This window comes from Lobosporangium transversale, assembly GCF_002105155.1.
Source record: "Lobosporangium transversale strain NRRL 3116 chromosome Unknown BCR41scaffold_67, whole genome shotgun sequence".
In the NCBI taxonomy this organism is placed as follows: Eukaryota; Fungi; Mortierellomycota; class Mortierellomycetes; order Mortierellales; family Mortierellaceae; genus Lobosporangium; species Lobosporangium transversale.
This window is the reverse complement of record NW_019029045.1, coordinates 1-131,015: the sequence shown is the minus strand read 5'-3', so window position 1 is coordinate 131,015 and position 131,015 is coordinate 1. Positions and strand designations below refer to the sequence as shown.

The window sequence follows — 131,015 nt, the reverse complement described above, 5'->3', positions numbered from 1 at the left end:
TGGGTTATGGATTTGGATGTTGAAGAAAGTGGAAGAAGAGAGAAGAGTGAAGAGAAGAGAGAATGAGAAAATAAATCAAATACGGTTTTCTTGTTCCTGAAAATCCATGACATCCTATTACACTCTCAACCCTATTTTTTCCCTTCCACATTGCCTGTTTCAATGACCCTCATCCTCTCATTCAAATGAATGCTCTTATTACAACATTCTTACTCGCCCATTCATTTACTATGCCAACAAGTAACAAGACAACAAGACGTAACACCAACAAAAAGAAAAGAAAAAAATAATGCAATTGGGATGATCATAATTGAGGATTAAAATCCCTCTTTTGGTGTTTCCTTCTTTCTTTTGTGCTTCCCAATGACCATATTAATCCCTACACTCACTCGACAAAGACAATGATGGCCAATTAATGGCTCAAATAGAAGGTTTTCCATTTTTTTTTTTTTTTTTTTTTTTTTGTACTGTTGTTGGGACATTGTTGGACATTGGATAGAAAGACGCTTCTCTCTTCACATCTTCAAGATCTTGAACTTTCTTCTTTCTGCTCTGGATCGCCAATGATATCCAATTGTTCTTATGAACGGAAAAACAGTGGACGCATGTATTGCCAAATACGGCAAAACAAACAAATAAACAAACAAATAAACAAACAAAAACAAAAACCCGCATTCTCCGTAGAAAGAGACACGCGGCTGAAAAATAAAAAATAAAGAATAAAAAGAATAAAAAAAAAAAAAAAAAAAAAAAGAGCTCTGCAGGTCATCATCAAGAGCGCCAACATCTAAAATGCGTTAGCCTTGTTCTACAAAACGAGAGATATCTCTCAACTCAATCTCACAATAACAAAAAACACATAGTCCTATACAACAACAACCTCTTCATGAGATATGGTCGGCATAGAATTTATTTGCACAACCCCCTTTCCTCCGATGAACGTCTATCGGTAGTTTAGTCGTTAACAAAATTATTCCCAGTTCTTTATGCCCAATTTTAGCACAGGTAAGGATGCGGGGATCATATTATGACAAAAAAGGTACGTCCAGAGATTATCGGGCAACACACACCTGTTGATATTTTTAAGTATTTTTAAATGAAACTAGGACAGATATGAAAAATCAGCCATTTTTATAAACGCAAACATATAAAAATATAATTTTTTTTTTTTTTTTTTTGCAATTATATTTTATGCACATTTTATGCAGTGACACCAAGAGTTGCCAAGTGCACTGCACCTTCTTCAGAAGCACAGGCAAAGTGACGAGAAAAAACGTGCGTGGCATGGAAGCACAAAGAGCTCTCATCAAATGCATTGTGAATGAATCATTGGAGAGCGCGTTTTTGTTTTTTTTTTTTTTGCATGGAGTATAAGATGTCAGGAATCTGCACAGGCAAAAAGTAAATTGATGCCGAATGAAGTCATGGAAATCTAAAGATCATGCTGGGGTATATTTTTACATGCTTGGACTGGGTCTATCTTCTCAACTGACTAAACTGGACTATAGAGGGCTAACTGCATCAGACAGAGTAAAGAAGAACTAGGTGAATATTTGAATATATTCTAATATTTTACGTACAAATATATATATCCCACATACGCCTCAGTCATTACTCGTGAGAATATAAGAAATTATCTCGTTAAATGACAAAATGGCAAATGACAAATGACAGCCCTTTTTTTTTTGTGCAACGTTGTCTTTGCTGTACATGTACATAATCGCCCTTTCGATCAATTGCTTCGTCTCTGTTATAGTGTTATTGAAGTAAAAGTTATCTCTGAGCTGGACGTGCAATTAGACCACCGATTGGACATGCATGTGGGAAAAAAAAAAAAAGAATGACAACATTTTTAAACAAAATAGCAATTGAGATTCCGAGGAATTCATCTTCCACTATCTTTCGCTTTTGCTTTCTTTCTTTCTTCCTTTTAGTACAGTACATGTATACATGTGTCTTATAAACTTACATTCCAATTAACATCTCAAACAACGAAGAATGACCTCCCGTCTGCTCTTTTTTAAAAGAGCATTAATAAAGTGCCGGAGGTAACAATCGGATTTTTTTCTTTAATTATTATTCTGGTAGTTTTGATATAACAAAAAGCCGTCATTATATTTAAAGATTATCAAGTTATTTTTCCGGTAACATTAATTATATATATAGTTTTGTATGTTCATATTGCTCATTATTTTTTTTTTTTTTTCTTTTTTTGTACTTCCTTCCTTTCATTTCCCATCCAGCGTGATGTTAGTATTAAAAAAAAAAAAAAAAAAAAAAAAATGGTTTGATACACATCTGAATTTGCGTGCGTTTGGAACAACGATGGATCGCAAAGCCTACAGAGACAAGCAGAGTTATGAGCCTAACTGAGAAAAAAAACATAAGAAAATAAGCCGCCCTAGGACAGCTCGCGTCAGATAACAGTAGGAAATCTATAGCTTTTTTTTTTTTTTTTTTTTTTTGTTAACGGATTGTCGTCATTTTATGAAAATGGTGTATTCCATATATATGTTTCTAATGACTTTTACCCAAAACGGGTGGGGAAATCTGGTGTTTTTCACACAGGTAAGGAAATAAATAAATAAATATATATAATATAAATAGCATTTGGGTTGAATATAAATACACACTGCTGCTGATAAAGAAAGGTAAAAAAAAAACTGGAGACGATGTTCCGTAGATTCCCAGGTCGATGATGTCGGTCGAAGGTTTCATTGGGCTGAGCATTTTCGGAATATTGTGAAGATAATATGTAAATCAATGTGCCTATGCTATCTACGATATTTCTAGCCTGGGCTGGCCTGAACGCAAAAAAGAACATTTGAAGTCCCTCTGCTCATTTTTTTTTTTCAAATGCAAAAAAAAAAAAAAAAAAAAAAAAAAAAAAAAAAAAAAGATAGTACACCCTATTGTATTTCGCCTCCTTGGCCATTTGGAGCTCCAGAAAGTACCAAAAAAAAAAAAAGGGGGGGAAGGGAGAGGGAGTGGCACGACTTGGCGGTCGAAGCGCTTTGTTGTCCAAGGTTAAAATAGCACATGCGAGCAGAGTCGCGGGTGAAATTTTAAATCTCCTCTGTCTTTTTTACACTTCACGTAGACCGAAAGCAAACTCATCCACTATATCTTTTTTTTGGTTTTCCTCTCTTCCTCTCTTTCTTTCTTTTCTTTCCTTTCCCACCCCTTTCTCTCTCTTTCTCTTTCTCTCGCTCTTCTACTCTTGTTTTCACTTTTGCTTGCCTGACTTTCAAGATAATTAAGGATCTATTAAAATAAAAAACATGGGTATCATATCCCTTGTTCGATCTACATGGACCTGGTCCTATGCAGCCTTGTCCATCTCGGTCTTGCTACTGATAGGAACCGCTATCAAAGGAATACCGACTAAGAACAGGAAAGCTAATGCGATCTTGTCGATTCTGAACAACCAGCTTTCCGAGTTGCCTCTGACCATCTTGGCATTAGACATTGCTTTCTATCTCTGGTTGTCAATCACAGGCACAGCTCGTAAGAATGAAAAAAAAAAGAAAAAAGAATAGAAAAAAAAAAATGCGAATTGAGAATGATGGGCACTCATTTTTTTTTTTTTTTTTTACATTTATTTTTGATTACTGTGGGAGAAATAGGAGTATCAGGGTTAGTGCGATTCTTCAACTATATCAACGTCATTTCAGCAATGGGGCTGTTGTTCCTGTTGAAGCGATCGTATGACACCAAGCACGCTGTTGAAGAGTTTTTGAGAAATCTTTCAAAGGAAAAGAAAGTTCTTACTGAACTTCCAGGATTTGACTCGTAAGAAAAGTAGACAGATCTTATTCTTTTATTCATATCTATTATGGTCATTAATGTAGTTTTCATTCCTCTGGACAAGGTTCGCTTGTTCTACGGCGTCTCATTATCAGAGTGAAACTTTTATATATTTATATTTATATTTATTATTATTATTATTACTGGCTATCATTCAATCGCTAAAATATTTTATTTTCACTTCTAGACCACGATTCTGGCGTCAGATCTTGAGTCCTATTCATGCGCCTCAGAACTGCCTCATTCATGAAAATAGTAAAGTGAAAAAAAAAAAAAAAAAAAAAAAAAAAAGGCGATGAATCGCGAGAGGATAGCAATGATTTGCCTAACTCATCTTTCTCTCTCTCTCTCTCTCTCTTTGTATATAGTTTATTATTGGACCCCAAATGAACAGGGCAGGGTAATGTCTGATGATGGCTGGGAAACAGCTCTTGAAATGGCTCTGGACATCTACAGACCCAAAACTATCGAAGGAGGTGATAATAGACCTGTCTTTGTACGTAAATCAAACGAAAAGAAAAACCCTTCGAAATCTACAGACAGATAGTTCTGCTTTGTGATCTGCGATACACAATTTGTGAGAGCTAAAACTCAATGCTTTTTCTTTTTCTTTTCTTTTTTTCCTATATAAATACAAAAATATTGAATAGGTTTACATCCATGGAGGTGGATGGACATCAGGAAACAAGCTGCAGACAGGGCCTCTGTTGACAGAACTTATTTCGCGTCAATGGGTTGTAGTCTCGGTCGGTTACCGTGTGACCTCGAAATCACCCTATCCTGTCCAATTGATCGACTGCAAACGCGCACTTCGCTGGATCAAGGATGAGATTAATATCTATGGCGGCGACCCAACCAATATCATTGTAGGCGGTGACTCTTCGGGCGGACATTTGGCAGCACTCTTGGCTCTGACACCAAATAGACCTGAGTACCAACCTGGATTCGAGCACGTGGACACGACTATTCAGGGATGTGTCCCTCAAAGCGGTTCATTGGATTTACCAGATTTGAAAAACTATAGTCATCATGATGGCAGGACAAGATTCATCAAGGAGGTTGCCCGTCGTGAAGGATCCGCGGAGTCTGAGGACAGTAAGTTATTAAAAATAATATACACAAAAAAGAGAGAAGAGGAAGGAACTTTGAATCCTTGGTGTTTGATGTAATGTCGTATTGGTCGTAATTCGAACAATCTAACAAAAAAAAAAAAAAAAAAAAAAACGCTTCTCATAGATCTTCGATTCTTGACAGAGCACTCGCCCCTCCACAATGTGCAGCAGGCCAATGTCCCATTCATGATCATTCAGTAAGCACATTGAATCAAAAATAATACCTTGATATTTTCCATGCTTGTCTTATCGTTTGTAAACTATTAATTTCTAAAACCCAATTGTTCATTGGATGGCCCTTTTTAGCGGAGACCTTGATAACATGACACCAGTCCAATCTGCTCGCGACTTCGTACAAGAGTTTAAGAGTAGTAAGTCAAAAGAAATCGATAGTTAATCCTTTGAGCTACGAGTGATCAGATTTTGTTGCTTTGCTCGATAAAAGGCGTACCATTTTCTAATTTTTTTTTTTTTTTTTTTTTTTTTTTTTTTTCAAATAGAATCCAAGGCATCAATTGATTACTTGGAGATCCCTGGTGGTCATCACTGCTTTCATGTTTTCCCATCGCCCAGGACATGGTACACCGTGATTGCAACAGCTGAGTGGCTTGAAGCCAACTTTGACCACAACAAAGATATGGCAAAGCCGTCAGTAGCTGGGAAAAACCAAGGACAAGATCTAGTGGAGTGGTAGTCATCATGAAAAAGTTGTGTAAAAAATTGACACATGTCATTTAGTGTTAGTGAAAGTTTCTTTAAATGATTAAAAACTCTAAAAGTCGGACATTTCACTGTAAATGAGGCACGGTGAACTGTAATGGATAAATGCACTTTTATTAATACCCCTTTTTTTTATTATTGCTGCTGTTGTTGCTGCTGTTGCTGTTGCTGTTGTCATTATGGCTATTAGTTCGATTGGCGCATGTCAATGATATAGAGAGCGGCGAAACCTTTGTACGAAAGAAGTGAGACATGCCGCTCAATCATCCTATGGAAGGTAAAGTAGCCGCTGGGAAATACTCCAGGACTCAACCTGGGCTTTCCTCTAGCAGCTTGGCCCCTAATAGTCAAGACCATGGGTAGATCGAATACACTTTTGAGGCAATCTTTTCGAAGCAGCTCATGGGGGTTTCATCATCCATCGTCAAGAACTCCATTGATATCTAAGAATAATATCGGCTGCCTCAGCGGTGACACTCCTATTATGATGAAGGCCCTATGGAAAGATAATTCGCTCCCTGTATCTCTATCATTGCCTTCACAAGTCGCAGTGATGGGAACAGCCTTACCTTACCAGTGACGATCAGTTCGGGTTCATTTACAGGCAAGGGATATGAAGGACAAGCGGCCCATGCCTTGAGTGCTCAATGTAATATTCGAGAAAAGATCGATGGTCGTGCTGACGGGGTTCATGAGAAGGCCATCCCGATAAAAGAAGTATGGTCTCAATTGATAGGGCCTTGGGCCAAGACCGTTCATTTGACGATCCCCAAGGCACCCGAAGTGACAGCAAGTGCAAAGACACGATATATGGACGTGGATTTTTCCGTTATCTTGACGATGAAAATCAAAGCAGAAGGAGAGAATGTCTTCCAAGCAAAAAAAGGAAAAAAATATATGATTGAAGGTAAAAAGTAAAAAATACCGTGTCACTTCTGTGCTCGGTCGTGAAGCATATCATGGCAAACCCCAACCGTATAAACATAACAATACGAACTTTTTTTTTTTTTTTTTCCGTCAAATTGGGAATTCAGCTAGCAGCACCAAGAGAAGTGCAAGGAGAGTTCACACAACAAGGAAGGGTTGATTGCTTCAACTGTGAACTTCATAAAGGAGACTGGATCTATCATACATAAATACACCCATGTCCGTTTTTTTATTAAAAGTAAAATAATTAAATGTTATAGTGGTATAAAACAAAGACAAACATTATCTCTTTACGAGTAGTGGATATACTAATATACGTATGGAATTGAATAATTAACGGACCAATTCGCCGGAGTGGTACGGCCCAGAACATACCCCCAAACTTATTCAAAGGCTGGCGCGTCAGGAGCAGGACTTTAGACCTGACAAAATCAATCAAATCTAGACGTTGGAAAAAGCCTAGTACAGGACCCTTGCTTTATCAGCGAGTATTCGAGCTATTGGTTGCACATGAACGTCCTCAGGATGAGAGCAGGTTTAGGATGGTTTTCAGGCGACTAACTCATCCGCAAGGATCCTTTCAGCACACCAAGTACACCCCAGTAGGGCATCAGAGCTTATTGCGCGTGTCGTTGAGCGTCATCGGGTCATCGAGCACGAACATTGTCAACATAAACTCAACCCTGGCCAGCGGTTTCAATGACATGTCCCAGACGCCCTTTTCTTTTATCAAAGGTTGATCATAATTTCTATGAGACTAAGTTAACCGCTACTGGATCAGGATCTTAGAGATTTATAAACACGTTATTCGAGCTCAAGCAAAATAATAAAGGCATTTAAACTAATTACAAAGGATCAGTTGTAGGATTCGAAATGCGCGGGGGTCCATTGACAGATGCTTGTAGAAGACTGAGCCGTGATTAGTGCTCGAATTAACGCTCCAGGCCTCATCTTACTCCTGTAAACATGTCCTACGCATCTCTTGTGGTTTTTTTCTTTTCATTGATATCTTAATGTAGTTGACTCGAAAAGTAAAGCCTTTGCCGTGTGATGAATACTTAAGCATCATCCATTGCCCATCTCCCTATTTCCTCCACCTCCACCTCCCATTCCCTTTTCCCCTCCTATGTTGCCTTGGTTGCACAAAAGAAAGGAGATCTCCTATCCTGACGAATCAATCAACGAGCCTTGCGCTCGGTTCCTCACTCACCACACATAAAACCCGTCTATCCCTTTTTTGTACTATCATTATTTTGTTTTAGATGGTAGTTGCGTCTCCTTTGTACGTAGTCCAAACGCGGTTTTTATGATATTCACCGACTTATTTGTTTATTTTTATGGTGTAAATTTGCCGGTTAGTCATCAACTTGGCCTAACTCCTAGACCCAAGGGTGGTTCCAGCTCTTATTGGGATACAACTAAAAAAGAAAGAATGATACCTTTGATTTTGATTTTCAAACGCTTCTTTTTTTTTTTTACTGCAAATGGTCGATGTCATCACTCTCTCTTTCTTAAGCGAACAGAAACCTCTACCTTCATTACTATCATTATTAGCGTTATTAAACACTAGGAATGATGTTTTTTTTTTTTTTTTTTTTTTTACTATTTGATTTGAAACGTTCTTGACTTCATTTAGCTTATTTGTATCAGTATGAGGGTGAACATGTATTCAACTTACCAACCAAGTTAGCAGCGGTGTATAGGTGACTCCACCCGTTCATGTTTGTTGACAACGGAACATTGCGTCAAGCCAGGTCAAAAGCATGTAAAGCATCATCACCATGTATACTTTTTGGCTTCCCCTGATGATTACTTTACTGACTTTGTGCAAGCATTCATGTCAAGTAAAAAAAAAAGTTAAAGACTCTTTTTTCTCGTTATTTCTGTTCGTCATCGTGCACAGCACCGACGTTATGATCTCCATGTTTGTGAGAGTTTAGCTGCTGAGCGATTACTCGAAAAAGGAAGCGAAAAAAAAAAAAAAAAAAAAAAAGCGGTTTGGGCCAACACGAAGGAAGATTGATTGGTGAAGAGTAAAGCTTTGTTTTCATTAAGATGTAAGTATGACAAAAATCAATAAAATAAAATAAAGCGTAGACATCAATATTCTGCGCCTCGAACAACGTAATAAAAACAGGCTATTACTAATTTTATTGTCAAATGTTAAGCAGGTACACTCCCCAACTACCAACTCCTTCAGTATTTACTATTGCCGTGCATCGCAGCGTCATTCCCAGTAAATGCTAGACTTGGCTGACTGATTTGGCTGTCTAAGGGCTTTTGTTTTATTTTTTACGTGTTTATATATAGATGAGTATTTAATTATTTTACAAATACATATGCTGATTTTAGCCTTCACTCTCTTCCGTGGATATAAATGCAGATACTGGAGACATATACTTATCAATGATCTTGTATATATATAATATATATAATATATATTTGTTGTTGTTGTTGTTGTTTTTTTTTTTTACTTTATTGCTGTGGAATGATTAACATAACAGTTTATAGAGATTATAAAAGTGTACTTGTTGGTATATATATATATATAAATATACATATTCGCGTGGATGTCCATACATGGGCTCTCTTTCAACTTTAGTTAAACAGAAAAAAATCTTATAATGGTTGGAAGAAAGAGCCCTTGTTTTTTGTTCTCTCTTAGTCAATAGAAGATGAATAGTAAGTAGGTCCTTGAAAGTTATTAGTGCTCGAGACTAACGTTTTTTTTTTTTTTTTTTTTTTTTTTTTTAATTTTTTTTTAAAGATCATGGAACTTCGTTCAAAAAAGAAGGAAATGAAAAAAAAAAAAAAAAAAAAAAAAAAAAAACTGTTGCGCGTTGTGATGGCGATATCATTAAGGAATGATTCACCTCACCCACACACAGCCCATTCCTGCGCCCTGATTATTGCCTTTGCCACATGCTTAAAAAAAGAATTGGTATTCTGTAAAATGTATTGGTGTTAGTGATATTGGTCTATAAGTAAGGATGGTCAATAGGATGTATACATGTACATTTCCAACAAAAAAAAAATGTCCGCGGTGTGCGCGGTTTCACCGTGGAAAAAAAGGAAAGAAAGGGAGTTCACGTCATCGCCCCCTTTCTCAAAAAGTCCCCATTGCCACTTTGTTGTTTATTTGCAAATCATCTCATTAATATGCAATTATCGATCTTTTTTACAAAAAAGTTAAAGTCTTGAAAGCAGTGGCCTAGGGGGCCCCCGTTTGAAGAAACCTTCTTTCTTTTCTTTTTTATCGGAAGCAAGGACCCTTGACGACCTTAGGAAAAAAGCATTTTCACTGAGGACTGAAATATTAGATTTTTTTTTTTATTAAAAAAAAAACAGAGTCAATTAAATTTAATTCCACAATGTAAGGGTCATATTACTGATATAATACACATCAAAGCCAAATAGTTTACATTCGTTGCGCCTACCCGAGAAAAAAATGACATCCCAGATGCGGTTACATCTTATATTATTATTATTATTTCTCAGAAATTGAAGGGTAGGATTACAACGAAATCATTCTTCGTTAACTTTTCCGAAACATATATTAACTTGTGTGTTTTTTTAGGAATAGTAAAGGCTCTGGATCCTTCAGATGATAATGCATCCAACAGCAATGAGCGGCTATGTGTTTCTAATGGTGACAATGGCCTTTCAGCTCTGATAGGAACAAGAGAAGCCAATCTAGGGATAATGGTATACACTTCACTTATTTTTTTTTTTTATTTTTTATTTTTTTTTTTGCAGGTTTTGGGGGAGTTTTTTTTCCCGAGATTAAATTTGCAACGTAAGCGGCGCAGGCTTCAAGCTTGGTTGGCCTTTGTAGGGCTTTTGTTGCTTCCGAAGACAAAAAAAAACTTTTCACCACGTTTGTAGATCAACGAGATCGAGTTAAGTTCAAGGATCACTGGGTGAACATTTTTTCAAAGTCTCATTTTCACAGGACCAGGCGGCGTCTAACATTGCACCCTTTTTTCTTTTTTTCTTTTTTTTTTTTTTTGAGATAGCTTGAGCTTGAGAGACTTGAGTTTGGTAATGATATAATGCTAAAGGATAGGGCAAGGAGAAAAAAATGAATTAAAGCCATGTTTTGAAAGAGTGGAGGAAAAAAAAGACAATATTGAAGGAAATGAGGAAAGGACTAGACAAGTTGACAGAGATAGAAGACCAATGAACTCCTCAAAGACCGTAGTCGCGTGTAAATAGCATTGCTTCGGGAGGCAGGGTCTGCCAGGCGGAATAAGGACCATATTCCGACGGTAAAAGAGTTAAAAAAGATAACGGATGGTGATCAGCGAGATAGTAGAGGACATAGCCAAATGTCGTTGTGGATATGAGTGGATGTGTGTAGGTATATCGAAGAAAGAGTGATGATGATGAAAGCAATAAAGGCCAAAGAGTAGGAAGTAAAGAAAGTAAAGTAGACCATAGTAAAGCCTATAGGAATAAAGCACAAACTTTGTATTTGTGTCAATGTATGAAGAGCGATGTATTTGTTTTCCACGGGCAAGTATAAAAACGCAGCACAATTCAATTGCTTTTCTCTTCCTTCTCTTCTCTTTTCTTAAATGTCCCTTTTTTTTTTCTTTCCTCTGCTTCCCCTCTTCACTGCATTAATATCCTCACCCTTTTTTTTCAATTCATTGCATTTGGCCTATTTCCTTGACAGGACAAGTTAAACAAGTGACATCTTTTTTTTACTTTCTTGCTCTTCGCTGTTATTTGCTCTGTACCTCCCATCCATCCATTTCAGTTACAGAACTATCAGGACTTTTGTAAAAAAAAAAAAAAAAAAAAAAGTTCACTGCTCATTGCACATTTTCGTGATTTGTCCGTTGTGGATGGATATACACAAATAAGTAAAAAGGTAACAAAAAAATCAAATAAACAAAATGTTCTATCGGATTAGAACCCGCATGATAAAAACTATATATTTATTGCTGCTGACTCTTCATTGTAATAACCGTTATCGAGTGACATTGTGCTTTCTTCTTGGTGCATTTTTTTTTAATAGCTCCTTACTCCTGCTGCTTTTATTTTCATCTGATAAAGTAAGAAGCAGAAACAAGTATTCGTGTAAACTCTCAACTAAGTGTATGCGAGGATCATCTACTAGGAGGAAGCAAAAGAGTCTGCTGTATAAATCCATACTGAGATCATTATGTTACAGGGACGGGATGGAAGACAAAAGTGGTGGCGTTATTTGTCATCCTAATGGAACCACAAGGAGTGCCCTTGGATGACATTTCAGGTCAGATACAGGGATAATACGAGGGTTAGAAATCATTTACTGTGAACAATAGTAGTGGTTTTATACCAGAAACATGGACCAATGCAGGAAGGGAAAAAAAGGCAGATTGACTGCGCTTTTTTTCGTTAAGCCAGATTCATACGACTCTACACTGGAGAGCTTCCTTAGTGTTTAAAATAGAGGGTATTCTTCAGCAAACGGGATCGTCGGTTTCTGGACATTAATGTTGCAAAATACGACAGGCACGGGTCGTAGTGAAAACGCGAGCTTCATCGTTTGAGGCTTTATGGTCGTTTTTTTTGTTATTTAATCACGATGAATAACTGGATGTGGATGAACAAATTTTTAGAGTCCTTTGAGTATTTCCTGATGCCGCATTGTCGGTTAATTGGTCAACAGAACCACCATAAAGATACATGTATTTTAAGTACTAACCAATCTTTTTTGTTGTTTTTATATCTCTTCTAGGAACAAATCAGTCTCTTTCTTTTTTCTCCTGTATTTTGGAAAAGTGAAGGTAAATCATGAAGGCGTGGAACGACATTTTACTTTTTTCTTTATTTGGTCAAAATACTTCATCTGACCATGCAACAGAGAGCCTTCGTATCAGGCTGAGGCTGTGATGATTAATGAAAGTTATTGGCTCTTAATGTAACGAGTGGGAACTGGGCACGGAGCGTGGGTATCAATATGATCAAAGGAGGTGCTCGGATATTGTTTGAGGCCTCTCTAATGCCCACTACGAGGACAAATAGGCGAAAAATGTCAATGCTCTCTTTACTTTGCCACTCTTTTTTAACAAATGGAGGAGTTCAGAATTTCTTTATTTCTCTTTATCATGGGTAACATGGGCTGAAGTCATGTTGGATGGTTGGATGAGCAGTAGATGGCTTATCTTGCTGTATATCATAGGCATGTTGTTTTTACTGCTGTATCATCTTATCACCTTATCACGCGTATATGTACTTTATGCGTGACCCCCATGCCTTTTTTAAATCAGACATTTCTATGACCCTGTTATTATTATTTTTATTTTTATTTGGCCTGCCTTAACATCAAGTGTCCGAACAGGCTTATGTAAAAGAGATAAAATGATAAAACTAAACTAAGCAAAACAAGAATGCAATACTTACACACCTGAATCCTGGGTTGAATAGTTCATAGTCAAATACTAGGGTGATGAAATGATAGTGGAGGCGCGTACTGTAGACGCTGGCGCTCTGTTTTTAGCAACGTCTTTTTTTTCTTTTCTCTACACTCCGGCCGTTGGCCATCTCTTTATGTGAACTTCATCATCAGACACCACGCAAGTGATGGATAGAGCATTGAGCTAGAGGATGAGCGATAATTGAAAAGAAAGCGTGGGCTCTCAGCTGTCGTAGTGTGGGGATACCATGAGTCAAATGCTCCATTTAAGCAATGGTCCATGACCATAGTCTCTCCTTGCCCCAAAAGTAAGCTGGGCATATTGAACAGACTAACTATATATCAAGGTTGTTTCCTAGGTCTTTGCCCTTTATTTATTTATTTATTTTTCTTGTTCCTTTATCTCTCTCTTACCTTTCATGAAGCGCTTGCTCTGTTTCCTCTTTCCCCTCCATTACATCTACTTCTACCCCCATACTTTGTATGGCAGTACCCTTTGTGTGCAATCGTTACGCACGGCCATTTGTGGTTGTGTATTGTCCGTTTAATGAATATTTTGTAATGTAATAGATGCATTTACTGAACTGAATTTGTATCGACATGAATTGCATTTTAATAATGCATCCTGAAAAGGTGCGACTACAATCGGTGCATTTTCTTCATTTTGGACAAATCATTCGAGGCACTAGCGCGCTTGATCATTTCCCTTGGCCTTGGCATCAACCATCGTCATTTTTATTTTTATTTTTTATTATTTTTTTTTAATCTGTGATTGTATACCACTAGAAAATAATGATGAAGAGTCCCAGAGCCTTGACCATTGTTACATGTAGCGTATGTAGCATACAGTAAATACTCTAAAAAAGAAGAGAAGAGGATCACTAATGTGCGCTATGGGTGCATCTGTGTGTTGATGTGGGTTGTTGTGTATTTGGGATGATGTGATTTAGGGCAGAGTGCTATTCCAGATGCTTAATGCCTGAGCGCCACGCGGCACAAAAGAAGGAGAGCATGTTCCACCGACTTTTTTTTTAATCAACTTTACTCTTTTTTTCTTTCCTTCTTTTTCCACTGTTTCTCATCCACTCATACATTCCACAAAACTATTTTCCTTTCCACTTAGACGTTTGTTTTATTGTTTAGTTGCTTTCTAATCTTATTACCATCCATCCATTTGTCTGTGTGTCTGTATGCGCGCCCCTCTTTCACATCCCTAACTGACGTTTTATTAATTGCCTTCACTCCTATCATATCCCTGTCTACATCATCCCACATTTGCCCCCATTTACAAATATAATTCGACGCACAGCAGTGCCTCAAACCCCTATTGAATTAGAGTATTATAGAGACATGCAGTCCGATCATGCCTATCAGCTGCCTGTCAGCAACATCGCTTACCATGTTTACAACCCAGAGGAAGATGGCACCCGCACTCAAGCTGTGTCACAGCAAGCCTTCAAGCGCACCATGGACAACTATCATGAACATGAGCGTCTTGCTGATCTATTCCAGGTTGAACTCGATAAGCGTGAGCGTGAGGCCCAGGAGCGTAAAGAGCGTGAAAAGCCAGCCAAGATGCAAAAAAAGAGTTCCAAGCGATCTCATCAGAGCCAGGGACAAGACCGCCCACAACATCCGCTCCCAGAGCGCCATTCACTCCGCCGCCATCTTCGCAACCTGAGCAATAACCCAAGCAACAGTAGTCTTTTAGAAGGAAACGGTCCCAACAGTAAAGATTCTGCAGCCATTCTGGTCAATAAGTCTTCAGGCAACCATAGGCGCTCACGGCGAAACTCGGACATCAGCACCAGCGACATCAGTGGATATGGCGATGATGACGTGCGGATATTGCCACCTTTGTCCAAGTCCACTCATCTCCAGTCAAGCTCATCATCTCATGTCAATCGTGACATTCATCTCGCCACTCCTTTGAACGAACAACGATCGCTGTCTAGCTCACCTGCTCTTCCACTAACGCCATCACCTCGACTTACTCCCATGTACTCGGGTCATGAGGAACGAAATGGTACTGATTCAGGGACGGACATTCCTCAACAATCTTCGAATCACCTTATAAATAATTCTTCGTTCTCAAGTTTAGCTAGCTCGACATCCTCTACATCATCACCACTGGTCTCCTCAGCACTTTCTTTGCCGGGACACATGGTACCTGGACGCAAGAAACGAAAGCAAGCCATTCCAGTCCACCCCTCAGTTGTCGATCGGATCCCAGGCATTACCCTCAGGATCCAGCGCGAGAAACAAAGCGATCAGCTTCAAGTGGAGATCCTCAAAAATCTAGATGACTACACGATACGACGGGACGCTGATCATAGTCCGGAATTGAAGCTTCAAGCAACACAGGATTTGCGCAAAGTAAGAGAGTCCATCGAATCTGGACGTCCAGGATACGCCTTCTTTCCCGCACCATCATCAGTCGCTCAGTCGCAACATCTGAATTCAACGGAAGTCAGCGAATCTGTAACAGTCTCTGGTATGTTATTAATACGATATCGAAGCAGAAGGGTTCAAATTTATATCACAGAGGATTATAGAAAAGGAGTGGGTGTATTGATGTGTTAAGAGCAACACTATGTCTACTTTTCATCTCTGACTCGGGAGGGAGCTTTTTTTATTTTTAAAAAAGCAGGTTTCTCAGTCGATGCGTTAGTTAATATGACGGACATGTTTGACGCCCGGTCATTACCTTTATCATGGGAAAATTTTTCCACGCGGGAATGTGTGGTTAATAAAGTGATTGGAAAACATGACAAGGATCTAGATGTTCTGGAGGAGGCTGTCCAAGACGCAATCGCAAGGCAGCATTATACCCATCAACAAACCACTCAATCGCAACATGAGCGAGAGCGAGATCATGAGGGCAGTCCAGTATCAAATACTATTCAAAAGAGAAATCCAAGTGTACCAGTAAACTCCAGCACAATTGCTGCACTTTCAACTTCACCATCAGCAACGATGACAGCAGGTCCGCGAACTACTAAGCCTGCGGTAACGGTTTCACCTGCTGCAGGACGCCCAGCGCCAACGCGAGCCACACGTAGTAGGATGCATGTGTCAGACCGAGGTGGCAAAGATGATTTGATAGCACACGATGATATCGAGTTTGTGTTGAAACAAAAACGTAAAAAGAAATTAGAGGAACGGAGACGACTTGGAAGTAAAGCCAGCTCCAAGGATGAAGACGATGAGGACGATGAACGACGTGCTCAGATGGAGGATGAAAGAGGTGAATATGGCGACGACGAAACCATGGTCATTCCACCTAGAGAAAATATCGAAGGGCGCTCTAAAATGGATATAGTACAAGGAGTTTACTCAGATGAGGATCATGACAGGAAGAGAGCTCGCGTAGAGCATACTAAACTGAAGCAGGAAGATGCAGACGGCGATGTGTCAATGGCACACCATGGCAAAGTACGAGGCCAACAGCGAAATACTTCTATGGAGAGTAATACTTCCTCGACACGGTTTAGTGCGCAAGACGCTCTCTCAGGCCAACGTCGCGCATCCGATGAAGACAACTCTGCAGGGACATCTTCATCTAGTGAAGAGGACGATGATGAGGACGAAGATTACCACGATACCCACTACAAACCAAAGGGACCCCTTTCATCATTATCACAAAATGCATCTCGCCGCCGGAGAACGCTTTCAGAGTCAAAAGCCTCTGTTCCTCACTCCACCAAGAAGGCAGTGGATACGATCATTACATCTAAGGGCCCCACTGAAAAATCAAAGAAAGCATCAGATGTAACCGCCATGTCACCATCCTTATTAAAGAGATCGATGGATACGAAGCCTACAGCGCTTATGCCCACTGAAGCGCAGTCTGCAAAGAATCGAGGCGACATTGAGAGATCCCGATCAAATCGTTCTCGGTCACCGATCTCTACATCCGGAATGATAAACGAAGGCATTCGACGTAACAAAAAAATATGGTCTCGAGGCAGAAACTCGAGAAAGGAGGATGAAGTTGTGGACACGACAAGCGACGACGACGAGGATAGAGCTTTGGAAAATGGGATTGTGGACGTAGGGGATATCGATAGCGATGCAATGCCTTTGACCAGGCACGTTCGATCAGATTCGACCGCGTCTTCGTCTTTGAATGTCTCCGACATTATTACAAACAGGAATGAGACTCAACCTGAGGTCAGAAAGGTATCAGCGGCAATATCGACACCAGCAGCATCTTTATCTAGCCCCAACACTGATCTCAGGGACAGCAGTAGTACTAATAACAGCAATGTCAATGGAAAACAAACTCAAGAGTCTGGTGGACGAACACGTGCACGGGCCAGATCATTTTCAACCACAATTGAGACTGCTGACAAGACAAAGTTCTTTGAATCTGCACTGGATGTGATTGAGCAAAAACGTCGGGAGAGTCTTGCCAAAAAGAAAGCAGCACGTGCAGAGGCAGAAGAGCGAGAACGACAAGAACGTGAGGAGCGCGAGCGACGTCAAAAGGAGGAGAGAGAGGAGTTGGAACGCCAGAAGGCTGTAGCGCGCTTACAAGAGCAAGGGAAAGCCCAAAAGATTGAATCAACTAATTTACCAAAGTCATCAAAGTCACTCCCAGGGCGCGTCCTGCGGCGAACGAAAGCAGATGCATCAGCAGATGAAGGATCTGTTGACCCGGATTGTACATCTTGTCGATTGGAGCTTTCTGCAGAGGATAAAGCATTATGGAAGAGTGCTGTGGATGCTGGTGAGATCCGACTACCAAAGACGTGGGGTACACACGCTATTCTTTGTACGACGTGTCGATTGCAGTATCTGGAGCACCATTTCCGATGCACTGCATGTTTTTACGTACCCGTTAAGGAAGAAATGGTAGCCTCTGGCTCTTCGTGCAGCCGGTGTAAGGCTGGAACGTGGTTAATGGAGGTCGTTCGGACACCATTTGTGGCGGAAAAGCGTGATGCGCGTCGTAAAACCATGTCGGACGCGTCTTCTTAATTGAAATGTCGTAGGTGATGGATGCGATCTGTAGTCCAGTCTGCAAGCTCCACTCTCCCTCTTGAAACGTTTCACAGGTTCTGAAGAAAATAAAAAAAAGCTTATCGTTTACACGTCACATGGTTTGTGTAACATTCACAGCACTGGCGATTAATGTCTTCCGTCAGTCGCACTCTTGCCAACAAGATTGGTTGGTTGCTTTATGTATTTACTATCAACTGTGATATGATCTTTGTCCTGAATCGAAGATAGATGTCATATTCAATAACGCATTATTATGTAGATACAGTTGAATGGTCGAATGTATCTTTTGCAGAAATTCTGAGGACGGTGTTCCCTGTGAGTATACCACAGAGACATAACCTTCCTTCAAAAGACAGCTAAAACGGACAAGAGTATAATAAAAAATATATGCAGGCAAAAGCCCCCAGCTTATTATTTATTTATATCTTAGGTTATCCAGCTTGTGAAAAGCACAAATATAGAGATAGAAATTTTACTAGCGTTATCCCTTTCTTTGTTTGAACATCCTTTCAGTCTCGTCTTATCGTCAATTATCCATTACTGAGATACATTTATACATGTGTTTTATTTTACTTTATTTTATTCTTAATAAAGAGCGGTAACTATTACATTTCCCTTGCGTCAGTGCTTACCAAAGGGGTAAAGCATAGCGAGGTGTGATACCCTAGTAGTGGCCCTTGGGTTTTGTCTCAGTATTAGTCTCCGAGCTCTCGGAGCAGGCATGGCGAGGTACGTTAAATGAGAGACATAGATATGGGCCTATCAGCGTACAGTACATTGTCATCATAACGGTTGAGAGGCCAATCTAGCAGATACACTTTTTTAGTTTCAGGGTTAACAGTTGGTATAATGCGAGGAGAACCATTGCTTTGCCTTACAATAAAAATGGATAAACAAACAAGTAAAGCTCTGCCTCAAATTAAATCACGCTTTGGTGTTGATTTCTTTGAAAAGGCGACGAATCTAGTTCGCTTTCAGATTCCAGTATAGTAAGCTGGCACCATCAATGGTGTTGGACACCCGCTTTTGTACTACACAGCGTTTAGATGTGGCTCTATTACAGAAATAGAGCCAAGCTTTTTTCTTTGTGTATCGACGACGCGGCACTTCGTCAAGAACAGAACGTGCCATTCATGCACTATGGCGTAATTTTATTTTATTTTTTTTGGTATAGTGAAAACCAGCAGTGATATCTTTTCATTACTTTGTGGTGTACCTTTAGTTTGCCTGTGATATATTGTACCACTGTAGTAAAATAAAAAAGTTCCCCATGTTCAATCTCTTTTCTTTCTGGTAATGTCTGAAGGAAGGCAGTCAACCTCATCTTCACATCTCGAGACCAGCTCGTCTTCGAGCCAGCGAATTGTTTATTTAAATAGAGACTTGATAGCCTGATCCATTCCTTTCAGTTCTACGATCCTCCTGATGTATCTTTCAAAGAATCCGCTCTATCAGCCGTGGGCCTTGAATTCTCTGTGAGTCAACTAGTAAACTCACCAGTAGGCGTGACGTCCGCAATCCTAGGTACTTTAGTACTCCTTATTTTTATTTCCTTTATTTTTAAAAACGCATTGCGTTCGTGTGTTTTTGCCTTATTGTTACCACAGGCTTGTGGAGAAGCTGCATAGTGACCCAGCTCGTTCTACATATAGGAGAGGGGTCGTGGCGATCCCAATGCCTTGAGAGTGGATGTCGTGTAAACTATCCTACCAAAAACTCACCCACAACTTTAATGAATTTTCAGCAGGCGACCCTCCAGTCTTACGCGAGTTCGTCAAAGCTTGTAATCTTCAAATGCAATTACCATGCACTGCTTCCTCTAGAAGCCTTTTACCGACTTTTGAGAAGAGTTGACAAAAATGATAGTGAGTGCCATGGATCGCTCACTCCTGTATGGTGCTATTACTGTTGGCAGTTGAACAAACCCAACAGACGAGCTTTACTTAGGGGTGACACTACATTGGATTGACGGCAGCTTCAGTCCTTTTGAATGCTGCATGGATTTTATTTTGCACTCATACTCTCATACGTCTACCGCGACTGCAAAGCTGGTCTGTAAGCCAAATACCGTTGCTAAAAGCAAACCTCCTACTTCGAGCAACTTTGTAGCACTATACTTGTCAAAAGGTCCGATGTTTGGAGGACTGACTCAACATTCGATAGTAAGCACTACATTGAGTAGTGCTCCCGTGATGGCGGAACCCTCCCAAGTGTTGGAGATGCCTCATTTCGCTTGCATCGCGCACAACCTACATAAGTGTGAGGGAAGTACATTTGGAAGCTCTTTAGGATAGCATACTTTGAAATACAAGTGTCATGACTTGGTGATGTCTTTCTATTTCAATCTCAAGGTAACGCGAGTCTTAGAGAGAAGACAAGGGGAAATCCATCCGATGTGCACGCCATTAGCCGTTGTCTTAGATACCTTTACAAAGCAGAGCGGCGCTCTGGCAATGCACAAAAGGCTCCTTGAGCTCATGCCAGTCATAGGAAGCTTAGTACTTAACGCGGCTACAGAACCAAAGCAAGAAGAGAGAGTCAATCGCGTGAAGGTGAAGAGATTGTGGTCGAAGTGTAAAGCGTGGAATTAAGTTGAAGAGCTAGTAAAGACACCGAAGCCCATTGATCCCATGACTCTTGTTTTTAATCCATCTAGTGGCCACGTTGCAGCTGTCGTCTCTTGAATTATGCTTAGCTTATTGAAGCAAATCAAGGAACGGTGTCCGAATTGACTACTGAGCTCAGACATCATCTCATCAAGCAACTAGAGAAGCGCATTAAAATCACAGGCGAGCGCCTCGTGGCTGCGACAGTCCACCCATCATTCAATGCCCTCTGCTTTCTGGCTGATAAAGATAAACTCAAACTAATCAAAAATAGAGTCAAAGGCGAATTCACTGAGGTCGCAAGCTGTCCTCCGAAATCTTGCCGGGGCTGCCTGTCACTGACAAATCAACAAACAGACGCTGTGAGGGGCTGTGATGCCTGCGCCCCGTAAGTAATCGCTTGAGCAGAACGGTATAAGTGAGTCGTCTACTGAGAAACAGGGTGATGAATTTTACCAGTATTTCCAGGCTACCATAAAAAACAAGATGATCGGTCCTCTGGATTGGTGGAAAGCAACTCATCATTATATTCAAGCATGTCAATGCGGTTCGCAAATAACTCTGTATCCCAGCGACCTTACTCGCTCCTGAGCAAATGTTCGGCGTGTTCGACAATGTGGTCAGTGACATATGCACAAGGCTCTCTGACGGAGGACTCCATGACCTTATATTCTGCAACTATGCCAAAATGTAGCTCTCCCTATTAAATATTTACCAACCCTTTTACCATTATGGTATGTCAATGTGTAACTGGAGCCATTACATATTTTAATATGGCCCACAGAGCATCGTTGGCTATGCACCACACCGTTACTGGTGCCCGGCGGCACTTTGTCCAATTAAAATCACTAGTAATTTTTTTTTTTTTTGAGCTTTGATCCTCCAGTGAAAACCATTTATCCATAGCCTCCACACGAGCTTATTTCAATCATGATTAGAATGTATTGCTATAGTAATAAATAGTCTACATGAGTATGGCATTATCTTCGATCATTTCTTTTATTTATTCTTTTTCACATCATGTACACATTTGTTCAGAAAGGTATATTATAAACATAGAAGTCGCAGGACTATCTAGGCCAGTAATCTTAAACATTATCAAGGCATTTTAAACAAAAGGGTATGTTCTTCTTACATCTCGACTTTAGGGCGACTTCAAGGCGGTAGACGGAAAGATATTTCAAGGTGAAGAGGAAGGCCATTCTTAAGAACATTACTGGTTTTTTTATATATAAAAAAAAACTTTGACGTTTACATGTTATAAAGCACAAAGATAGACTCGAGCAATTTTTCTTTTGGCAGATTATTATTTTTCTTTATTGTTAATTGAATGACAAAAAAAAGGAAAAAAATACCTGTCTACAAATTGTTAATTATCAATAACCTCTTTCCCTTTGATCCCAGCTTCATTGCCCTATCAGGCCAAAAGACAATAGAAGGCAGGAAACATTGAGTGAAGGAGGGGAAATGAGGATATTGAAAAGAACAAGTTATTAAGGAGAAGTATAATAAAATTTATCATGTAGTTAAAGGAAAAGAGAAAATTAGAATAGGGAATTATGGGATATAGGGAAGGTATTAAGTGAGAGGCCATTGAAAAAGAAAAATAAAGCCTTTCTATCTAAGTCCCATATTCCATGTTGATCGTTCCGATATTTCTTTTTTGCTTGGTTTTTAAAGACCAGCAGCCAAGGCGAAACCGAGACCGGCGACGGCGACGATCGAATTGGCGACAAGAGTGCCAGCGCCGCTAGTGGTGGTGGGGGAGGGAGCTGGGGAAGTGGCACTGGAGCCTGGGGGCTGGGAGTAGGTCTTGGTGTTAGAGGCGGAGCTGGAGCCGGGGGCAGAGCTGGGGGCAGAGCTGGGGGCAGAGCTGGGGGCAGTGGTGGTAGGATCAGCAGCCATGGCAGTGGCAGCCAAAGCGAAGACAGTGAGGAGAGCGACGGAGAACTTCATGTTGATGGTTGTTAGTTTTAAGAGAGTGGAGCTTCTAGAGAAGATTTGGGTTTTGGATTTTGCTTGTTGTTGAGTTGTTGGATGATGATGAGAAAAAAAAAAGAAAGCAGGAGGAGATCCAGGTTTTTATAGGTTTGACAAATGGGTTGATCGTCTTCTAAAAAAAAAATAAAAGGTTCAGCTCGGGAATAGAGATGGGTATTGCAGTAGCTTCCTAGATGTGATAGTGTTGCATTATCGAACCGTTAGTTAGTATGTGCTACCCTACTTTCAAAGAATGAAAAGTAAGGTAGGGTTTCTGTTGAGATTCGTAAAATTATTCGCCTTCGCAACAGCCATAATGAAAATGAACTCTGTTTTAAAGGAACAACGCGTGTCATTAATGTGACGTTTTGTAAATTTTTTGCCTGACGCCCAAAATGATTTTTTTATGGATCTTCGCCCTCACACCTACTCATGCTCACATCCTCAAAATCTTGTTTTCCTTATCCCACACGCGTCGGGAAACTTTAATTTGATAGATTCTGGAGTTGGCTGTAGTGTAGTAGGCTGTTGTGTGTTTCACAGCGAAAAAAAAAAAAAAAATAGTCGTTTGCATTCCTTTCCGACATCCAACACAGACATTGTATGCTGTGTGAATATTTTATATAGGAAATTGACAGCATGTGGGCCCTTAAGGCCCTGGATCCACATTTTTTTATTGGTCACTTCTTTTCTTATTTATCTTCTTTGCCGGCTATACACATACATACATGCTCTATCGGCGCTCTATCTAGCACTGCTAGACCTAATTTCATTAGAGTCCTTGAAAAGAAGGTAAAAAATAATAATCGATATTTGCATTTCTTGGCATAATTATGCTATTCGTGATTACCCTCTTTCTCTCTTTTCTACTCTTATGGCTACAGGATAGTGCAGCTCCCAGCCCCCAGGCCTTGAGTTGAAGCCATGAAGCCTGGATCATTGTCAATAAAATAATGACAATAACAGGAAACTGAGCGAAGCTAAATTGATCCTCTTTATGCATTGTATGGCAAAAGCCTACTCTAACATCTTTCCATCGCTTTCTTGCACCAGCCCCCTCTTTTGAATTCCGGGGTGTTCAACTTGAGGCCTGTTGAAGTTGTCATGTATTCTTTTTTTATTTTTTTTTATTTTAGTTTTCAAATCTCCCAGCTATTAGTTGTGATAGTTGTTTATGCGCAATTAAACTAGGATCACTACATGTCACAAGCGGTAGGCTCAGGCTATGGTGGGGATGTATTGAGTTGGATATTGAATGAGAGTGTTTATAATACAATCACTCAGGGCTGTTTCTTTTCTGTACTTTTCCATTCATCTAATTATTCCTCATTCTATCGCTCCATCTCTACATATCTTATTAACCTCACACTTTTTTGTTGTTGTTGTTGTTGTTGTTGTCTTTTAAATTAAAAAACGGAAATGAGCAAAACCAATAATAGAAAGAAAGGAAAAATGAGAATAATGTAGCATTAGATGGCGTTTTTGATCCTTGGCAAGTCGATCATTATATCTTTGCCTATACACCCTAAATATAGTTTGAATATTCGACCAGGGGTTGGTGGAAGTGATCGAAGGGTGATGGTAGGAGAAGTGCAGCTGTCAGGATTAAAACAGAGTAACGTTACGCCAAGCTAAGGCCAGCAAACTTACCATTCCCGCTCCATCTTATTTTATTGTTATTTTGTTTTGGTCCACTCCTTGCCATCAGATGCGACATATGTTTGAATGGGGTTTTAAGCCATAAATGTTTCCTTATTTTTAGTGTCCATAAATGCCTCTACTGTTACCATTTAAATAACATTAAATCAAATCAAATAAAAAGGATTGGTCTACAAATGCCGGATTTCCTAACCAAGGCAAATAAATGCTGTTGCTTGTATTGGTATAGTGTTTAAAAGCTCAACCGAAATGAGTAAAGCGTAATTCCCACAGCTTTCTCGTTTTGGAGAGCACACTCCAGCAGTGTACAAGGCTATTTATTCTACTTTATTTTATCTCAGAGTCATTATTCGATATCACTTTTGCCAATTTTATTATCCTTTATGCCCTTAGCATCGAGAAAGTGGCATGGCGCGAGCGATAAATATAATGACAAATCGAAACAACAATGCTCTTTACTTAATTTTGAGATTTTTTTTTTTTTTTTTTTTTTTTTTTCGGAGTGCGGAGTAAATTAAATGATGTTTCCCACTATTATCTCCTTTCTCCAAAGCAAGCACAAATGATAAAGTCCCTTCTTATTTGCTGGGTGGGGCTTTTTGCCCACATCAGTTAGATTATGGAACGCTACAAGGATTGACTTCAAGGAACATCGATCAAATGAGTATGTTTTTTATTGTAATGTTTGATATAACGTAAAACTGAGCATAGCTTGCTTCCAAGGCTTATTAGGAGCACAGGCAATGTACAAAGCCCTTTGGCTCCACAGGGCCCTATGTCTGTGAAGGACTATTTACTCAAGCAAAACAGTGCCCATACCCATAGGGATAATGCAAACTGCCAAAAAAAAAAAAAAAAAAAAAATAGTGCTTTTGCTTGGAGAATGCAAGAATCACCCAGCCTTTTTCATTGTCGCTCCCTCAGTCAGATATCTACTCGGTGCAGAGCGCAAGCCGCAAAAGTTCGCTCTAAAGTATGACCCACACTGGCCTGCATAGTCGTGACAGTGATCGTCCACCGCCTGTAGCCCTCTCCTCCGATTTGTCTACGTGTTGTGATTTTACTATTAGTATTTCTGCATTCTCTGCGTTAAATGCGAGGGGAAAGCCTGGTTAATAAAAATAGCCTCGCATACGAGCCATATATGACCTGAAGAGACAAACCCTTTTTTCATTCTTCTACAAGCAGTCTCCATCTCCCAATTGACCGACTCTAAGTGAAACAGCCGTGAAATTCAAAAAATATGGACCTGAACACGTTGCTCTAATTTAGACTGGGATCCTTGTGCCAGCCATAGAGCTCTCTAATATAGTTGCGTTTAGATAAAGACCTTCTATCGTTAATCAAAGTTGAAAAAAGAATGAGTATAAACAATTTAAGTAGGAGTTATAGGATGAAAGGTAGTATCGCCTAAATTAAAGATCTCAGAGACGATAGAGCAACTGACTACCGCATCGACACAATCGAGCTTGGTACGATAGCCGAGGAAAGAGAGTTGTAAGCATAATTGGGTATCCACGATCAAGTATTCTAAACCCTAATCTTGAACTTTTAGATTACAGGGCCTGTACTCCCGTTCAGTTCGATGCTTTTGTTACAGCTTCTCTATTCTATATCAACACTGTTGAAAAAAGGCAGTTGCCTTCAACAGAGCGAGTATTTCATGCCCAGGGTGCGAAGAGTCAGTGCATTTAATGTGAGCTGCATCTTTTTATCCATGAGGAACATGGCCACGATATCAACGCCGCAATCAACTGGGCACAGATGGCGCTCTCTTATCAGTAGGATTGGTCAATTGAGTCCGAGCATGTTAACTAAACTTGTGGAGCTTTGTAGTACTTTTCTAGTCTACAAGCTTTATTATGCTTTTGTCTGTCCATGTGTTAGAGTAATAAGAAATTATTTAATGATAAAGACAACAATAAAAGGAGTGGTGATTCTATGGTTTTGGTCGTTTGCGGAATGTATCATCATTATCATCAACTCGATAGTCATAATCGTCTCCAAACACAACACCATGGTCATCGTCTAGTCCACCACTGAAACCACCGCCGCCACTGCTCACGCCCTCACTAGCGTAGCTTCCTTCTTCGGAACGAGGGGTTGACACCTTACGCTTGCCATTTTGGCTTGATGATGATAATTTTAAGCTTGTTACATTCCTCGCTACAGTGGACATTGGGGATGCTGAGGCAGATGCTGCAGCATAATAGGGGTCTACAGATCCGTCATAGTGATGGTTACGAGGCCGTTGCTTGGATATAGATGATGGCGCTGAATGGTGATCACGCTGGCGATGGGGATGCCTGTCTCTATCTCTATTGTGATCACGATGACCAGAAGAATGCGCACGCTTCCTAGAGCGATCTCTTGATGATGATGATGAAGACCGGCTTCTGTGTCTATACTTACGCTCCCGATTGCGGCGGTGGCGAATCTCTGACTCCGAATCGGATCCTGAAGATGAACCAGATCCTGAGGAGGAGCCTGAAGATGATCCAGAGCCAGATGATGATGATCCGGAACGGGAAGATGAAGACGTAGAAGATCCTGAAGATGATGAAGAGGGAGACCTATCGCGTCTGCGTCGCTTCACTGAGGAAGAGGAAGAAGATTTACGGTGATGGCTGATATGATCTTGGTGATGGCTGGGTGAGGAGAAAGACCGCGGTGAGGCTTTAGAACTGCTTTCATGGCTGCCTGGAATGGATCTGGACGAGGAGCCCTTCGATTTTTTCTTTTCCATGATCTTACGTTGCAGATACTCTACCTGCTTGCTAGCAAGTGCCATCATCTCATCTGTATCACTGCCACTTGAGCTCATAGCTTCTTCATGCGCAACTCTGCGCTCCTTGCCCTCTGTTGGTCTGCGACCTCTCTTTTCCTTGCCCTCCTTGCTGGACATTTTGCCTAACTTGATTGTCAGCTTTAGCCCTGACTTTTTAACAGAGACAGAAGACCGATCATCATCGCCCTCGATTGTCACCATCTTCTTATCCTCCTTAGCCGATGGTCTGTTTCGCTTTTTACTGGCAGGACTTGCTGGTACGGGTGAATTAGCCATAGGACTGTCTCGCGAGTCATCATAATGCTCTTGGTCGCTCCTGTCAGAATCGCTATCTTCATCCTCCTCACCACCTTTCTTCCTGCTCTTGCTTGCGATCAGCGAGTTGTTCAATGCCAGTTGAGCTGCATGATGACGTCGCTTCTTCTTCGAAACAGGTTTGGGATGAAGAACAATATCCATAAGGTGATCCATGCGCCGGAGAACAACGGCCTCCTTAAGCCAAACAAACTCTTCAGGTTCCGCAGGTGTGGAGGATGTAGCCTTAGAAGTGGTCGTGACGACAGCAGGGTCATCTTCCATTTTGTTCTCTGTATCATCCATAGACATGCCCTTAGTCTTGATGCTCTCATCTGATATTTCAGTTTTAAGTTCAAAGCCAGGTTCGGTCTTTGGGCCTATAGATTCTCCTTCAGTTTTTGGAGCTTCAGCGCCGTTAACCAGATTCTGACCGCCATGTTCATTAATGTTGTCAATAGCCATGGTTTCAGTATATTTGTGCTCAGCTGGTCCCTGTAATGTAATAGTAGAATGTGTAGACTCAGGATGATCACTGATAGGTGTTTCCAAAAGCAACTCAGCCTTGTCAACTGATTCATTTTTGATAGCTGTGTTCACGATGATTCCCTCCATGGGCTTAAAATCATCATGTACTGACATAGATGGTGTCTCGATCTGCTCGCTTTCCTCTTTCTTTGTAAAAGCCAAATCAATATCCATCTCTCCATGTTCTGGAGCTGCGGCTATCCCTACAGCCTGCATCTCTTTTCGTTCCCGCTGCATTTCTGAAAAGTGCCTGCTAATTTCAGCAAAAGGGAGCTCTGGATCCTCAACGATCAAATCTTGACGATGGATACCATGCTTGGCAAGACCCTCTAAAAATGGCTTGTCGTGGATGCCGACTTTCCACCAGCTAGGCAGCCCAGGGGAACGGCGCGAGGCTGCAAGTAGCTCGTCCAACTGATATTGTGGGACATAAAAGTAAAAATATAATTATAAATAAAAATAATATAAAAACAGCAGCACATAAACACCTAGGATTTCTACATGAGTTTTCTTGCAATAGCTTACCATTGGATTTGCAAGGACGTCATCACGAAGAACATTCATAAGTTCGACTCTCTTCAAGACGCGTCTGGCCCTGTCCAAAGGTGGAACATCGCCTCCGGAATCGTCCCTGTCATCCTCTTCCTTCTCCTCCTTCTCTTCATCCTTGATAGCCTCGTCGCCTTCGTTTCTATTGTTCGCAGCTAAACTTGATTCACGTGAATTATGACCAGGGAGTGCGTTGTTCTTATCCACAACCTGCTGGCACATCTTCATTACGTGCTGGTAATATTCCTCCATTACCTCATCAGGCTTCTTGGTCAACCCTGCTAATTCCTTGAACCGTGTCCAGTCATGCTCCACGATGGCAGCAGCTGGAGGCGGGTTGTGGCGAGAATGACGTCTGCTGTGTGAGTTAGATGAATGGCTTGGATGGTACCCTGATGCCGCTGATGATCGCGAACGACCCTGAATTGGCCCATTTCTCAAACGTACAACACCGAAGGAGGTGATCGTCTTGTAAAACTCATTCTTATCCTTCTTTGTCCATCTCGAGGCTACTTCGAGCTCTTTCTGCAATTTCTTTTCTTGCGCAGCTTCTTCACGCTGACGTTGGCGATCCTGACGCTGTCTCTCCTTGTTTCTGTCCTTCTCCGCTAATGTTGATTTGCGAAGTTCGACTTGATTCTGGCGTTGCAACGCCGAGATGATACGTCTCAGCCGGAGGCCAATATCAGATTTAGAAGGCCAAGGCAAGGCCTCACCATCATCGTGATCAGCGCTGTAGCTTGACTGACGAGAACGACGGCTACTGGTGCCTTCACCATCATCGTCATCATTGCCATCACCGCTAGCGCGAAAATCGTATTTGCGACCATAGAAACAGAACTCTGGGTCATTGCGAACAGCTTCGTATTGGGGCTCTGTGACAAGGTATCCATACTTGATAATCGCTAACATCAAATCGCGATCCTCTTCTTCCCCCCACCATTTAGCCGGAGGAACGCCAGACACATGCGGGATTACCATCTCCTTCGCTCGATTCCAATCCTTAGGAATCAGATTGCGGATAGTGTGAATCAGTTGCACTCTAAGTACTAGATTGCGTCCTTTCTTTTTGATGTGGTCAATGTACTCCTGAGTCGCATTCAGTAAGAAGGATCGGAATTCGATTGTCGATTTCTTGCTAGCCTTCTCAAAGGGAATATCTCCGGAGGCAGGGGCTTCATACCCACTTGCTGCATCACACTCAGCGAGGACCGTCTCCAAGTCGCTGATGAGCTTCTTGTCATCATCTGAGGTAGCGGTCATGTCCTTCATGATTTGACGCACCATACAATGTGCTACTGCATTCAAATCTTTTTCAGTTCGGCGAGCAAAGAAGACACGCATTTGGTCCCAGCGTCCATAGCCATAGATCATCAGCTTACGCTCAAACATGAGTTTTTCGGCCATGCTCCACGAACGAGGCGCCTCACGCTTCCTGGACCCTGAATCCTTGATATCCTTATCTCCGTGTGCATCTTCGAAATCTGGATCAGATACATAGTCTTTATCATCAGAATCAGAACCATCCTGCTCCTTACCAAACCGTTGCACCTGTCGACGGCTGCGCGGCGCATTGATGATGAGCTGGTCTTTGGTGGTGATGTCTTGGATATCTACTTTAGCCTTTTCAGCCCACTTGTCCCAGAACTGTGGGTCATTTACGTCAACTTCTTCGCCGCTGGGGGTAGAAGAAAACGTCGCTTTGGAAAAAACAGACCCTTTCTCATTTCCCGTATGCTTGATAACAGTAGTTCGGCGCTCCAAAATCTGGTCAATATCTTCCTCGCAAAATTTGGCACTTGTCTCGTCATCGTCCAGAAGAGCCCCATAGGCTCCTTTCTTCAATAGCTCTTCGACTTCCTTCTTGCTCAAAGATGAAGGCGGCTTGGGCATATCCGAAAGATCATCGGGATGGGGCATAACATCCATTTTTTGAAGAACAGCTTTATCCAAACCCAGCTTGATGCTTGCACGATCAAACATCTCTTTCTCGTATGTATTGCGCGTTACAAGGCGGTAAATCTGAACTGGCTTGGTCTGCCCGATACGATGGCAGCGCGCTGTAGCTTGAAGATCATTCTGAGGATTCCAATCGCTATCAAAAATAACCACTGTATCTGCTGCTGTCAGATTAATACCAACACCTCCTGCACGAGTACAAAGTAGGAAGACAAATGAGTCGGGTGTAGTTGAGAAGCGGTCGATGGCTGCCTGGCGCATATCTCCTCGAATGGATCCATCGATGCGTTCGTAAGGGTATCCACGACCTCGGAGATAGTCTTGCAGTAAATCCAAACAACGAGTCATCTGCGAGAAGATTAGCACCTTGTGGCCGCCTTCTTTGAGCTTTCTAAGTAGCTTATCAATCAGAACCAATTTTCCAGATGCTTCAATCAAGCACTGATATTGAGTCTCTGGAGTAACGGCATTCTTTTCAGCGACGATACGGTCTTCAGCTCCTTGAATCAAATAAGGGTGAATACAACACTTGCGCAGTTCCATCATGATATTAATTAAGCTTGGTCCTGCTGATCCACCTTTCTTTAGGAACCCGAAGTTCTTTTCCAGAATGGCGCGGTAAAAAGCTTTTTGAGTTGTAGTAAGTTCGACTTCAATAATTGTCTCCTCCTTGACAGGAATTGACTTTTCTACGTCTTCCTTGAAACGACGTAACATCAAGGGCTTCAACAACTGCTGCAGCTTATCTACCTCCGCTGCTGTTTTGAGGTTTCCATATTCTGCCAAAAACGCCTTCTCATTTCTGGTTGGAGAAATGTACAAATAAATAAATTAATTCTTTAACTCTAGCGGCAATAGCTTTTTACCTCATATTATATACGATAGTGATCAAGCAGTATAACATAAATAGGACTTACGAGAAACGAGTTGGCTCCAAAAAGTTAAGCAAAGCAAACAGCTCATCTAGAGAGTTTTGGAGGGGAGTTCCTGTCAGTAAGACACGATGCTCCAGGTTGTATGTCTTTAAAATCTCTGTGACTTTAGATGCCTAAGACAAGCAATAGCAACAAAGCATTTCAGTGTTGTTAGCCAATATACACAATTTTGTAATAGCGTGCCATTGGACATTGGCGATAATTCTTTTCATTAATATCATACAGAGTTCTTAAGCCTGTGAGCTTCGTCGACAACAATGGCTCTCCAGGCAATGGGCTTGAGCTGAGCAGATGCAGCCACAATCTATTGCAAAGAAATATGAATATAAATTAATACGATGAGACAAAAAGCCAATAATGAGTTAAAATCTCTAAGTGTTTTTACCATCTCATATGTAGTGATCAGAACATCAAACTTGTATAGACCTGGGACAATTTGGCCCTTAGGAAGAAAAAAAACGATCAAAAGCAGAATGTTAGTGCCATTTCTGGGCTACGACAATAAATTCCAGAAATACGAAATCGGAATAAAGTAATGACCCCCTTCAAAAAAAGTTAAAAAAAATACCTGTGCATCCTTATAATAAAACTCCGTATCTACAATTAAATTTCTTGATGGTTGATTTCCATGAAACACGATAACGTTCATGTTTGTCCAAGCTTCAAACTCTCGATGCCAATGTGGGATTGTTGACAGTGGCGCAATGACTAGGAAGGGACCACGGATACGATACGTTGTATGAATCTCGTTTAAGAATGTGACTGATTGTACCGTCTTTCCAAGTCCCATCTCATCTGCCATGATGCAAGCCTGCTCATTAAACCAGCAATCTAATAGCCAGTTCAAACCTTCCATCTGATACTGTCGTAGCTGGTTTCCATGCTTGAACGCTGGAGACTCCTTCATTCTACGGAACGCACCACGAGGTGGGCGAGGAAGCTGACGAGCCTCTTCTGGCGTTGGAATAATCTTTCGTGAATAGAATTCGTGTACCTTGGGGGCGTCAAGGTTCAAGATAGTATCACGCAGTTCCCAAGTCGAGCCATCATATGGGGTATTACACCACTTGACTAGAAAGTAGATTTGAACTTCACCGGTTGGAGTCGCCAACTCGCCTTCGTCGATGATGCGGTCAATCTATGTAATAAAAAGACATTATAAGTTGCTCATCCTCTCTAGCTCTCAAAATTATAACACATATCTGAAAATAAGCGTAGGCACAGTTCCTCACCTTAACAAATGACGGGTTAAAATGCTCATAGTCTGAATATTGTCCATGCTTTTCCATAAATTTCTTGACTCGGTTCTTGCCTAGATGCTCGCCTTCTTCAATCTTTTTCCTAGGGACCCACTCGACATGAAGGTAGCTTGCAAACTACATCAGGCAAATATAATTAAAAATTGAGTCAAAATCTAGTTTGACAACACCACTACTTTCTTAACTGATCCGATCGTTAAAGTGTACTACCTTGTGCTTAATCAGAAGCTCCTCCCTTCCTTCATGCATCCTCCAAGCCAAAATCTTTTCCAATGTCTTGCTGGCCATAGGCACAAGAACTGGATCATAAGGGACAGCCCAATGGGAAGCATTGCCTCCGGTTCTTGTGACTTTCTTTTTCCTATTGCCAGCCTTTTTAGTCGGTGGTGGCGTTTTGCCTTTGAATTCTTGATCCGATTCTTCAGACTCAGACTCAGATCCAGCCGATGAGTCGCCACCTGCAGAGCTTGATGAACCAGATCCCGAGTCTGAGTCATCTTCACTCCCGAATGATTGATGAATAGCTTTGTTTTGGAGAGCAGCGGCCCTAGCAGCCTGCTTTCGTGTCGCTCCAACAGCCTTGCCCCCTCCTCGCCCTCGAGCGGCAGACTGTTTACCAGATTTTGCCGCACCGATCCGCGCAGGTGCAGGTGTCGCTGTTGAAGCAATGGCTGGGGCAACAGCAACAACTGTAGATCCATTGACAGCAAATTGCTGGTTAAGATGAGCAGGTAGCTGACTGTATGTATTCTGATGTATGGCAGTCTGAGCTTGATGTTTAAACACTTGTTGCTGCTGCTGTTGTTGTTGAATCATTCTTTGCTGCTGTTGCTGTTGCTGTTGTTGCTGTTGTTGGATGGATTGATGAGTTGACATGGGTTGTGTGCGAGCCACAGTATGTGCTTGATTCTGGGCCTGAGTTTGTGCATGAGCTTGGGCCTGGACTTGGGCTTGAGCCTGTGCTTGTGCTTGTGCCTGTGCCCTTGCTTGAGCTTGCTGACGAGCTAGTTCCTGTTGCTGCTGTTGCTGCCGAGCCAATTCTTGTTGAGCTTGTTGAGCCAGTGCTAAAGCCTGTGCCTGCTGTAGCTGGGCAGAAGCCAATGGCGGCGACGTCAGCGGTGATGCCAGATGTGACTGATCCATAGCATACGACGTGGAAGGCTCGTATTGCATAGCTTGGCTGTATGTGACCGTAGCATTAGCATACTGCACTGGCGAAGTATATCCAAAGTGCTGCTGCTGTTGAGGTTGCTGCTGTTGAGAATGCTGCTGCTGAGAATGTTGTTGTTGTTGTTGCTGTAGGTATAGCTGTTGTTGTTGATATTGATACTGTTGTTGCTGCAAGAGATACTGCTGTTGCTGAGGTATGAGGTTGCTCGATTGAATATCCATTTGAGGCGACAACTGATGAGAAAGATGTTGGGTGTGATGGACTTGTTGCTGTTGCTGCTGTGGATGATGCTGGCTAGCATGCATATGGTGAAGCTGAGGTGATACGACCTGTGGATGCATGGCCATATGATGTGAGTATCCTTGCGGTAGCTGCATCTGTTGTTGTTGCTGTTGTTGTTGTTGCTGTTGTTGCTGGATCAATAGTTGATTTGACGGCAGATGTGCCTAGAGTTGTGGAAAAAGTATATATATATTTTTGATAAGTCACTTTGTGAAGCATCACTCCCGCCAAAATAAAAATATTTTTTGTGGTGCTAAACAAGCGGCAGGAACAAGGACCCAGTGGACCGGATCGATCAACAGCAAGAGTGGTCCTCGTCTCACAGGGCAACAGAGGCATGCCATCATCACTTTTCCCTTCGTTGCACAAAGACAAAAAAGGGGGAAAGAAGCGTTGTCATGTTCTATCATAATGCCGGATCCTCTCCCTTATTTCGCTCTGTTTAACTTTTTTAGTGTGGTTGCATTGTTGGTAGCTTGGTATAATTGGTATTGTTGAACGATGACCCCACTCCCGATCAATCTGATGGCTGCGCTCATATGAAATTGAAATCAATCCTAAGGAAAGGGTAGGTATGACTGAATTACATAAGATGATGAACTTGCCTGGTAGTTGTAATTAGGATCCATGATCGTGACACTAATGCCGTGGCTGGTCTGTCTGGCGACAGTGCAAGTATTCAGACCAAACTATCTCGACTGCTGACTGAGTTACACGATTAGGGGACTAGGTAGACGAAGGTCAGAGACAGAGTGGCTGAAGTAGATAACGTGAGAGAGAGGAGGAGAGAGAGGGAGAGAATGTCGAAGAGGGGGAGAGAGAATGTCAAAAAGGAGGGAAAGAGGATGACGAGGAGTGGAGTGAAGTTTGAGTGAGTGAATGACAGTAGGATCAGTAAAACGTGGAATCAATCTTAATTAATCATTCAGCTCAGATCTGACAGGCAGGGAAAAAGACAAAAAAAAAGAGAGGGAAGAGAAAAGAAAAAAGAAAGAGCAGCAAACCATATGCCCCCTTCCCATCGGACTAAATCACACCCACACATTTTACATCACATCACATTTAACACATATCAAACAGAGATGGATTCCAGTCCAAAGCAAGTGAGAGCCAGACATTGACAGTTAGTGAGAGCATCTGGGATTGGACCGTTAGCGAATCAAGTCCATCTCTGTCTCTGTTGACAACAGTTTCAATGGCACCGCCACTGCTGTTCTGTGCTGCCTATTCATTTTCAATCTGCCCTGCAGTCAAAATATACACACATTGTGTCTCTTATTCTTGTCAACATGTATGCGATACTTCTTTGATCAGACTCCTTGACTTCTTTTTTCTGTTCTTCTATTTCAATCCCTTCCCTCTTGCTCAAAACACTTTCTCAATGTTGCTTCTTTCATCCTCTTCCCTTCTTCTCTTTTTTTTTATTCTCCAACCACATGGTCACAGATTCATTCATCCTGCAACAGATTCTTCATCAGAAACAATTCACAAATTTATCTATCTTCTTCCTGATCCTTGACTCACCCTTTGCAGGTAGGATTCTTAAACCAGGAAAGAATGGTACTTACCAGGACAACAACAACTACTGTTGATGTCAGTAGCTCGAAGTTTTTGTCTTACTTGTCCGGCTTCTGCTTTGAATAAATAATTCAAATTTATAAATATGATAAATACAGACAAAACTGACGTGGAATCTCATCCATCGACAGAATGGTCTGGAATGCGTAGAGATGAGCAAAAAAAAAAGGCAACTGAATATGTTCTAACAAAACAAAAATAAAAACAACGATGTAGCAAATGCGACTGTCAAAATTCTTTTATTTGTCAGACTTTGGAACTACGGATGATCAAGAATGGCAAATTAACAAACGAAGGATGAGAGAAACTGAAATGAAAGTCAATAAAGAAGAAAGAGAAGAGCGCAGGAGAGGCATTATTTCTTTCTATTTTCCTTCCTGGATAGAAGAGGTAGAGGAGCAAAAAACTGCTAACATATCGGAACGAGAAGTGATTGAGACACGTATGAATATCGCTTAGAAGAGATGCTCGTCAATATTTACAATAGTTGTCTTATTTTATTATTTGATAGTGAATAGGCTTTTGCGAGGTAAAAACAAAAAAAAAAAAAAAAAAAAAAAAAAGACAAGGATAAAGACAAACACAACGAAATTGAATAGGATTGATGTACAAAAACAACAAAGTGCTTTTCTTTTTTTTTTTTTTTTCAACTTTTGGTTTTCTACAGATAATGGGGTATAATGAACAATTATTAGGATAAATATAAATATGGGTTGAATTTCATCACGAAAGGTAACAAAATAAAAATTATAAAGATAAATAGTAATAAAATGACATAATAATGGAAGGGTTAAAAATCTTTTCAGACTTGTTCTTTCTTCATCGAAGCTGCCATCCTGGCGCGGTCACGATCGACAGCAGCCATCAACGACTCAAGCTCCACTTGGAATCGGTGGATCTCTGCATTTTTGCGTTGTACCACTTGGACCCATTTGGCTTTCCAGGCTTCCAATCGCTGATCTGTCTGACGTTTGGCCTCTAACACGACCTCCTGAAGTTCTTGATCACGCCTTTCAAGTCGCTGCTCAAGTCGCAGTACCACTTGGTCCAGTTCCTCTAAAGTATGATGCCGACCACTTGCTGATGATGCACTTATTGCAGAATCACTATCTCGAGTTGAAGTCCTTTCCAGAGTCAATCCAGTTGGTTCAGGCTTGTCCTTAATCATACGAATACGTTCTACCACCTTCTCAAGGGCAATTGCACGATCCTTCCAAACACTCAGCTCTGAGGACTTCTCCTCTAAGGCCTTCTCAAGCCTCTTGAAATCGTCAACGGACCACTCTGGTACTCCGCCGGCTGAGCGGTCCTGCATTGTCAGCTGGATATCAAAGGCTTCCTGGAGCTGCTCACGTAGCTGATCACGTTGCCTTGTCAACGAAAGCATTCGCGTGCGCATTATGGCCATCGATTCAGCACTGGAGCTATTGCTTCCACCATCTAGGCTATCTCCACTTTGTGAAAGTCGGTGCTGTTGTTGCTGGTCTTTAACGCCTTGTTGACGTAAGGCTGTATTCTCGTCCTGAAGTTTTGCTTTGGCGATTTCAGCTGCGCTGAGCTTCGACTGGAGTTGATCGACTTGATCTTCCAACAACCGTGCTAATGTCAGCTTTTCACGTATCAATGTTGTATTCTCGATCTCTGCCGCCTGCGCTCGTCTTTGCTCTGCTGCCAGGCGGAACGCTGTCTCCTTATTCAGTCTCTCTAATTCCTTCACACGAGCCTCGAGAGCCTCAATGGCATTATTGGCTGAAGGAGCAGCAATAGAGAGGCCATCTACCACAGCTTGTGACTGATCTTCCTCATGAATGCTCTCCATAATATGGCTCTTGCCATTAGCAAGCGCCATTTGATCAAGCTCTAAAACTTTGTCCAAGTATGCATTATGATAGAACTCTGCCTCAGCCTCTTTGGTTCGTATCCTGATCAGCAAACCCTGGATCACCTTGCGAATTCTAGTCTGACCTTCATCCGTGTTAGAGTCATCCAGCTTTTGATTCGCCATATTCTCGTGCATATCTAAAAGCTCCTCCAGTTGAGCAACTCGGCGTTGTCTTTCTGCTTGCTGCTGACGCATAGCTAGTGAGAGCGAGGATAATTCCGTGTGAAGGCGCTTGTTTTCAACGTTCAGAGCGTTGATACGATCCCGAAGTTTATTTGCAAGCTTGTGCTCTTCACTGAGCGCAGATAGTCGTAAATCTTCGCGAGAACTTCCGTTATGATGCTGGTGATGGCTTTTAGCATTAGTATGGGATGACACCGGAATGACTGTCCCTGTAGAAGATCGGACACTGATAAAACTTTCGATGGAAGTAGTACGCTGTAGGCTTTGGCGAACATCCGATTCAAATTTACTGATTCTTTGTTCCAAATCCATCTTATCTAGCTCATTGCTGTCTGCCATGTTGGCTGTTGTTAAAGTCTCTGTTGAAGTTAATTTTTGGTCCAAAAGCTTATGTTTGGGGGTCTTCTGCTGTTGAGTGTCCGAAAGTGGGGGAGACGGCGTGGTTGACTTTGTTGCCACAGAAGGCTTTGTGAGGTCCTTCATCAAGGTAGTCGTGATAAGGCTAATGTCTTTGTCCAACTCCATGTCAACAGTGGTATCCGCTTGGCCATCTGCAGATGATGAGGACGATCTGTGCTTGGAATGGGAGGATCCACGATGGTGGGGTCCAAGTGATTCTAACTGAGCAAGCATACCGCCATACCCAGCACGGAAATCCTGGATCTCGCGTTCGAGTTTCTGCATATCTTCGATTTTTGCTTTCCGTTCCTCTTCTAGAACTCGTTCTGTCATCTTTAGTCGTTCCTTTATATCATTAATTTCAGCATTAAATTCCTCCTCCTTGTCCTTCATATTCTTTTTGGTTCTCTCGTGACTTTCCTGCGATTGTTTGAGCAGCAATCTTAAGTCTGCATTACCATACTTTTCCTGATCAGAATTATCTAGTTCGGATCTAAGCTGAGCCATCTCACTCTTAAGTCTTTCAACGGTCTGCAGGTGCCGCTTCTCCGCCTCTTGACGGAGTTCAACCGAAGACTTCAGTTGAGCAGTCAACTTTTCATTTTCTTGCTGATATCCCTGTAAAAGGGCCTCCTGTTGCGTCATTTCGTGGCCAATCTGATCTAACGTTTGGTGGTAACTCTCGTATGGTTTAGCAGCTGCTGTGTGCATTGCCATCAAATCGTCCTCATACTCATGCATGATTTTGAGCGTATGTTGAAGTTCCTGCTGTAGTGTTTGAATCTCCTCATCCCGGATGCTGAGAATTCTCAACAATTCTGTGTTCCTATTCATAATGTACTCGGCCTCAGTGGTCAGTTGATCCTGGAGGTCCTCAGAAAGGCCTAGTGAATGAGAAGACGACGAAGCTGGATGTCCATTGGCAGTGGATGATTCCATAGGGACAGATCTTCCATTCATATGATTCTCCTGCATACGCTGCTTTTGAAGCGACTTCTTGGATGGCTTTTGCTGCTTGTCAGAGTAGCTTTGAGAATCTGAATCCAAAGATGATCTATAACGACGAGGATTGATGTATTCCCGGCGGAGATTCGAGATTTCTCCTAAACGATGAGACCCCTCAGCAGTTTCGACGTAGTCTTGGCTTGGTACGGACTCTTGATCCAAACCTCTTCCTGGGAAAGCGAACCTTGAGTAGATATCTCCATCTTGATGTTGTACAGAGCTACTGGAATCGTAGGAGGTCCCGAGGTGACTTGGTTCTCTGTAATGCTGAGAGGCTGGATGTCGCGACTGTTGCTGGTAATCATCTGAAAACCTGGATACAGTGGATGATACGCTGGGTCCAACAGCACGGTTTCCATTACTAGTATATTTAGCTGGTCCTGAGGGGCTTTGCTGATTTGAGCGACTGCCATGGATATTCGGGCGTGGAGTCCCATAAGAACCAGAATGACTATCTGTTTGTGATTCAGCCAGCTCTGGATTGGATGACGTTGGGGAGAGTGTGAAAGATGTCCGGCGGGTGTAAAGCAACCCATCTGGATTCCTTCCTAGCTCCTGTGGGCGGCCAGCATGGGAAGAAGAATATCCACGCAAGGAAGGTGAGAGATCCGGGACAGGGATCCTGATTTGATTTCCTGGAGAATGTCCACTTGCACCTGAATTAGCGGAGTGTGCCTGCTTTTTTATATTCTCATTTAAGTTATTGCTTTGTTGTTGAGCCTTGGCCTTGCCTTCAGCTTTAGATCTGGCCGCGATAAGAGCCTCGGCTAAGGCCATACTGGGATTGCTCAGATCCGCTGGCCCGCGATCAGGTTCAGTTGGGCGAACTGTCTGAGGCTTTTGCTGGATGAATGGTGGAATTGCAGACGAAGTAGAGGATGATTTTAAAGATGCTGCTATGGGCACAGCCCTTGCTGGAGGGGATGGAAATGGATGAAAAGACCGATTTGAAGACTGGTCGGTCAGGCTAGACGAATTAAGTTCCATTCCACAAAAAAAACGGGACGAGACGTCAGTATCTAACCAATTTATATGTCAATGCAAGTGTCTGTCAATGCAGCATGTACGGAAAAGGCGGGAAAATTTTAGGGATCGGCGGGAAAAACAAAAAAATAAAAAAAGGTCTCGCAATTATGGACCACCCCAATGGGATGAACCACCACACGAAAAAATGCATATTGGCATGCGTGCAGTGCTAAGAAGTAAACGAGGGTTCTAACAAGCCTGCATGCAGATAAAAGAAAAAAAAAAAATCGCAGCCATTAAAGGTGTAATGGTAAAATATACCAGCGGAAGTGGGGTAGCAATCAGTCTGTTGACGGTAATTCATGCATTCTAGACTGAAAATACTCGCCGGGAGTGAAAACCCATCATCTCTTTCCGGATAGGACAAAAAAAAGGCACCAATGCCTGAATGCCTGGATCAGCTTATTTTGCTTATTTTGTGTTGATATTATTGTTGTCGTCGTCGCTCTGTCATCAATGCTGTTTTTGATTGATTGTCTCTCCCCATGCCTGCCATAACCCCTGCCCGCGTTTTAGATGTTCACTCTTGATGATAATAATGATGCATTTTTTTTTTAACTGTTGTGGTTCAGCTGGGATGGAATGGACAGCTGACTATAGACAAGAGCCATCTTTCTTTTGAGAGATAACACATAACACCTCCATGCCACCCAATGCTCGCCTGCCGATAGAGTGCTCATGGATGACATGACCGATCATGAGGTAAACAATAGAAGCAATGGTAAACAAATACCAATGGTATCTCACCTTTGTTTTGACATGGTCCTCGACACATTGCTCAAGTGCCTAGTGTCCAAATTCCGATCTCGCATCTGCATGGACTGTTGCCTGTCGTCATGGAGCGGTATGCTCTCGCCCCCGCCCTCGTGATTGAGGCTACTAAACTCTCTCCCATGCTCGCCCTGGCTATCTTCATCTCCCTCTTCCTCCTCTTCTACGATCTGGGACTCTGCTGGAATGGATGACAAATTCGCATTGAATGGAGGAAGCCTCTTGGCAGCTGTCATTTTGATGGGCGGCAATCCAGAATCCCGTCGAACACGATACGCGCTTGAATGTGGTAGATCATCTAGCGATGTAGACTCGTATGACATATATGGTTCATGACCCTCCTCGCTTCCACTACTATACTGATATGAATTAGAATCATTGTCATTGCGCCGGTGGTTGCTACCCAGGGACAAAGGTGAACTTTGTGGCGTGGCGAAGCCGGACAGGGGTTGGCTTGAGTTGGAAAAAGAGTGTTGCTGTTGTTGTAGATGATGTGGCTGATGCATGTGTGATGGTGATGTTTGAAGCTGATGTACGGCAGCGTCATGTGGGTATCCAAGAGATGAGGAAGAGTCGTTCTTATAGCCTGCAACGTCCTGGTTATCCATGAAAGAGGTAGGGCTCTCTTCGTCCACTTCGCAGTCGATTGAGGTTAAAGTTCCTCCAGATGAGTGCCGGTAATGAGGCGTATCCGTGTATGAGGTGGTATTCATGAACACGGATCAGAGAGAGCGCACTGAAACTAATGAATGCTACTCAAAACTGCTACAAAAGATGAAGGATAAGATGAAAGTAATAGCCACAACGCAGCTGTGAAGAGAGAAGCACGATAAGCAATATTAGTGGATGATGGGATGCGGAAAAGTAATGCAGACCGTTTAACTATTATAAAAATAAAAAGAGAGTTGATGATGTCTTGATTTTCTCGATTCTCGCTCTCTTTCTATGTCTGTCTAGGAATAACCCCTTTTCTAGCCTTCCAATTGGACGCGTTAAGCACAGGCAGAATTAATGTCGCAGGGAAGAAGCAAGAGACAGAAGGAGAGGAGCAAAAGATGGAGAGAAGAAAGAGGCTGGCTTGACATGTTCCTGTCATAATGCCTTTTCCTTGATTTTCTTTTCTTGTTGATGTCCTTGTTTTTTTTTTTTTTTTTTTTACAGCTCGTATATGATTATAAGCATCACCACAAACTTACAATTGAACAAGAAGATATCGGGTAGGAGACGATGCACAGGTTAGAGTGGTTATTATCACAGAATTGAAAGGAAGGTCCGTGTGTGAGAATGAATGTGTATGTGAATAGCGTGAGTATCCGTAGATGTGTATGAAAGGGTGAAAACGTTTGCGTGTGAGAGAGAGGGTACGAATCAGAAGGTGCTCATGGAGATCGATGTAATGAACAAACCGATGAGTGTGTGGGATCGGTATGGACGTTGGCGATGAAGAAGGCGCGAGTGTATGAATGAATAATGTGTTTAAAAAATGTATGCGTGAAAGAGATTAAAATGACAGAGAGAAAGTAAGAAACAAAAAAAAAAAAAAAAAAAAAAAAAGAGAGAGAAAGAGAGGGTATTGCTTGTTCTTTGCCATTAACCATGTCTAAAAACCATTTATACTTGAGGACTCAACTTAGTCTTTAAATCTCTATTAAATCATTTGTTTACCATTAACCTTTGCGTGCAGCGGCACCGGAATTGGATTGGAAGCCAGTTTGAGCAGTGTTCATATTGCTATAGGGGAATGAGAGAGGATAGTCCAACGAAACGGTAATCTTTTTGTTCATGGCTACCTATATCCGTGCTGGCAATCGTTTCCAACTCCTTTTCTGTTTGTTGTTATTGTTGCGGTTATATTTGTAGATATTGAATACTTTGAATGAATATGGAACCTCAAATGCTGTCCATGCATGCTCTCTCTTTTTTTATCATTTTATGAGAGCAATCTGTTTTATTATACATGTATATACAGAACAACTTCGTCAGAAGACCATGCTGCCCAAACAAAAAAAAAAAAAAAAAATAGCCAGGAGACCATGCTGGAGTGCTTCAGATGATCAAGAGAAATGTACATCCCCTTTCTTTATTCTCATACTTTCTGGTAGATTTAGTTATCTCAATATTTGTTATTAGAAACGAGCCGGTTGATGTCACGCTGGACTCGATACCTCAATTTATCTTTATTCACCATGCTCAGTATCATGCTTAGCAGTAAAACCGAGTGCAATTAATAGCCGAGAAAATATAAAAGAAGTAGGGATAAAGGCTGCGTAATATCATATCGTAAGCCTAACATGATCCATGAGCATAGCAAGCTAATTTCTTCAGACTTTTTACTATTAAGAACCGATACATCAGTAGAGCATATTGTAAAAAAAAACGTTTAGTAGATTACGATTGGGTTGAATGTCGTTTTCTTACAAAGGAAGGTGAATAATAATTGGCATAGAGAGCGTACTTGATACTTTGTAATGCTATATTTATATATAATTAGGATGATTCTCTTACTCTGCCTCCATCATCGCTGTCGTATGTGTGCGAATCTTTCAAAATCCTTTTGTTCATTTTGTTAGGTTGGAGTATACGAGACGCCATATAATAATATACTTGACAACTTAGTCCACGGCTTTGTTTCCATGATTATCCTTGCCACTAATTTCGTCGTGTCTTGCTGTCGCTGTCACGAACCCTTTGACCAGATGGTCTACGTTAATAAATGAGAACTAAGAAATGTTCTCTTTTTATGGATGGGCTTTCACGCCAGAGCACTGAGCAATTCTTTGATTAACTTTTCCGCCTATTCCTACTGATCACTGTCACTAACACTTTTCTAGGAGTTCATAGCCGCCACATCAGACGTCTCATATGCTTAGGAACTAGTTCATTGGAAGATGGTTTTGGTTAAAAAACTCAAGTACACATTTTATTTACGGAAACTCGCTTCGACCATGTTTTTTATATCATCATGCATTTGTTTACAACAAAACATAATTTGCCGCCAAATTACCTCGTGTCAATTACTTTTTGGGTAATTGTTCGCGAAAAGAGGAACATGCAAAGATGGATCTAATATACCTCAAACAAATAGGGGCCAGTGCTCGGCGGCTTACTGCTATATACACGTAACGCTTTTTCGGACCCAAGCATTGAAGAACATAACGGAAGCTGCTGTTCATTTCTTCCATGGTTTTAAATAATGTTTACTCGAAATAATCAATTGAAATTAGGAAGATCTATCATTCCCTTTCGTCAAGGTTTCTGTATATTGAGAACACTTTGAAAACGCCTATTTTCTTCGCCATCTCGCGGTTAGATGTAATTAGCAACAAATTGACAATATATATAATTCCTTGGTAGTTGCTCGTTGTTTGTGCAGTGTGGCTAATGATCATCAACATAATTGAATGTACTTAGTTAATTTGTTTCCAAGGCCTTTGACCAACCACATCCTCAATTGCACCCAAGCAATTAACTCTATTACTCGAAGCTTGTAGGTCAAACAAACAAAAAAGTGCTTTTTCTATCTTAATTGCTTTCATCTTTCCTGACTCATCTCGTCAACAACATCTCGAGGTCGAAACACTGATGTGTTCTAGCACTGGAACATGCAGAATAATAAAAAAAAGTATCGCGCAAAATTTCAGCTTGCTAGTTATGACCAAAAGGTTATTCTGTTGCTCTTTCTTCAATATTAATACTTGTTTTGTCCACAAACAGTCTACTCGTCTATTTATTTTCAAAAAAAAAAAAAAAAAAAAAAAAAAAAACAGCTTGATACTTTTATGTCACGTGATCAAACAGCTTTCTCCGCCCTATCCACAGCGGAATTCCCGGTTTGCATAGCGACACATGATCATGGCATTCAATTGAGTGTCGGAGTATCTTTTGTAACACAAAATATTTCCTTTTTGTAACACAAATACATCAGTGACATCTTTAGTTCTTGAATCATGGAGGACTCGATGGTGCTAGGGCCTATGCTGAGCTTCTTCAGCTTTTGTATGAAAGTCTAGCAGTCTACTTAATAGTAAAAAAGAGGATAGCATTTTGCTAGATTTCTGACTTGGGGATTCTTGCGGCAGAATGTATTCTCAATTGTGCCTTAAGATACAACTAAGCACCACTAGAACCTGTCTCACTCCGTTGAAACGTGAAGGCTCTGTGAATACTATTTGCAAGGGGAGAGAAATAACACAGCACATGAAAAAATTGAAGACGGAGAATGAGCTTCATAATATCTTTTTTTTTTGTAATGGTCGGTCAGTTAACCCCTTTTGGCCTGGACAAGTAGAGCTCCCATGGCTTGGATACCACAGCTTAGTAACGTAGCACATTAAAGCCGTCACATTGATACAATTCAACTTTGCTTTCTGTTTGACCAGTCATCGTTCATTACCGCCTCCTTGGACAACAACAAGATTTTACTTAGCTTATTGACAAGCGAAGAAATAGCGAACGAGAGAGATCAATAAGGTCCGCTAACACGATCCAGCCACTCGCCGCATCTAAAACAAAGAAAAAAAAAAAAAAAAAAAAAAAAAAAAGAATTAGTTCACAATAATATTAAAAAAAGATAATGATGTACAGCACAAACGGCTTCATTGATCCCACGAACACCACTGATTCTTCCCCTACTGCAAGCAATTTACGCATTGTGGAGCTATCAAGCGGCAGTCCACTTACAGCGACACTTGACAGCAGTACTAGCGCCAATAACATTATCGACGGTCAGCAACAGCCCATTGTCACCACTCCAGACTCGAGTGCATTGTCATATTTGTCTCCGTCAGGAAATAGCAGCATTAACAACAGTGGCAACCTGAGTGCTACTATCAGTCGTCCTTCCATGGCGTTAATCAACAATAGTCAGCAACAGCAGCAAAAAGCATCGGATGCAGCTTTGGCTTTGCTCTCCAACCTAGGGTCCTCGAACACAATTTCGCCTACTTCTATTCAAGCCAACGCAGGTCGCAGTACAGGTAATGGTCGGTCGCGGTCGACCATAGCTTCCGGTAGGAACAATAGTCAAGTAGCTTCAGTTAATTCTGGTATAGAAAGTAGCTCCTCTGCCTCTACAACGTCTTCCAGTTTGCAATCATTACAACCACTGACTCGCCCTTCTAACGGCACCAGAGGCAATGTTGCAGCTTTCCTCTCTAAGCTTTACAAGTAGGTGCTTCTTTATTGGGCTGATAAGCTCCGCTTAGCATCAGTCGTCTTGACAATTGTAATCAACTCACATCTGACTCTGTATTTTGATTATTTAGTATGGTCGGCGAAGAAACATCGAACAGCCTTATCAGGTGGTCGGACGATGGGCAATCATTTATTGGTATATACTATCGTGCATGTATTCAATGCAAAAGAATGCTTTTCGTAACTTCGAGGATAAGCATCTAATGCATATACTCTCGACCTTTTCTGCTCTATCTATATTCCCAATGCTCATAGTCATCAACCATGTTGAGTTCGCAAAAGAGGTCCTTCCTAAGTTCTTCAAACACAACAACTTTTCATCATTTGTGCGTCAATTGAACATGTATGGGTTCCATAAGGTGCCTCATCTTCAACAAGGAGTCCTCATGCCAGACTCTGATTCTGAACAATGGGAGTTTAGCAACCCACATTTCCAACGGAATCAGCCTGATCTCTTGTATTTGGTCTCGCGTAAGAAAGCCTCTAATGCCAATGAAGACAAAGATGCGCTCACTATGGATCTAGGACATATTCTTCAAGAAGTCACAGCGATCAAGAGGCATCAGGTCGCTATTTCGACTGATTTGAAGAATATCGAAAGAGATCATCAGGCGCTCTGGCAAGAATCTGTCGCGGCACGAGAGCGACACCAGAGGCAACAAGAGACCATTGATAAGATTCTTAGGTTCTTGGCGAGCGTGTTTTCTGGAGAAAAGAAGAGAGCTATCGTACCCAACAAGAAGGTGCGACTTACAATTACAGACGGAGATCATCTAGATGGTATGGTGGGATCGACAACAGTGGATGACGGTCGGAAACTTGTTGAACAGGAGGACGAGGAAGAGGTTGAGGAAGAGGAAGAAACAGCGTCCACAACTGTTGCAGGATCCAAGAGGAAACGAAGTGAAGCGGATAATGGAGCCGGAACTGTGGAAGCTGTTCTCAACCACAGCAAGCCGTCATTGAACATTAGCGAGATAACACCAGGTACTGAGATATTTCAGCTCTTCTATTTTAATTTATTTATTTCTTTTTTACCTTAGTGATATGGGATGTAACCATCTTACTTCTGAACAACGCACTCTTGTTTAGCTACACTGGCAATGCTCGCTAACGCCAATGGTAATATAAACCAAAAACATACTTCGGACGTAGGGTTGAGCGTGCCGTCATCGACAAGCGCTGCTGCAACAGCTACCACCAACTTGCCTACGGTTCCTGTATCGGCACCCGCTAATATCAATAACCTGAGCTTCCCCGATTATCTGACTTCTCTGCCAGCCTTAAATTACGCTAACCTCAACAACAATAGCAACGGAATTCTTAATAACCTCACGTTGCCTGCTGGATTCAAATTTGACCCTTCAAACCTAACCATCCCTTCATCACTTTTGCCCAATGGTTTGTCTCCAGTTCATCACGATATGCTCCGTCAGATCTCGATGGCGAATGCACAGGACATGAACCAAGCCAGTGCGACACCGCTAGCTCCTTTACCCCCATCATTTTCACAGACGCCAGCGGGCGCCAATGTGACCAAGAGCGTGGATCAGATCACACACGAAGTGGAACAGTTGCAAAGGAGTATTGAAGCCCTAAGTCAGCACGGTTTGAACGTTGATACATTTGATTTCGATGACGATGCATATTTGTCGCTAGCAGACTCTTTTGGTAAATTTTGAATGTTCTTGGAAAATGACAATGCTCTTAAGTTATTTTATACCTCTAACAAATTCTTTTAATGATGATAATAACGGTGACTTTAGATCCAAATGGATTAACAAGTCTAGATCAAGGAGTCATAGGAAACCCCGATACATTAAATACGACAGCTGCACCATCAACCGCTGGCGTTAACCCTAGAATATCCACTGTTGGTGGTGAAGAAGAGTATCTGGAAGACCTTCTGGATTTGGAGCCTGTCTAGAATCCACGAAGAAAGCAATGAAGTAAAACAGGGTACACTTTTGTATTTTACGTTTGTTCCTCAATGTCGCACTTGTAATACCATTACTATGCTTTTATGTGTATATATTTTCTTTAATAATGAGTATCTAAATGAGGTGCTGCATGCTGGAAATAAGAAAAGTGATGAGATATTTAAAACAAACAAAAGAAAAAAAAAAAAAAAGACAGTGACATTATTTTTTTTTCTTATCGTGCAAATTGACGAGAACCATCGCCATTGGGTCGACGACCACTATTAGGATGGTTGTGTGTCTTCTTCTCTCCAACGACATAAGCCTTCTTGTTGGTTGTTTGACCCTTGACTGATCCAACCGAGATATTAACCTTGGGAGGAACAGAAAAGCCAAATGCCTTGGCGACCTTGACGAGATCCAGCTTGTTGACATCAAAGATCGCCTTTTGTGCGTATGAGGCATAGCTCTGAAGATAACTCCTATATCCATCACGGGCTGACTTATTAAGGTAATAGTTCTTCTCCACAAGTTTCTCGAGCTGGCTCTGGACATTTGAAATCTTGGACGCAGGGAACTGGTACTCGTTCAGAGGTACCTTCGCATGCTTTAAGTACCGAAGGAATCCAACTTCAGATGGCAATAGGAACAGTAAAGACTTGCCCGATGTACCTGCACGGGCTGTACGGCCGACGCGATGAATATAGTCACGAGGATCATCTGGAGGGTCAAATTGAATGATCCAGTCGACAGCTGGGATATCAAGGCCACGGGCAGCAACGTCTGTACAGAGCAAGATGCCAGTGGGGGCATTAATAAATTCAAAAAAGGTTGTTGTCCGCTTCTGTTGCTTTTGGCGCCCATGAAGGTCTAGGACTGGAATATCGATGTAGTTTAGGAGCTCTGCATGGTATTTGACGGAGTTGCAGGATGAAAAGAAGACAATAACCTTTTTCTTAAGATTTTTCTTCAAGAACGTAAACAAGAGCAAGAAACGCTTATCACTCTCACAGATGACGTATCCTTGCTCCAATCCGTCTGCTGTTGCTGTCTCCTTCTTCTCGTCCACATTGATGTACAACGGTCCAGCTTTAAGTGAGATACGGGCCAAATCTGTAACCTTGGTAGTTTGTGTGGCAGAAAAAAGCATTGACTGACGGCCCTCCTTGGGAATAATCTTTATGATCTGCTTCATTTCGTCCTCGAAACCGCACTCCAGAATACGATCTGCCTCATCGATAACCAAAGCTTTTAAATTTTTGAATACAAAGCCTTTAGTGTTCTATTTTTTTTTTTTAAAGAAAAGTATTAGTCTCTACATTATTTAGTCTAGAATAAAAAGTCTAGTTTTATATGTGTCCTTCGTATTTCTTTTACCTGAAGATGATCAAGAAGTCGACCAGGTGTGGCGACAAGAAGGTTGACACCCTTGGCAAGTTTGTCGGCTTCTGCCTTGCGGTTAGCGCCTCCAATGACAATTCCGAAAGTTTGATTATGGTACTTGAGCAAATCCTTGGCAACTCCAAAGATCTGAAGAGCCAACTCACGAGTTGGTGAGATGATGATGACACCAGTTCCTTTTGGTTTTGGATAGTCAAATGATTGTGAAGAAATTAATTAGCGCCAAAGGTAAACAATAGTTGCCCAACATCTGTTAATTTCGGTGAAAATTTTTTTTAAGTTCTTACCATTGCGAGGCTTGAACTTGAGCTTGTAAAGCAATTCAACAGCAGGAACCAGAAATGCAATGGTTTTTCCTGACCCTGTTTTAGCAGCACCAAGGACATCACGACCAGCCAACAAGGGAGGTATTGTACGTGCCTGGACCTCTGTCATCTTTGTAAATCCGATGTCAACAATGGCCTTTTTGGTAGGCTCGCAGAGGTCAAGAGATGAAAATTCATAATTGATCTTCTTCCCACCAGCTATGTATTTATAAAGATGTATTGAAAAGAGTACAGATTAGCATCCCATAGATAGCATTTTTCAACTGAGAAGGATTGGTAGCATATCTTTGAAGATGCTTAAAGGGAGAAATGCAATAGGTGTTACGCATTGTTTTGAAATTACAAATGATATAGGTTTATTATTCAAAGAAAAGAAATATATGATCGAGGTTCTCCTTACCAGCAGTGGCAATAGCCTCATTGGCCGAGAAATCGATTGAAGGCAAGTCATCCTGCTTCTCTTTGGCCTCTTTCTTTGCGTTCACGTCTTCATCCTCGTCTTTTTCATCCTCGTCTTCTTCATCCTCGTCTTCATCGTCCTCTTCTTCTCCTTCGTCCTCGTCTTCTTGCTCATCGTCACTATCCTCTTTAACCTCATGCTCATCTTCGCTTTCTTCCTCGCTCTCATTTCCTGACTCTTCTTTGATAATTTTTTCCTTTTTATTTGTTTTTTCTAGAAGCTTCTCTTCTCTCTTGCGTTTGTTGCTAATTCCATTGGCTACTGTGGAAACAGCAGCTACAGGCTTAGCTGTGTTAGCAGCTTTAGCGCTGTTCTTTGCCATTGCGTGTGGTTATATGGCGTTGAGTAAAGAGAGAGTGGGGAAAGAGGACCGGAGTGCTGATGAACGAATGGAAATGGAAAAGAAAGCTTCTAGTGAAATCATATCTTGAAGAAAAAAAAAAAAAAAAAAAAAAGTGCAGTCACATGTAAACAGCTCAATTTACTAATTTCCAACGTGACTTTTAGGATTTCTATATGTCGGACGTCTAAATTTTATAATTTCCAAAACTTATCACCATTACCAGCATTCACAATGGTCTGCACGAAATGTAAGCATTAACACCCAGACACTTCTTGGGTTATCCTTAACACTTCTTTCCCTTTTTAACTTTCTTTTATACAGCATTGAAAGGACTGACTAAACATCATTTGATTTTTTGCAGGTGAAAAGAAGTTGTCCAAGGTTATTTGCCCAGACAAATGGAAAGATGGCGCACGCAATACTACCATTGGAACTTCAGCAGCGGCAGGACGCAAGCTTGGCGAAAACAAACTCCTTAGTAAAAAGCGAGCGTATGTTTTATATCCCCGCACTCATCAGCAGTGACATCTTTATCGCTTTGCACGATTAAGAATTCACAGTATGAGGAACTAACTAGTCTTCCCTTCACTAAAATGACTTATTATTTAGAACCGCAAAATTCAATCCATATGCAGTATCAAAGTGTAAGACATGTAAATCAGCGGTACATCAGGATGGTGCCATATATTGTCAAGGTACATCAAGAAACTGCTACGCAAAAGTGCATTATCATTTTTTTTGCTTGTTATTTGTTATTTGTTTTTTGTTTCCAACATTCTTTTCTTTTCTATACCATTCGGTCTGACATGTGGAATAGGCTGCGCATATAAACAAGGACAATGCGCAATGTGTGGAGTCACAATTCTCGATACATCAAAATACAAAATGTCCGCCAAATGAAAAACTATATAGCTTCAAGGCAATGAGATTTGCATTTGTTCTATCACATTTTCAACCCAGCAGTTGCTAAACAATTCGGAAATCTGAATTACACCTTTCAGTCTTTGTGCTTGCATGCTTTTTGCACAATGAAAAAATACCTGTACTCCAAGCGGACGAAATTATGGAGACATGTTTGATCCAACATATCAACTACAAATCTGCACCATAGTTTTATTATTTTTTATATTTATTTTTACTTTCTGTGGCAGGGAATAAATAATAATATTACGCCTACCGTGAATTATTAGTTCGTTTAAACTATCGATATAATCCTTCATACTGGGACGCGCATTGGGTTCACATACTTCACTGTCCCATATACATCAATTTTCACAGCTCTGTCATGGGTATTGCTCTTGAATTGAGCAGGGTGGATGGGTTGAAATAGTAGGTACATGCTTTTGACGAAGGATACTCATCCACCATCCTGATGGTCGTATATCGGCCATGTTCATACCTACTGCGATCTTTTATACGAGATTCCGCCACTCTTCTCGTGCTTCTGATTAGCATGACTAACTTTTGAACAACATGATAGGACAAGCATCATCCATTGTTTAGAGAGATAACATTGATGGTGTTTACAACGCAGATAGGAAATGCATGTTGTTTGTTCTATCATAGAAAACGATAAATGGCTGTTGAATGATTTGTTTTCGTATAGATATGATTTGATAAGTCCAAATGCTTAGCAACTTCGTAGTGTGTTCCCATCAATCCCTTCCTTAAGCTTCTGGCAGGCTTAGTTTGCCTTAATTATCTCCGCACATTCTGTGCGATATTATGGATAATTGAAGACTATTCCATTACTTTAACTTGTTGTGAAGTGAGAACATGACGATAGCTTACACCCATTATCTGCTTTTGCGTTGGCGTATTCTACTCACTTTTTTTTTTTTTTTTTTTTTTTTTTTGCGAGCTCTGAGCTTGTCAACAATGGCTAAGATGCTATCCATTTTCTGGCTCAGTACAAAATCAAAATACGCTTCAGTATCTTGGGCAAGCCCCGCTGTATCGGACTCTAAGATAACAGTCTCAACTTGCTCCTAGTTTACAACTTAGGTTCTATAACCCGCCCTCTTCTATCGGTTATGATCATGTTACTAAGGTCCTTAATAGCCTCCTGTTTATTATTGGCCTCTTGGTACACCTCCTCGTCAAACATTTCTTCTTGTGCGCGAGTTATATCACTTTGTATAAAATTCTTCCATCCACAGTAAAAGGAATTTTGGAGAAGATTTGTTGATGTGCCCCTGAAGATCGTGCTCGTATTGTAGGGTAAGATACATTCAAGTTCGATACATGGAAATCGTGGATGATCATCCCCTAATTTAAGCTCTCGAGGGAGCAACCGCATGCCACTAAAGGCGCCTTACGAGTTGTGGTTACTTCCAAAAGTAAAGACATACCAACGTTGGCCATTGAAGCATTGCCCATTGCCCATTGCCCTGTTTAAGCTTTCGACGTTAATAAAACTTGACTGAATGGAGTTAAATTCGATCACAACGCTGCTACGTTATTCATTCTTCCTATTCCACAAGACCACTTGTTTCAACACTTCGTCCTGCAATTTTATTCGACATGTCTTCTCCTTCACAAGGTCTTCGTCACCATCGTCCCTTGTCCTCTGTTCAGCTTAGGCAGGTTCAAAAGACATTCTCCTAAGTGGTTCTCGAAAATTATGAAAGCTTGAGGAATGATATACAGCTCGTGCGCAAGAATATCGCTGAGCTGTCGACATGAGGACAAGAAGGTGCTGAATTTCCAACTCGAAATGTATCACATCTCCAAAGAATCGGGATTCAGCCATAGAGTTCGTGCGGAGTTCCCAGCCGAATCCAGAGCTGAAAAGACTTCGACCTATTCGCAAGGATGTTTGTTATTTATTATCTTACGTAGAGACAGGCTTTTTGATACGCCATAGTTCCTAACCACTGAGATCATTTTGTATTTATGGCTGCGATCCCTAGAATAGAGTGAGAATAAGCTTATCTTTTTTTTATTTTTATTTTATTTTAAAGGAGTGAGAGTAAGCTCTTACTGCCAGAGAAAATGATATCCAATTAAAGATTACTAAAGATGTCATGTAAAAACATTACTTGTAAAATGTTTCTATTTGCTTTATCTTTTATTGCCAACTGTACAGGATGATATGCAATGAATTAAGAAAAAGTACTGTATGTACGAAGGAAAGAACAAAATACAAGATATTTTAAAGGGGAGGAGAGGAGACTCGAAATGTCTATGAAAAAAAAGGAAGATGTAAAAAAAATACTTGGCAGGGTATTTAGTCGACCTCCTCGATAGTGGGCTCGGAGGCACCCTCGCTGGGGAAGCCGCCAGGAGCAGCGCCGGCGCCGCCCATAGGGGGAACACCACCAGCGCCGCCATAGAGCTTCATCATGATGGGGTTGGAGACCTCCTCGAGATGCTTCTGCTTAGCCTCGAATTCCTCCTTCTCAGCCTCCTGGTTAGAATCCAACCATGAGATGACCTCATCGCAGGCCTCAGTGAGCTTCTTCTTATCGGCCTCATCAAGCTTGCCTCCGACCTTCTCGTCACTCAAAGAGTTCTTGATGTTGAAGGCAAAGGACTCGAGTCCGTTCTTGGCTTGGATGCGAGCAGTGGCAGCCTCATCCTCAGCCTTGTACTTCTCAGCCTCAGCAACCATGCGCTCGATATCCTCCTTGGAAAGGCGACCCTTGTCGTTGGTGATGGTAATCTTGTTGGCACGGCCAGTCGACTTCTCGACAGCAGAGACGTTCAAAATACCGTTGGCATCGACATCAAAGACGACCTCAATTTGAGGAACACCACGAGGAGCAGGTGGGATACCAGTGAGCTCGAACTTGCCGAGCATGTTGTTGTCCTTGGTGCGAGCACGCTCACCTTCATAGACCTGAATCAAGACACCGGGCTGATTATCGGCATAGGTAGAGAAGGTCTCGGACTTCTTGGTGGGGACGGTGGTGTTACGCTTGATAAGAGCAGTCATGACACCTCCTGCAGTCTCAATACCAAGGGAGAGAGGGGCGACATCGAGCAAGAGAAGGTCTTGGGTCTTTTCAGAGGTATCGCCAGTCAAGATAGCAGCCTGGACGGCAGCACCATAGGCAACAGCCTCATCAGGGTTGATGGACTTGTTGGGCTCCTTGCCGTTGAAGAAGTCAGAGACCATCTTCTGGATCTTGGGGATACGGGTGGAACCACCGACAAGGACGATCTCGTCGACAGAACCCTTGTCGATCTTGGAATCACGGAGAACCTTCTCGACAGGCTCCATAGTGTTGCGGAAGAGATCCTGGTTGAGCTCCTCAAAACGAGCACGAGTCAAGGAAGTGTAGAAGTCAATACCTTCGAAGAGGGAGTCAATCTCAATAGAGGTCTGAGCAGAGGAAGAGAGAGAGCGCTTAGCACGCTCGCAAGCAGTGCGGAGACGACGAAGAGCACGAGGGTTGGAAGAAAGATCCTTCTTGTGCTTGCGCTTGAACTCCTGAACGAAGTGGTTGACGAGGCGGTTGTCGAAATCCTCTCCTCCCAAGTGAGTGTCACCAGCGGTGGCCTTGACCTCGAAGATACCATCTTCAATGGTGAGGAGTGACACATCGAAAGTACCACCACCAAGATCGAAAATGAGGACGTTCTTCTCTCCGGCGGTCTTCTTATCCAAACCGTAGGCGATGGCGGCGGCAGTGGGCTCATTAATGATACGAAGGATGTTCATACCAGCGATGGCACCAGCATCCTTGGTGGCCTGACGCTGAGAGTCATTGAAGTAAGCGGGGACAGTAACAACAGCGTTGGTGACAGCGGTACCGAGATAAGACTCTGCGGTCTCACGCATCTTGGACAAAACCATAGAGGAAATCTCCTCAGGGGTGAAGGTCTTGGTCTCGCCCTTGAATTCAACCTGGATGTAAGGCTTAGTGCCCCTATCGACGACCTTGAAGGGCCAGTGCTTCATATCAGACTGAACATCCTTGTCATCGAAACGGCGACCGATAAGGCGCTTGGCATCGAAAACAGTGTTGATGGGGTTCATGGCGACCTGGTTCTTAGCAGCATCACCGATGAGACGCTCGCTATCGGTGAAGGCTACATATGAGGGAGTGGTGCGGTTACCCTGATCGTTGGCGATAATTTCGACACGGTCGTTTTGCCAGACGGCAACGCAAGAGTAGGTAGTACCGAGATCGATACCGACAGCTATAGAAATCAATCAAGTGGATGATGAAGATAGTAGTCAGTCATCAGTTCTTCAACTTCCTGTGTGAAAGCCATGTCGTCCCTCGCTCCAGTGTTTTGAATAAAAAATAATAACAGTAGGGATGATGCCATACACGTGATGAAAAAAGAAGCCAATAGAACAAATAAATAAAAAAATGTCATGATTCGCCCTTCTAAGCGCCAGTGTACGAATTCTCGTCTCCTGATGATGATCGGGAGAAGTAAATTCATTTACCACAGCAACATCTATGTTGCTTGCTGTTATCCAGAATTGCTGCTGGCGAACATATGCCATATAGAACTAGGCTGATTCTTTTATATTAGGTTAAATCCCAAATCCTCTGTTCCTCTCTCTCGTGAATGTTGAAGATCGAGTCGCATGGAACCGATAGTCAATGAGAGTGCACAGACGTAAGGACTGATCAAGATGCAGAACGGCTTTCGACACAAAAGACCGTCGATGGATCAAGAGCATCATCTGACTGTAGCATAGATCGATGGTGCACGGTTAACCGTACAATTGATCGCAAGCAGCAAGCAAAAAAAGGGGAGGTTGGGAGTGATAAAAAAAGGGGAAGCGGGTCGATCCGTTTTATGACACAGCCAAGGTAGCAAAAAAGGACTTCCCATGCAAAGTATCGAAACAAAAAAAATGATTTTCAAAGGGAATGAACAACCGATGAGGAAGAAATGTGGGAGTCGTTGATCTTACCTTTTCCTTCAGACATTATGAAATAGTGTGTATGTGAGATGAGAATGGAGTGAAGATGAGAAGAAGAAAAAAAAAAGGTGAAAGACAGTTGTATTTTATAAGACAGATGCTGGTGCTTGCTCTGACTAGCATTTCTTCCTTTTCGTTCTACCGCGTTCTATGACCTTCGCCAATCTTCTCGCTATTTGATACGCGTGCGGGGCTCTGTTGTGTAGTCTGAGATTTCATTCTGCATAGTCACGTACAAAGGCGCCATGCGTACGTGTGAATGAGATAATCCACCAAATATTGATCTACTTTTTGCTCTCATTTTCTGGCAGGATCCAGAAAAGACTTGGAGGAAAGTCCTAATCTACTCCAAGAGAGGACGAGAAGGGGCGCAGATTAGGCAACAAATAGCAAAATCAAACGATTATTCCTTTTGCTTATCCTGTGGCACACAAACATATCACTGCAAAGATTCGCAAGCACAATTCATGCACATGTTCAAAGCACAAAGCACAATTCTAGGACGGTTTTCATCCTAGAAAAGTAATTGTTTCAAGTACGAAAAGCAACACAAAAGTTGCCCCCTACCAAACGTGATCTTGATAACTGTTTTGTACCTGCATCTGCCTGGCCAATTTAATAGGAGCGGCAGCGCTTTGTCTGTGCGCAACTGCATTTTCTGACGTAATGATGTCCTTTATTTTAATGATAAAGGTGAAATATTTTCACTGCTTGGACTGTTTCTTGATCAAAGAAAAACAGATGTTCATTATTTTCAAGAGAAACTTCCTCAATCTTGATACCAGTACATTCTTGCTCTAGATTGGTGAAAGCGGAGAATATGTTTAGGTCAGGCAGTAAATAATAGTTCTGCCAAAACATCAAGCACTTCAAAAGCCGCTTTACAGCCATGTAATTACTTACTGATCCGATCGAAAAAGTCAACAAACGTCTGAGGGTTTCTGATAGCAGACGACATGTATGCGGAAACACCCCTTATGAGAATCACCTTGAGTAATGATACCAGGGGGACTATATTTGTTGGATCATACGTCTACGCAGAAAGGTGTAAGGAAAAAAGATTAGTATCATAGACAAATAAAATCAACATTCAAAATGCAGCAATGTCTAAAGGTGTCTCATGTGTCACATCCTACCAGGTCAGACATAATTAAAACCTCAGCTTCTAAAGCAGCGACCTGTTGTTCTGTAAAACTTTCCCAGTCCAAAAGACTTGCTGTTGTCGGACAAGGCATATTGTCTTGGGTGTGAAAACAGGTCTAAATCAGTGACAACTCATACAAAAAGAACCACTTTAAAAGATAGTATCTCATAAGTTCATAAGGGCTTACTATATCCGATGTTCTGGCTGGCCATGGCTAATACTTCAGTGTTTCCGTCTGTCAAAACAACCTTTCTCGCCCCAAGCATAGCACAGGAGATGCCGAGAAAACCGACACCACAACCAATGTCAACTACATTCTTGCCAGCAAGAAGACCTACATTGGACATTTTTAGTTACTTCGCACTAGCAAATAGCATGATGGCCATCCTTAAAGGCGAAATGAATCTATTACCCGTATGGGCGATTAAGTATTCCGCCAACCAAAAACTGCGTAAAAATAAAAAAATAAAAAAAAAATAAAAAATAAAAAGTGTACATTAACAGCTATTAAAAAATAGCCAATGGAACAAGCACATCTATTAAGGAAGTTACATTTACCTCGCTTCCCTATGATAGTAAATAGCCCCAATAAAAAAAAAAAAAATAAAAATAAAAATAAAAAATAAAAAATAAAAAGATTAATAAAATCAAATAAGGATTCATCTAGCCATGAGAATAATTAATAATTGGTGCATTGTTTTATCCGACATTCCCATCCTTAACTATGTACCAAGTACGCAATCCAGTGGTGCCTGACGAAATGGTTGTCTGTTCCTCCATGACAGTGACAATCTTTTTGCACTCGTCATCCAAACAGTAAGACTTGAAGCAGGGTGTTAGTGGTGGACCGCCGTTCTCAGGCCTAACGTTATGAATAAATGTTTGAAGAATTTCTCTGTCAGTCGCAATCAATCGATGGCATCGGAGCGTTTGGTTTATTTAAGTCCGCAAATGAAATGCTTCTCTAAGGCAAGATATATTCGCTTTCCTTCTAGGGGCAGTTATCAATAGTTCTGTGAATATTTCTAATAAATCACTTGAAACCTCATGCTGGCCCTCTTGCTCGATCATACCAATTAATTTCTTGAGGAACGAGTATTGGTAGATTAGCGATGGTGGGTACTTCATAACGTTTTTATCATAAAATATCTATAATCAAGATAGGTAGAATGTTTCAGTCCTTGGGCTTCATTAGGGTATAGTGCATACCATCAAGGATGTCTGTAACCTCTGTGCGCTATCCGGACCTGGTTGAGAATAGCCTGTTGTATCTCAGGACTTGTGACAGAAAGTGATGGGGCTGCACCAGGCAAGGACCACTGGAACCGATGCAACGGACGCATCTGAAGAAGCTGTCTTTTGATCAACAATAGCAGATCTTGTGCTTGGTCTTTCATTTTTTTTAAAAAAAAAGAAAAAAAAAAATAGATACTGCCTGCTATTCTGTGTAATGTGTCACTGTAGCCGTGCTGTGTCCACGACTTATTTCTTTGAAATAGTTGAAATAGCTATTTGCTGGTAGACAAAAAAAGCATCTAATTTGTCAGATCTGGAGTAAATAGAATTATATTTGCACGTCACATTTGCTGTGTCAGCCACACACCATTCCTTTCCCCAAAGACCCAATTATCGACTAGACATGCATTTCATTCCTTTTTGAAAGTCCTGCTCCTAGTTCATTCATTTCCTTTTCCTTCCTTCTTCCTGTGAGCCTCATCTACGCATCTCATTTCGACTCTTTGTCAGTTCTGCTTCACCATAGTGTGTCCAGCACTCTAGAAAAAAAAAAAAAAAAAAAAAAAAAAAAAAAACAGGAGGGATTAAGTCGCATTGCCTCTCATATAGGCCATCATCTCACTCTTTTCTTTTTCATCGTCTTGGCGGCCAGCTGGCTTAGCTGTCGTCTCTCCTCTTTTGAACGACCATTCCTTCTTTTGAATTAAAAGTTTGGTCATGAGCGATCGACTACCAACTGTGCTATTCAGCAACAGTAACAATAAAAAGCAATATATTAAACGTAATATGGACAGAAAACGATTCGGTCTTCCAACGCTCTTCCTCGTTTGGCTTTGCATCACTCTCCTGTTTACCACAGTCAATGTCCATGCTGATGATGTTGCACCTCCTAACGGAGCACATGCTTTTGAAGACTTTGACACATATTTCGGTAAGCTCTTTTGATACTCTATCACAGATCTGTATCCTCACTCTTGAGATAAGACCATGATTTTTCTTCAAAATAAAAAAAATCATGGGTATAATAAAACTTGCAATATCGTCCCCGCATTTCATTTAATATACTTCAAATACTAAATTAAGAAAAAAAAATTGCTCATTCGTCCCACTCATACTTTATCTTTCTGCTCTCTCGCTTTCCGTTTCTTTGTCTTTTTTCTTTTCTCTCTTGATAATTCCTAATATCTTTATCTTTAGAGGAGACAAAATGTACAAAACACGGAGGTGAATGCTGTAGCGATAAAACATCAATTGACTGCCAAGGTTGGTTTTGTATCGAGGGAACATGCTCTGCTCTAAAATGCAACTATTGCTCTGAGGATCCATCATGGTTCTGTGGCTATGTCGAGGGTGTGGCCAAGAATGATGGTATGGCATGCAAGTACAAAGCGGTTCTTGATCAGACGTGTAATAATAAAACTATGCCCTGCATGGATGACTTGATCTGCTCAGCCAGCAATAATACCTGTCAGTTCACACCAGAACGCTGGATAGAGTACCAGGAAGAAGTCAAGGAAAGGCGCATCACGATGATTGGTATGATTGTGGTCTTGATCGGTATGTTCCTGGCCATGAGGCGAGTCCTCAAGAACGAGGAAAATAGGCGGAGACAGATCTGGGAGCCTGTAGACTCGAGTCCCGAGGCATCGATATTGCGGCGACTTGCAGAAGATACACAACGAAGAGTTGCTGGAGGCTGGGGCCAGATTAGTGATTCATTGGTCGAAGGTGGCAATGCTGCTAGTGCTGCGGTCGGTACAGCGTTTACAAGGATCAGAGACAATGTCAGGAACGTAACTAGTGGTCGCAATGGATCATTGCGACCAGAAGATTGTGATGATGATACATTAGAGATGCTACCGAATGGTCGACGTTTGCAGACGAGGAGAGAGTTGGAAGCGGATATGAGGGATTTTTTGCTTGAGGCTGATGATGATGATGAAGACGATCATAGGGCTTGGGATCGGTCACGAGACGATGATGGACTCTTAGCACAGCACCGTGGTGTTAACAATGCAGTATCCTCTAGACCTAGCACCTACACTGATAACACCATCTCACAAGTGTCAGGAGGCTTCCCAGATGAACCACCTGCTTATGATGAAGTCAGAACGCATGGCGTGAGGCAGCCCTCTCTCATTGCTGGGTTGGATAGGACCGACGGTTTGAGCGACTCAACATCTACTGGCCCAAGGATAGCGCCATCCTGAGAGGATAACATTCATCACTGTATTTACATCAGCTGCTAACGCTGCGCAGAGAAATGCATTACTTTACCATCAGTTGGTTCGTTGGCATCGCGTCGCGATATTCTTGTAGGAACATTGTACGACTATTAAAATTTACCCCTGAAAGCATGTAATCTAATGGAAGTTTTCATAAGCACATCATGGAAAAGTAATAGTCTTGGAATGGCGCAATAGAATGCGTAATAGGATAACAATTTAATTACGGAAATCTAAAGTAAAAAGAAGGGCAGAGATATTGTGCGCCTGTACAACTAGAAATACATAACCGAGAGCATGAAAATTACATTGTGGGCTCCGTGATTAATTCCCATGAATAAAAAAAAGGGAGAAAGAGGAAACAATAAATATATATACGATACGATTTTCAGATCTCTGATGCCAAAGAATCTGTCAAGCCTTGAATTTGGTTTGAGTCTTGAGCAAGGGCCTCACAAGCCCAACCAACAATAAAAATACCAGGAGGCCTATATCCAGTTTCCTTAACCGTCTGGACGATCGTTCCGACTGTGGCCTTGATGCATCTCTGGTCTTTGGCGCTTGCCCTTTCTACGATAGCGACGGGTAGATGCTCTGGATATCCTCCTAGCTCGACCAGATCCTGTACGAGTGCCTCCAGTCGATGCAAAGCCATCAAAAACACTGTTGTTCTATGCGCTACATAGGTTGGCATCTCTGGGATTGAATCATTTGATCCGGTTCCTGTGCAAACCAGAAACTGTGATGCAGTACCGCGATGTGTTAATGGGATATTGGCCAGCAAAGGTCCTGATATACTAGAGGATAGACCAGGGACAATCGTGGGTTCAAAGCCGAGTTGACGGAAAAACAGGAATTCTTCACCTCCTCGTCCGAAGATGAACGGATCTAATTAGAAATTAAAGTTTGAGTATGAGATTTAAAGTGGCTAAGATGATGGAGATCCATTTTTTACTGTTTACTAATAGACTAGAGAAATAAGAAACAAATAAATAAATAAACACATCCTTTTTGCTTGCTTACCTCCTTGCTTTAGTCTAACAACTCGTAGTCCTTGCCTCAAAGCCTGAGTGGCCCGCTCAAAGAGCTCCTGTTGACCCGAGGCTTGGCATCCTTTATCCTTGTTCGCAATGAAGAGAGGACATGAAACGAGAGTAAGGATCTCTTTTGAGACGAGTTTATCTGCAAGCACGATATCAGCCCATGTGGTGATGGCCTTGTATGCTGCCATCGTCAACAAATCTGGGTCTCCCGGACCAGCGCCGATGAGCTTAATCTCTCCTATACGTCGGCTGATATCATCACGCTGACTCGGCGCTTGTTCTAGTGTCTGCGTCTGTCGCTGATGTGGCTCGACGTAAGAATACCGAGGTGAAGCGGGAGGACTGTCGTAAGGATTAACCATGCTGTCTCTTTATATTAATATTGTTTTTTGATACTGCGTTTGTTGATCGATTTTGAAGTTAAAAGACAATATTGCCGCCTCTCGAGAACTTTGGTTTGGTTGTATGGTGAAGGATGTAAGAGCGAGGATATGAATTAGGTACTGAAGTTGATGGAGAAAAGAGGAAAAAAAAAAAAAAAAAAAAACCATGCGGCTTTTAAAGCTAAAGGAAAGAAATAAGGTTGGACATGGCACCATTTCTACTCATCACACCAATTTTCCGAACTTTACTGCTTCCCCTTGTTTCCTGAATGCCAAAGAGTGAGTGAGCAGATCAAAATGGTGTGATCGTGACAGCGTTTTGCATTTTTTTTTTTTTTCAAGCGTTACGCGCAGATCATTCGAAAATAGAGCCGCATAAAGACGCAAGGACCATCCCCATGCGTGAGGTAGAGCATGAATGAGACTAACATGCATTAAAAAGGTTAATCTGAACTGACCTCAGGCTCTGCACGGAAAGATGGCTAATTTTTCCTTCCCCTTCTTTTTCTCCTTGCTATTTCAGCAAATATCTTAAAGAGCTTTCAGCTGCGCTGCCTTGTTTGTTGATGACAGCCTATCTCAACCCCCTGAAATGGGGCGTCTTCTTGGTGTCGGCTTGCAAGGTGTCTCGCCTTTTCAGAATCTCTCCTGGTATTCAACGACTCTGCCTCGGACAGGATCAGAAAGCAAGGAAAAACAAATCTTTCATTAAGCATCCAACTGCAATCTCCCTTGATCTTTGTTTATCCGTGATTGAGAGAAATTCAAACCAACCCAACGATTCACTGCAGGAAATACAGCCACTGACATCTAACCATAATTTCAGTTGCATTGCAAGGTCCTTTTGTCAACGGTCTGATACAAAAATCGTAATATGGAATACTATTCATGTAGTCGGTATTTTAAGGTGCGACTTCCGACAAGGTTAAGAATAATTGCCCAAGAAGCCCTAGAAATGAGATAGTGCTGCTGTTCTGCAACATCCAGGTAGCTCATTTTTTGCCTAGAAATGCTTTGATGTTGTTTGCATAAGTGTAGATTAAAGTGTAAGTTGGTATATACAACTCAAAGATCCATCCAGATTTGGCATTGCAACCTTGAAAGCTGTATACTTGGATAAGATGATCTGTTTTATACAGTACAACACTCCGCCTTGGTCGTAAAGAACATGCGTGGCATTTAATAGGATACTTCTGACCCCGATTGTATATGACATTTTATCGAATAGGATGGCTAAGAAATAGCTGGTATAGAATAACTCAAGTTCACTACCTTCGATAACCAGTAAAAGCTAGTAGAAATCATCTCCTGTATGTCAATAGTCATTTATTTATGCTCGGCTCCAGGACGAAATTAAATGTATAGCGTACGACACTTACCATATCTTTTTCGATGCTTGCTCGAACAATGGACGTAGGCCTGCACGTGACTCAAGATAATCAGTACACAGTCACGAGAGATATGATTAATATAAAGGTTGGGCGCATTTTTGCTCAGAATGCTGATATGGATCATCAAAACATCTTGAAATAATTCATTTTCAAATAATGCACACATCGTCCATATCTCTTATATCGATCTTTGTCAATACGCGCATTGAGCAGTCTGTAGACATATAAAAAGAGTGAAGAACCTTTCTCCCTCTCTCTCCCTTTTATGACTTCCCTGTCTTTACCTTTATTCACTTCTCTTCATTCTTGTTTCCCACTATCTGTTCACGAAGACATCTCTCATTTAAACTAGACTTTTTTTTGTACAAAACAGCATTCATTTTTGTTTTAATCTGCATCTTAGACCATCATCCAATCCTGTAATCACTTTGATCACTTTATCCTTTATATTTCTTTATCGACCCGTGTTCAAAAATATTTATAAAATTTACTCCACTCATTATGCCCCCAGCTGCCACTTCCGTTCTTCCTGCTCAGGAGCCCCCAACCACGGAAACTCACAATTCCGCTGTAGCACTCAAGGATCGGCTTTCAAGATGGAAGACTCGTCTTGAAGCCTTGACGGAGATTCATTTGCCTACAGATTATCCTCGTCCGATTCCCTTACAGGTCGTTGAGGCAGTCCATTCCCTCCAACTCACGGAGCAGGCTTCACTCTCGTTGTTACAGGCTAGTATGGCAATTAGTCGTCCCACTGGATTCATCTCCACTGGAACCTCTGCAGCCCCCTCAGGAGTACAGTCAGGAGTGGCATCAGGAGCACAGACACCAGCATCATCGGCTGCATTGACTCATGCCTCGCCTTTTACAATCTTGCTCGCTGCATTTGCGATTTTGTTGCATCGTTATACTGGTGACGAAGATATGTCGATCGGATCCTCATCAGAGTCCCGCAATCCTGTTGTCCTTCGTCTTGGAGTCAGTCCTAATCAGACTTTCCGTGAAGTTGTCGAGCAGACACAACTTGTAAGCACTTTTTTTTTTTTCTCTCCTCCAAATCGCTACTCTCTTCTTTCGATGTGACAATCCTTTTTCTTACTTTTGTCAGTCGCAACCAATTAAATGATCAAAATTAATTTCACGTTGCATCTGTGTCTGACGATCTTTGTTTACAAAAATATAGACCGAGAAGGATGCAACAAACGACGAAGTTCCTTTCACCAGTCTGTTGGCCCATCTCTTCCCAAACACCGCAGATACTTTACATCAACAGCAACAACATCAACAACAGACAACGCCTTCTCTATTTCGTGTCCGCTTTTTTAACGAGCTTGATAGGCCTTCAGATCATGTCCTTAACTCTACCTCTGCAACCACAGATCTGACCATCACCGTGATTTCTCATGCCAGCTCCTCCTTGCGCTTTGGTCTCTTGCCAGATATCGAGCTCAAGGTTTCTTATAATCAAGTCCTCTTCTCCTCGAAGCGTATTCAACATATCTTGGATCAACTGGTTCAGGTGTTAAACATTGCAGGGCCTCGTCCCGATATCTTGGTCAGTGATATCGACATTGTCACCCCAACTTGCCGCGAGGTTCTCCCGAACCCATCTGCCGACTTGTATTGGTCGAGTTGGCCTGGAGCCATCCACGATATCTTTGCAAGGAACGCCAAGGCCTTCCCCAACCGTGAATGTGTGTTCGAACGCAGAGATGTGTTGGCTCAAGATGGATCGGGTAGAGTTCTAGGTCAGCAAAAGTATGTCTTTACGTTTGGACAGCTTCATGAGGCCTCCAATCTTGTCGCACATGCCTTGGTCAAAGGCGGCATTGAGCCAGAAGATGTCGTGATGGTGTATGCCTACCGTGGCGTGGACCTTGTCATCGCAGTTATGGCAGTTCTCAAGGCCGGCGCCACTTTCAGTGTTATTGGTAAGAACAGATTTTGTATTATGCTTATTAGAAATATTCACGTGGAGCTTAATCATGCCGTTAATTCAAAGTCATCCCCTCCCTGAATGAAAAAAATTAGATCCTGCATACCCTCCAACCCGCCAAAAGGTTTACCTCTCCGTCGCGCGGCCTCGCGGTCTTATCGTTCTTGCTCATGCAGGCATTTTGGATGCATCTGTTCGCTCCTACATTGAGGAAGGCGAGGATTTCCAGCTCAAGTGTGAGATTCCAGGTTTACAAATCACCAGCGATGGTCAGGTCTTAGGTGGTCAGACTAGCCAAGGGGTGGATGTCCTGGATGCTGTCAGGAGTCTGGCGGCTCAGGATGTTGGTGTCGTCGTAGGTCCTGACAGTATTGGAACACTCAGTTTCACTAGTGGAAGCACTGGTATTCCTAAAGGTAAAAATATATATTCTGTATTGAATTCATATGATATTATCCATTCAAGTGTCGTTTCTGATTTTTGTTATTAATACTTTTGCTGCGCCCCTTGTAGGTGTCCGCGGTCGTCACTTCTCATTGACACATTATTATACTTGGATGCAGCAAGAGTTTGGTCTCAGCAGTGAGGATCGTTTCACGATGCTCTCTGGTATTGCGCATGACCCAATCCAGCGTGATATTTTCACGCCTTTGTTTCTAGGTGCTCAATTGCACATCCCTACGACGGAGGACATTGGTATTCCTGGTCAACTTGCGGTTTGGATGCAGAACAGTGCAGTTACTGTCACACATTTGACTCCAGCAATGGGTCAGCTCTTGACTTCGCATGCCCAAAATCCTGTTCCCTCGCTCAAGAATGCGTTCTTTGTCGGCGACATCTTAACCAAACGTGATGTCCATCGCTTGCAAAAGATCGCAGCCAACTGCAGAACGATTAACATGTACGGCACAACCGAGACTCAGCGTGCAGTTTCGTACTACTCCATCCCCGCTATTGCGATCGAGCCCTTATTTCTCAGCTCAGAGAAAGATGTCATGCCTGCAGGACGGGGTATGTTGAATGTTCAGCTCTTGGTCATCAATCGTGTCAGCAGAAAACTCTGTGGTATCGGTGAAGTCGGGGAGATATATGTCCGTGCTGGAGGTCTTGCAGAAGGATATTTAAGATTAGAAGAAGCTACTCAGGAAAAATTCTTGGCTAACTGGCTTGGCGAAAACTTGGCTGCCCCCGGCGCTGAAGAGTCGAATGGCAAGCCCGAGTGGAATGGACATTGGAAGGGACGTCGTGACCGCCTTTACCGCACGGGCGACCTTGGTCGTTATAGACCTGATGGAAATGTGGAATGTTCTGGTCGTGCAGATGATCAGGTCAAGATTCGTGGCTTCCGTATCGAGCTTGGTGAGATTGATACTCATCTGTCTCAGCACCCCTTGGTTCGTGAAAATGTAACATTGGTCCGTCGTGACAAGAACGAGGAGCAGACCTTGGTCAGTTATTTCATCCCTGTAGCGCCTAGTGGAGACGAGATCTTCATGAGCAGTGCAGATGAAGGCGATGACAAAGATGGCGGTTCTGAACGCAAGAGACGTTACCGCCGCTTGATCCGTGATATTCGTGAGTGGCTCAAGGTTAAATTACCTGCTTATAGTGTCCCTAGTGTGTTTGTGCCTCTGACCAGAATGCCTCTGACCCCCAATGGCAAGGTCGACAAGAATGCACTCCCCTTCCCAGATACCCCACAGTTTAATTTCAATAGCAGCACCTCCGGTCCAACTTCTTCAGCTGATGCATCCTCGGCTCCATCAAATGCCCCAGCCATGAATCCCACTCAGCTGGCAATTCACAACATCTGGAAACAACTTTTGCCCTCGACTCCAACTTATATTCCTCTAACCGAGAACTTCTTTGATATTGGTGGCCATTCCATTTTGGCGACGAGATTGATTTTCGAAGTCCGTCGTGTCTGCTGCGTAGATGTCCCATTGAACTTGGTCTTCCGTGAACCCACGATCGGAGGTATGGCCAAGGAGGTCGCTCGTGTCAGTTTGGATACTTTGCAGATCGATGTAGATCAGCCTCAGGATGAGGATAATAACAATACGGCTGAGGAGGAAGAGAAGGAGTTTGACTACAGTGGCGATCTTGAGGCCCTCCTCACGACCGAGATTCAGGATGCTTACCTTCGTGTCGAACGCCCTGATCCTGTCAACTACCAGACCTTCTTCTTAACAGGCGCCACTGGATTCTTGGGAGCTTTCATCCTCAGGAACTTGCTAACTCAACATCCAACTTCTCGAGTGATATGCTTGGTTCGTGCTTCGACCTCTGAAAAAGCCATGGACCGTGTCCGATCGTGTGGATTGGCACATTTGATCTGGGATGAGGCCTGGGTGGAATCAGGTCGTCTCTCTGTGGTAATGGGTGACTTGAGTCAGGATCAATTTGGACTGTCAAACGAGGACTGGGACAAGTGCTGTCGTCAGGTGGATGTAATTGTGCACAACGGGGCACTCGTTCATTGGGTCTACCCTTATCCCAAGCTTCGTGCCGCCAATGTCTTGGGAACTTTGCAAGGCCTTAAGATGGCGTCGACTCATCACACTAAATCCTTCCACTTTGTTTCCTCGACTTCTGTCCTTGATACAGCCCACTATACTGAACTCTCAGACGTCCGCGCGGATAGTGATCGCCGTGGCGTTTATGAATCTGATGATCTCGAAGGTGCTCGCTACGGTCTCCGTAGCGGTTATGGTCAGTCCAAGTGGGTAGCAGAGAAGCTGATCATGGCCGCGAATGCGAAGGGTCTTCCAGTGACAATTATTCGCCCTGGTTACGTCCTGGGCCACACTCGAACTGGCGTCACGAACACAGATGACTTTATATGGCGTCTGATCAAGGGCTGTATTGAGCTCGGCCAGGTGCCTAACATCAATAACGCTGTGAACCTCTGTCCTGTCGACTATGTGGCTCAGTGTGTGACCTCAGTCGCTACCACTGCTGGCTCAGAACAAGAGATGGTCTACCATGTCACTCACCCGATTGCTCCACCTTTCCGCTTCAACGATTTCTTCCAGCTCCTTATCAAGTTTGGTTACGATGTTCAGATGACAGAGTATATTGCCTGGCGCACAGCTTTAATGGAGTACACTCTCAAGAGTCAAGACAGTGCCCTTTATCCTCTATTACACTTGGTTATGGATGATTTGCCAACATCCACAAAGTCGCCTGAGTTGGATGACTCTCATACTCAGAAGATAGTGATCCAAAATAGCGCCAACAATGGTAGTGAATTCAGTACAACGCCCAGAATGGATACTGAGCAAATTGGAATCTACCTGGCATACATGATTAAGGTCGGCTTTTTGGATAGACCCACACGCTCAGGTGATGAGACCTTAGCTCTGCCTGAGATCAAGGAGGATGTCCGTATTATTGAACGTAGCCGCGCTTAAAAAAAGAAAATGGATAGAAAGACAACATCAACATAATACTGTACAACAATTTTCATAATATCAGAATATGCATATTATTGTGATAATTGGTGATACCATTTTTCTTTATTATTGTCATTGCTGTGGGATGAGGAAGAGAGATCGTCAATAAACAGAAAAAAAAACTTTTTTTGTTCTTAAAATTGGTTATTTTTTAACATTTTTTTTGGAACATTTCTTTGTAAATAATACAGAAAGAGTAAAAAAAAAAAAAAAAAAGCATTTTTTTCAGTCAGCCATTTCGGACAGCTCCATGTCACGCGCCAATGTCTGCGGGCCATAATGAGGTCCTGCTCCTAGACTGATTCGACTTGCTCGACCACTATTGACTTTGGATGGCGTGTTTGGCAAGCTACGGCTACTACTTGCACCAATTAGAGGAGTACCCTTTCCGAACCCAAAAGGGCTCTGTGTACCATGATGGTTTAAACCAAAGTATCCAGGTGACATTGTGGGCGAAAACTGGCTCACAGCTAGACCATTTAGGCCAGGGCTTTGATTGTTGTTGATATCGCGCTCCAAAAGCTCTTTCTTACGAGTGCTAACAGAAGAGCCATGTGACAAGCGAACGCCAGCGGAGCGTCGTCGACGATGATTAGGTTTTTGTAGAATCGTGCCACTCGATGTCATTCCGATAGGGCCTGCCATAGGGGACATGGACGATTGATGATAAGACTGAGACATGGGGTTGTTTGCAACTGTACTTCCACCCATCTCAACGCTTTCATATCCAAACAACACTCCATGTTGAGAAACAGGCCTTGATAGGGAGGGCTGCTGTCGGTTCAAAGTATATGTGGACGATGGAGGTCGAGCCAAGCCTGACGACATCAATATTGCAGCCGTGGTATCAGATCGTCGTCGATGAGAAGGCATCAATGAGCGCTGTTGAGTCGATGCCTGTTGCAGTTGCTGCTGTGGGACGGGCGTAGGAATGTTAAAAAGTTTTCGTAAACCCGCGGAGCGACGTTCCATGACAGGACGGTTTTCACTGCTGTTATTAGCGACGGCCATAATACTGGTCTCCAAGCGGCGATGAAGCCCACTAATGCTACCGCTATGGCTTCCATGACTACTTCGAGTGCCACTTCCACTCACACTCCTCTTGTCACTACGGCGTAAAACCTGCTGCTGCTGCGACTTGGGGCGAGCCTCCTGTAAACCAGATGATAAGATGCCACGAGCATCTCCGGCTGCAGATGCAAGCATTCTAGGTGATTGAAGTTTCCTTTGAGATATTTCATTGACTTCATCTCTCCATGTCCTGACGGCATATTGCTTGTCGGGCGAACCATCGTAATATATATCTGCATCATCACACTCAAGATTGTCTTCGTTTCCGTTCTGTTCCTGGCCCTGCTGATCATAAGGAGCAATGTTAAACACTACGGGTTTGTCTGCAAAGCTGGGTTTCTTGTTCAAGCGTTTAAGTGGCCTGTCTGTGGTATATTGTTGCTGTTGTTGTTGTTGCTGAGAAAGCGCAGCGTTTGAGCTCAATCTGTTAGAATCTCCAGAACGTGAGGGATTTAATGACTGCTTTGAAGGTTGGATGGGCCCTTTTGGAGATGGCGAGACCACCTGATATCCTGGTCGAGATTGCAAACGGCGAGGTTGTTGATGAGCTGCCGAGCCTGAGAGTCGACGGGGAAGAGAGCGGTGTTGATGCTGACTATTCAGACTTCCGCTCTCCACACTACTGCCTGGCCTCTTGCTATGATCTGTGATGTCTTCAGGGTCTCGTTCATCACGATCATAATCGTCGTCACCATTATCAACGCCATCACCATTTAATTGTTCCAGTTGCATATGGCTTCGGAGCCAATCCACATCTTGTTGTTGCTGGTTGTCGATGAGTTCGTCTTGTGGGTAGTACTCTAAATACTCCTCTTCAAATTCAAACTCCTCATCTTCATCCTCTCGACGATTATTGGTCAGATAGTCTCGTCCATAACTATTCAACATGTCACTCAGCACAACCGGGACACGCGCTCGCTCCTTTTCCTGAACAGCCCCACCATCGAACCACTCCAAGCGTTTGCAGGACTTGAGAATGGCTGATCGATAAACAGACCGCTTGATATACATAGCATCCGGAAGCGCTCGTCGGAAACCAACATCACGTCGTCGCCAATCTAGTTCTGTCTCCGAATTTTGGTTTGTCCTGTACGTGTCCTGGTACTTGGATCCTTGTCGGATCGACATGGCTGGGTACATGTTAGATGTCAGAGGATTGTGTCTCAGGTCGAGCGTGACCAAAGAGCGCATCCGTTTGAGAAGCGACAGGACATCACTGAAGCTCTTTAGGTTATTACCCACAAAAATCAACCGCCTCAGACGGTGCAATCCATCCAATGCAGAAATTGAATCCAATCCATTATAGCTCAGGTTCAAACCACGCAAATTAGGAAACAAACTTGCAAAGTCCAAGGGCAACTCCGAAAGACATCCCGCACAGATCTCAAGATATTCGAGACGATAGAAGCCAATCTCAAAGTCTAGGGCATAGACAGGGTTGCCTGAAAGGTATAGCTTGCGACTGTTTGCAAATTCAGTCATGTCGATTGCAATACCCTCACCCTCTTGATCTCGAGCTGAAAAGTTTTCTAAACGGGTCAACTTTTGACAATTCTCCAAATACTGCAATCGGTTGTCATCTAGGTATAAAGTACGCAGACCTGGGAATGGCATGGCATCGAACCTGACTAGCTTGTTTTCAGACAGACGCAAGATTCGTAGGCGACGCAACGGTTGCAGCAGACTGATATCCTCGATGGAGTTGTGAGCTGTCATTATAAATAATAATATTCAATTAAGTACTTTTTTCTACACGTTGATCATAGAACTATATTTATATAATGTATCAAAAAAAAAAAAAAAAAAAAAAAAATATGAACATACCGAGGTTAGCATGAATAAGCCCTGCCAAAGACTCTAAGTTCTCTAGTTGCTCAATTCTATTATGCGAAGCATTTAAATACTCCAAACGTTGCCTGGCAAATAGAATAATAAAGGGCATTAGAAGGTTGGACACTTGCAATAAATAAAAAGTCAACTTGTAAGCATATCAGCATAAAATGATAGAGTCTATCGCACTTACAATTTGCTCCATCGAAAGTCAAGGCTTGTCAAGCAATTGTGGGATACGTCCAGTCGTATCAGACCATCCATCTGCTGCAAAGCGGATAGATTACGGATGCTGTTGCCTTCAGCAATCAGTTCCCTCAGGTGTATCAGACCCGACAACCCTGTCAAGTCTTCAATAGCATTACGAGAGATATCCAGGTACTGCAGATTACTCAGATGTCCGAAATTGGTCAGATTATCTAATAGATTGGATCGCACTTGTAGAGTCTTGACGGTTTTTGGGATTCCTGTCAGATGTAAGACCTGATTATCATTTAGGATCAATACCTCCAGATTGGGAACTAGATGATTGAGTGTGATCGTACTTTCCACCTCTCGCTTCGTCAAGTCTAAGGACTTCACCTGGTCCCATTCATCCCAAGGGTGAAGACCGGTCAGGAAGCGGATCAAATGACCCTGCGCATGACTGAACGAAGACTGCTCAGGCAACATGTTTGACGCGTTGTGCGAGATACTCGTATTAGCTCCGAGGCGTGATGTGTCAGCATTTGAAACTGCGTCGAGTTGATTTTCCCATTTGAGCGAGTTTCCACCCCTTTGTTTTGGCTTGGAAGGCAGAGAGACCGCTGACAAGTGGTCATCCATGTTTTCGTCATTTACATGCATGCGCTCATTCAAACCGAGACCAATCAAGAGAGCCGTATCCTCACCCTTGTCAACACTCTTTAAATCAATCGACACATCTAATAATCAAAACATGAGTACAGGGACGATTAGTTCTAAAAAAAAAAAAAAAAAAAAAAAATCCTCGCACGATAGTCATCCTGCCGTATTGATTGATCTCTTTAGCTTACCAAGTTCAGCCAAGCTCTTGAACGCGTTTTCCGTGGCTCGTGATCCAGCCAAGGAGCCTAAGTCATCCAGGTCTTCATCTAAATGATCGTCGTCATCATCTTCTTTATGCGAAGGAGAGGTGCTTTGGAAAGTAACTTCGCGCTTTTGTCGTGAAAGTCGGTTTGCTTCACGATTTGTACTCTTCAGTTGCTCATGAACCCTACTGATGCCAGAATCCGCTGCGAACACTTGATCCGAGTTCTTGCGTTCAGATGGGGGGGTATTTCTGAGCGAGAAATTTGTTGCGGATTGAAGGTCCGTGCCATTAGCAAGAACTTCAACAAAGGAACTTGTTCGCTTGCTTTGATCTTTGCTGACATGCTGTCTTGTCCAAGCGGGGTCTAGCTCAGTCTTTGAACGTCTGTGCGCATCTGAAGTGCTTGTAACATAATCACTAGGGCGTGGTGTCGCATTTCTTTCCTCAGATTGAGACTGAATTGAATCGATCTGTTGAGTAGAGGATGAGAGTGAGTTGGTATTGACGTTATGTGGCAAAATCCTTGATGAGTCCTGCTTGATTGTGCTCTCGGGCTCTTTCAAAAAGAGTTGATCAACGACAGCGGACTTGAGTGCCACAAAAACATTGGCAAGCCCATGCTTGTTCATGCCTTCCAACTGAGCCTGGAATCCTGCAGAGCCTAAAGTTGATCCTGAAAGACTATCTCTGTAGGCACTGTCACGAGACGTTGTACTGCCACGGTCGCCAGTCTCATTATCTCTCGAACTCTGTGTCTAAAAATGACTTTTGTCAGCAAATCTTCATGTCGCGCTCATACAAAAAAAAAAAAAAAAAAAAAAAAAAAAAATCAAATTACATACTTGTGACCTGTGACGGGAACCAGATGACAAGCGCGACGACCTGGAAGTAATGGGTATATTGGTATATCTGCGGGTAGGAAGGACAACAGCCCTGCTTCGTAAAGATCCATTCCTTGCAGCCATCTCATTTGCTCCAGCTGAAGGAATATTGCTCCGGTCATCACTCGGATCCAGTTTCATGGCTGTTTTGACAACTCTTAGCCGCTGTTGCCTGAACGCCTCTTGATTCTTTTGGTAAACATTACTGTTAGTAGATGAGTCCGTCGCTGGGTCACAAACCTCACCAACGGTGATCTTTATAGAATCTTTGGCAGGTGATAGCTCTGCAAGACGTTGCCTGGCCTGTTGGAATTTAGATGAACGAGTGGGATCGAATGACTCTTCACCCTTGTTGACCAGATCAATGATGTCGCCCAGACTCACAGACGAATTTGTGTCTGCTTCACTAGCATGTCCATTCATATGGTGGTTCACGTGCTTCATCGTCTGCGGTTGAGGAGCCACTTTTGGTACATTTTGGCCCCTCGACTGCTCCATCAATACGTGTTCGTCTACTAAGTTGGTAAAAATCGTGTCATGTTTGGAGTCTCTCCAAGGATATTTGTTTTTATCATCCCTATGAGACATTGGAGGGCTCTTTCGGATATGAGTGCTAAGAAATGAGCCGCTACTGTAGTCATCGGATTCTTCATCCACATCATTGCTACCATTCACTGTTCCTTCTAATGTGTGTCGCAATTGGACCTGAGAGAAACCATTGCTGCCCATGTGATCATAACCATGGGATAAGTCTACTTTGGTTTTACGTTGCCCAGTGCTGTTAGAATGTAAGTTATTGGTTGTGTTGGTGTTTAAATGCTCATTATTATTTTTGTTATCATTTTGGTCATTAAGTCGGGAATTGGGGGTTGGCGTCGGCGTAGCAGTACTGAGGTTGTTTTGTTGAGGGCTGAATGGATGTCTCTGATCATCATCGAGATCATCCAGACCCCAGCTACCATCCATGTCATCTGGGGGGGTTTCGTCCGAGAGCAGTTTCATGGGACCGATATTCATGTGTTTATCAGATAGATGGGACTGCCTTCTTTCCAAGCGAGCCAACCTTTCTTTGTCATCAGTCTCGTCCTCAACGTTTATCCATGTGTCCTTGATCTCCTGTGATGCCCAAGTAGGCTCGTGCTTCCTATCGCTCACAAGCGCTGCAGCTATTGTTGAAAAATTAAGAGGATAATGCGGGTTGTAAACAAAAAAAGGGGAGAAGTGTGTCAATATTTGATGAACCTCTCCTTTTTCATGTTAAAAAATCGGACAAGACGCAAGAGTGACAGTAGCAAGCATAATATGGAAAATCAGACAAACAACATCACATCTAGTGAAACGAAAACAACGATAACTAGAAACTGTGGAAGAAAAAAAAAAAACTTGATGACCACATGAACCCAAACTGACCTTCCTCTTGCTGATTATATCGATCTTTTTTGCTCAAGAAATGCAACTGCTCTCCCAGCTGATGCTGTTGACGCTGCATTTTAAAGAGCTCCTGTTGTTGCCGTCGAAGGACCTGCAATTGCTGATTCCTCTGCTGCTTTGTGGACATGGTTGATGACAAGTTTGCAGAAGAAAGAGTTGATAAAGATGGCGATAGGCGTCTCTCTGGAGCCATCACTGGGTGGATGACAGTGGAAGAGGATGAAGAGGTTGCTTCAGGTGCTGCGGCTCGCAACATACTGTGTAGCCTGTATAGCGTTAGTGTTCACACACACACTCAGGATGAGCAGTGATCGTGCGTACGTCCACCGTGCCTAAATGACAGGATATACCGGAAATGTTGGATGCAACTGGCAAATTGATGTATTGAAATCACGGATCTATTGGAGAGGTAGAAGAGACAGAGAATCGATGGAAAAGTAGGATCAGAGAAAAGCAAAAACAAAATAAGGTCAGTATAAAACAATGTGATGACAAAGAAAGATTGGATTTTTTTTTTTTTTTTTTTTTTTGGAGAGGGGGATATGCTGTGTTTTAATATTAAGTCATCTTGTTGTGTACACACATGATGTGGTAGTATAACAGGCAAAGAAAAAGAAGTCGACTGTGGTGGCAAAGCGCAAGTGGTTTGATGCATAATCATCAAATTGTAAGTCGTCATAGACGCATAAAGATTAACGACAACGGAATAAAGGCAATTACAAAAAAATGAAATAAAAAAAGGGCTGCGCCTGCAGGCGAGGGTTAATCCAATCTTAGGAGGATAGGATAGCTGCAGATGAGAGGAGAAGAGAGAAGGAGAGAGGAAGGAGTGCAGTAATAAAGATATTCTTTAATAATAATAGCAACCAGGTTGTGGTTAGAACACAAAACTAAAATCAGGACGACAAACGGATGAGCAAATGGGACGAATGAAAGGTGATCGGACGCTGATGGAACGAGAAGTGGGAAAAACAGTTGAGCATCAGAACTAATCCTTTATTTTTTCCTTTGGTGAGGAACTGTGATGACAAGAGAGTGCTTTGCTTCTTATTTTGTAATGTGCGCTTATGTTCTCATAAATCGATCAAGCACATGATCTTTTCATGAAGCCAATCAGATTCAATTTAGAATAGACGACAATTTAGAGGATGGAATAGAGGACAATTGAACATGTTGATTACTTGTTGTAAATGATTTTAGGACATCAGTTCCTTGTCGGATGTTATTCCCGATTCCAACTGAGGACACACGTTGGAATGATGTGAGTGACAAGAGGTGGAATTAAAATAAGAGAAAAATAAAAGAGGGGAAGTGAGAGAGTGAGAAAGAGAATGTGTTGGAAGCACAGATAAGAGGGACTGATGTTGGGTGAGAAGTGGAAGGTGGGACAGAGGAGAGAAGGATACCAAAGGTCGGAGATGCTTACAGCAACAAAATCAACGGATGAGTGGGTAATAAATAGAGTAATGGATAATGAACAATGAGATGATGATGATTGTTTAAAATAGAAGCTTATTACTGATTGTTCCTGTCCCTGTTCCTGTTCCTAGCTGTTCCTGAGGTTGCTCCGCTAGTCGGTGGTCTCTCCTGTGCTTTGCCAAGAGGGGCGAATGCGAATTGGCGAAGCAGATTGAGAAAAGAAAGAGGATCGACGACAAAAGAGCAAAGGCAGAGATAGTGGCACTGAACACACAGAGTCGGCGAAGCAAAGAACAAGAGAGGAAAGAAGGTTAATGAAAAGAAAAAAGAAGAATGAGTGAGAGAGAGGAGAGAAAGAGAGACAAGGGTGCAATTAAGAAGAACAAAGGCATATCAGATGTCATACATGAGAGAGGGAATGAGACTAAGTAAAAGGTCAATGTGAAAAGTGGCTCATTATCTTCGTAGATGTGTGTGTTTATTTAAAAAATTGTGAGAGCCTCCCATCACTTACATGTGTATACTTTGAATTGAGTATATTTCAATCTAATGGGCCTCATAGGTCTATTAGCTGAGGTCATTGCTCGGGCCAAGCACATGAATTATTTTTATTCATCGATCTTTTTATTGCTTTGGCGCAATGGTTTTTTATTTGACACATAGTCCACATATTTGTGGATACTTAGATTAAACAATCCCCATTCGTTGATTATGTTTCAAATCCATCTTTGTCCCTGACATCCTTATTTAGTGGGTGCCCTCCCCCTTCATCCTTTCTTTCTTTCTTTCTTTCTTTCTTTCTTTCTTTGACATCCTTCGATATCCCTCCAATATTTTCCTCCTTCTTCTTCATTCATTTAAATTCACTTAAAACAAAACCTCATCAGCTCATCAAGTCCATTCCCTATTTTCAGTTCCAACTTCAATGTTTTCTTGTTTGTTTGCTCTCACTTTCCTGTTACTAGTGCCATTTTTTCCCCTTTGAATCTTACCACAATATCACATCACACGTTACATGAACTTCCAACATGAAGGTTGTACAACAATTGCTGTAACATGATCAAAGGATTCATCTTCATGGAATATGTGGCGAAACTATAATTTGCTTTATTATCAAGGGGCTATGGCAGCGTCTTTTTCCATTATTGTCACCGTAACGCCTCTATTCCTTCGCCATCCATGGCATAGTCACGTTACCTCCAGATAATGTAGTCGGTAAAGATGAAGGCGGTGTGCCTGGAACAAGGGTCTTGGGGTGCACAATCGGACTTTTCTCGTTGAGAGGCGCCTCGAGATGGACTCTTTTCCGATCAGGGCGTATAGATCGCAGTTCTTCAAAGAATTTGGCTCTCCGTCCTTGATGCTTGTACGATGGGGAAAGTGCTGCTGTAGGTCGACGACGATGTAAGCCAAGAGACGGCGACCGTGGCAAGTGCTCATCTAGCCATGTGTCCTCATCATCACTACCGCTGCCTCCTGCCGCCCGGGACCTTTTGCCCGGTGATCCCATCAAATCAGCCTCGAACCATGAACTGCCACGAATTTGAGACGCAAAATTACGGCCCTCTTGAATCTGAACGCGCCTTGATGGTGTTGATGGCACGATAAGACTACTATTCAGAGACTGATTGTACTCAGTACCAAAAACCTGCTGAGATGCATACCGACGAAGTTGAGTTCTTCCTGTCGGAGTCGATGGTGTTCTGGGTCCTTCTGCCATGCTACCTAACCCTTCACCCCCTAGGGGTGTAGTGGGTACGATTGTTTCAATGGGCAGTGATGCTGTGGATCCATACAATCCTGAGAGAGAGGATCCACGGCTTTTGAGTGGTACTCGATTTTGGGCTGCTAACATAGATGGGCTCTTGAGAATATCATCATTGATACTGCTACTGCTAACATTAACACTAGAGCTGTTAGGCATATTTACACTTTTTATGGCACCCCAAGTTGTAGTACCATTGCCAGGAAGATATTTCCCAAGTGCACCCAAGTCATCGTCATCGTTATTGTAGTCTCCTCCCCCTTCCACATTTCTTCCTTTCGTTTCAGATGCAAGGAAAGGGTTTGTTTCAATTGCATCAGCCTTTGAAAGAGGTCGCTGCCTTCGAAATAGCTAAAAAGAATCATATGATTGTCCAAGTTAGGTACCTTCGTATTGAATACTTGCTGCTGCAGATGGTTAAATAGAAGCATTTGCTAGACAATGTAACTACCTTAAGTACTTCCTCACTCTCTTTATCATGGTAAAACTTCTTCAGTTTGAGCCTCGCTATTTTTGGTGGCGCATCTTCATCTTCGACTAGAATACATAAAAATATATAATTAAAATAAATAAATAGCAATCACTAATACTACAAAGCTCATTAGCTTTAATTGACTTACGATCATCCATGGAGCTCATAGTCTTTGCTCGCAATAGTGCAGCAGCTGGCTTTATCGAGGTTGCGTTGGGTTTTGCTGCAGCTGCGGAAGGAGCTGAATTGGTGGATAAGGTTGTAGCAACGCCCTGCACAGACCCTCGTGTCATAACTACCTGACGATTTCTAAAGATTGAACTATTCAGTACATTCTTGGAGGTATTGTCAGACGTTGGTTGTCGACTCATAGGAAAACCATATTTCGGTGTAACAGTGTCAGTTTCAGCCGAAGCACTACTCTTGCTTGTAGAAGGCGCACTACTATCATCTTCTAACACTAATGACGAAAGGTCCAAAGGAGTTGGTTTCTGAAGAATACCCATGGATATTGATCTCTGGATCCCAGTGCGTCTTGCGCTACGAGACGACTTGGGGGAGGTTAACAGACTTTTTTCGACTCCACATTTGACCGAAAGCTTTTGGACGATTTTGGGTAATGACAATTCATAATATCGTGAAATGACCCGGACAAAGAATTTTTTGGCAGAGTCCATGTCTTTACTCCTTGGTGTTTGAGGACTCATTAGCCCAGGAGTGGGCTGATCTTCTAAGCTGGCAGCAATGCAGAGCTCATCCATGAAGAGATTGAGAGCCTTTGATGCGCCTGGATCTTTCTTGAAAGGCCTGTTTTCCTCAAGATCATACTTGTTAATCAAGAGAAGGATATGTAGATTCTGTACAACTTGAATCTGAGTACTAAAGTAAATTATAAAAGATCAGTCAGTGGACTTTCATAAACAAAAAATATCAGCCACCCATATCGATTTTAAAAACGGCTTTCAATAAAACTTACTCTTTAGTTTTCAGTTTCTTCAAACTCAGACGCACGTTTGCGTCCTTAACATTCTTCATAACATGGGCCTTCCACGCGTCCAAATGAGGCCTTTCGTCCTCAAGAATCACATAGTTGTCTTGTGATTTTGAATCAGTAAATTTACCAATGTTAAGCTCCTTTGCAATTTGCCTATATTTTGATCCCATCCTCGACGGCCAAATCCTGAGAAATTCAATGATAAATGCTATCAATTTTTGCTATAAAATAAATAAATAAATAAATAAAAGGCGTCAGCAGGATGAGAGGTCCAGCAGCTAAAAATAATCCTTTGGGTTTTTTATGATCTATTACATACCTGTGCCTCCTTTAACGGAACTAATTGCTTGGCGGCAAGCGCTGTAATCTCTTTACTTGCAGCATTTAATCTTTTAACATAGTCGGTTACAGTCTAATGCGAAAAAAGATAGGTATATACTCGTTAACATCACTTCTTATGATCATGATAGGTGGCTTTAAGCAAAAGATACACCACAGCGTTTTAATGCTTTACCCAGTACCTCATCATTATATAAGTATTTGATGTATGTTTTTCGGATTCCCAAGCATAGATCATCAATGGTTTCCACTTGCTCTATCTCAAGAGACGTTTCGTTAATATCTGCAACCATTTCGCCTGGAAGTGGCCTCGATACAGGACACCTATTATTGAAAAACGATGTCATTCAGCGCCTACACTTATTAATATGCAAAATTGTGAAGACAGCGAAAAAAAAAAAAAAAAAAAAAAAAAAAAAAAAACCTTGGTTCTATGGCACCCTCTTGAGCTATTGGTTGCAATTTGAAACACTTCATAATACAAGAAGGCATACTATCCAGTTGATACGCTGATCCTGACTTGACTCGCTTCTCTTCTACTCCGATAAAAGCTCCAAGGTTGCTCCACGATTTCTCCAGCATGGCCATGCTAAAAGGTTGGCCTCGTTTCCTTTGGCCTTGTGCAGTTGGTTGGAGCTCAGTTAAAAAGCCATTATCGCCCTGTAGAACCTCCACGAGGCCACTTCCTGGTACAGTCGCATGCAATAAAGCAAAGAAGGTGTATTTATGAGATTCATTATTATTTCCATCCGTATCCGATCTATCTTGCCCTGATACTTCACCGTTGCTCCCTGATCCTTCTTGAGTCAAAGATTGAAAAGTAATTCGAAGAAGAAGTACGTCATTCTTGGCCCGTAGCGACTTGAGCAGGTAGGATCCATGTTCGCAGGGGCCACTATTGCTATTTCCGGGAAAGCATATCATTGTACTTGCAATCTTGATTGAATGCAGTTTGCTGTTTAATACCCGACTTGCGAATCGTTTGACAACATGTAAAGACTTTATTGGACCAGTCATGGGTGTGGATCCACTGTCCATAGTGCTAGTGGGTAGCGGTGAAGCAATATCGAGCACGCAGACGACTAAAAATAAGCGAGTGTAAATGAGACCTCAGGTTAAGAACTACAGAATCTTCGGGTGTGACATGATGCCTACAAAAATTTAGCGTTCAAAAAGAAAAAAGAAAAAAGAAAAAAGAAAAAAAAAATTACATTGAGACGACTCAGAACAAAGTAGATCACCAGACCACACTATATTAACAGGATGGACACTCTTTAGAGGCACAATATCGGAAGCTGAAGGAAGAGCTTGCCAATTATCCTTTGACATCTTGACACCCAGGCCAGGATGGATGTGAAGCGACCGAAAAGCTTGGAATATTGTAGCAAAAGAGTAAATATCTCGGCCAAGAAGAGACTGACAGAGAATATGTTGTGGAATAATGTGTCCACCAAAGGCTGTCATGATTAGCTCCAGAGTCGATCGAATAAGTGCTACTGCTGATAACTTTGTACTGGCCTAAGTAGATGTAATAGAGTATATGAGTCAACTACAATCTCACTTGATGTTTTGCTGCACAATCAAGACACTTAATTTACCTTTGTAAGATCCTCAGAATGACCCTTATTACTGGTGTCAATCCAGCTCAGACTAGTGTGCTGATCCAAGAACCGATCCCAAAGGCCCTGTTCAAAAAACGCTTCCTTCACTCCGTTGAGTACATCCAGAATGTCACTCCGTCGTGGGCCTATCGTACTAAAATCCTTTTGCGGCTGACGCTTGCCTTCCAAGAAAAACACTATATCTGTCCAACTCTGTGGTAGGGGTGAAAGAACGTAGATGTAGTTTCGGATATTGATAGGTGGGAAATGTTTTTGTACCGATTGAGAGCGCAGAAAAGTAGCTGTAGGTTTCATTGGGGACTGATAGGACGCAATATCGAGCCCAAAATCCGCCAATGAATGGACAAGTTGTCGACGCAAATTATAGCATGGTGATACACTTCTATCACTTCCTGGCCCAGATCCAGTTCCAAATCCCCCTTTTCCTGACGAACTAGCTACTAATAATTCAGATGCAATTATTCTACGAAATTCCTCGACGCAGTTATCGACACTATTCATGCTCAAGCTTTGGAGCATCCTATTTGAAGTTAAGCCAATATCCTGGTGCAAGCGAGAGTTGAAGAACTGGAAAGTCCATTGGAAGTTAGCATCCATATTGCACTGAAAGTAGAGGAGGATCCTGATAAGTGAGCGTCTTAGAAACATGACTGCCCGCTTGGTCTGAAGTTCGTCAATACTTGGTGGCATATGAGTGTCGATGATGAGCACAACATTAAGTGGTGCTTTCACATGAGAAGTGACATGTGAGCGTGATGCCAAAGAGAGCATTATGGACGCTGAATTGCGAATGTAAACCCACAATTCGTTCCGTTCGTCCTTAGTCGACCAGTCCTTTGGATGTTTGAAGAATGTGTCACCAACCCTTTTCGTTTTGGTGGCAACGTTTCAAAATACCCAAAGGAAGGGATCACAGCCACTGATTCCCCCCTTAACCCCGTCCATCAACAACAATGAATGTCAAAAGCAAGTGGAGGTTTGATCATCACTTCCTTCTTCCTTCCGCTATTGAATCAAACCTCGAAAAAGAAAAAAATAAAAAAAGATCACCACATCTTGCCATCAATCCACAAATGGATCAGATTAAGTCGCGTTCGAATGGATTATCCGACCCGTATAAGCAACCGCCAATGCTAAGGTTTCGCTCCTTCCATGATCGACACTTTTCAGATGCTCAGCGACAAACTTTTTTCGCGGGTATTGCCAGTGCACCCATGGCCTGGTCTAGTCAGAACTCGTACAATGGATACGAATATAAATATGGGGCAGTTCCTACAGCATATGACACTATGACTGACTTCTCGTCCTATCAAGAGCTCATTCATGAGCACGAGAACGTTGAGAAAGAAGAAAAAGAGTCCTTTGACTCACTTGATGAAGAACAGGTTCAGAATACAAGTCTTGATGCTAAGTCAGATAACAATGACTTTCAAGCATCTCCATTAAGCAAGGAAGCAATTGAGATCTTTGAGTTTTCGCGACGGTTTCGGCAAGAAAAGGCCGCAGCCGCTCTGTTAGAGCAAGAGCGACTGAAAAAACGTAGAAAAAAACGAAGAAAACTCACCAAGCTTGGATTTGCAATTGATGAGGGTGACAGTGGGGCGGAATCAGATATCAACATTAACAATACAAGTGATCATGGCCCAGCCGAATTAGAGCAGCAAGGTGGCGGTAATTCCAAAGAAGTCGATGATTCTGATGATGACAGCGATAGCAACGACTCTGATGATGGGCACGATAGTGTCTATGAGGAGCCATCGCCTATGGATAATTCTTTTATAAACTCGAAAAGCCATCGGACTGAAAAGCTCCGTGAACGTCTTTATGGACAATGTCCGGAAATATGGACAATTGAAATGCTTGAGCGATTGGTCAATCGGTCGTACATAGATAGTCTTGGGCCACAGATATCCCCCATTGCTACTGGTACATCAAGAGAGATCAAGAGACAGCGATCAAAGAGCGACAACAGTCAACCAATAGATCGACAGAAACAAGTTGTTTACTGGCCTAGCATGCCTTTGCGATGCTGATTGTAAGTAAGAAACAAAGCTATGCCTTTTTTTTTTATTTTTATTTCTCTGTGGTAATATATACTAGCAAGAAAATGGAATCCTCCAAACAAATTCTTCACAATGATGATCCTTCATCATCCTTGTTCTTGACTAAGAGTACTGTTGTGCCTTGGAAGGAAGATAAAGCGTTGATATGGCCAAAAATATCACTTGCTGAGTGAGGATTTGTTGGAATTCTGCTTCCGAATATGCAAATATTTTTAATATTTTGTTAGTTGTATTTTGTATTAATCAACTGTTTCCTTTCTTTTTTTATGGTTAACTGACAGCCGAAATATTTCGATATGCCAATGTTGGAATTGATTGTAAAACAAAAGAAGGATACAACAGACGAAACATTTTTGCATCTCTGAACTTCATTCTATGGGGCTGATTAGTAGGACCTACCAGAATGGACCTGCACAAGGTGGTTCTGCGTGTAAAATCCAAAATAGGGTAATTTCCAGAAAGATTAGTGGCACAAATTATTTAGTCATATATTTTATTCGGGTGAAATCGTTGTTTCCTTCCCAAACATTTCCTTGCTTTCATTCGAAACATTACACCTCTCATTCTTACCGTTAAACAACCATAATGAGCGCTGAAAGCGCAAAACCGCCACCTCTTTTGGATCCATTTGGAAATGAAGTGTGTTTGCTCTTTTTCAAGCATGGCAAATGTCGTTATAAGAAAAAGTGCAAAATGAGCCACATTCTTCCAGATAAGAGTAAGCCTTATGTGAAAGATACATATCTTTCCTCTTTCTTTATTTCAAGCCTATGGAGCAATCCCTTTTTGTGTATAGAAACATAATAAATCTAACAATAAAAAATAAAAATAAAAATGAAATCTCCTTCTGGCTTCTCTATTTTTTAGATGCTTCCTTTATGACAAAGATGGAGAACATTATGGTTGATCAACCCGCTGTAGTGACTGAACCAAAGATAGCATTTTCGATCCAGAAATCAGTCCCCTATGGAAGATCGATAGGGCCAAAGTCAATCTCCACAAAATCTCCTACTCAAGGAGTGAGACGAGTATCCACTCAGGGATACCAAACGACGACTAATATGCAGCCACAGTTCGTCACTAATGTTGACATTAACAAGGAGTCGCAAGATATAAGCATGGCAGCTACAACTATCGGAACTACCGATACTGTAGGTACAACCGCTACTACTACTACTACTACTACTACTACTACTACTACTACTACGACTGATATCCATAAAACATTAGGAAGTGATCAAACATCATTATCCATTCAACAACAAGGAAAGCAAACAAAAAAATCAAAACCGAGACGGTCAGTCAAACCTACGTCGAAATGTTTACTTGAATCACTCTTCAGGACCGCCATATCTTTTGCAGAAACCAATAAAGATCGGTATTCAGAAAATCCATTTGTAATTGGGCCACGACCGCAGACCACGAGGCACCTTCAATCATCACTATCTCGAGAAGAGAAAACTAAGGCTAAATCAGCATCTAAGAAAGCAAGAGCAAAAGCAAAATCTGGATCTGGATCCAAATCCATAGCAACTGTCCGTCCGACAACATCACCGTCATCACTGTCTTTAGTAGAGCCATACTCTACAAACGAATCTGAGGTCCTTGATGAAAAAGTTGAACAATGGTACATCACCAATAAGGCACATATGGAACTTCATCAGGGAAATAACAGTAATTCATCATCGTCGCCATCATTATCATCCAGGCGACGGCTGATGGTCCTTACAAAGCCTACGACAGCGCGACAGAAAAGTCAACTCAAAGCGATGCGTAAACATCATTGGGAATGTCAAGTAGAAATTGAGCACAATCTGAAAAGAAATATCCCTACAGCATTCTCTCTCAGGATAGTCCGTTCGCGGATTGATTGGGAGAAGATTGCGCCATATATTACACTTATGATTCAGGCGGTAGGCATTTTTATCAAAGAGAGAAGCATTACGATATCTAGAAATTGGAGAAGTATAAATCCTCTTGCAGATCTGATCTTCACTATGATTCACTATACATTTCTTTTTTCTTTTTTTTAAAAATTTAAAAAAAAAAAAAAAAAAAAAACTTAGGCATTTGATATGGATATCGAGCACATCCATTTACCGATTATTGGAACAACTCTGTGCACATTATTGGAACATCGAGAACTCAGTGGGCTGGCCTGTGAAGAACTTCTTGTTTCATGGGGACTAACGGAGATCAACGCTCGAAGATTTACAAGCCACCTCTGGGAGGTTTTAGTTGCAGCCGCCGGAGAAGCGACCGTACGTGAGGGCGGAAAAGGAGTGGGTTTCCGGGTACGTCAATTAGAACAGAAAGAAGATTTTATAAAAATAAGTTCTAAACTCCAGGTATTGAATAAAGCACCCACGTAAGAAATAAAACTTGTATATGTATACTAAGCAATAAGTGCTATAAATTACATGTTGATATTTATCAACTTCTGTCAAGATAGCGATCAGGCATTTGGATTACATAATGTTTCTTTAATTACTTATTATATTATTCAAATATATTTTAGAAAACTATTGTACAATGTGTATCTACTATAAATTGGTTATAGACAAAAGAAGAGCTGAGTAGAAGGTTAAGAGAGTAGAGAAGAAGCGTATTGAAGTAAAAGACAGGATAGGCGTTTTTTTAACGAGCAAGCAATGGTTTGTCCAAACCCAGAGCCTGCGTAAAGCTTGATCGGCGACGTTCACGTTGCTCGATAGGGGGAGGGATGGGTAGGCCATCAGCATTATGAGTAATTCCCTTCTTAAGCTGCTCCTCTCTTAGTTTGTCTACAAACAAGGCCTGGGCACGGACGACATCTGCATAGTCGCCCTTAATCTCGGATGATCTGCGTCGAGAATACTTGAATTCATCGCGCTGATCATTATCGTCGAAGCTGCTACGTGAGGATGTGGGGGAACGAGCTTGAGAAGCTGAACGGGAGCGAAGACGCTCTGCAAATGCACGTAGTGAGGAGCGACGACTCTTGGCTGAATCGGATGTTAAGGACTTGGTCAGAGGAATAACCGATGATGTACGGCGGCCACGAGTGTCCTCGTCATGTGAGAGCTGAATGGAAGGCGTCATAGTGTTGTTAACAGTCTGGTTCATACTATTTTGATTGAAGGGGCGTTCTTGGTTGACTTTGGGAAAGCTTGTTTTTTTTTTTTAGAGTGGTCTTGGTATAATGATAAAAAAGAAAAAAGAAAAAAGAAAGAAAACAGGAAGTATTTATACTTTTTTATTTCGACCGCCCCGATTCCCGAAAGTCCAAAAAGGTACTGGTCATCTTATTCAAAAGCCAACCAAATATTCTAAAAATAAGTTAAGCATCGACCGCAGCAAACAATTTTTGACAGCCAAGTGAACACTCCGGAATAAGCTAGAAAAAAAAAGATTTCAAATTGCCTGCTTTGTAAGGAAATCGAAACTTAAAACAGTCAACTGACATCTGACATCATCTGAACTTTCTAGCCAATCTCCGTTCGGAGACCAAAATTGACTATTTGACCAAATAGGGAAAAAAGAAAATACGGGAAACTGGCTGTGTTAGGCTGTTTAGTATCCGAATCTTTCTCCTCGGAAACTATTGTCGTAAAGACTAGTAGGCTGCCGTACAGGTGGAAGGCTGATTTGGCGTAAGTGTTTGTGCGCATATTCATATGATCGATACATGAGCAATACATGTATATACATATCGATGTGCAGATAAAGGGCCTTTAGAATTTGGACACGTTATGCTACTCTTTCAGCTTGCTGCGGCTGGTTGACACGGGCATAAAAAGCTAAACTACAAAGTTAATCCAATCTAGACTAAGAACAAGAGGCTGGTGGCGACTCTTTTTTTTTTTTTTTTTTTTTTTTTTTTTCAAATAAAAACTTATCCTGTCCAAATATGGCTAATATACTCATCGCCACAACTCCTGGCACATCTTTCAACATTTAAACAGGTGATTATAGTATATAATAACAAAAATGCAATTCGATTTATTAGAAAGAAAAAATGACTAGTGCAATAAAAACAATGGCTCAAATGGTATCTTGGGTGTGCAATGTAAGCTGAGCATTATTAATTAGAGAGAAGAAGGAATAAAATAAAAAGCTTTTGCTTTAGAAGGCCAACAAGGGTTTGTCGAATCCCAAAATGTGAGTGATACTTGAGCGTCTGCTGCCGTTGCGTGAGGGAGGAATAGGAATACCATCGGCATTGTGGGTGACACCGTTCTTCTCCTGCTCTGCTCTCAACTTCTCCATGAACTCGCTCTGTGCACGAACAACGTCCGCATAAGGAGAGCTGTCATTATCCAAGGAGTTTCTGCCGGATCGTGAACCGGATTTTGAGGATTTACGAGACGATGTAGACTTGACAGAGAAGGCAGAGGCTTGAGTGGAAGTACGGCTCATGGAGAGGTCATCAGCGCCACGCTGACGGGAGCTGGAACGAGAACGAATACGTTCCGCAAAAGCTGTCAATGAGTTACGATAGCTTTTCTTGGTCTTGGCCTCTGTAGAAATTGAATCAACAACAATTTCTTCTTCAATGAGGGGTGTCACAGAGTGATCACGTCCGCGACGGTCAGGTTCTTCAGCAAAGGCAACAACTGGAACAGGGGAAGTTGCCTGAATCTCAGAGTTGGTGTTGGCAATTGAAGCAGACATAGTTGTGGTTGTTGTTGTTGTAGAAATAGTTGATTGGTTGGTTGGTTAGTTGGTTGGCTGTTTTAGCTATAAAGCTGTTGTGGAAGTTGTTTCTTGATTGAGTATGTGATGATGAAAGGAAAAAGAAAAAAAAAAAAAAAAAAAAAAAAAAGGGATAGAGTAGTCATGGTTTTATACTTTTTTTTTTTTTTTCCTCCAATATGAGTTTCTGGATAGCTCTCCACAACTTGAATGTATAAAATGGGTTTGTTTCTTGTGATGGTCGCATGATGCATATGTGCATTGCTACCCGAAACTCAGCTCATAGCTCAGCTCAGCCAAGGAATATATTGGAAAAATAGAGCCCTTTTTAGACCCTATTTGGTCCCTACTTGCCCCATTGTGCTATTGCCCGTGCCTGTCAAACAATACCGAAATACGGACCGAGAACTGAGTTTGAAATGGGTATTGGGACGTGCTTATTGAAAGTCTAAATAGCTTTAACATGGGTTACCTATTTGAGTCGACTGCCTTTCGGATGGGGTTCTGGCCTGACACAACAAAAAAAAAAATTTGAGCTTCCCGATTCAGACCCATGACTAATATACCGTACACCATCATAAGAACAAAGACCATCTTCACCCCCTAAAATCAAAAACCTTCGGAACTCAAAGACCCGCCACTCATAAACGGTCTTGATATATTTAGTTCATCGTTACCCACTATATATAATCGTTGTCAAAGACCAAAATCTGTTGTTTATTAGCATGTTAGAGATCGTCCTCCAATATCTGACCTTTTTACGCGAGCGTCATGGATACCCCTACCCACATGATATTCTTGCTCCTACCCTTCTAGAAGGCACTTAACGGAATACATGAATATTGTTCGGCATGCTCTGTTCAGTAGTATATATATTGGTGCTCTTTTTTTTTCTTTTTATTTTTGACATGCGGAGTATTTTGAAAAGACTCTTTGGCTTGCAGCAAAACTGCGGCAAGCCATTCCTGTTGTTACACATTGATTTTCCTTTTTTCTACTTGCAATAAAACGTTTTTCACCTATTGGTCCATTCTCTATCCGAAAAGATCTACAAAAAAAACACTTGTCACTAAAAGTGGACTAAGAATGGGCCATTCAACCATGTTTATAACGAAGGAGGGGCGTCTGGACAGCTTGTGCCAAATCCATCAAACTCAACCTGATGGACATTGTTGTCTATTGGTGCATTGTATCGTGTTTCATTTTTTCTTTTTCCCAAGTTCTTGTTATTATTATATTGTGATTATTCTGTTATCCTTGGTCTAGTCCTGTGTCTCATGAAAAAAGAAGTGTAGTTCCTTAACAAACGTCGATGAGGATTCAAAGTGTAACAAGCACATGTTCTGGCAGTATAACAGCGTGAAAAGAACAAGATCAAAACAAAAAATCATGTTCTGTGGTACCAATGTTCATGTATGCAATGTATAAATGTATGCAAACAACATCCAACGCCAAAGTATGTTAATTGAAAAAGGGTCTAAAAACTATTGAGATTTTTGTTTATCGAGTTATGGAGATACATTGAAATTAGTCATCGTGAGCAGCAAAGCCTTTCAATTCTTTTTTGTCCATTATATCCGTAGAATGAAGCGACGGAGAATGCAGAATGGTAGAAAGAATATGTCTGCTTTGTCCACGTTTTTCAGCTTTCTTCTTTTTTTTTTTTTTTTTTTCGGCGACTCAATTCAGAAAGTTGTGTTACTGAGTGTAAAAAAATTGGAAAGGTCATAGCACAATAGGCAATGCCCAAGTATTTCTTCACACTCTCCCTTTCCCCCCTTTTTTTTTTTTTTTTTTTTTTTTTTTTTTTTGGAAAAGAGATACTGCCCCAAGAGAACTTTACTGTCATGAAGACATTCATGCATGACAAAAAAAAAAAAAAAAAAAAGAAGCTTTACCGGGGGAAGTGTTAGAACCATGACCATGTCAACTTTGTTTCTTTCGTACCTAGTCAGTTAACCAACTGAAAAGAGAGAAAAAAGAAAAAAAATACATGGTCTTGAAGTGCTCGAGTGTGCAATACTATCTACTAATGATTCATATTAGATGAAGAAGCCCAGATGATGCCTTTGTTCTCCTTGCTCGATGTATTGTGTGGAATGTTGTGGATTCTATAGAAGATCACATGCAAACTAAAACACATTCAGTCCAAGAGCAGCTTCAGTGAACGAGATGTTCTCGTTTTTTCTTTCTGCTTTGCCCATGGGCTCATGCCATACTCATCAACTCCTTATATCTTACTGGTTCATATCAAGGATGCATGCATGTTTAGATGCATGTCTGAAAAAAAAAAAAAAAAAAAAAGAAACGCGTGTATGTACCAACTATTTTTTTTTTGTCCACCTCGTGTCTGTTCATACAACAATCTATGACATGAGCATGCAATCAAAATATACGATTTTTTATTCTGATAGATTGTCATAGTGGCGTGAACCACACCAGCTTTCTTTATTACGTGAGTATGAATAACTAAACAGCAAAGAAAAGTAAGGGGAACAGAGAAAAGGAGGGAAGGGATACAGGTAATAAGATACAACGAGTACACAAATGAGGTATAGAGAGAAAATGGGACGCTCGAACCCTGGGCGATCGGATTTCAAGTTTAGAATCAAACCTCAACTTCAATGGAGGTTTATTTTATCGTGACAGTAGGGGTTTGTCCATTCCCAGTAAATGTGTCACGCTGGAGCGACGACGCTCTACAGGTGGAGGAATAGGCAAGCCATCGATATTCTTCTTGATGTTTTTTCGTAATTGTTCTTCTCTCAGCCTCTCCATGTACAAGGCTTGAGCTTTTGCAACATCTGCATAGGCTCCCATGAAATCAGATGAACGACGACCAGAATATTTGAACACAAAATCGTCACCACCGTACGACTTGCGTTTATCTTTTGTAACTTGTTCATCGTCTATGCTTTGGTTTCGAGACCGAGAATGTGAAGAGGTACGGAGGCGTTCTGTCAGGTTCGACCAAGAACTGCGACGGTTATCGGGTCTGGAACTTGATCCTCTCATGGTATCAGTCGTCCATGATTTGAATAGAGGAATACTTCGGAGTATGCGTGGACTTGAGGCTCCCGAGGAGGAGGATTCGTTTTCATCCTCGGCGTGGGCAGGTACTGGATTACGATTACCATCTTCAGAAGTGGATGCAAAGTGAATAGACGAGGGACGAGGCAAAGCTCCTGATGAGGCTGGTCGAGTCATGATGACAGGTATTAATGGCAATGAATGACAAATGAGAGTAAGAGATGTTCTTGTTGTTGGTTGCTGTCTGTCTGTCTGTCTGTCTGCAGCTATATTTTTTGTTGTTTGGAGGAGATGGAAGGAAAGAAAGGGATGAGCTCCACCGATGGTCAACCTTTTTATTCATGTCATCGACCTTTTTTTTTTTTTTTTTTTTTAAAAAAAAATTATTCATTTTAGCGTGTCAGCGCGCGTAAAAAAAGAAAAACAAAGCAAGGGAGAGAGTGTTGCTCGAGCACATCATGGGTGAAGTTGGAAGGAGGATGGACAAGCGAGACAAGGCAAAGGGTCAAGGACCAAGAAGGACATGCATGCATGCATGCACACTGTATTAAGCCTACATTTTGCTGCAAGCTAAAAAAGCTTACATGCATCAACCTTTTTTGGTTGCTTTGCCTTTGTTTATACCCTTACACTCTACCTAAACCAAGATTTTATTTAAAAAAAGTCTTTTCTAGTCGTCTCGGAATTCCGTTGTTCCAGCACGTATGACCAGCGTGTGTTGTGATAGGACCAAAAGACCAATTTCGTTGCTTAGAACGTGTTCGAAACAAATTTATTTCCAATATCCCCTCTCTCTCTCCTTCTAGCCTTGTATTTCCAAACAAACAGAACATTTACACACCCACACACTCTTTCTTTTCGATACCGTATGACTTTAATATGATCCAGTCCAGGGTCCTTGGACTGGACTGGGTGGTGTATGGATCCACCCAAACATGCAACCTGAGCAATAGTTTAAAAAAAGTACATGTACATGCCTTTGTACATAGTATTTATATTTGCATATAGATATATATAAATATTAATATTAATTTTAATATACATATGCCCTTTATATATTCATACGATACAAACATGGACACGTATGTACAAGAATAAATATATATATATATATATAATACATGTTATCGATGGATAGCAACGGTTCTTCAGCTGAAAATAAGAATACATGTATATAATACGCCTTCAGTGACATCGAAAACAAAAAGAAATTCTCCGTCAGGGCAAAACATTGCAAACATTCGTATACAAACAATCATAAAAGTATACATTTACAATCCAACCTTCAACCCTTCGACCCTTTAACACTTCCAGCTCTCGTGACCATCTTGTATATTTTAAAATTCTAAGGAGTTTGGTCTTTCTTTTTTCCTGTCAACTCTATATCCAGATATATTCAGGACATCGCTTCAATCATAGAAAAGAACTACATGTACTTGAACTGTACATGACAAGGCAGGAAAAAAAAAGAGCCCTTCATTCTTTAAACGATATATAACAAGATAGGGTTATGTCAGAAGGAAACAAAAAAAAAGAGAGAGAGACCTTCGTCTTTTTCCCTTTGCTTCTAGCCCTTCTTCCAGCTTTTAGTTGAAGATCATAGCGATCATAGCGTAAAAAATAAAAAATTTCTCTTTTCCAAAAAAACCTTATTTGCTGTGGCGTTCTACGCCACTCGTGTCATGTGTTTGCACAATTGCCCTAGGGGTTTTTTTGAGGTGTGGGAAAGCTTCTTTGTTCTCCAATCTAATATTGACACTTCCTCTCATGAGGCCCTCCATGCAATCCCTGGTAAGCGAATCATCTAGCTCAATGACACAGTCTACTTGCATTTCCATTCGTTCATCTTATATAAGAAGGCTCACTATTTCTCCCTTTATTTCGTCTCCCTTTTTTATTATTATTATTATTATTTTTTATTTTTAAATAAAAGCGTTCTTGGACGCGTCTTATTCGGTAAAGCTTTTTTTTGTTTTATCTTTTTTTTTTTATTTTATTTTTATTTGATACTTTCTCTAAATTTACATCCAACTCCACACATGGTCTGACACAAAAAGCCTCCAATTCGATTCATTTTAGGTTCATTGGCAAGGATGGTAAGGTCTATACTGGAGAACCACAGGGACCATTAACTTGGCCAAAGTTGATTGCAGCCTCTGGTTCCAAACCATCATTGGACAATGTCAATCATGCTGACAATCTGTCAGCCAAAGTCATCAAGGGCGACATCTTCTCATCTGCTTCAGAGGTTTCAGATACGGTCGTTCCTGTAGCGAAGCTGCTTTCACCCCTGGCATATGTACCTATTTTCCGATGTATTGGCCTCAATTATGCAAAACATGCAGAGGAGACCAAACTCCCGATCCCCAAATTCCCCGTGTTGTTTATGAAACCCTCCATGGCCCTTCAGGATCCCTTCAAACCTATAGTTGTTCCCAAAATTGCAGAGAATAATCAGGCTGACTTTGAATGTGAGCTTGCAGTCGTCATTGGAAAGCCTTGCAAGGATGTCAAGGAGAATGAGGCATTGGATTATGTCCTTGGTAAACTAAAAAAGTCACGACAGAAACTAGGGGGAAAAAAAAAAAGGCAAATATTGATGTATTGACCAAAGTAACTTCTTTAATATAGGATACACGGTTGCTAATGACGTTAGTACACGCAAATGGCAAGGTACCAAACTTGGATCTAGCCAATGGTGCTTCAGCAAATCCTTTGACACCTTTGCGCCCCTTGGGCCATCCTTGGTTTGTCCAAGTCTGATCAAGGATCCTAATCAACTTCGTATCAAAACCACATTGAATGGAAAAGTGATGCAGGACTCTAATACCTCGGACATGATCTTCAATGTTCCTTATTTGGTGAGTTTTTTTTTTTTTTTTTTTTTTTTCTTTTAAACTTCAAAAGAATTAGGGTCTGGCGACTATTATTGGCTTAACTATAAGTGAATTAAACATGTCTTACCCTTTTTTTTTTTTTTTAAAAAAAAAAAAAAAAAAAAAAAAAAAAAAAACGACAGATCTCATTTTTGAGTCAGTCAACTACGTTGATGCCTGGAGATGTAATTTTGACAGGAACGCCTGAAGGTGTTGGTTTTAAACGTGACCCACCAGTGTATCTTCAACATGGAGACCATGTTGTATGTGAGGTTGAAAATATTGGCGAGTTACATAACAATGTCGTTTATGAAAGCAAGCAGCATCAATGATCACAACTGTAATAAAAATAGATTACAATTCCTCCCCATTAGCATACTAGTGTACAGTATGCACTTCATTTTAAATGGCACCATGAGGCGCAGAAAATTGAGTCTTGGACAAAAATTAAATCATCCTGCTGTATTGCTATTTATTTATTTATTTTTTTCAATCCTGAGGAGAGGATAATGCTTTATGAGAGAAGAGAGTGATGGCGTTTGTCGATCCGCATTTATAAAATTCCAAAGGAAGAACATTTCCCCGTAGAAAAAATGATCCGTGGGAAACCCTTTTTTTTTTTTTTTTTTAAATGAGCATCTTGTTGGGGCCGCCCACGCGTGTTACTGGCTGACTTTCAGTATCAACAACATTAGGGTTGACAGGACCAGGGATCTTAATGCCGTCAGCGTTGTGAGTGATGCCCTCTTTTTGTTGCTTGTCTCCCAATTGTTCCATATATTCCAACTGAGATTGCAGTGCTGTAGCATAGGGTCCAGTGATCTCTGAAGACTTTCGGCGCGACCACTTGTACTCTCTATCTTGAGGAGGATTCAACTTGCTTTTATCGCCGTGTTCACCCTCATCCTCTTCAGGAATCCTAGTACGGCTAGCACTACGACTGACACTGCGGCTACCAGCACGATCCATGCTTGGTTCTCTGCTACGAGTGCGTGAGGAGTCTCTTGACAAAACTGCGATGATGGAACGACGACGTCCCTCACGAGGAGGGTTCACAGGTGGGGGGATAGGGATACCATCGACATTGTGAGTAACACCACTCCTAGCTTGTTCCTCACGCAACTTTTCCATGTAGTCTGTCTGTGCTCGAAGGACATTTGCATATTCTCCACGCATATCAGTCGACTTGCGACGGGAATATACATATTCCTTGTCCTCGTCCTCCTCAGGGACAGAGCCATCGATCAGTGGGCGCTGACGAGAACGAGAGCGGGAGCGGGAACGAAGACGCTCTACAACAGAACGAGAACGAGAGCGAGAGCGGGAGCGAAGACGGTCCACGAAAGCTGAGATGGAGTTGCGTCTGCTATGAGGCTTTTCATTGTTGTCGTTGCTGTCGGTGTTGTGATCAGCCTTGTGGGTGTCGTTATTGATGGGGTGGACACTCTGAGTACGACCACGCTGCTCATCCTGAGCATCAATTTGGATAGCGGGTGAGGACATTGTTCGTTAGTGAATGAGGGAAATATAAAATATATAATAAAAATGTACAAGAGGGAAGGAGAGGAAGGAAAAAATAATAATAATAATAATAATAATAAAAGGTGGGAAAGTACTTGAAAAATATGATTCCTCAGGAACAAGTCTTGTTGCTTTTATGTTGTTTTAGTTGTTGAAAGCCTAGCCCGGTTCCATCTTTTACCAAGCAATGAACACATTTGTTTGGATCTTTGATTGTGCAACCCCACTATAAAAAAGACGTGTGCAAATAAACAGCTGAACCAACGGTTAGTTACAAACGGGTTTTGTGTGTTGGTTGGTTTGCAGCTGACTGCAGATGATATCGATGTCACTGTCTCTATTCCGTTTGGCCATTGTACCTTCCGAATCTAAAAAAAATGGATTGCCTCTTTTGGGTCGTGTGCGCAAATTTTTTTTTGAGAAATTCCAGACACATCACACAATGCAATTTGATTTGTTCATCAGCCTGATCAGGCCGTTGCTTGATTTTTTTTTATTCATCTTGTCACTCGTCTAAAGCACTTTTGCCTTTCCGTATCCATCCCAAGGAGGCAGTGCCCGAAAACAAGGCACCTGTTGTTTTTGCAGATCCTGCTACACCAACATTAGGTGACTCTTGAGCCTGGGATGACGATAATGATGACGATGACGATAATAATGACGTATTTGGCGTGCTTGACAGACTTAATGGCGAGTCTGTGTCCTTAATCAAACATCCATCTCCATGGTCCAATACTTTTCTATGCAAAAGGTGGCTTACATCCTTCTTCGCGTCATCGCCCTCAGTCTTTAAAGACTCTGGCATGACCGAGTGGGACCCTACCTCCACTAGAGACCTTGTCGCATCAATATCAAGATGTCTTGACGGGTCAGTGTCAATACTTTTTGACGAAGTTGGCGTAGAAAAGTTATCTTCAGGCGCAGCGGTAGACCGATTAGAGCCTAAAGCATCCATAGTGGACCCTCCTCCTAGCTGGGCCTCATCCATCTGTCCTCTTAGCTCACGAGCTTCCATAGCAGAATGCTGCACTCTCTTTTCCCAATCACTAAATCGATTTCTTATCCCACTAGGAGCATATATTTTCATATACCCTATAATTGTATCAAACCATTGTGATTGCAGCTTCTGTAGTTTGTCCATCCATAGCGCAAGGCGTCTATGGGATACAGGAAGCTTAGTATCGAGATACGCGATTCTATTGAAGAACGCGTCTGTAAAGTCTCTCATCTCTACCAACTTGCCTACCATCCCCTCTAGGTGATAGACTGATCGCTGAGTAGCATGTTCCTTCTCACGTACTTCATCCAGCAAAACACGGCGTTCGTTCAATATTTCATTTGCTTCACATTCAATAGCCTGAAACTCCTTTGTCTGTTCTTCTAGAACAGCCATCAGCGTCTTAAGCTGAGTTGAGAGTTCATTCTCCATTGTCTATCAGCAACAACAAAAAAAGAAAAAAGAAAAAGAAAAAGAAAGCGATTGTGGTAATGGAAGTATTATAAGTCGTCTTGCTCTTCGGAGAAAAAAGGAGTATACTGTACACAGCAGGTGACAGGGTCCACCTCTTTCGGTTATCAAGTTTATTTTACCTGCATCCTGCCATGGAGTGATTTTAGATTTTCTTCTTTTTCCTTCAAGAGTTGGTATGAATAATAGCTTTGGGTATCGCATTCTATCACAAGGCTTTGTAGTCACCAAGTAGTGGAGTAAAGAGGGGGATCATGTTTAGTATAGACGCTATACAAAAGACAAGACAAGCACCAGGAGTTTTTCTAGAATAGACAATTCACCTTCGAAGCGGAGATACGACAACCTCTTTGCTATCTAAACTGGAGTAGGACTGTGATCGTTTCCTGTGCGCTGGATGCCTGACAAGCTTCCTACGAGGTCCACAACTGACCCCAGGGATTGCGCCAGTGCTCTTAGCAGCAATCGTTCGGCACCCCAAAAGTCGCTCCTGACCGCCTAGAGCTGTTAATGATCGTGATCTCTTTCTTGAAGAGCCAGAGTTGGAGTGGTCGTTTCTTCTCTCCAGATAAAATGCAGTGATTTCAGGCGGTCCCGGTGGTTCAGGTTTCTGCGAGAATAATAAAGCCAAAGTATCGAGTGAAGGAATAGCGGCTACAGGTTTGGACTGAGGTGCTGCTTCTGCGGTAAATGTTGCTGGCGTCTCTTCTTCAGATCCTTGGAAGTTGACAGTTGATGAAGCAACCGTTGTAGACGGCTGTACCTCGTCAGATTCCTCTCCATCATTTCGCTCGTCATCTGATTTTAAAACTGAAGCTAACATAGAGAAAGAGTATAGGGAGTTCAGTCCAGTTCTGCTCAGTTCGGTTTTTGAATATTTTTGATAGCGGCAACTTGCCACCATTTAGCCGTTATTATTATTCCTGACTTACGCTCGAGTAGTGCTGAAGTGACAAGCATCTCTTCAGTCATTGTTCCATCCCTTATGTTTAGCACAGGTGTTGGTTTCCCTTTAGGCAATAGCAGAGATTGCCTATTCTTTGCACTAGATATGATTGATGGACAAGAAGTGTAAGGAAATGTTTTGTCAAAGCATCTTTCCTTGCTCCAACATCTAAACCAAGTCATCTTACCCTGTTATACTCTTCAGAGACTGCGATGCATTCTTCGTCTCTCGAGTCTAAGTGGTAGTCAAATTTGATCCATTAGCTTAAACATTATCTATTTTTTGGAGGAAAAAAAAAAAAAAAAAAAAAAAAAAAGGCTCGACAAACAGCTCTATTCTTTTGATCTTAATAGCACAAGTTCCCTTACAGTCTTTGCTAGGCCCCGGACCAAACTCTTGCCCAATTCTTTGCCTCCAGTTAACCAGTCGCCATTCACCAATGCGTCTGCCATATCCGGTTTATGCTTAGGTTTGCCTCTCCAGACCTGCTTTAGAGAGTCCATATGAATGTGCTTTGCAAACACTTCCAGGTCTGTTGTTTCACCCTCAGGATTCACTGCTGTCATTCCTGAAAAGTCCTCAATCTTGGATTTGAGCACCTTGTGGACCTTTAGGCCTTGCGGATTAAATGATGATTGATACGCTGCTGTGATAGCTTCTACTGTCTTCAAGTCAAGATAGCGTGCCTTCAGATCTGGTTTCTTGGCCTACATGTTTTACAATAAGCCCCACCTCTACCAAGTTAGTCGCGCAAGTTAATGATAGTGACCCCAGATCATTCTCGGCTTGACCATATCTGTTTGCTTTTACCTGAAATGTCTTGACAGCGCTGAGGAATGCCTCTGGTTCTGCAAACGGATCTTTTGGTACCTACGATGAGAATTACAAAAAGTATTGTTCATTCAGTACTAAGATTAAGAATAACATAGCTCACTTATTATCCTCCTCTCTGATATATATGTCCTTACGTTGTTTACGAGATGTTGTAATTTGCTTCGAACATTAAGCAGCTCACTAAACATTCCTGCCAATACACTTGGATCCAATGCATTATTATCAGGAGAGAATTTCTAATAATGATTCGATCAATTCTCACTTTTGTGTTAGGTCTGTTGCATGGTTAAGATATAAAAAAAAATAAAAATAAAAATAAAAAAAAAAGAATGATTAAAAGAAAATTTACCTGAAACTTGGAGCTAAGGAATATCTTGTAAAATGTGTCCAGACCTCTTTCGGTTGCGTCGCATAAAAGGCCGTCGACATCCTTAATATTAAAAAGTCCAAAAATATATAAACAGTTCTGAACCAGAGTCACCAGCTTAATGACGGTCTCTTCAAAATCAGTTGAATCCGAAATCTTGTAAAGCTGGTTGAATTTTTCCCGTTGAGCGCCACTATACATGGATAAATAAATGTATATCATTGTTTAAAATCCAGAAATGAACGTTATTGTCGTCTCAATGGCTCCCATACCTTCTATATCTTACAATTGCGACAAAAAGATATTCTTTTTTTTTTTTTTTTTTTTTTTTTTGTGTGTGTACACGTTGTCCAAAATATCCATTTATCTTTATGAGTATGATGGGTATTATTACCTTGGTGACTTTGAAGTAAGTGCACTGCGTCCGCTACATCCCATTCTCCGAAGATTGAGGTTCAAATAAAACCGCGGCTGATACAAATCAAAGTCTCCTTGGTGTGGCACCAAGACTATGTTGAGTGATGAGGCAAATAAACTGAGATTTGTAACAAACAGTTGTCCGTGTGGTGTCTAAAAATGAGATCCAAGGAATAGAAAAAAGAAAAAAAAAAAAAAAAGTTGTTTATAATATAGCAAATAAGAATAAGGGAGAGATTGAGTAGGATGGTATCATTGCAGTTGAGACCGATACTAATAATAAAAAAAATAAAATAAATAAAGGGCATCACTTACGTCCTTGGGTCTTGATTTCTCTTCCCTTAGCTCTTCAAACACTTTTTCTAATCGCGGACATGATACATCTGGATGTTCAATTGTGATCGCCACGACCTGAATCTATTTTTGTGCATGTTTGAGCAGACAAGCAAAAAAAAAAAAAAAAAAAAAAGTTGTTGGACAAAATCATAGGAAATATAGCTCCTTCATTTTTGGGACAGCGATCGCTTTTTTTATTTGTCCATGGTATATTTCTTTTATTTATACCTTGTGAACTGGATCGCCTGTGAACGACACTGCCGTGGCAACTTCACGATTCCGTTCAATAGCCCTATAATATCGGATAGATAAACAAAATAGCATGTTCGTTTCGAAGCTCTCTAAATCCAGATCGATTTTATCAACAATTTGCGACGTCGCAGTTTAGGATAGCTGATTTTTTTTTTTTTTTTACCATTGCTCTACAAGATATATTTGATAACCTTCCAACTTGTACTCTCTGTTATCGATACGGATGCCTTCTACATTTTTACAAATGTCAAGGATGCGTCCCTTTTCACAAAAGACATATTGTCCTGGAATCAGAGACATTTGTATTTTTTATAAGATGTGGAATTGAACTTGTTGTATTGGTGAGCACCTGGTGGAAAAGTCAGAGAAGAATTCTAAAGTAATGAAATGTATGCTAATGAGTGAGAGTAATTGAGTAGAGGAGATAAAAAAAAAAAAAAAAAAAAAAAAGAGTTGCTGTCTAGGAAGAGCGAGTGAATGTCAGAGTGAGGACAAGTGTGAATGAGAATAAGGGTAAGAGTAAGAGTAAGAGTAAGAGAGTAAGGAAATCAGAGAATGAGGGATGTGGCCAAGCATTGACGTTTAGCATGCAAGGCATCACATTCCTTCTTTGGACAATTGATTGTGAAATAACCCTCAGGAGTTCCTGCCCGATGTGATCAAGCAAAATCTAATTGCACAGCTCTTGTTCAAATTGTTTAATATGGTAAATACTCAGTAAGTACAGATGTATGCATAAAATACGTGGAATGAAAATAAAGTCCTCTGAAAGACCTCCAGCTTGGCGAGCTTGGCGAGCTTGAGTATCTTGGCCACTATGTAGATGGTTATCGACCATTGACCATGGCAACTGATACCCCTTCAAACTGAATGTTCCACAATTTTCTGCCTTCTCAAAATTAAAACTGGACTGCGTTTGAGTTAAACCTAATGATTCAATGGTTATCTCAGGGTTCAAAGCGATCGGATCTCATGGCAAAAGGACATTCATTTCTTCATTCACTTGTTGGCCACTTTATTATTTTCTTTTTTTTTTTTTATTAAAAAGAAATCATAAAAATAACCATGCATAGAATCACAAGCTCAAAAGCTATACATGGTATCCATAGCTCAGCAAGCATCCTACATGGATCCAGGTCTAGGCTTTTCTCACAGTCGCGTACAGTTGTAGTGACACGAGCACCACTTTCAACAAGATCCTTTTGTTCATGCTCATATATTGCTTGCGCCCAAGACAGCGGGCTGCCTCCAAATAATAGTACAAATGAAGGCGACGTGCCTGTAGACGGCTGGGAAAGGACTATCGATGGACTGCCTGATTATACTGCAGAGCCACGCGGTCGTGCCAAAGGTGTCGAATGGAAATTGCGTGCCAAGGTGATTTTTTTTTCCTCCTCCTCCTTACTGCCTTGACAGATGTTTGAATTAGGTAACGCTCAATTGTATTAATAAATTATACTTGTATATCTATCAGGGAAGAAACTTTGTTGATTTTTGTAGGATCAAAGTCTCTGGAGGCCAAGGAGGTGATGGATGTGTCTCGTTTCATCGCGAAAAGTTTGTGGCCTTCGGCCAACCTAATGGTGGTAATGGTGGCCGTGGTGGTAACGTAATCTTTGAGGCATCATCCAATGAAACCTCACTCCAACATATCCCTCATACTGCTGCAGCACCTCGGGGCGTCCATGGCAAAGGTTCTCTCATGCACGGACATGCAGGCAAGGACTTAATCATCAAGATCCCTATGGGCACCATCATCCGTGAAGTGCCTTCTCCCGAAAAAGAAAAAACCCCAGGTGAAGAAGAAGAGGATGATCCATTTCACAAGTCTTTACAGCTAGGAGAATTGGAGGCAAAGGAGCGAGAAATGTCAAAACGCTGGGTCTTGTACCCTCGTATGACCAATTCCTTGACGACATTGCCGGAGGGAAAGGTTAATTATTTTGAGGAGGCCCAGGCATGGGTCGCAGAGGAAGATAGGATTGTCGAGGCTAGGAGAGCAGCCATGAACAAGAAGCCATTGCTACTAGATGTCAATGAGCATACAGAGGATGGAACAACATTTTTGGTAGCAAGAGGTGGTGGAGGCGGATATGGAAACCCACATTTCCTAACAACGCAGAACAGGGCGCCCAAGTATGCAACAAGAGGGCGTGAAGGCCAGACCAGGTGGCTCACACTGGAATTGAAGACTATTGCAGATGCAGGCCTAGTTGGGCTGCCCAACGCTGGCAAATCTACGTTCTTGCAGGCGGTCTCAAATGCGCACCCAGCTATTGCGCCATACCCCTTCACGACGTTAAATCCCTATATTGGTACGGTAGATTATCCAGATTCCTATCAGGTTAAAGTGGCGGACATTCCAGGATTGATCCGAGGCGCACACCGAAATATCGGATTAGGGCACTCATTTTTGAGACATGTAGAGCGAAGCAAAGTACTGGTGTATGTGATTGACATTGCAGCCGAGTTTGGTGTCAAGCGGCAGGTCAAAGGAGTCGATGATTGGAGTCCTGAGGAGGAATATCAAGAAAATGATTCTGAGCTTGAAAACAAGGAGGAATTACCAACACAGGACCAGCAGCATTCAAAGAGTGATTCAGAATATAGCCAACCATTTGAAGATTGGAAGACACTTTTGGCTGAGCTGGAAGCGTATCAGCCTGGTTTAACGCGAAGACCTTCCATGATCATTGCTAACAAGGCGGATGTGACAGAAGTCGCACCCAAGAATTTCCAGCTATTCGAGAAGCTGGTTCAGGAAGAATGGGTCAAGAGGCGTGCAGCTGCCAGCTCTTCATCATCGTCGCCATCCGCAGACTTTGATATAAAGATCGTCCCTGTGTCCGCCAAATATAAGAAGAACATTGTCAAGGTTACATCGATTTTGCGAGAGATTGTTGAAGCTGAAAAGGCCAAAGAGGATGCTGCATTCAAGCGCAAAGAACAGAGGGAACAGCAGGAAGAAGAAGAAGCGTCAGTCCTCAAAGCAACGCGACGCAATATTCTCCATAACCCTCACAAGTCTGAGGAATAAAAATTAAATATCTTTCCCATGTTCCTTTGTTGCAGTGGCTTTTTGAAAGAAACCGAATATCTCAATCACTCTAGTCACCAAACTACGCAGATTGCCACCAACCTTTTAGCCTCTGTGAACAATAAATGGAGTACTTGCGCAATTTGCCTTCAAAGACAAACGCATTCTCAGCTGCCAATTATGAGAGGGTGCGAATGAACGGCCAGGGTGAGAGTAAACCTTTTTTTACAACAGTTGACCAAACACCACATCAGGGTAACACATGCATGCGTTATTAATCGAAAAAAGAGGTGGGAATGAAAAGTAAAAGGTTCTAACAAAGGCTAGTGTTCTCTCTTAATAGTATTACCAAGTAGCGATGAGAACCTCATTCTTGCAGCTATACGCCACAAGAAGCAGGTGAGTTTCTTACTTCAGCACTTTGCTTTATTACAACACATTTAAAATATATCAAATACAGGCAGGTAGAGACCAGTCCATGTAGCTTTTTCAATCTACTCAATTTCTCTCTCTCTCTCTCTCACTTTTTTTTTTTTTTTTTTTTTTTTTTTTCAGGTCCCAACGATAAATGCGGAAGAAACCCCAAAGAGAGCACCAACTCCAGAAACAGGGGCAGGGGCAGGAGCAGGGGCAGGAGCAGGAACAGGACTGGATGTTCAAAGCACCCCACAGCCTCCTCGACTCTTCAAGAGGCCTAGAATTGCTCTATCCAATGCTGCAGCTGCGGCAGCGACGACGACAACACCAACATCTGTGCAATCTTCTGTTTCATCGTCATCACGCCCATCAGCTTAGAGGTCTGAGACGATAGCCAACAATTGCTATCAATTGGAAGAGGATGTCATTCAGGAGATATATCCACCGTTTAAGCTGCTTGTGCCTCCAACAAGAAGTTACAGTCTGTCTTTTTGCAGAATTTTGGACTCGGGACATATTTAAATATTATTACTATTATTATTATTACTATTGTAATAGCACTGTTCATTCATACAGATTATATGAGAAATAGCGGAGGAGCATAGCAAGGAAGTCACTGTAGAGGCGTGATATGATACCAGAGCTGGTTGGTAAATAAAGCGATTTTCACCAGGAAACTTTCACACTTGGTGGTGTGATATGCACATTAGGGTACACGAAACACCAGTGGCACAAGTTCACTAGGTGAAAAATCTGGGCGTAAAAAAAGTTCAATTTTATGTATCAATATCTTTAAAAGTGTAGAGTTCTACATCCGTACGTGTTTTTGGGTCTCATGGTTCAGTGACATCTGTATAAAAAAACCGTCATCCCTCAATCGTCTGTCTCCAGCTTTGTAACTAAACCAATGCCATCAGGACTATTGTACTCATAAGATCCTATGAAGATGTTAAAGGCCAATCATAATAGCTAGAGTGCCTGTCAAACTTACACATGTTCGTAGGGAGAAAGCTGGCTAGACTCCAAAAGTGGTGAGCGTCAAGCATAACTTGCATTATCGGCTGAAGGTACTGGAGGAAAGCCTATTCTTGTCGTTAGAAAGCAAAGCCTCGTCTTAGTTTTAATAGACGCTTCTGCGGCCAAACCTGTAGTTGTGAGGAGATACGAAAATATACATGCCTCGATGCTGGCATTTCAACAGGCATCTCTTGTCTGCTGCTCCACTCGCTCCAATTTAATCATACTCCATGTGTGCGACTAAATACATGACTATGCTCAAAAATTCACCTATAAAAACGAAGTCTTTTTTGCTAGACCTGCGTCTCCAGCTTTATCATTCTTTTACCCTTTAGCACTTCACTCTATTCATTTGAAAACAATTTCATTATGCCCATATCTGCAAGGCGATTCCTCTCTGCCGTATTGAACCCTCAGGCACATATCCCTAGTGCAGTCGGCCTTGGCAACCAATCTTTACATCCTCCAGATACACAACAAGGAACCATTGCTGCTTCTATCTCTACCAGCATCACTTTTTCTGTTATCATTGTTCCTGTGGTCGATGCCCTGGGCAACGATATTGCTGTACCAATGGGTTTATTGTTTTATATTATGGAGACCGACATTATTGAGTTTATAGATGACTAGGTCTAATAGTAGTGCCGGTTAGCCTTTTGATGAGGGAAAGAGCAATTCCTGCAACCCTGTCAATTTGAGCCTGTATATAACAATCCTTCCTAGACAATCCAACCATGTCACGTCTCGAGCTTGCATTTCTAGTTTAAACCTCAAAAAAAAAAAAAAAAAAAAAAAAAATTGACAATTACACAGAAAATGGAAATCCCCGTATATCAGTAAAGCTTCAATCATATACATCTCTCAGATCGCTTCGAGCAATCGAAGCGCATCGTGAATTTCCATAGGACCTATCAGTGAAACTAGACACTGTCATTGCCAATGCCGCTATGACTGCATTACGGTTACTATACAGCTACCATAGCAATTAGTTCAACTGCTACTACAGCCATCGTACCCTCACTGTGACCGAACAGTGAGCCTTCGGCTTATAAGCACAAAGTTATGGCAGCCATAGCATATACCGGACCATTGTTTTTGGTTTATAGAACTACAGGATTTTTCCGGTAACCATATCAACTCATTCTAACCGCTTATCATGATCAGCACGCTGATTCTGAGAACCTCCATTTTGTTCGCACAATAATTGGGTATTAAATATATTGCACAATGTCAACACCCATGAGGTGAGTAAAAGCAGAACCGTGTCATGTTTGTCTACAGCTGTTCTCGACAGCAAAAGGCTTCCAGTCGTCAATATCGGCAAAACCAGAACTGATATTATCACACTGGCACGGGTTATTAGAGAGTAAAAATAAAACAAGTTTTTTTTACGTTTTACTTTTGTATCCCTTACCCCTTTTCTTACTTCATCGCTGTTTTTCTAGAGCAAGGCAAGAAAGAAGGAAAGGTGCTCATGAAACGCCGCCTTTAATTCTACCTTCATTTCGTTCTCTGCAGCAGTTGCAGTAGCTCCATTATTTCTCTGTTTTGTTCTTCTACTGCGGTCTGATGCTCCTGGAAATCACGTCGCATCACCTCCAGCTGCTGGCTCAAATCCTCTTTACCTGTATATGTCGAGGTCTCTATCCCAGCTGTAGACATTGTTGTAGTCGAGGACCCTGTCATCTCAGCTCTTTCTATCGCATTTTTAAACCGAAGCTCGCGCTTGGACATTGATGGAAGAAGTGATGCTCTGCTTGTATGACTCGCGTCGCTTGCATTGCTACCTGCTATACTGGTTCTCATACTGGCTGCTATGGTGGCTGGTATGTCGGTTGCCTTTTTAGTCACCATCTCGATTGCCATGGAAGTTGGCATAGTTGACAAGACTATGTTGTCTCCAAAATGCTTTTTATAATAATCCTCCACTTCTTGCTGGTTGGCAATGTAATAGATCTCTCTTGGGAACCAACCACAGGTGCTTCGAAGGCCTAGGTTAAAAAAATAATAATAAAAATAAGAAAAATTGCAGTTCCACGAACGAACAGTAATAAAAAAAAAAAAAAAAAAAAAAAAGCTCGGTATTGATACCTGGCGTATGATAAGTCATATTTTCCGCTCTCCCAACAAACTGGAATAGGTTTCTAAGCCACTGACTGTACCAGTTACTGTCTACTGCTGCGAATGCCGCGTTAATCAGTGCTAACGTTTGAAAGTTTCGATCAAACAAAGGAATGAAAAGATTAGCAAGTCTATAAAGATTTGGTTTTGATGTTTTACGCTTTCTTGATTTTTTTTTCTCTTTTTTTTTATAAACTTACCGATTAGTACATTGAGAATAAGGATAACTGTGGTGAAGAAGTAGAGAGCCATTATGATGTGAAAGGCAACATCATCGGATCCAAATTTGTCATTTACGGGGTCATATCGTCCACCCTTTCGACAAACCACAATAAATAAATAAAGTAAAATAAATAAATAAAATGAAATAAAGAGATCAACACCATGTTACTTACCATCATATCAATATCAATATAATATGTGCATAGATATATTACCATAAAAAAATACGTGGCCGAAAGGGCGCCTGGAAAATCACGAGGGAAATTTGCAGCATTTTTAGTCCTGTCTTCATCATCGATGGTCTTGGCCCACAACAAATGTAAGAACGTATGTGCAAACGCGAGTATGGACGCTGCAAAGATAATGAAGAACACCTTGATCATCCGCGCGACTCTCAGGATAATTGTCACCGTGCGACATACGCCTTGAATGACACGCAGTTCAAATAGCTAGGGTTTATAAATAATTAATATAAAAAAATAAAAATAAAAAATAAAAAAAACTGCTCAGTCGCGTTTTCTAACGAAGAAACCATAGTTTATATCCCACACAGCAAATGCGTACCATATGCCAGTAAACAGCCAAGATCGCAAAGCTGAACAACCTTGAGTTGCTACTATCCTCAGCGCGCTTCAATGTGGCCAACTGTACGATACTAGCGCTCAGCGGAAGCACAAAGACACAAATGTCAACAAGGTTGTATGCGGATTTGATGTATCGACGTGGATCTCTAAGGCACTGTATCATCTCAAGCCACAGAAACACCACCGCCATTGCCGCAATTCCTACTAATAAAACCTCTGTTCTTGAGGGCTTAGCATATACTTGCAAAAAACTGACCGTCAATACCATCACATAGTAGATACACTGGAAGAAGAAGCGTGTCAACCAGTATGAGCTCGCAAATTTGTTCCTATAGCGAGAGAGGAAATCAAATAAAGAAGACATTAGCTGTAGATGTGTTATCAGAAGATCTCTTTTTGAGAGAAATTTGAGAGAAAGTCCCATGCTCTCAGTGCCATACTATACCATTTATACTCTATAAGTGCTTCGATGGCAGGGTTATCAAAATACTCTGGGGCCAAGTCATGCATTCGGACATACTTGAAGCGCTTGGGCTTTGCCTTCCAGAGTGCGATCCATAAAAGCAATTTCCAAGTAGGAGTCGATTTCTCGTCTCTCCTTTGCAGTTTCCTTATCGGTGGACTCTCTATGTTCCAGAGCATATCAAACGAAGTAACATACACATCTGCCTTGAAGCTTCCGTTGTCTTGAACGCCCTCCTCCTGTCTCGTCTGATGCGATGGTAGGAATGGGTTGAGTTGGAACACAGGTTTTTTGCATTTGTAGATGGATAGACTATTTTGTGGGAAAAAGTAGTCGATCAACAATAACCGTTTGATTGTCAGTGGTCGGCATACTCTCGAGCGGTTTACTACAAAGTCGTGTCGTTTCACAGGGATAAATGCCATCTTGCGCATCGCCTCTAGTGCGATTTCAGGCTCATGTTTGATCATAGCTGGGATCGCCTCAATGACCAATGATAGATATCCAAGCTCTTTCTGTGATTTCGCCATCCAACAACAATAATCAATCACAATCCTTGCGGTCGAGGCGAGCTTTGGATGACCCTCGGCCTTTTTGATGATAAACGAAATAAGATTGACATTCTCGCCCAGTCGGCGTCTAGGGGCCCAAGTTGGTTGGTCCTTGTTAAAATACAAGAGTTCAATCAGGAACTGCTCGTATCCTTTTACATCAAATGCATCTATAATACTCCGGATTACACAATTGGTGTAATTGTGCGGGTCAGGGAGGCCGTTGATATGCTTGAGGACAAAGGACAGGATTTCTCGCCTATGGGACTGATCATCCGAAGCTCCATAGATTTGGATCAAGTATGGAATACTCTGTATACACGCCTCCAAATTCTCTTGACCCGTTAGTGCCTCAGGCGAGAAATTGAAGGTAGATGATGAGGCACTCGATTCATCTAGATCCCCTATATGGATTGTGTTCCTGTGTCGACAGACACTGACTCGCTGCTGTTTAAGCCAGTCTCCGAAGCCCTGTTGCCTGTGGTACGGGATTGAAATCATTGCTAAAAGCTCACAAACTGGATCCGAAGAGCTTTCTGGAGATTCTAGGAGTTTCCAAACCTGGATATAGAATTCCCCAATGACAATGTACCGTGTGTTGCATGGGAGAAAGAATGCCCTGTATGCTGGCTTAGTCACACCATAATGGTTTGCCTGCTGTATCGCCTTAAGCGTGCCATTATCGTCAAACATCCTCAAAGTGACTGTCTCGCAAAACTGGTAAGGTGTTGTTAGTGCTGTAACTTCGTGTTGCTCTAAGGCCATGGATTCGATTTCCAACGTGAATTTGGATCCTGACGGTGCAGTGCACTCCCTAAAGGTTTCTTGAAGTATATCGCGAGCCCGGCAGTCTACATCGCATGGCCCTAGCCTCCGCGAGGAGTCTTTCAATACACAAATATTCAATCCTGGTCCTTGCCTGTACACGATGAGGTCTTGAACAATCTCTTTAGGGTGATTATGGGTATGCCTTCTTAAAAGCCCTTTAGAAAAGCCATGAACAGTTCTTTTAAAACGGTCTCTAGAGCTCTCTATAGCATTGTTTATAGAAGAGACCGTGGTAGCCCTTCTAGGACCAGGAATAGGCATCCCCGACAAGCTCCGCACAGTCTCATAGTTGGAAGCATGAACAGTCTCCCCGGGCTGATCTTCAATAGCTTTCGTCGGGACTTGAACAACATATTTAGAGTGACCTTGAGCTGCCTCTAGGTTCTTTATATGCGCAATAGTTGATCGTCCATCTTTTGGAAATGGAAACCAAAGTCTTTGACCACCTTCCGTCAGGTGCCAAGGGTCCGTCAAAGTGGCAAAGTCAGAAGCTAAGCCCACTAAAAGTCGTCTTCCCCCACCCAGGAAGGAAAGGTTAGTCACTTCATTCTCAAACTTGGATGATCTGATGCTACCGTCCATATGAGTCATGTAGATCGACACATGCTTCCCGAATGCTGTCGCCAACATTGTTCCATCTGGTGATAACACCACCAAGTCCTCCTCTGGCGCAGAATCATCTCGATTAATATGCTGGAAGACTTGAGCCATCTTCAAGTCCAAGATCAGGATCTCTCTTGGCGTAACCCAAGCACATAGGTAGCCTTGAAGAGTATCAATCAACATTTTTGCGTGTTTCTTAGTCCTTGTAACGATCTCCTCCGGCGTCTCGGATCGACCCCATGGCACTGCTATGCCTGTTTCGCTGTCTTCTTTATACGATAGTTGGATACTGTGAAGTTGTGGCCAATCTCCATTCGCGATATATACAGCAACAGTAATGCCATAACTAATGACAAAGACCTCATCTTTACAATCTCTACCATGGCTCCCATCTGCATCCTGAATAACCAAATCGCTCAAGCGATGAAACTTGCCATATCCAGCGTATTGATTGAGCGAAGGGATTGTCTTTGAGAACTTTAAGCGGTCTCCAGGGCGTTCGTCGGCAGGGATGAACTTATCCGAATACTTGAACACTCTGAACGGCGGTACATCATTGAAGGCATCTTTGTCGAAGTCCCCTGATGGAAAGACCGCTAATTTGGAAGCATTATAAGAGATCGCAATTTCTAATGGCGGTGCAGCCCCGTTATTGCCCTGTTCGATATCAAAAGACGTTGTTCCGCAGGGAGTGGAGGCGATTTTAAAATTGGATGTGTCTTCCAACTTCCATAGATCTAAATAGGCTTTGTTCCTTGTGTAGGAAAGAGTCGCTAAATGAGTGCCACCACCGTTTATTTGCCATTTTTCGATAGTGGTTGTCAGAGAGATTGCATCTACGGATGAATAAATAAAGCACTACTTTTAAGTATATACATTTCGTGGGCCTTTAATATCTATTTAAAGCGGCTGGTGATCCATACCTTCGAGTAAAAGCATTGCAGGATAAACCTCAATCTGATGCACCTTAAGATATGTCTCACGGCCCTGCGGCCCAGTTAACCGTGCATTTGTTACGAGGGCGACTCTTTCTAAGGAGGCTTCGAGTTCCTCGATTTCGGGATTCATCTCGAATGGAGGCGTCTTGATTCTAATTAAATTTGAAGGCGGGTTCCTCTTTGTAGCTTGTTCGCTGAGGTCCTTGAGATCTTCGCTTGATACTATTATATGCGCAATACTGGTCTTCTATAATGTGTGTTAACATTGATTGTGCTAAAGCGAGGCTAGCATTTCATACTGATATTCACATCCTACATTAAACCATCACTTCGTTCGACTTACGTTTGTCTTCCACTTAAATCGCAGTGTTGGAAAGATATTTTGGTCATAATTGACAAGGGAGATCGTCCAGACGACAGAGTAATTTCCCCTCTCTATTCCAGTCGTATTGAATTTCCCTTTGATCTAGAGATTTTTTTTTTTTTTTTTTTTTTTCTGTCTATTATCTGTACTTCATACACTAGACATTTCTATTTTATTGCTCATGCTTCTTTCTTACTTACATTGAATTGTGGTTGACTCGTATCTACGCGGACAGAAGAATTACTTGAACCCGTACTGTAGTGTAGGCAAAAATACCAATTTGTGGTGATGAATGTCAGATTTGAAGTTATCACAAGAAGATGGATGTCATGTTGTCCCTACGTCTCTTTCTCTTACCCTGATCCAAAATTGTAGTCTAAAGAGCGACTCCTGAGAACTAAGTAGATTTAATTGAAATCGTACGTTTAGAATCTGATATTAAAATTAAGCGATCCGAACAACTGGAACTGATCCATTACCAGCATCGGTGTGGTCTCTTGGCAAGGACCGTGACTCCTGTGATTCAACAATGCCATTCGGTTCTTCATTCAATGGCATTTGATTCATTTGAATCGACATTCGAGAAGTAGTAGTAAGAAGTGCAGGAAAAAGGGTGAATATGTTTTTGATGTTCTTGTGGTAGTACAATTCACGAGAACAAAAAGGAAAAAAGAGGGTATAAAATATGGGGGGACGTCGATCACTCCAGTCCAGGGTACATGCCTGGGTAGACCAAGCCTCATCTAGATGCTTATAGCGTTGATCTCCTGCACTCCTGAATCAACCCAGAAAAAAAAACCCCCTCGCATGAACAATGGTCAGTTCAACCATGTTTTCTTATCTTCGCTCTTCCCGCGGCTATGTTCTATACTGCCTATATATCGGATGTTTTATGCATGGCGGCTGGCTCTTGCTGCTTCTACTTTTGCTCCTGTCCTTATTGGCTTTTGTCCAAAGTATTCTTGTTGCTATAAACACCAATCCACTTTATTCACCATATTCTGCGCTAAAGGTTTTGTGATGGTTGTTGATGTTGATGCTGGCTTCTTTGTTGGTGTCGTTGTTAATGTCGTTGCTAATGTTATTGTTGCTGAGGATGATGAGGATGAGGATGAGGATAGAGGAGAGCAGCTTTGTTAGATGTTGAGGTAGCAGTTAATAGAAGCATAATGTTCAATCTACTCCCTAGCCTACAAACCTGTACCCACAAAGAGTATCCAAAACAACTTCTAGTCAAGGCGAAGCAAAAAAAAAATTCATTGGAGAACGATCTTTTTTAAAAAAATGCTAACTACACAGAATGCCCATCGCTACATGCAGCAAGAAGCCGTCCGCATACATCTTTTCTCAAGCTACTCTCAGAAACCGAGACAGCCTCATGAATATTTTATGTCACCGAAGCTATCCAGATACCATCACTACTACTAGCAATGACGAAGACCCTCTAATATCCTAATCCGAATAAATAAATTTATTCACATACATGTGTAGTATAAATTCATACCACAGAGTTCTCTAATGAGATGTTGGTGTAGAATATATTTAGCGCTTGTCGCCTCGGATACAAGTCCTCCATGTTTATTATAAATATTTAGCAATAATAAAGAATTGATTGGCTAGGTCAGAAAGTTCTGTCCAATTGAAGTAATGCTAAATACTGCTCTACTGTATCATCTACAAGAAGAGCGCAATCCTCGGCAAATGGATGGCTTGGACAGCTCTCTTCGCATGGTAGATTTCACATTCCACGATGAGTCTCTTTTTCATCGATATTCGAACCATTACAAATGGGTATGGAGCTAACTCTAGCCAAAGCAGACCACTATCGATTTTTGACTCAACGCTGGGCTCAATCAGCACATTTATTCTAAAGACCTCCACCTTTATCATACATATATATAATATATTGGATATTAAAAAAAATACCTACATCAATGAGTTGACAAATCTTTGTTTATGCCAATGTCTTTCAACAACAAAACCCCTTCCAGACATCAAGGTTTGGCAAGAGCAGAATCAATAGCATTACATCGTCGCGGATCATCAGATCAAGTAATAGATTTTTTTTTTTTTTTTTTTTTTTTTTTTTCGAGTGCGTGGAAAGATGTGGAGAGCCGCCTCTGATTCTATCCCCACAGATCCCATCTATCTTTATTTATCATCATTAAAGCTATCATATCTTATGCTGTTGCTCCTGTTGCAGTTGCAGTTGCAGCAACTCCATCATAACTCTGAGCTGTCTTTCTAAAGCCAAATGACGTTGGTTCGCTTGGTCCTGGATAGCGTCTAGGCGTGACTGGAATTCACGTTGCATCATCCCCAGCTGCTGGCTCAGCTCCTTTTTATCCGCATATATCGAGGTGTTTATTGTGGTTGCAGGTGTTTTTTTAGTTGAGGACTCTGCCATCGCTCTTTCTACTGCCTTCTTAAATCGAAGCTCCTTCCTAGACATTGGTGAAGAGAGTGATGGTCCACTCGTATAGTTTGTATTGCTCCATGATATACTGGTCCTTATACCAGTTGCTGCCATGTCGGCTGCCTTGTTAGTTGCCATTTTGATTGCTATGTTGGTTGGCATAGTTGAGAATCCCACGCTGTCTCCGAAATACTTTTTATAATAATCCTCCACATCTTTCTGACTAGCAGTATAATAGATCTCCTTTGGAAACCAGTGGTAAGCACTTCGGAAACCTAGGTTAGGAAGGGGTTTTTTCTGTCACTTGTTAGTAAAAGAATTGTAGTTCCACGAAAGAAAAAAATAAAAATAAAAATAAAAATCCGCATTGATACCCGGCGTATGGTAAGACATGTTTTCTGCTCTCCAAACAAACAGGTATAAGTTTTTTAGCCATTGGCTGTGCCAGTCCTTATCTACCGTTGTAAATGCCATGTTAATCAATGCTAGATTAAGAAGTTTCGAACAAACAAAGGAATGAAAAGGTTAGCTAGTCTATAAAGATATGATTCTGATGTTTTACGTTTCCTTGATTTATTTTTCTCTTTTTTGTCGGCTTACCGATCAGTACATTGAGAATAAGGATAACTGTAGTAAAAAAGTAGAGAGCCATTATGATATGGAAGGTAAGATCATTGGACCCAAATTTGTCGCTTACGGGATCATATCGTCCACCCTTTGAATAATTCACGTTAAAAAAAAAAAAAAAAAAAAAAAAAGAGGTCAACACCATGTTAGTTGCTACCGTAATTTTGTGGAAACTGATGTTGCTGTGATATGTGTGTATGTTACCATAAAAAAATACGTGGCAGAAAGGGCGCCTAGGAAATCACGAGGGAAATTTGCGGCGTTTTCAGTCCGGTCTTCGCTGTCGATGGCCTTGGCCCACAATAAATGCAAGAACGTATGTGCAAATGCAAGTATGGACGCTGCAAAGATAATGAAGAACACCTTGATCTTTCGTGCGACTCGCAAAATAATTGTTACCGTATGACACACTCCTTGGATCACGCGTAATTCAAATAGCTAGCATTTGCAAATTGAACAAATATACAAAAAGGACTGCTCAATCGCGTTTCTAACGCAGGAATCAGACTTAATGTTCCACACAAAAGACTCTTACTATATGCCAGTAAACAGCCAAGATCGCAAAGCTGAACACTCTAGAGTTGCCATCGCCCTCGCCACGCACTAGTGTAACTAGCTGTACGATACTAGCGCTCAGCGGAAGTACATAGGCACAAATATCTACAATGTTGAATGCATTCTTGATGTATCGTCGAGGGCCTCCGAGACATTGTATCACCTCAAGCCATAAAAACATCACCGCCATTGCTACAATACAGATTAATAAAAACACTGTCGTTGAGGGCTCGGCATATACTTGTAAAAAGCTGGCCATCAATACCATCAGGTAATAGATACACTGAAAGAAAAAGCGTGCCAACCAGTAAGAGCTTGCAAATTTGTCCCTGCAGAAAAGGGAGGAAAAATAAGTGAAGAAGATAATAAAAATGATTGTATCGCCAAAGCGCCTCTTTTTGACAGAATGTTGAAAGAAAGTCAGTGTTCTCAACGCTATACTGTACCATTTATACTCTATAAGCGCTTTGATAGCAGGGTGATCAAAATACTCTAGGCCCAGAGCGTGAATCCTGACATATTGGAAGCTCCTAGGCTTGGCCTTCCAGTGCGCGATCCATAAAAGCATTTTCCAAGGAGACATCGACTGTCCGTCCATCCTTTGTATCCTCTTTATTGGCGGCGCCTCTATGTTCCAGAGCATATCAAATGAAGCAACATACACATCTGCCTTGAAGCTCTCGTTGTCCTGAACGCCCTCCTCCTGTCTCGTCTGATGTGATGGTAAGAACGGCTTGAGTTGAAATACAGGTTTTTTGCCCTTATAAATGGATAGAGGCGTTCTTTTTGGGAAAAAGCGGTCGATCAGCAGCAGCCGTTTGATTGTCAGTGGCCGACATACTTTCGAACGGTTTACTACAAAATTATGCCGCTTCACAGGGATAAATGCCATCTTGCGCATGGCCTCTAGTGCGACATCCGGCGCTTGCTGAACCATGACTGGGATCGCTTCAATGACCAATGATAGATATCCGGGCTCTTTCTGTGATTTCGCCATCCAGCAACAATAATCAATCACAATCCTTGCGGTCGAGGCGAGCTTTGGATGACCCTCGGCCTTTTTGATGATAAACGAAATAAGATTGACATTCTCGCCCAGTCGGCGCCTAGGGATCCAAGTCGGCCCATCCTTGTTAAAAAGCAAGAGCTCTTTCAAAAACTGCTCGCATTCTTTTACATCAAATGCATCTATAATACTTCGAATTACGCATTCAGTGTAATTGTGCGGATCAGGGAAGCCATTGATATGCTTGAGGACAAAAGACAGGATTTCCCTTTGATGGGACTGATCATCCGAAGCCCCATAAATTTGAATCAAGTATGGAATGCTCTGTATACATGCCTCCAAATTCTCCTGACCAGTCAGTGTCTCAGGCGAGTAATCGAAGGCACCAGCGATCGATGGTGAGGTCATCCATTCTTCTGGGTTTCCTATATGGATTGTGTTCCTGTGCCGACAAGTGCTAATTGGTTGGCATGGAAGCCAGCCCTCAAAGTTCTGCTGGCTACCATATGGAATTGATCTCATTGCTAAAAGCTCGCAAACTGAACGATTGGCATCTGGAAGCTTCCAAATCTGGATATAATGTTCTCCTACGACAATGTATCGTGTGTTGCATGGAAGAAAGAACGCTTTGAATGTTGATTCAGTCACCCCATAATGATTTGCCTGATGTATCACCTCAGGCGCGCCATCATCACCAGGTGTGCTCAAAATGATTGTCTCGCGATACTGATAACGTGTTGTTAATGCTGTTACTTCGAGCTGCTCCAAGACCATAGATTGGATTTCCAACATGAATTTGCGCCCTGACGGCCCAGTGCATTCCACAAAGTTCTCATTAAGCCTCTTTCCAGCTTGGCAGTGTGCATCACATGGTCCTATACTTTGTGAAGAGTCTTTCAATATACAAACATCCAATCCTGGCCCTTGTCTATAGGCGAGGAGATCCTGGACAGTCTCTTTACAAAGGCCTTGGGAAGACTTTTTGGAAAGGCCCTGAACATACTTTTCAAAAAGCCCTTGCATCTTCTTAGAAAGATCATCAACAGTTCTTTTGAAACGATCTTGGGCTTCTTTAGAAAGCCCTCGAGCAGTTTTTATGGAAGAAAACTTGGCAAGCTCTTTGGGATCAAGCGCAGCCTTCCCAGGCTGGCTTTTTGTTGCCTCTTTGGATAGATTCTCCACAATATCCTTGAAAAGTCTTTTAGAAGCCACTTTGGCAAGATCTCTAAGTTCCTTTTTAAGACCATCTTGGCTTTTTTTAAAACACTCCTGGATCTCTTTAGAGAGACCTTTAATAGTCTCTTTAAGGAGGCCTTGGGCCTCTTTAGGGAGCCCTTGGATTTCCTTAGAAAGCCCTTGAAAAACATCGATAGAAAGACCTTGGACGGCCCTACTCGAAGGATCTAGAGTGACACTTTTTAAAAAGCCTTGGATATCTCCAAATATATCCTGAATGGCGTCTGATTCGTTTCCTTGGGCGGTCTCCTCGAGAACTCCTTGAATGGCATCCTTTAAAAGGACATGGGCCACATTACGGACTTTGGTGTCTCCCTTAGTAAGGCCTTGTATCTCCTCGTGAAGAAAGCGAAGAACCTCCTGACAGGAAGCTTGCGAGCCTGAAGCTTCTTTAGGGCTATGACGAGTTTCAGCAGACCATTCAAATAGAGCTTTAACAGCTTTAGAAAGCCCCTCAAAAGCTTTGATTAGGCCCTGAGCAGCCTTTTTAGGATGTCCTTGGGCTGTCACTAACCCTTTCTTCCTAATATGCGCAACAGTCAATTTTCCAGTTTCTATACGTGGCAACCAAAGTCTCCGACCACTTTCTGTCGGGTGCCAAGGGCTCACCAAAATAGCAAAGCCAGAAATTAAGCCCACTAGAAGCTGTCTGCCCCCATCCAGGAAGGAAAGGTTAACGACATCCTCCTTAAACTCGGATGATCTGATGCTACCGTCCATATGAGTCATGTAGATCGACACATGCTTCCCGAATGCTGTCGCCAACATTGTTCCATCTGGTGATAACACCACCAAGTCCTCCTCTGGCGCAGAATCATCTCGATTAATATGCTGGAAGACTTGAGCCATCTTCAAGTCCAAGATCAGGATCTCTCTTGGCGTAACCCAAGCACATAGGCAGCCTTGAAGAGTATCAATCAACATTTTTGCGTGTTTCTTAGTCCTTGCAGCAATCTCTTCCACAGTCCCAAAGCGATTCCGTACGGCTGCTTCACCTGGTACAGGCTGTACGTTGTTTGATTCATATGATAATCGAATGCTGTGGAGTTGTTGCCAATTTCCATTCGCGATGTATACAGCAACAGTAATGCCATCACTAATGACAAAGACCTCATCTTTATAATCTCTTCCATGGCTCCCATCTGCATCCTGAAGATCCAAATCGCTCAAGCGATGAAACTTGCCATATCCAGCGTATCGATTGAGCGAAGGGATTGTCTTTGAGAGCTTTAAGCGGTCTCCAGTGCGTTCGTCAGCAGGGGTGAATTCATTCGAATACTTGAACACTTTGAACTCTGGTACAGCTTCGAAGGCACCTTTGTCGAAATCCCCTGACGGAAAGACCGCTAACTTAGAGGCATCATAAGAAGTCGCAATGTCCAATGACGGCGCAATCCCATTTTCTGCCCCGTGTTATTGGAATATGCCTTGTTGCGCAGGGAGTGGAGGCACTTTTAAGGCTAAAATCAGATGTATCCTCCAACTCCCATAAATCTAAATGAGCCTCGGTTTCTGTATAGGAAAGTGTTGTTATATGAGTACCGCCGCCGTTTATCTGCCACCGTTCGATAGCGGCAGTTCGAGGAGTTCCACTTGGCTCAGACAGCTCTTTATAGGGTAACTTGATTGACTGAGTTATTGGTTCCTTTAAAGAGATAGCATCTGAGGGTGAAGGATCAAATAAAGTGAATAGTACAGGGATGTTAAATATTTATACTCTTTTACCAGTGCCTTTATACCTTTAATCCACCCAAGCAGCTAGTGGTCACACACCTTTGACCCAAATCGTTGCAGGGTAGACCTCAATTTGATGTAAATCAAAATAGATCTCTTCACTTTGCCACTCAGATAATAATAATATCTTGAGTTCCTCTCTGGGATTGATATAGAATGAAGGCGTCCGGATTTTAACCAAATTTCGAGCTGGGTCCTTCTTTGAAGCTTGCTCTTTGAGCTCCTCGAGCTCTTCGCAAGGTGCTATTATATGAGTGATAACTGTACTCTATAATGCAGATTAGTGTTGATTGTGCGAAAGAGTGTCTGGTATTGTCCATTCTATATTGCCCTTGCACTCAAATATGACTTTCTTTGACTTACATTTGTCCCCCACATTAACGTCAGTGCTGGATAGTTATTAAGATCATTACTTTTAATAGAGATCGTCCATACTGCATAGTAATTTCCCTTTTCCATCTCAGTCGTATCGAAAGATGCTCTGACCTGGATGCATTTATTATTTTTATTTTTCAGAAACTTTTATTTTTATTCTCATTTTTTTTGCTAACATTACGTTCTTACTTACAGTGGATGCAATCATGGGTACAGAAGGTTTACTTGGAACCACATTGTAATGCAGGTAAAAAAAATCAAATTAGGTTTGATATTATTAAAACGCAATAGTAATAACATGGGATGTTATAGCTCCTATGTCTCTTTCTCTTACGCAGTTGATTCATTTGATGCAAGTTTGAAGCATATCGCGCCACCAGACAATTCAAAGAATCCTCTGAGGACTAGCAAATTTGATTGGAAATAAAACGTACATTAAACGTACATTTAGTTGACGAATTAGACATAAAGTTAAGCTGTCCAAACAACCGGAACTGATTCAAAAGAGAAAATTTCTCTCCTCCATTACCAGCACCAGCATTGTCTCTTGGCAAGGAATGAGACTGCTGTGATTCAACAATGTCATTTGGTTCTTCATTCAATGGCATTTGATTCATACGAGTCGACATTCGAGAAGTAGTAGTAAGAAATGTAGGAATAGGGGTGAATATGTTTTTGATGTTCTTGTGGTAGTACAATTCGCAAGAACAAAAAAATGAGAGGATGTCAATCACCCCAGTCCAGGGTACACGTCTAGGGGCATAGATGGGTAGACCAAGCCTCATCTAGATGCTTATGGCATCGGACCTCAAACGCAACCAGACTTGATCCCGCCTCCTGCACCCCTGAATCAATCCAGAAAAAAAAAAAAAATAAAAATAAAAATAAAAATAAAAATAAAGAAAGAAAGTTTGCATGAACAGTGTTCAATCCGATCGTGTTTTCTTATCTTTACCCTTCCCACGACTATGTTCTATACTATCCCTCGGATGCTTCATGTTTCTTGGTGGTTGGTTCTTCTGCTGCGATGATGAGGGCTCTTGCTGATTCTGCTTCTGTCTCTGTCCTTTTTGATTTTTGTCCTTGCCACTCTCATTGCCGTTATTGGAGGCAGCAGGCTTTGGTGTTTTGACTACAATAGGCATGGTTGTCTTCAAGGACTTGATGTTTGTTGAAATAAATACCAACTCGTTTTTCGTCGTACTATCCTCCGCTCGTACTTTTGTACTGACTGTTGATGCTGATGCTGATGCTGATGCTGTTGCTAATGTCGTTGCTGATGTAATTGCTGAGGATGAGGAGGGAACAGCCTTTTTAAGTGCTGAGGTAGCAGTTGATCGGATTGGGATCTTGGGTAACCATGGCACTGATATAGGGTCTACCATTCTTTCTAGAATCATCAGCAAATCCTCCACATCTTTAGATCCTGCTGGTGCTCGGATGGCCAATGCACCAACTGCTGCCATACCTAATGCTTCACTCAACCTCTTCTCCGAGCCCTTCAGGAATGGGAATACCCTCACGCCTGGAAGCATGGCAACTAATGGCCCTAAATGGGTGTAAAGGTGAGCAGGAACAAGATCGCCTTTGCAAATAAAGACTGCACTCGGTGGTAGATAACCTTTCGAGTCCTGAATAGATCGTTCTAGTGTCCTTGTCACTGCGTTGATGCCAATGATAGTCCATTCCAAGATAGCAGGTGGCGCTAGTTGTGCTAGTGATGGCTCCGCTGATGTGCTGGCGGAAGTAGTAGGAAGGGAGGTACCTGTACATGGATCATGATCTGTGGTTGCCAAAGCTGGATTTGGTTTTAATGATATACCAGTGTCATTGTCATCTGAAGGTATTTTGGTTGACAATTTGCTTTTTTTTTTCTTTTTACTCTCTTTGTTTACTGATGATGATGAACTCTTTCTGCGTTGAATATCATGGTATTCGCGGATAGTCTTCATCAGACTAAAAATAAAGAAAATGAAAAAAAAAAAAAAAAAAAAAAAAAAAAATGTAAAAGACATTAGGACATTGTCAATTGCGTAGTAACATAATCCTGATCTAAGAAAAATAGTCCTTTTTGTTTACTCAACATCAAATACATACTCACAAAGAACATCCAAAACAATCGCGTTGTTTTCCGTTGTTACTTCTGGCCTAGTAACGAATATGTGGACCGTTGGTGAGCAATTGAACTCCATCTGTATGCATTAAACACAGGACAGTCTCCCTTATTAGCTGTATATTGACATATGGACACATACCATGGGATGCTAAATGGCGTATCGAGTACATTTTTGTAAACGGTCCTTGTCTTTTTAGCCTCAGTGCGTATGCCTCCTGTATGCACAGCAGCTGTCTTGTTGCCCTTTGCTTGCTGCTGCTTCTGATTCATTGACATTGTAATGGTGCCTATGCCCTATTCTATTATTTCCTCTTCTGAATGAATCTAAAGTAGCCTATCCTGCTCTTCTGCCCTTTTTTATATTGAACCGTAGTTTGCGAACGATGGTTATGAAGAGATTTCGCTTTCAACTTTAAAAAAAAAAAAAAAAAAAGGTAGGTATTTATTGCATTTGCAAAGCCACTGAGCACTCTATTCACAAGTCGCTTTCTTTAATGTTCTAAATGTTCTATGCATTTTTTTGTTGCAACAGAACCATTCCAACACCTTGACAATCTCGTTTTATCAGCAGAACATGACCCAACCAAACCCGATTGTAAGGACAAGAAGGAAATAATAATAATATTAAAAAAGCTACGAAAAACAAGTGACAGGAAATTGGAAGAGTGTCGTTTCTCACCAGGCTGATTTTCATATGAATATATCTCACATAGGTTTTCTTTGATGTATCTATCGGTGGACGACCAGCTGGTCGTATGAAGATGGAACTTTTTGCAGACGTTGTACCGAAAACTGCAGAGAACTTTAGGTAATGTGTGAGTAAACAAGTACAGAGGAGGAAGCCTTTTGTCTCTCTCTCTCTCTCTTTAAACTTGCAACATGCCATTGACTTTACTTCTCTCTTTGTATCTTTGATCTCTATTTAGACAATTGTGTACAGGAGAATACAAAAAGAATGGAGTTCCGCAGGGATATAAGAATTGCACATTTCACAGAGTCATTAAGGATTTTATGATCCAGGGAGGTGACTTTATCAAGGTGAGAGATGAGGACATTCTCTGTGAACGAAACCTGATAAGGCTTGACAATACAGAGAGACTACTCAGGCATTAGCTCTCAGCAATGGTGTAGAGATAGAGAGACGGCACTTACTGATTAATGTTGTATATACTTGACAGGGTGATGGCACAGGATCAATGAGTATTTATGGAGACAAGTTCCCGGATGAGAACTTTACGCTAAAACATACAGAGGCAGGATTGTTGTCCATGGCTAATAGCGGCCCTAATACGAACGGATGTCAGGTAACACTTTGTCTTTTTTTTTTTTTTTTTTTTTTTTTTTACCCACTCTTCACTGTATGCTTCAACATTAAAAACTCACTACAAGTACTATCATTCTTATTTATTTATTTTTTGACAGTTCTTTATCACGTCGACAAAAACAGATTTCTTGGACGGACGGCATGTGGTTTTTGGAAAATTGATTGATGGACTATTGACACTTCGCAAGATTGAGAATGTACAGACAGGACCTAATAATAAGCCAAAGCTACAAGTCGTCATCACAGAATGTGGCGAGTATTAGTTGTATATATATATAAATTATTTATATAATATTCAAAAAATCATAAATATAACATAGAAACCATTTTATATCCTTTGAAGGAACTGAGAGACTGGATCAAAAGACTTCATATGGATACATAAACATATAACGTCCTAACCTTTAAAATTTAAATTAATTGGAGATTATATACGATGTTTTATTTCACTTAAATGATGCTGTACATGTACCCGATGTTTTTCTTGACCCCTCGACAACTTGCATCAAAATGCTGCTGCAGTATGTGGGAATAAGGAAGAGGGAGGAGGTCAAACCTATATTCAATGGAGGAACTTTTTGTAGGCCTCAATCAACTTCTCTCTAGGGTAAGAAGCCTTGGCGACAGAGGGTCTCTTGGTGACAGCATCCTTCCATTCGAAGAAACGCTTGAATTGAGGGTAATCCTCCAGGGTGACTTCCTTGTTGCCGTTATCGTAAGCGCCCAAGAGAATGAAACGGCTCATGAAAGGCCCAAGAGCCAAATCAGCAAACGTGAACTTGTCACCAAGGAAAAAAGGACCATTGCCATCCTCCTCCCTGCGGTAAACGTTCTCCAAAAGTCTGTTGAACTTCTCAAGCTCGACAATGAACTCCTCGCGGTGTTTTGCAGCCTGTTCACGGTCCAAGACGAAAGCAGCCTTATGAAAAGCGGGGTGAGTGCGGTTGCCCCAGTGATGGATCAAATAGCGAGTCTGAGCACGTTGCAAGGGGTCCGTGGGAAAGAGACTGCATTCCAATAAAAAAATAAAAAATAAAAAGAAAATCATTAGAACGGTCAATTATTTTTTTTTTCCCATGAAAATAAAAAAAAAAAAATCGTTTAACTGAGTAGTGTGTTGCAAAGGGAAAAAAGAATAATGTCATGTGAGACTTACCCAGCTCCTGGATGGAGATCTGACAAATACTCAGCAACGAGTAAACTCTCAAGGATGACGTGTTTATCGTCCACCTTCAAAGCAGGGACCTGTCCATAGGGATTAATCTCCTTGAGATACCAGTCAGGACGAGGGACATTCAAGTCAATGGGAACGATTTCAAGTTGAGCACCGGTCTCTTCAGCAGCGATAACAGCGCGTGCAGCGTAAGGGCAGGCAACTGAGTTGTAGAGAACGAGTTTTGGACCGGTCATGATTTACTGATTTTTGTTGGTCTTCACTGGCCTTGTCTTTGTTGAAAAGGAAATGTGGATGCTGAGAAAAGAAGCGGGCAAAAGTTTAGAAGTTTAGAATGAAGAAGAAGAAAAGAAGAATAAAAAAAACGGCCAACGCATTCGGCCTTTATACCCCATTCCACTTCTTTGAATTACCACATCATTGGCCAATAGGAATGAGGTGCTTGTAATATGTATATGAACATCTACATACACACACCATCGAAGCTGGATAGTGTGGAGCAAATTGCGACCAAAAGCGTGGCACATCATTCGCTCTTTTTTTTTTTTCTAGTCCACAAAATACAGTACGTACATAATCTAGTCAAGCATTACTAATCAGTGGCGTTTGGACCTCTGTACCCATTTTATGACCCTGATCTTGAAGTGACATCCAAGCATACACTACACAGATCACATCTTTGCACGTCTTTCTTTCTTTCTTTCTTTTTTTTTCTTTTGTGGCATGTAAACATTTGTTTTCATTTCTTGTATATTTCCTCTGCAGCAGCAACAGGTGCCTAATTCCGTTTTAAAAGAGCTGTCTTACTCATCAACACGCCGCTGTTAATATTTGCCTAGGAATAAGAAAAACCCAGCTCGTTACTCATTTACATTTACTTACTTATTGTCTTTTCGCAGCACCAATGGAGGGAGACCACGATTCTAAGAGAATCCTACATGACCATTGAACCTGTCAACAGTTGAAGATGCGCAGTGTGATGCGAGTATCTATTGCTTCCATTCTTCTATAGTTCGCATAATTGGACGCGCCGTTGTTGACCTGCATAGAAAATGAACGGGAATTTGATACCACTTTATAAAAAAAAAAAAAAAAAAAAAAAAATTCCTAGTATACTTTGATAACTTTCTCTCTGCCCGTCTTCCCGTTTGAAAAGCCTACCAAGTTAGACTTAATGATTACCTTGTCAAAGTCACACTCTTTGAAGTAATTCTGGGGGAGCAAATTCAGTAAGATGTACATACAATGCGCTGTTGCCGTTTATTGTATTAAAAATGAAAAAGGAGACAACAGCAACAGAGTGAGGAGAGTAGAAAATTGCTCTGCTCTATGATCTTACCTGACCCTATAATCAAGACCAAGGAGAGCCATGGGTGATGATATCTTTGCGGGCAAATAAAAGTAAAAGAGACACGTTTGTTCATGTAGAGAATGCAGCACATATCGAGGGCGAAGGGCAAGTGGGCTTGAGACAATTGGGCTTGAGGGCTTGAGGGCTTTAGGCAATTGGCCAGGGCAAGGTATATAGTCTGCCTCTGATCACAAAAAAAAAAAAAAAATCATCATCTCATCCGTTCCTTTATAAAAAAGACTTTCATTCCTTCAGTTTCATTCATCTTTTTTTTCTTTTTTTTTTTTTTTGCACTTCAATTCAGGAAAGGAAGAAAGAAAGAGGAAAGAATGTCTGTTGTCCCAAAAAAGGAGTACACACTCCTATGGTGGACTAAATGGTTCGATCAAGACCGATACGAGGATGTTATCGTTGACAACTGTGGACTCCCGTACACGTGTAGGAACACCTTAGATCGTTCCAAATACAAGGATGCCAGGCTCATCCTCTTCCACGACTGGCATCCCAATGATCTTCCTCCAAGAAAAGATGTAGATAACAATAGCAAAGCATGGGTACGCAACTCTGGTAAGGCGTTCTCTTCTTCCTTTTTCTTTCTTCTTCTTGATATGGTAAACATTCTCTGATCTTGACAAATGCTCTTTTTCGTTTTTTTTTTTTTTTTTTTTTTTTTAAAATAAAAAAAAGCCGAGAAACCCGAGACATATGCCTACCAACAGTACTACATTTCATTATTCAGTTACAAGTTCACGTATCACTTCTCCTCAGACTTTGTCATGACTTACTTCACAGCCGGAACTACTAAACCCAATTCCTTCATCAACCTCGTCTCCCGTCCACCCTTGAGAACAATCGAACAAAAAAATCGATATCGTCAATCTGGGTTTCATCCAGCAGATCGTCGTCCTCTAGCTCCTGTCGCTTGGATCGTCAGCAATTGTAAAGCCTCTAATGGTCGTCATCTCATGGTCAAACAACTTCTCAAATACATCGACATCGATATCTACGGTCGTTGTATCTCCAATCGACCTTGGCCCAAGAAAATGCTCGACAATAATTCACAGATCGATATGCCGGATGAAGAATTAGTAGGGCATTACAAATTCTATCTAGCGATCGAGAACAGCAACTGCGAGGATTATGTGACCGAAAAACTGGAGCGGACTTTTGGTGCTGGAGCTGTCCCTGTGGTAGACGGACCGGATGATTACTCAAGATTCATGCCCTCTCCAAGATCATTGATCCGCTATGATGATCATGGATCCCCAAGGAAGTTGGCTCAGTTCTTGAAATATCTGGACCAGAACGATACTGCCTATCAAGAGTATTTGACCTATAGAACCCCTCGATCACCAAACAACACAGACGCACAGGGGAATGTCTTGATCCAATCTCCTGAAACCTTTAACCAAGATTACAGAGAACGTCTGTCCCCTTGGTTTGTCGACAACTGGGATCTGGATAGAACAGGACTTTTCAACAAGACGACAGAGTGGCTCAGTACAGATGGACCTACGAGGACCACCCGGGCAAAATATGGCATGCAATGGGGCCCAGATCTGGACGGTGGCATGTGTGCAGCCTGCAGAGTTGCTCATGAGCTAACAGAAGGGTCCCGGACTCTCAGCCCAAGCAATCGACTCACCATCGATCAAACCTGCAAGTTCCGCAAATTTTACTATACAAGCTGGATCATCTCTTTTTATCCTTACTTGACCTTGTTGATACTGTGTTCAGTCCTTGCATTATTATTCCTGCTGTTGACAAAGACTGGACGAGCGATAATCTTCTATTTAATCAGGAAAATTTGGACGTTGTTGATAATGGTCAGAGAACGTCTTACAAAGACGAAACGATCAGAGTATCACGAATTTTCTATGGAAGACCGAAGATAGAAAACATAATTTTTTTTTTTTTTTTTTTTTTTTTTTTGAAAATGTACAAAAACAAGTCTAGAACATAGAATCATAATATTCACATCTAAATAGCTTGCATATATCATATTGATGTGTGTCTTTTATTTTTTATTTATTTTTTATTTTTTTTTTCTACATATTACTTTTATTATTTTACCTTTATTTTATCAAATCTAATGTTTGTGCAAGCTCATTGAGATTGGAGTAGACAATGATGATGATAATGAAGAAGAAGAAGAGCCCCGTCCAAATTCATTCACAAGGCCTAAATACCACTTCACGGCCCAATCACGCTTTGTCTGATCCACAGAAGGTCCTCCTACCACATCCAAGATGCACTTCAGTAGCGCCTTCCGACTCACTGGGCTCTGTTCCTTGCTCAACAACTCTCGGATCTTATCACCCAATGTCTGAACAAAAACTAGGTTGAGACTTGAAAGTTGATCGAACAGTGCCAACAGAATTTGTCCACGTTCCTTTTGAAGCTCTAAGGATGCAATCGATGCAGTTGTTTTTGTGACAGAAGATGAGGATGAGTAAGAAGAAGAAGAGGTGGCTGGTGGTACTGCACTCGATAGTGGGGGAGGAGAGGGTGTTGGGGTATTAAGGGATGGGAGTTGAGTTGCAGAGTCTTGGGGGCTTAAATCCTGGTACACCTCTGTCGCGACCTGGACCAATGCCTTTTCACTATCGCGCTCCTGTTGCTCCTTTGCCAAAGCTGCCACTGCCTTTTCCTGCTCATTTTGGGATAATTCTTGAGCTTTGATATCGGCCTCTATCACTGTATCGTACTGCTGTATCTTCTCCAGTAATTTCTCCACGCACAACCAAGCTAGAGCATCCTCCGTCTCAGATAAGGATTTGATCATGGTCGTAAACGCAGCTCTCAACTGATCAATGTTAATTTGATCCGGGAAATGCTGCAACAACAAGTTAGAGTAATAAGGAGCCAATTGTTTTGCAATCGTCTTGTTGGTCAAAAAGACAGACATGATGACTGAGTGTGCAGATTCAAAAAGATCCCGTTGATCGTTCTTAAGCAAGTAAGGATACACCATCGGCAAGAGCTCATGCTCCAAAAACGGCTCTTCAATTGCAATCATGATTCGTTCCAACAGATTCATGTAGAACAATGTCCGACTCTCCATCACCGGATCATAGAGCCCTAGCTCTGCACGGGGCTTCATACGCTTGAGGGTTTTGTTGAGCAAGACATGATGGTTGCTAGACTCGCCGTCCTTATCAGTATCCTGTAATGTAGCCGCAATTCCCTCAGAAGTGACCATACGTGTGAGGATTGAAGTGATAAGCTCTTCATAAACCTGAAAGCTGCCTGGACCCAGTTTGTAGGTGATGAAGAACAAGTGAGCATAGCTGTCCAGGATCAGGAAATCGAATTGTGAGGTTAGGCCTACTAGAATTGTATAGGTAGAGTAACAAAAAAATGCGTTTCAGTAAATTAAAATAGCTATGTCATTGCTCTGCTTTTGCTATTGCTTTTTTTTTTTTTTTTTTTTTTTTTTTTTTTTTTTCCCTTTTTTACCTGTTGCATTTTCCCACTTCTCATTGATGGATCCAAAGATCATGGTATATGCGAAGAGCACGGTCTTGAAAACCTGGAAGAGCATCGCCATTGATTTGCTTGTCTCGGGATCAGGTTCTGGCCTCGGTTCAGACTTTTGCTGCTGGCCTTCGATAACAAAAGAGTCGTAACTGGATAGACTACATCTCGACCAATCAACATGGATGTTGATTGCGAACGAATGCATTCTCTCCAGTAAATGCTCGATTTTACCCCAATCATCCATTGTTTCAATCAATGTAGCTATTGTTCTAGCAATCCTGCCTATCTCTGTGAATAAAGGACCTTTTGTCGTCGTCGTCAACAGCTGGTGGGTCATTCCATTCAGCTTTAGGCGATTTGGTTGTGGCTGTTGCTGTTGCGCTATCTCATATGCTATAGTCCTGAAAATTTCAGTAATAGGGATGACTCCTTTTTGCTCGTTCTGTTGAAGTACATAGTCTAGCAAAAGGTCCGCCAACAAGGAACTATCAAGCGCTTCCAATTTACAGGCAGGCAAGTTGGGGATGGTCTGAGAAGTGGCAAAGACAAGGCAGGCTTGGATCCTTGATGACAACACCGAGGCATTCGAGATAGCAATATTATCCTCAGGACTACTGATGGTTCCTTTCAGCTCTTCAGTAATGACCCTGAGACTAGTCACAAACAAATCCTGAATAAGTGCCAAGCTGTCGGCATCCACCCTGGGAGGATCATCTTCTGCATGTTGAATAGCGCGACTAATCCAATATCCAGTTTCAAGCAAAAAAAAGGGAAGGAAAAAAGGGGGGGGGGGGGGGGGAATAAAATAAGCATAATGACTCAACAGCTCAATTCATTTTGCTCAGATTGATCTTGACCCGTAAAGAACAAAGAAATCATTGAAAATCCAAAGGAAATCAAACTTACAGAATACCTGCAACGGCCAGTAGGCTAGGGATGGTGGCGTTATTTGAAGTATCTTGTAGTGCCTGGATTAATGCCTCAAACCAAGTTACTCCCTTTAACTGAACAGCCTTCTTTGGTTTACTCTTCTTCTTCTTTCTCTTCTTGTCCTTATCGCCTTCATCATCCTTGACGGTAACAAGGCCAGCCTTATGCGTCACCACAAATTGAAACAACCTCAGAACCTGGAACAACTCATCAATATTACTCACAACTGATGATACCGATAAAATCTTAGCTGTAGATAGTGTCGGTGCTGCACTTGAAGAGGCTCCATAAAAATCCTGCAAGAATGCTGTGATCAATTCCTTGATCGGCTCTGGGCTCTCGTTCAAAACATTGGACCTCAACACAGTTGCCAGACTAGCCTGAATGCCCTCCATATCTGTGTCCTGTGCGCTCACACGTCCTAGCTTGAGTCCTGCAACTAATCCATCCATAATTTTGGGTTCCATCAATCCAGACCACTTATCCAGTCCCATGGCCAAACCTGAGAAACAAGTACCGAACATTCCTTTGGATTCCTCAATACCCGAGATAAAGAAGGAAGGAATGGACAGAACCTGGATCATGATTTCAATTAATTCCTGTCCCAGAACATTCACATCTGCGCCGGAGCCCGTCTTGCGCATCCAAAAAGACCATAAAGTAGTAATTGCTACCAGCCCTTGGACTTGAATCGGGATCCGGACCTTGT

The 131,015-nt window shown here is 41.8% G+C and overlaps 33 protein-coding genes across 33 annotated transcripts; 12 read left to right on the top strand and 21 right to left on the bottom strand.

The window, feature by feature from the left end:
- The first annotated feature begins 3,090 nt into the window (after positions 1–3,090).
- Positions 3,091–5,750, top strand: BCR41DRAFT_363923 (Alpha/Beta hydrolase protein). The gene is made up of 8 exons (XM_022025969.1): positions 3,091–3,507; positions 3,621–3,792; positions 3,995–4,062; positions 4,176–4,303; positions 4,458–4,902; positions 5,044–5,116; positions 5,226–5,290; positions 5,420–5,750. The coding sequence occupies exons 1-8, from the start codon at positions 3,282–3,284 to the stop codon at positions 5,611–5,613; spliced, it is 1,371 nt and encodes a 456-aa protein (XP_021875900.1). The 5' UTR covers positions 3,091–3,281; the 3' UTR covers positions 5,614–5,750.
- Positions 5,751–14,030: 8,280 nt separating this feature from the next.
- On the top strand, positions 14,031–18,067 carry BCR41DRAFT_390439 (hypothetical protein). The gene is made up of 2 exons (XM_022028224.1): positions 14,031–15,466; positions 15,620–18,067. Exons 1-2 carry the CDS (start codon positions 14,323–14,325, stop codon positions 17,953–17,955), a joined length of 3,480 nt encoding a protein of 1,159 aa, XP_021875899.1. The 5' UTR covers positions 14,031–14,322; the 3' UTR covers positions 17,956–18,067.
- Positions 18,068–20,873: 2,806 nt separating this feature from the next.
- Positions 20,874–22,541, bottom strand: BCR41DRAFT_401735 (hypothetical protein; the record flags this gene model as incomplete). Its single annotated transcript, XM_022029244.1, has 3 exons — positions 20,874–21,015; positions 21,167–21,263; positions 22,268–22,541. The coding sequence occupies 3 exons, from the start codon at positions 22,539–22,541 to the stop codon at positions 20,874–20,876; spliced, it is 513 nt and encodes a 170-aa protein (XP_021875898.1).
- A 3,531-nt stretch (positions 22,542–26,072) lies between these two features.
- On the bottom strand, positions 26,073–34,944 carry BCR41DRAFT_329127 (SNF2 family N-terminal domain-domain-containing protein). Its single transcript, XM_022021720.1, has 9 exons — positions 34,595–34,944; positions 32,747–34,153; positions 32,510–32,653; positions 31,846–32,415; positions 31,663–31,719; positions 31,501–31,581; positions 31,260–31,390; positions 28,360–31,144; positions 26,073–28,248 (listed from the first exon to the last, which is right to left on the bottom strand). The coding sequence occupies exons 1-9, from the start codon at positions 34,616–34,618 to the stop codon at positions 26,164–26,166; spliced, it is 7,284 nt and encodes a 2,427-aa protein (XP_021875897.1). The 5' UTR covers positions 34,619–34,944; the 3' UTR covers positions 26,073–26,163.
- Positions 34,945–36,282: 1,338 nt separating this feature from the next.
- Positions 36,283–38,402, bottom strand: BCR41DRAFT_363918 (hypothetical protein). Its single transcript, XM_022025968.1, has one exon. It carries the CDS (start codon positions 38,362–38,364, stop codon positions 36,370–36,372), a length of 1,995 nt encoding a protein of 664 aa, XP_021875896.1. The 5' UTR covers positions 38,365–38,402; the 3' UTR covers positions 36,283–36,369.
- Positions 38,403–40,805: 2,403 nt separating this feature from the next.
- BCR41DRAFT_401732 (hypothetical protein) lies at positions 40,806–41,546 on the bottom strand (the record flags this gene model as incomplete). Its single annotated transcript, XM_022029243.1, has 1 exon — positions 40,806–41,546. One exon carries the CDS (start codon positions 41,544–41,546, stop codon positions 40,806–40,808), a length of 741 nt encoding a protein of 246 aa, XP_021875895.1.
- Positions 41,547–46,089: 4,543 nt separating this feature from the next.
- BCR41DRAFT_415191 (hypothetical protein) lies at positions 46,090–47,222 on the top strand. Its single transcript, XM_022029509.1, has 2 exons — positions 46,090–46,162; positions 46,282–47,222. The coding sequence occupies exons 1-2, from the start codon at positions 46,099–46,101 to the stop codon at positions 47,067–47,069; spliced, it is 852 nt and encodes a 283-aa protein (XP_021875894.1). The 5' UTR covers positions 46,090–46,098; the 3' UTR covers positions 47,070–47,222.
- Positions 47,223–48,133: 911 nt separating this feature from the next.
- Positions 48,134–50,535, bottom strand: BCR41DRAFT_329121 (P-loop containing nucleoside triphosphate hydrolase protein). The gene is made up of 4 exons (XM_022021719.1): positions 50,073–50,535; positions 49,634–49,870; positions 49,323–49,522; positions 48,134–49,227 (listed from the first exon to the last, which is right to left on the bottom strand). The coding sequence occupies exons 1-4, from the start codon at positions 50,452–50,454 to the stop codon at positions 48,181–48,183; spliced, it is 1,866 nt and encodes a 621-aa protein (XP_021875893.1). The 5' UTR covers positions 50,455–50,535; the 3' UTR covers positions 48,134–48,180.
- Positions 50,536–50,686: 151 nt separating this feature from the next.
- BCR41DRAFT_363912 (PDZ-binding protein) lies at positions 50,687–51,648 on the top strand. Its single transcript, XM_022025967.1, has 4 exons — positions 50,687–50,722; positions 50,837–50,966; positions 51,085–51,170; positions 51,293–51,648. The coding sequence occupies exons 1-4, from the start codon at positions 50,707–50,709 to the stop codon at positions 51,373–51,375; spliced, it is 315 nt and encodes a 104-aa protein (XP_021875892.1). The 5' UTR covers positions 50,687–50,706; the 3' UTR covers positions 51,376–51,648.
- Positions 51,649–53,459: 1,811 nt separating this feature from the next.
- Positions 53,460–59,019, bottom strand: BCR41DRAFT_426439 (Hsp70 protein-domain-containing protein). Its single transcript, XM_022030732.1, has 9 exons — positions 58,757–59,019; positions 58,498–58,658; positions 58,240–58,371; positions 58,068–58,076; positions 57,922–57,956; positions 57,697–57,843; positions 57,502–57,605; positions 57,269–57,398; positions 53,460–55,623 (listed from the first exon to the last, which is right to left on the bottom strand). Exons 1-9 carry the CDS (start codon positions 58,904–58,906, stop codon positions 53,705–53,707), a joined length of 2,787 nt encoding a protein of 928 aa, XP_021875891.1. The 5' UTR covers positions 58,907–59,019; the 3' UTR covers positions 53,460–53,704.
- A 294-nt stretch (positions 59,020–59,313) lies between these two features.
- BCR41DRAFT_426438 (hypothetical protein) lies at positions 59,314–61,121 on the top strand. The gene is made up of 2 exons (XM_022030731.1): positions 59,314–59,676; positions 59,943–61,121. Exons 1-2 carry the CDS (start codon positions 59,463–59,465, stop codon positions 60,953–60,955), a joined length of 1,227 nt encoding a protein of 408 aa, XP_021875890.1. The 5' UTR covers positions 59,314–59,462; the 3' UTR covers positions 60,956–61,121.
- Positions 61,122–61,218: 97 nt separating this feature from the next.
- BCR41DRAFT_342813 (tetrapyrrole methylase) lies at positions 61,219–62,514 on the bottom strand. The gene is made up of 2 exons (XM_022022307.1): positions 61,994–62,514; positions 61,219–61,858 (listed from the first exon to the last, which is right to left on the bottom strand). Exons 1-2 carry the CDS (start codon positions 62,373–62,375, stop codon positions 61,359–61,361), a joined length of 882 nt encoding a protein of 293 aa, XP_021875889.1. The 5' UTR covers positions 62,376–62,514; the 3' UTR covers positions 61,219–61,358.
- A 1,774-nt stretch (positions 62,515–64,288) lies between these two features.
- On the top strand, positions 64,289–69,285 carry BCR41DRAFT_342811 (alpha-aminoadipate reductase Lys1p; the record flags this gene model as incomplete). The annotated part of the gene is made up of 5 exons (XM_022022306.1): positions 64,289–64,532; positions 64,596–64,813; positions 64,971–65,718; positions 65,819–66,139; positions 66,237–69,285. 5 exons carry the CDS (start codon positions 64,289–64,291, stop codon positions 69,134–69,136), a joined length of 4,431 nt encoding a protein of 1,476 aa, XP_021875888.1. The 3' UTR covers positions 69,137–69,285.
- BCR41DRAFT_215908 (hypothetical protein) lies at positions 69,270–74,382 on the bottom strand. Its single transcript, XM_022019984.1, has 5 exons — positions 73,969–74,382; positions 73,114–73,885; positions 72,273–73,002; positions 72,074–72,165; positions 69,270–71,958 (listed from the first exon to the last, which is right to left on the bottom strand). Exons 1-5 carry the CDS (start codon positions 74,131–74,133, stop codon positions 69,404–69,406), a joined length of 4,314 nt encoding a protein of 1,437 aa, XP_021875887.1. The 5' UTR covers positions 74,134–74,382; the 3' UTR covers positions 69,270–69,403.
- Positions 74,383–77,967: 3,585 nt separating this feature from the next.
- Positions 77,968–82,903, bottom strand: BCR41DRAFT_363897 (hypothetical protein). The gene is made up of 9 exons (XM_022025966.1): positions 82,030–82,903; positions 81,643–81,949; positions 80,856–81,513; positions 80,614–80,755; positions 80,412–80,504; positions 80,075–80,313; positions 79,247–79,977; positions 79,078–79,163; positions 77,968–78,977 (listed from the first exon to the last, which is right to left on the bottom strand). Exons 1-9 carry the CDS (start codon positions 82,822–82,824, stop codon positions 78,024–78,026), a joined length of 4,005 nt encoding a protein of 1,334 aa, XP_021875886.1. The 5' UTR covers positions 82,825–82,903; the 3' UTR covers positions 77,968–78,023.
- Positions 82,904–82,989: 86 nt separating this feature from the next.
- Positions 82,990–84,546, top strand: BCR41DRAFT_215834 (hypothetical protein). Its single transcript, XM_022019983.1, has 2 exons — positions 82,990–84,092; positions 84,398–84,546. The coding sequence occupies exon 1, from the start codon at positions 83,007–83,009 to the stop codon at positions 84,084–84,086; it is 1,080 nt and encodes a 359-aa protein (XP_021875885.1). The 5' UTR covers positions 82,990–83,006; the 3' UTR covers positions 84,087–84,092; positions 84,398–84,546.
- Positions 84,547–84,701: 155 nt separating this feature from the next.
- On the top strand, positions 84,702–86,488 carry BCR41DRAFT_401722 (hypothetical protein; the record flags this gene model as incomplete). Its single annotated transcript, XM_022029242.1, has 3 exons — positions 84,702–84,834; positions 84,984–86,029; positions 86,183–86,488. The coding sequence occupies 3 exons, from the start codon at positions 84,702–84,704 to the stop codon at positions 86,486–86,488; spliced, it is 1,485 nt and encodes a 494-aa protein (XP_021875884.1).
- A 91-nt stretch (positions 86,489–86,579) lies between these two features.
- BCR41DRAFT_363894 (hypothetical protein) lies at positions 86,580–87,296 on the bottom strand. The gene has a single exon (XM_022025965.1). It carries the CDS (start codon positions 87,219–87,221, stop codon positions 86,754–86,756), a length of 468 nt encoding a protein of 155 aa, XP_021875883.1. The 5' UTR covers positions 87,222–87,296; the 3' UTR covers positions 86,580–86,753.
- A 148-nt stretch (positions 87,297–87,444) lies between these two features.
- BCR41DRAFT_363893 (hypothetical protein) lies at positions 87,445–87,869 on the bottom strand. The gene has a single exon (XM_022025964.1). It carries the CDS (start codon positions 87,794–87,796, stop codon positions 87,581–87,583), a length of 216 nt encoding a protein of 71 aa, XP_021875882.1. The 5' UTR covers positions 87,797–87,869; the 3' UTR covers positions 87,445–87,580.
- A 205-nt stretch (positions 87,870–88,074) lies between these two features.
- On the bottom strand, positions 88,075–88,903 carry BCR41DRAFT_363892 (hypothetical protein). Its single transcript, XM_022025963.1, has one exon. The coding sequence runs from the start codon at positions 88,767–88,769 to the stop codon at positions 88,221–88,223; it is 549 nt and encodes a 182-aa protein (XP_021875881.1). The 5' UTR covers positions 88,770–88,903; the 3' UTR covers positions 88,075–88,220.
- Positions 88,904–91,167: 2,264 nt separating this feature from the next.
- On the bottom strand, positions 91,168–92,157 carry BCR41DRAFT_363890 (hypothetical protein). The gene has a single exon (XM_022025962.1). The coding sequence runs from the start codon at positions 91,995–91,997 to the stop codon at positions 91,428–91,430; it is 570 nt and encodes a 189-aa protein (XP_021875880.1). The 5' UTR covers positions 91,998–92,157; the 3' UTR covers positions 91,168–91,427.
- Positions 92,158–93,549: 1,392 nt separating this feature from the next.
- Positions 93,550–95,103, top strand: BCR41DRAFT_363888 (hypothetical protein). The gene is made up of 5 exons (XM_022025961.1): positions 93,550–93,611; positions 93,754–93,776; positions 93,900–94,363; positions 94,452–94,681; positions 94,840–95,103. Exons 1-5 carry the CDS (start codon positions 93,588–93,590, stop codon positions 95,026–95,028), a joined length of 930 nt encoding a protein of 309 aa, XP_021875879.1. The 5' UTR covers positions 93,550–93,587; the 3' UTR covers positions 95,029–95,103.
- On the bottom strand, positions 95,084–96,483 carry BCR41DRAFT_363887 (hypothetical protein). Its single transcript, XM_022025960.1, has one exon. It carries the CDS (start codon positions 96,197–96,199, stop codon positions 95,324–95,326), a length of 876 nt encoding a protein of 291 aa, XP_021875878.1. The 5' UTR covers positions 96,200–96,483; the 3' UTR covers positions 95,084–95,323.
- Positions 96,484–96,688: 205 nt separating this feature from the next.
- On the bottom strand, positions 96,689–101,274 carry BCR41DRAFT_363886 (hypothetical protein). The gene is made up of 13 exons (XM_022025959.1): positions 101,001–101,274; positions 100,814–100,877; positions 100,565–100,666; positions 100,227–100,402; positions 99,815–100,025; positions 99,600–99,701; positions 99,442–99,501; positions 99,000–99,338; positions 98,819–98,865; positions 98,618–98,730; positions 98,009–98,501; positions 97,808–97,901; positions 96,689–97,649 (listed from the first exon to the last, which is right to left on the bottom strand). The coding sequence occupies exons 1-13, from the start codon at positions 101,135–101,137 to the stop codon at positions 96,723–96,725; spliced, it is 2,865 nt and encodes a 954-aa protein (XP_021875877.1). The 5' UTR covers positions 101,138–101,274; the 3' UTR covers positions 96,689–96,722.
- A 628-nt stretch (positions 101,275–101,902) lies between these two features.
- BCR41DRAFT_401715 (hypothetical protein) lies at positions 101,903–103,874 on the top strand (the record flags this gene model as incomplete). Its single annotated transcript, XM_022029241.1, has 2 exons — positions 101,903–102,214; positions 102,312–103,874. The coding sequence occupies 2 exons, from the start codon at positions 101,903–101,905 to the stop codon at positions 103,872–103,874; spliced, it is 1,875 nt and encodes a 624-aa protein (XP_021875876.1).
- Positions 103,875–106,729: 2,855 nt separating this feature from the next.
- Positions 106,730–107,748, bottom strand: BCR41DRAFT_363881 (hypothetical protein). Its single transcript, XM_022025958.1, has 3 exons — positions 107,630–107,748; positions 107,400–107,510; positions 106,730–107,299 (listed from the first exon to the last, which is right to left on the bottom strand). The coding sequence occupies exons 1-3, from the start codon at positions 107,679–107,681 to the stop codon at positions 106,809–106,811; spliced, it is 654 nt and encodes a 217-aa protein (XP_021875875.1). The 5' UTR covers positions 107,682–107,748; the 3' UTR covers positions 106,730–106,808.
- BCR41DRAFT_363880 (hypothetical protein) lies at positions 107,630–108,091 on the bottom strand. Its single transcript, XM_022025957.1, has one exon. The coding sequence runs from the start codon at positions 108,032–108,034 to the stop codon at positions 107,723–107,725; it is 312 nt and encodes a 103-aa protein (XP_021875874.1). The 5' UTR covers positions 108,035–108,091; the 3' UTR covers positions 107,630–107,722.
- A 5,983-nt stretch (positions 108,092–114,074) lies between these two features.
- Positions 114,075–119,182, bottom strand: BCR41DRAFT_215544 (hypothetical protein). Its single transcript, XM_022019982.1, has 6 exons — positions 116,027–119,182; positions 115,561–115,909; positions 115,230–115,463; positions 114,999–115,113; positions 114,773–114,883; positions 114,075–114,673 (listed from the first exon to the last, which is right to left on the bottom strand). Exons 1-6 carry the CDS (start codon positions 118,744–118,746, stop codon positions 114,156–114,158), a joined length of 4,047 nt encoding a protein of 1,348 aa, XP_021875873.1. The 5' UTR covers positions 118,747–119,182; the 3' UTR covers positions 114,075–114,155.
- Positions 119,183–120,264: 1,082 nt separating this feature from the next.
- On the bottom strand, positions 120,265–122,444 carry BCR41DRAFT_363873 (hypothetical protein). The gene is made up of 4 exons (XM_022025956.1): positions 122,187–122,444; positions 122,029–122,079; positions 120,887–121,887; positions 120,265–120,776 (listed from the first exon to the last, which is right to left on the bottom strand). The coding sequence occupies exons 1-4, from the start codon at positions 122,321–122,323 to the stop codon at positions 120,685–120,687; spliced, it is 1,281 nt and encodes a 426-aa protein (XP_021875872.1). The 5' UTR covers positions 122,324–122,444; the 3' UTR covers positions 120,265–120,684.
- Positions 122,445–122,545: 101 nt separating this feature from the next.
- Positions 122,546–123,695, top strand: BCR41DRAFT_363871 (cyclophilin-like domain-containing protein). The gene is made up of 5 exons (XM_022025955.1): positions 122,546–122,642; positions 122,761–122,855; positions 122,974–123,085; positions 123,226–123,351; positions 123,470–123,695. Exons 1-5 carry the CDS (start codon positions 122,622–122,624, stop codon positions 123,632–123,634), a joined length of 519 nt encoding a protein of 172 aa, XP_021875871.1. The 5' UTR covers positions 122,546–122,621; the 3' UTR covers positions 123,635–123,695.
- Positions 123,696–123,793: 98 nt separating this feature from the next.
- Positions 123,794–124,879, bottom strand: BCR41DRAFT_390414 (glutathione S-transferase). The gene is made up of 2 exons (XM_022028223.1): positions 124,528–124,879; positions 123,794–124,378 (listed from the first exon to the last, which is right to left on the bottom strand). The coding sequence occupies exons 1-2, from the start codon at positions 124,779–124,781 to the stop codon at positions 123,934–123,936; spliced, it is 699 nt and encodes a 232-aa protein (XP_021875870.1). The 5' UTR covers positions 124,782–124,879; the 3' UTR covers positions 123,794–123,933.
- Positions 124,880–126,189: 1,310 nt separating this feature from the next.
- On the top strand, positions 126,190–127,796 carry BCR41DRAFT_426419 (hypothetical protein). Its single transcript, XM_022030729.1, has 2 exons — positions 126,190–126,463; positions 126,584–127,796. The coding sequence occupies exons 1-2, from the start codon at positions 126,226–126,228 to the stop codon at positions 127,789–127,791; spliced, it is 1,446 nt and encodes a 481-aa protein (XP_021875869.1). The 5' UTR covers positions 126,190–126,225; the 3' UTR covers positions 127,792–127,796.
- Positions 127,797–127,943: 147 nt separating this feature from the next.
- On the bottom strand, positions 127,944–131,015 carry BCR41DRAFT_215499 (hypothetical protein). Its single transcript, XM_022019981.1, has 3 exons — positions 130,283–131,015; positions 129,356–130,113; positions 127,944–129,226 (listed from the first exon to the last, which is right to left on the bottom strand). Exons 1-3 carry the CDS (start codon positions 130,948–130,950, stop codon positions 127,986–127,988), a joined length of 2,667 nt encoding a protein of 888 aa, XP_021875868.1. The 5' UTR covers positions 130,951–131,015; the 3' UTR covers positions 127,944–127,985.

Coding starts and splice junctions, on each gene's coding strand:
- BCR41DRAFT_363923 (XM_022025969.1), top strand. CDS start 3,282: ATGGGTATCATATCCCTTGTTCGATCTACATGGACCTGGTCCTATGCA. Junction 5,117..5,225: donor GTCCCATTCATGATCATTCA/GTAAGCACATTG, acceptor GGCCCTTTTTAG/CGGAGACCTTGATAACATGA. Junction 5,291..5,419: donor CGTACAAGAGTTTAAGAGTA/GTAAGTCAAAAG, acceptor TTTTTCAAATAG/AATCCAAGGCATCAATTGAT.
- BCR41DRAFT_390439 (XM_022028224.1), top strand. CDS start 14,323: ATGCAGTCCGATCATGCCTATCAGCTGCCTGTCAGCAACATCGCTTAC. Junction 15,467..15,619: donor CGAATCTGTAACAGTCTCTG/GTATGTTATTAA, acceptor TTTTTAAAAAAG/CAGGTTTCTCAGTCGATGCG.
- BCR41DRAFT_329127 (XM_022021720.1), bottom strand. CDS start 34,618: ATGGATCCTAATTACAACTACCAG. Junction 32,416..32,509: donor TTAACCCGTCATTTGTTAAG/GTGAGGAACTGT, acceptor TTTATTACATAG/ATTGACCGCATCATCGACGA. Junction 31,391..31,500: donor CTCACAGGCTTAAGAACTCT/GTATGATATTAA, acceptor TGCTTGTCTTAG/GCATCTAAAGTCACAGAGAT.
- BCR41DRAFT_363918 (XM_022025968.1), bottom strand. CDS start 38,364: ATGACAGAACGAGTTCTAGAAGAGGAACGGAAAGCAAAAATCGAAGAT.
- BCR41DRAFT_415191 (XM_022029509.1), top strand. CDS start 46,099: ATGGTCGGCGAAGAAACATCGAACAGCCTTATCAGGTGGTCGGACGAT. Junction 46,163..46,281: donor CGATGGGCAATCATTTATTG/GTATATACTATC, acceptor CAATGCTCATAG/TCATCAACCATGTTGAGTTC.
- BCR41DRAFT_329121 (XM_022021719.1), bottom strand. CDS start 50,454: ATGGCAAAGAACAGCGCTAAAGCTGCTAACACAGCTAAGCCTGTAGCT. Junction 49,523..49,633: donor CAAGTTCAAGCCTCGCAATG/GTAAGAACTTAA, acceptor CAAAACCAAAAG/GAACTGGTGTCATCATCATC. Junction 49,228..49,322: donor GACTTCTTGATCATCTTCAG/GTAAAAGAAATA, acceptor AAAAAAAAATAG/AACACTAAAGGCTTTGTATT.
- BCR41DRAFT_363912 (XM_022025967.1), top strand. Junction 50,967..51,084: donor CTCCTTAGTAAAAAGCGAGC/GTATGTTTTATA, acceptor CTTATTATTTAG/AACCGCAAAATTCAATCCAT. Junction 51,171..51,292: donor TGGTGCCATATATTGTCAAG/GTACATCAAGAA, acceptor CATGTGGAATAG/GCTGCGCATATAAACAAGGA.
- BCR41DRAFT_426439 (XM_022030732.1), bottom strand. CDS start 58,906: ATGAAAGACCAAGCACAAGATCTGCTATTGTTGATCAAAAGACAGCTT. Junction 58,659..58,756: donor AACAGGCTATTCTCAACCAG/GTCCGGATAGCG, acceptor TCTTGATTATAG/ATATTTTATGATAAAAACGT. Junction 57,606..57,696: donor CAGCCAGAACATCGGATATA/GTAAGCCCTTAT, acceptor TTCACACCCAAG/ACAATATGCCTTGTCCGACA.
- BCR41DRAFT_426438 (XM_022030731.1), top strand. CDS start 59,463: ATGAGCGATCGACTACCAACTGTGCTATTCAGCAACAGTAACAATAAA. Junction 59,677..59,942: donor AGACTTTGACACATATTTCG/GTAAGCTCTTTT, acceptor CTTTATCTTTAG/AGGAGACAAAATGTACAAAA.
- BCR41DRAFT_342813 (XM_022022307.1), bottom strand. CDS start 62,375: ATGGTTAATCCTTACGACAGTCCTCCCGCTTCACCTCGGTATTCTTAC. Junction 61,859..61,993: donor TGTTAGACTAAAGCAAGGAG/GTAAGCAAGCAA, acceptor ATTTCTAATTAG/ATCCGTTCATCTTCGGACGA.
- BCR41DRAFT_215908 (XM_022019984.1), bottom strand. CDS start 74,133: ATGACCGGAGCAATATTCCTTCAGCTGGAGCAAATGAGATGGCTGCAA. Junction 72,166..72,272: donor GACTTTCGATGGAGCAAATT/GTAAGTGCGATA, acceptor TCTATTTGCCAG/GCAACGTTTGGAGTATTTAA. Junction 71,959..72,073: donor GCTTATTCATGCTAACCTCG/GTATGTTCATAT, acceptor TTATAATGACAG/CTCACAACTCCATCGAGGAT.
- BCR41DRAFT_363897 (XM_022025966.1), bottom strand. CDS start 82,824: ATGCTCTCTTTGGCATCACGCTCACATGTCACTTCTCATGTGAAAGCA. Junction 79,978..80,074: donor AAGAAACTGAAAACTAAAGA/GTAAGTTTTATT, acceptor AATTTACTTTAG/TACTCAGATTCAAGTTGTAC. Junction 78,978..79,077: donor AGAGTGAGGAAGTACTTAAG/GTAGTTACATTG, acceptor GATTCTTTTTAG/CTATTTCGAAGGCAGCGACC.
- BCR41DRAFT_215834 (XM_022019983.1), top strand. CDS start 83,007: ATGAATGTCAAAAGCAAGTGGAGGTTTGATCATCACTTCCTTCTTCCT.
- BCR41DRAFT_363894 (XM_022025965.1), bottom strand. CDS start 87,221: ATGAACCAGACTGTTAACAACACTATGACGCCTTCCATTCAGCTCTCA.
- BCR41DRAFT_363893 (XM_022025964.1), bottom strand. CDS start 87,796: ATGTATTGCTCATGTATCGATCATATGAATATGCGCACAAACACTTAC.
- BCR41DRAFT_363892 (XM_022025963.1), bottom strand. CDS start 88,769: ATGTCTGCTTCAATTGCCAACACCAACTCTGAGATTCAGGCAACTTCC.
- BCR41DRAFT_363890 (XM_022025962.1), bottom strand. CDS start 91,997: ATGACTCGACCAGCCTCATCAGGAGCTTTGCCTCGTCCCTCGTCTATT.
- BCR41DRAFT_363888 (XM_022025961.1), top strand. CDS start 93,588: ATGAGGCCCTCCATGCAATCCCTG. Junction 93,777..93,899: donor TCTTGGACGCGTCTTATTCG/GTAAAGCTTTTT, acceptor GATTCATTTTAG/GTTCATTGGCAAGGATGGTA. Junction 94,682..94,839: donor TCTTCAATGTTCCTTATTTG/GTGAGTTTTTTT, acceptor AAAAAACGACAG/ATCTCATTTTTGAGTCAGTC.
- BCR41DRAFT_363887 (XM_022025960.1), bottom strand. CDS start 96,199: ATGTCCTCACCCGCTATCCAAATTGATGCTCAGGATGAGCAGCGTGGT.
- BCR41DRAFT_363886 (XM_022025959.1), bottom strand. CDS start 101,137: ATGTCTCTGATTCCAGGACAATATGTCTTTTGTGAAAAGGGACGCATC. Junction 99,339..99,441: donor GCGCTGTCAAGACATTTCAG/GTAAAAGCAAAC, acceptor TAAAACATGTAG/GCCAAGAAACCAGATCTGAA. Junction 98,731..98,818: donor TCTCTGAAGAGTATAACAGG/GTAAGATGACTT, acceptor AATCATATCTAG/TGCAAAGAATAGGCAATCTC.
- BCR41DRAFT_363881 (XM_022025958.1), bottom strand. CDS start 107,681: ATGGCTCTCTACTTCTTCACCACAGTTATCCTTATTCTCAATGTACTA. Junction 107,511..107,629: donor TATTCTCAATGTACTAATCG/GTAAGTTTATAA, acceptor TTCAAACGTTAG/CACTGATTAACGCGGCATTC. Junction 107,300..107,399: donor TATGACTTATCATACGCCAG/GTATCAATACCG, acceptor TTTTTAACCTAG/GCCTTCGAAGCACCTGTGGT.
- BCR41DRAFT_363880 (XM_022025957.1), bottom strand. CDS start 108,034: ATGATCAAGGTGTTCTTCATTATCTTTGCAGCGTCCATACTCGCGTTT.
- BCR41DRAFT_215544 (XM_022019982.1), bottom strand. CDS start 118,746: ATGTTGATTGATACTCTTCAAGGCTGCCTATGTGCTTGGGTTACGCCA. Junction 115,464..115,560: donor TGGCTGTTTACTGGCATATA/GTAAGAGTCTTT, acceptor TGCAAATGCTAG/CTATTTGAATTACGCGTGAT. Junction 114,674..114,772: donor CATGTCTTACCATACGCCGG/GTATCAATGCGG, acceptor TTCCTAACCTAG/GTTTCCGAAGTGCTTACCAC.
- BCR41DRAFT_363873 (XM_022025956.1), bottom strand. CDS start 122,323: ATGTCAATGAATCAGAAGCAGCAGCAAGCAAAGGGCAACAAGACAGCT. Junction 121,888..122,028: donor GTTTTGGATGTTCTTTGTGA/GTATGTATTTGA, acceptor CTTTATTTTTAG/TCTGATGAAGACTATCCGCG. Junction 120,777..120,886: donor AGAACATAGTCGTGGGAAGG/GTAAAGATAAGA, acceptor GGATTGATTCAG/GGGTGCAGGAGGCGGGATCA.
- BCR41DRAFT_363871 (XM_022025955.1), top strand. CDS start 122,622: ATGACCCAACCAAACCCGATT. Junction 122,643..122,760: donor TGACCCAACCAAACCCGATT/GTAAGGACAAGA, acceptor TATCTCACATAG/GTTTTCTTTGATGTATCTAT. Junction 123,086..123,225: donor AGGGAGGTGACTTTATCAAG/GTGAGAGATGAG, acceptor TATACTTGACAG/GGTGATGGCACAGGATCAAT.
- BCR41DRAFT_390414 (XM_022028223.1), bottom strand. CDS start 124,781: ATGACCGGTCCAAAACTCGTTCTCTACAACTCAGTTGCCTGCCCTTAC. Junction 124,379..124,527: donor GATCTCCATCCAGGAGCTGG/GTAAGTCTCACA, acceptor ATTGGAATGCAG/TCTCTTTCCCACGGACCCCT.
- BCR41DRAFT_426419 (XM_022030729.1), top strand. CDS start 126,226: ATGTCTGTTGTCCCAAAAAAGGAGTACACACTCCTATGGTGGACTAAA. Junction 126,464..126,583: donor AGCATGGGTACGCAACTCTG/GTAAGGCGTTCT, acceptor AATAAAAAAAAG/CCGAGAAACCCGAGACATAT.
- BCR41DRAFT_215499 (XM_022019981.1), bottom strand. CDS start 130,950: ATGCGCAAGACGGGCTCCGGCGCAGATGTGAATGTTCTGGGACAGGAA. Junction 130,114..130,282: donor CTGGCCGTTGCAGGTATTCT/GTAAGTTTGATT, acceptor ATATTGGATTAG/TCGCGCTATTCAACATGCAG. Junction 129,227..129,355: donor GAAGTGGGAAAATGCAACAG/GTAAAAAAGGGA, acceptor ATACAATTCTAG/TAGGCCTAACCTCACAATTC.